Consider the following 144,179-nt stretch of genomic DNA (forward strand, 5'->3'; position numbering starts at 1 on the left):
TTGGGTCTTATGTTATGGATATGATCGCTATGTCAGATAAAGATTTGGAAAAAAACATTCTTTTATCATGAGGTAAATTGCACCATCATTGCACTGATTCTTCTGCTAAGTAGTTTCAAGTGCTGTTCATATATATATATATATATATATATATATATATATATATATATATATATATATATTTTAGGAATATCTATGGGAAATTGAAGGAGAGGAAAATGTATGACCAAAACTATGTTATATGTTAAATATATGGAATCCTCTGTTCCTGTATTTGTTCATGACAAAAAGCATGTTATTAAACGGGAATTTACTTTTATGTTCCCTAATATAGATCAATCCTCAACACTCAATCATATTTCAATTGCCTGCTGTCCTAGTGTATGATACATCTATGCCTGCTTTCTGAAGAAAATTGCATTCCCAACCACTTATTTATGAACTATCCAAATAGAAGTCCACCAGTAGAGATTGGATTTAAGAGCACAGTAATAATTTAGAGTGAGACTGTAATCTAGGAGATTACTGTAAAAGAAATAGCAAATTTAGTAATTATGTTTCTTAATTTACATGCCTAACTTTGCCCTCTCTATTGCCCCTTCCTCCCAGAGTCTCTGACACAATCATCTTTTCTCCTAAGATGATGACATACCTAGGTTGCTCAAACTCTGAAATATCAAGTCTCTTCAGGATTAGGCACATCTTCTCCAACTGCAGTCAGATAAGCTAACTTTGTTTGGGAACAGATTCCTCAGTCAGGCTACAACTTGACTACAACAGGACATCCCCCACTCAAGTTTTTGTGGAACCCACATGGAGATTGATCTACATGTCAGCTCCATATTCACTAGGGCTTAGGTCCAGCCTGTGCATGATTTTCGGTTGGGATCTCAGTCTCTAAGAGCTCTCAGTGGACTAGGTTCATTGACACTGTTGTCTGCCTGTTGCTTTCCCATGGGATGGGTCCCTATTTGCACTGGCAATTCACTCAGTCCCTGATTTTCTTTTAGACTTGACAAAATGTCTGTAGAAAGTTTTGTGAGTGTACTTGTTTCTTTATCCCTCCACTGTTGGTCCTTCCTGACTAAAGGAGTTGGCCTATTCATGTTCCATATCACCAATGTAAGTGACATCTTAGGTCACCCCATTGATTCATTGGTACGTTCCTTATCCTAGGTATCTTTCTCTTCCTGGAGATTTCCCCTAACTCCTCATCTCCATAAGTTCAAGATTTCCATTACTTCTCTTGCCTATATCGCCATATTTTCTGTCCCTTCCCACACGTAATCCACTCTCCACTCCCTTCCTTCTCCCATCCATTTCCTTCCCTCATTCTGCCTCCAAGACTATTTTATTCCCCATTCTAAGTGAGAGTCAAGCATCTGCACTTGGGCCTTTCTTCTTGTTTATCTTCTTTGGATCTATGAGCTTTGTGGAGCGTATCCTATAGTTTATGGATAATATTAACTTGTAATTGAGCAATTTCAACAACCCTGAAGAATTATATTTTTATAGTAGTATTCGACATTGAAATTTATAGTTTAGTATGAGTGAATGTCAGGAAGGGCAAAAATTAAGCAAAAGGCAACTTAAAACATAGATCAAATCACAAATTTTACCAGTTGATACTCTTATAATAATACTCTACTACCATAAGTAATTATTATCTTACAGGTGATTTTTTAAATGATACCAAAACTTGGCAGGCAAGTGATGTTTCTACCAAATAATTATGGATAGTATGACTAAGATTAAATAAGTTAAATAGATTGTTTTCATTTTCATATCACTTTCTGGCATTTTTCCTCAAACATGATGTATATTACATTAAATATTAAGGTATTAATTTTAAATTTTAATATTTATTTTAACCTAACCTATAAAGTAACTGGTTGCCTTATGTCATGTTTGTAAACATTCAACTTCATCCTTCTTTCCTCAGTACTTTTTCCCCACCACCACTATGTCCCTAACACTTGCACTATTCTGTCTGTGTTATTCTTACTTCTACATTCATACCGCACATGTTCAATAACTGCCAACCTATACTGTTTAAAACACTACTTTCTAGTTCATGAGACACATTCCAGTTTAATGAATTCAAACCACTCACAGCTTCACATAGATACAAGTATGTGAAAATGAGATTCTATTATCTACATGAGAAAGAACACATCGTATTTCTCTTTCTGAGTCTTTGTTACCTTTCTCGGAATATTTTCTAGTTACATCTATTTTCCTGAAAACATCATAGTTTCGTTTTCCAAGGGGTGAATGAAATACCATTGTGTATATTGTGTTAGTCTTTCCTTTCTACCTATCAATGAACATTCCTTACTATTCTCAATAAAAAAGCAATAGATTTCCTTAGGAATAATGATGAGAAAGCTCAGATACAGAAGTCAAGATTTATTACTGACAAACCAAGAAAAAATTTTTCAAAGATGAAATAATAACATATTTGTGTTTATAGTAATTAGAGATTTGTATTTTCATAAATGTTATTGTATTCATAATACTGTATACTAATTAATAATGGAAAATATTTAATAATTTAGAGAATGTTTGTAAAATTGACAATCACTAAGTGATATTTCCACTAAAAATTAATCTTTTTATAATATATATATATATATATATATATATATATATTTAATTTACTTTCAAAATAAAGCTCATTAAGAAGTTACTGGAATAAAATTCAGTAACACAACCAAAGACCTGTTATATGAATGAACAGCAGTTTAGGTGTTATTGAATACCTCTCCAGTTAAATTAAGAGACTTAGAAGGAGTTAGCATTTTAATAGAAATTCACATGTCAAACAAGATACAATAAAATCCTGAAACTCTAGCCAGATGGTTACTATGCATTCCTATCTGCAAAGGTTTCTTCACACACATGGTACATGAAGAGTATGTATATATGAGAAATATATATTCATATTATCATTGTAACTTTCTTCATAAACCCAAGCAGACATGTATCTATTTTGTGGCTTAAAAAGTATGTACAAAGTACGGCTTTTGATAATAACACTAATATTTCAAAACTATCATGTAAACATGCTAAGACCTTAATACAAAGGACAGAGGTTTCAGAGCAACCATAATTTTTTTTTATTAACTTGAGTATTTCTTATTTACATTTCAAGTGTCATTCCCTTTCCCGCTTTCCGGGAAAACACCCCCCTAATCCCTCCCGCTCCCCTTTGTTATGGGTGTTCCCCTCCCCATCCTCCCCCCATTGCCACCCTCCCCCCAAAAATCTAGTTCCCTGGGGGGTTCAGTCTTAGCAGGACCCAGGGCTTCCCCTTCCACTGGTGCTCTTACTACGATATTCATTGCTACCTAAGAGGTCAGAAACCAGGGTCTCTTAAGATGAAAAAGAAAAATTTTCTAGGTACACAGATATGCATAATGAAGTCCCCAGCTAACCAATACCAGAGGGGTATAATTTATTGTCCTATATATTCCATAGAATACTCTCTCCCAGTCCGTTGTCCCTTAGCAGACTTTTTTCCTTATCTTTCTCTGTTTCTTATCTTCTCAGAGGAGGTTGTATTTCTCACAAAATTTGTTCAAATCATCAGATCTGGACTTCAATAAAAAGAAGCTGTATACTTTAGAGGAAAACCAATTAAAGGTTCTCATTTTTTATTGTGCAACATTTTAGATTAGATTTTGTATGCTTAATATACATCTATACCTTAGTCATTACCTTTCAAGATTGACCTGAAATCCACCATTCTAAATTAACAATGTGAAATCCCTTTAGCTAATCACAGAAAAACTTTCAAACTGTATTTACATAGGTTTATTTAATAAAAATTCAGCTTGTAGTTTAAGGAGAATAGTGATGGAAAACATCTTTTCATACATTTTAAGTGCCTTCACATTATTTTAAAGCTAAAATATTGCATTAGACTCAAGATAAAATTATTAACATCTTACTAAAATAAAATGAGATTTTTTTCTTTGTATACTACAGAAGTTGTAACTGAACTTTTTTCGAGACAGTGTTTCTTTTATATCCCTGGCAGTACTAGAACCCTATCTTTCCGTTTCTCTGTAGACCAAGCTGGCCTTGAACTTAGAGTTCTACTGCCTTCCTCTTCTTACCCAGTGCTAAGATAAAAGGCCTGTGTCAGCACACCCAGTGCTTTCTTCATCTTTAACAAGGTCTTATTTGATTATATTCCAAATCATATGAAGTCACTTCCCTAGAAATATCTAGAAGAAATCAAATACCAACATCATATTTTGCACACCTAAATCCCTCATCCCGAGTTCCTGATTGATCTAGTAACCTAGCAAGCTCTCTGAGGGAACTGAAAATAACAAGTATTTGCTTTCATTACAGGAATAAAGAAAAGGCCGTCTCACTGCACAATCTCATGATATCATGGAAGAATTCTTCCAACATTACAAAGTGAAATCTCATAAGGAGCCCTGTATCTGAAGCCACAGTTCCTTATCTTGTGTTTGGTTTTGTACACTGTGACCACCATTTCATTATAACCAGGTTGAACCCAAAGGTATTCTCTGCCCCAAGGATCCATTTCTATCATATTGTCATACTCAGCCATATTCAGTTAAATTTAACCATCGACCACACCAAAGTGAGGATTTATAAAATACCCAACAGAAACCTGGGAAGAAATGCTACAAAAATAAATTCATGCCTAACAAATAAACAAAATATCTTTTACTTGTTGTAACACAGCGTCTATCCATTTTCATTGTTTTGATTGGTTCTGGATATATTCACAAGCCAAGAAAATTGTATTTAAGCCAGGAAACAACTTGTGAGATTTAGTTCTCTCTGTTTATTATATAGACTATGAATACTAAACTTAGATATCAGTTCTTAATAGAAAGCAATTTTACATGTTGTGTCATTTCACTGTTTCTCAGACTTTTTTGTATAATTGAAAAAGTAGAGCTAAAGCCTGTTATTTAATATTTTTCTCAATACATTTCAATTTCTACTCAAATCCTGAATGCTAAGTCCAACTTGGATCTGATTAAGTTTATTGGCCCCATACTTATTTTTCTTAAAATCATGAGGCAATAATTTTATATGCTAGAAAGTATACTTTTGGGAGGACAATTTACTGTAAATTTAGTTCATCCCTTTTCATTAATTTTGTCTGAATGACTTTATTATTTACTAAACTGTTTTAAATTTTTAGAAGTATTGTGTGGTTTTGTGTGTGTGTGTGTGAGTGTGCCTGTGTGTGGATAAATACCTACATATGTATATTTGATAATTCAAATATAATATGAAAAGAGAAAGTTGCTTGAGTGTTATTGATAATTTATGGACACAGTGAATTTTTGTTTATGCTGTATATATAACCTTGAAAGTATGTACTGTATAATTTTTCAAAAGCAATGTTTAAATATGTATACTACATGAAGCATACTAATTGCAGTTTTAGCTATTTCCACACTAATTTTATCTCTTTAGATGTCTAGAAAGAAATACACGGAAGCATGAATCATCTCTTAACTCCAAATGTAGGTAGACTCAATGATATATCTTGCTTTTGCACATGATTGCTCACCTTTAGTTCATAAATTATATATTTAATTTGCTCTATTTATGTTACAAAGGTGTGGCACATTGCTTTTGTAATGTGTGGCACATTGTATATATGTATTCGTTGATAACTATCTTCTGTCAACAAACATTAAGAACAAATAATTTTTAAACATTATTACAAAATCTAAGATCATTCAGTTTCTTTCATAATCAAATAATAAAATGCATAAATATCAGAAGCATTTCCTTATTTTGACTATTAACAGAAGTATTTAATGTACCATTCCTATAAACATATTTTGATATTATCCATTAAAATATCTTCAAGGAGTAGTTTAAATATTAATGAAGATAAGTATAATCAAATTGTTAGTATATTTGAATCACAAATGATGTCAGTATTTTACATAGCCAAATATGCATAAACATGTAATTTTAAAACTGGATTCCATAAACGTGAATTTATATATTTCCATTCAAAATCACCTGGGCCTAACTTACACGCATTCTCACAATTACACTCTTACATACACAAACATGCATACATTCTTGTAATTACATACTTACACAGATATTCTTACTTACATAAGCGTAGGGAGCAAATGACCAAGCACCAGTGCAGAAAGATGAGCTCCAATCTTTATTACATAAAGAAAAAAATCACTTCGACCCTTTTAATGCTAAGTGAATTAAACCCAGGTGTGTAAGAGAAAAGCCTTGTTCCTTTTGATAAGAGTAAGCCTGCATTGCTATTAAGAAATGACCTGTTCTGTCCCATGGTAAGGAGAAACCAGACTGCACCTTCTGCTCTTTCCAGCTTCTTCTGTTTTCCTCATCTCCTCTGCATTCTGCAGATTGCCCTCTTATGTTACTTATAGTATCTACATTATACCTTTCTACATTTCTTCTCAGCCCAGATATTTTTGGCTCTGTTCTACTAAGCTCTGTTCTCCTTAGCTCAAAGCTGACTTTTCAGCTCGGCCCCTCTCAAGCTCAGTCCATCTGTCTCTGTCCTTCCAGTTCAGTCCTTCTCTCTCAGTCCTTTTTTGTGTTTATTTCTTTCTCCTCAGCATTTAAACATATTTCAGAATACATGATCACATGTTACAAAGTTCATCTCTAGTTCATATGAAAGATCAAAGCATAAATTGAAATACAATTTACAACCGAGAATATTTACATGAATATTTATCAGGAGTAATTATCTGGCTAAACATTCATCACCAGTGTCAGGTCTATAGGTTCACTGAAGGTCTAAAACCATAGTTGATAGAGAAGTTATTTACAGATAAACCCAGTCAATATCTTATCATCTGTCCTTGCACCTGTAACAAATCATTTCTTCTCTTTTTATGACTCTTGATAACTGTTTTACAACCTTGTTAATGGGTTCTGAATAGGATAAAGTCTGTTTACTATCTCAGAAGAATTAACTGGTGACACCTGGTAGACTGGCAGAGTTCTCACTGCAATTTTGACTATAAAAAGAGACTTCTAGCAGTCCCACTATAAAAGAGCTTAATAACCATTGATATAATATTAGAAATTATTGTAGGATCATTATTAAGTGTAAAGAATTGATCTATTTGTCTGTATAGCATCACTACAGGACAGTACAACTTCGTAGCTCTGAAGAGATCTCCTCCAAGTGGGTGTGCTCTTACTCAATGATTGTTATATATTTCTAATAATAACAACAGGAATAGCATTTCAATAGCAGGAAAATTTCCCAAAATGTATCCCTTACAGCCTTGCTTAATAAGGGCAAACAAGTTGTGGACTATAAAATAATCCAAGGCTGTCCATCTGAGGATGACCACCTGCTAGTTATTAGCTTGTCCTCTTATGGCTCCTGACACTTTCCTCTCAGTCCCACATGGTACCTTCTCCAAAACTGACAATAACATCCATCACGAAACATGCCTCAACAGATACAAGAAGATTGAATTAATTCCATGCATCCTACAAGATCATTACAGACTAAAAATTGTCTACAATAACAACAAGAACAACCAAAGACCGACTTATACATGGTAGCTGAGGAATGATTTACTCGAGGAGAAGTTATTCAAATAGAAATAAAGAAAAAAAATTAAAGACATTCTTGAATTTAATGAAAATGAAGGCCTAACTTGAGAATACAAAAAAGCAATGCTAAGAGAAAAACTGATAGCTCTGAGACCCTCAACAAAGAAACAGGAGCTATGATACACTAGCAGTTTGACAGAACACTTGAAATCTCAGAACTAATAAAATACAAATACACCAAGAGGACTAGACAATAGGAAATATTCAAACTCCGGACTGAAATCAACCAAGTAGAAACAAAAGGAATTATATAAAGAATCAAGAAAACCAGGAGCTGGTTCTTTAAAAAAATCCAGAAGACAGGTAAATCCTTATTATTCAAATTAAAAATAACAAAATCATAAGTGAAATAGAGATATAACCATAGAAAATGAGAAAACTCAAAAAATTATCAGATCCTACTATAAAAGCCTATACTTAACAGAACTGGAAAGTAAGGATTAAATGGATAATTTTCTAGACAGATACAAGGTACCAAAGTTGAATCACGATCAGATAAACCATCTAAATACTCCCATAACTCGTAAAGTAGTAGAAGCAGTCGTTAATTGTCTCCCAACAGAAAGATCCCTGGACCAGGAAGGTTTAGTACAGAATTCTCTCAGACATTCATAAAATACCTAATACCAATATTCTCCAAACTATTCCACAAATTAGAAATAGAAGGAACACTACACAATTCCTTCTCTGACGCCACAGTTATGCTTATAAATAAAGCAAACAAAGACCCAACAAAGAAAGAGAATTTCAGATCATTTTTTTCATGAATTTCCCTGCAAAAATTCTGAGTAAATTTCTTGCATGCAAATTCCAAGAACACATCAAAACAATGATACATCATGATCAAGTATGCTTCATCCCAAGAATACAGGGATGGATTAATATACAGAACCTAATAACTAATCAGTCTAATCCACTACAAAAACAAATCAATGAAAAAAAACAAGCAATCATCTCATTAAATGCTGAGAAAACATTTTATAGAACCTAACCCTTCATGGTAAAACTCTTGGAAATATCAGAAATTCAAGTACCGTACTGAAGAACAGTAAAAGCAATATACAGGAAACCAGTAGCTAACATCAAACCAAATGGAGAGAAACTTAACACAATCCCACTAAAATCAGGAACTAGACAAGGACACACACTCTCTCCCTACCTTTTCAATATAGTATTTGAAGTCCTAGCCAGAGTAATTAGACAACAAATGGAGGTAAAGAGATACATATTGCAAAGGAAGTATTCAAAATGTCACTATATGCATGCAGATTATGTGGTAGTATATTTATGTGACCCCACAAATTCCACAAGTGAACTTCTAAGCCTGATAAACAACTTTGGCAGAGTGACAGAATATAATATTGATTCAAACAAATAAGTAACTTTCCTCTACTCAAAAGAGAAAAAGGCTGAGATAGAAATTACGGAAATGACACCCTTGACAATAATAAAGAAGCTTATAAAATAACTCAGATTCACTCTAACCAAGCAAGTGAAAGATATATATGACAAGAAAACAAGTCTATGAAGAAAGAAATTGAAGATCTCAGAAATTAGAAAGAACTCCCATGTTCGTGTATTGGCAGGATTAATATTGTAAAAATGGCCATTTTACCAAAAGCAACCTATAGATTGAATGGATTCCCCATCAATATTCCAACTCAATTCTTCACAAACATAAAAGTGAAAGTTTTCAAATTTATTTGCAATAAAATAAATCACAGGATAGAGAAAATTATTCTGAAAAAAAAAGCATTTTGGAGAAATCACCATCCCTGAGCTCAAGTTGTATTACAGAGCAATCGTGATGAAAAATTGTATTGTATTGGTATTGAGACAGGCAGGTAGATCAATGGAATAGAATTGAAGATGCAGAAAAGAACCCACACAACTATGGCCACTTCATTATTGACAAAGGATCTAAAATCATTCAGTGGATAAAAATTGTGCTGTTTCAACTGAAGGACAGAATGTAGGAGAATGCAAATCAATACATTCCTATCTCCTTGTACACAGCTCAAGTAAAAATGGATTAAAGACCTCCAAATAAAACCAGAGAAACTGAAACTAATTAAAGAAAAAGCAGGGAAAACCTTGAACACATTGGTACTGGGGAAAATTTCCTGAATAGAACACCAATTACTTTTGCTCTAAGATCAAGAATCGACAAATAGAACTTCATAAAATTTCAAAGTTAGTGTAAAGCAAAGACCACTGTATTTAGTTTCATACAGCAACATACAGATTGGAAAAAGATTTTACCAATCCTACATCTGATAGAGAGCCAATATCCAATATTTACAAAAAACTCAAGGAGAAGATTTACTCCAGAGAATCAAATAACACTATTTAATAGTGGGCTACAGTTCTAAACAAAAATTCTCAACTGATGAATATTGAACAGCTGAGAAGCACCTAAACTAATATTCAACATCCTTAGTCGTTGGGGAAAAGCCATTTAAAACAATCCTTAGATTCTACCTCATACCAGTCAGAATGGCTATGATAAAAAATCAGTTGACAACAGACTCTGGCAATGGTGTGGAGAGAAAGGAACACTCTGTCACTGTTGATAGTGCAAGCTCTTAAAACCACTCTGGAAACCAGGCTGGAGGTTCTGCAGAGAATTGAACATAGTATTTACTACCTGAGGACCCAGCTGTACCATTCGATGGCACATACCCAAAACTTGCTCCAACCTACAACAAGGACACGTGCTCCACTATGGTCATAGCAGTCTTATTTATAAAAGAGAGAAGCTGGAAAGAACCCAGATGTCCCTCAAAATAGAAACAGATTCATATAATGTGGTACATTTACACAATGGTTTGATACTCAGCTGTTAAATAGAATGACTTCATGAAATTCATAGGCAAAAGGATGAAACTAAAAAATATCATCCTGAGTGAAGTAACCCAAACACAAATAAAGGCACATAGTATGTACTCACTGGTAAGGGGGTACTCTCTAGAATGTCCCAGGTACTAGGGATGCGACAGGTTCCCCGGACCCAACAGTGATGACATTAGCCAACATACACAACAGTGATATTGAACCTGAAGAAACCACCTGCAGTAGATAGACATAGCCCCCAGTGCAAGGATGGGACCAGTCACCCAGCTCTTATTAAAGCAGAGTTATCCCTGTCTAATGAAAAGGCAGGGGCAAAAATGGAGCAGAGGCTGGAGGAAAGGCCTTCCAGAGATCTGCAGACACCAAACCGGACACTGTTGCTGTTGCTGAGATGTGCTTGCAAACAGGAGTCTGATATGCCTGTTCTCTGAGAGGCTTTGCCAGGAAAGCCAACCATTGAACTGAACCTAGAGATCCCAATGGACGAAGTAGGGGAAGGGATTTAGAATCTGAAGGGGATTGTAATTAGAGGTAGAACAATGATTTCAATTAACCAGACCCCTCAGAGTACCCCTGGCCCTAACCACCAACTATAGAATATACATTGTCTGGTACCCTACATATGTAGCAGAGAACAGCCTCAACTCACATCAGTGGAAAGGGAAGCACTTGGTCCTTTAGATGCTTGATGTCCTAGAGAAGAGCAATTCAGAAAACAGTGATTCTAGATGGGTGAGGCAAGAATGATTGGGAGAGTTGGGGAGGCACCCTCTTAGAAACAAAGAGGAGGAGTATGTGGTGGATGGAGTTTATTAACAGGATCTGGAAAGGGGTTAATATTTGAAATGAAAACAAATACAATGGTTAATAATAATAATAATAATAATAATAATAATAATAATAATAATAATTATAAAGGAGTGGTATTTTCCATACATTATTTTACTGCTCAGGTTAGCTTGGAACACTTATTGTTCCCTAGATGCATATTTCTTCCTACAGTTCCTGATTGCTTGTTTCTCTGAGGAGTGTAGCCTTAGATCTTTCTCTTCATTCAAAGAAGGCATAACACTTAACTCCTTTCTCCAAGCAAGGGTGACTGTAGATATGTCTGTAAAAGGCGGGAGGCATTTGCACAATCTAATTGGGGATCACCAAAAGAATTATTTAAAAGAAAAGTTTGTAATGCAAACAGTTGTATTCAATCAGCTTACCAGTATTGAAAGCATCCCAGGATTTCTAGCCTGGCAACTGCGTAAGATATCAAGAGACATTTAGAATTTCAATACATGTGACTAGAAAAAATACATTCCATTGTGTAGCATACTCAATATTTCAAAACTATCATATTGGAAAGAATATTAAGAGCTTTAGGACAAGAGAAAATAGTGATACTTCTAGGCAGAAGCATCACAGTAACACCTGGAAGTCACATGGAATTCTAATATCAATCCCATGCATTCTATGCTCTATTCACATCCTCACATGTTCATTCCGTAACACAGTCAACCAGTGATTTTCTAGTCCCTGCAGTCTCTGAGGAGCAAGGGTCTGGATCAGCCTTTCCCATTTGCTTATGATGTTCCAAGACACATCACTGCACCACTGATGGCCTCCAGTTAGAGCGATTTATCCTGTTGTAATATTCGCTTGACCGCACAATGTCCTAAGCACCCCTTTCCCTTTCCATTCATGTTGCTCCTTCCAGAATCCCTTATCTCGGCCCCTGACAGAGAGCAGATAGCACTCTGGACTCAAAGGAAGAGAGTCGATAGGGTTCCTCCTCAATCAGAAAGCTTGGATGATCGCGCCGCTACTACAAATACTGACAAGTGAGGCAGCTCCTGACTAGTCCGTGCAGACCTCGCGACTGCAACGTGCAGACCTCGCTATTGCCCCACGCAGACCTCGTGACTGCCCCAGCAGACCTTGCGACTTCCCCGTGGAGACTTCGCAAGTGCCCGGTGCAGACCTCGCAACTGGTCCGTGCAGACCTCGCTACTGCCCCGTGCTAACTCGAGGACAGCCCCTATCCAACTTTGTTTCCTGAGATCAAGGTTCACTCGAGATTCCCCTGCTTTTCTTTCTGGACTTGTCCACAGTTCTCGGGAGAGAGACCCATACTCAAAGGATACAGCTCAACTGATGTTCACCAAGACTCACCTCTGGGCAAGTACATTCACTGCCCCTTACGTGGTACTAGCCCATTCACGATTTCTTGTTCAATTTTCTTAACGACTAAACAGCCAGATGTGTGGAGAGAGGCCAGCGAGCCTCATCCGGGACTTTACCCTCTGACCATGCACTGCCGATTTCCCAGCCTCCACAGCCTGGAAGCCCCTTCAGTGTCCCCCCAAGCAGATTATAACACCGGACTCCAATGGGGGAAGCACTTGAAGGGTTCCCAGCCTACGTCACCTGAGACCGCCTTCAGTGTCCCCGAACCAGATTACAACATCATTCCTCAATGGGGGAAGCACTTGAAGAGCAGAGACCCGAGCAAGTTTGCACCTCCAGGACTACTTACATGGACTCGGCACAAGTTCAGATGCCCAAAACCCTATGAAGACCAGAAATTCAAAAAACCTGATGCTCATGTTACAGAAAACCTACAGAAATTCAAAGATCATATAAAGGCTTCAGTCAGTAAGAGGGCCCTAGACCCCAAGAGGAAACTGACTGAGAACAAGAAATGGACAGTTCCACTTCCTCTGAGGGTTCCTTGGGGCATGAGTAATCCACTGACCAAGGATAGCAGATCACTGAGTAACACACTGACCAGGGATACCAGAAGATCTGCTTTACATCCTGCTACTAGAAAAAGAGTGGCCTCATCTTTAGTGCACATTCTTGGGAAGATGAAAAAAAAAAAAGCGGGTTATGTCTACTGGGTTTGAAAAAATCTGGACTTTGACGAGTTGGTAGCCAGAGTGCCTGCAACATCTACAAACCACAGTACTGGAGAGAACAGTGAAAGTTTCAGAGAAAACCACAATGTACCTGGGCCACCTTCTGCTGACTCTTCTACTGACAAACTGGGCCAGGTAATATTCACACACATTCCAGGTTCCCAACATCATTCCCTATCTAGACATGGAGAACTTGGATCTCCCATTTTTCCCCAAGATGTTCCTATCCACCCAGGACTTTCCGGAAATAACTAAATGTTTCCAATATTCAATAGGGTTTTTCGACATTTGTCCAGTTGTCCAAAATTCTTCCCATTGATCCTTAACGGAAAATCATATGTTCTCCTCTTCCAGAAGGAGTGTTTTTTTTTCTTCTATTTTCATTAACTTGCAAATTTATTATTTACATTTCAAATGTTATTCCCTTTCTAGGTTATAGGTTTACATTTTCCTAGCTCTTCCCACTCAGCTTCTATAGGGGTGTTCCTAACCCGATCCACCCCCATATTACTTTCCTTCACTGGGGTTTTAGTCTTGGGAGGACCAAAGTCTTCCCCTTCCACTGGTGCCACTACTAGGCATTCAGTGATACCAATGATTTTGGAGTCCCGGGTTAGTTCATGTATAGTCTTTGGGTAGTAGCATGTAACCACTAATGAAGACAAGACAATTCTCTAGATTTAGAGAGATGGAGTATGTAAAGGTTTCCACTGTGTCACAAGAGACTCTCCTGGAAAAGGAACTCTTGAAACTGGTCAATATAAGGAAAGCTGTTCAGCAGGTAGGACATGGAGGTTCTCAGTGACATCATCATCATTAGGTCCTTCCCGAAAAATCTCTTGTAACCTGGAGAGCCCTAGCTCCTTCTGTGAGGTCAGAAGTGTTGTTGTGACACCACCTGCTTCTCAGATATTCCTTCAGTACATCTAGGGTTTGTAACTGGCCTTTAATTCAGAGTAAACAGCCATTTTTTAGGGAGAGCAAAGAGGATGAAAGGATCCAAGAAGAGGAGAAGGAAGCTGCCCTTCTGTCATGGTATAAAAAAGGAAGAAATACATGGTCCACTGGAGAGCTCAGTGAATCCTGGGTAGGTGTTTAGTGTGTTCCCTGAACAGACAGCATTGATCTGACCCTTCCACATATGGGAATCAAGAGCTGTGAGCCTCTCAGAAGCATCTGGACTTCCCTGTTCTTATGGTTCCTGGAAATCAGAGAGTTTATATCATTAATTTCTTTATTCCCAAAGCCAAGGGTTGGGAAGGGCACAGTTGATTTCCTGAGAGCTCATGGACTTTTCTCTTTTTGAAAAGAAGAAAAAGGTCCTAAGGAAAAAGGGAGAGACAGGAATTGTGTCCCTAGCTCAGAGAAAACTCCTCCATGGTTTGGATACCTATATTGCAGTTTGTGTCTGACACTGATATCTGGGAGAGAGAAGTGCTTCTAGTTGAGATTTCATCATCTGTCTTTCACTAGTATTACTCTGATTACCATTCCCTTACAGTAATCCTTTAGATTTCAATAGGTGAGATTAGGTAGCAGTTTCTTTTACTTTTTCCATTTTTTTTTATTTTTTGGCAAAATTCATTGCTTATTTAATTGGATATTTCTATATTTACATTTCAAATGTTATTTTCTTTCCCAGTCTCCTGTCAATATGAGCCCTAACTGACCCCTCTCCCCTTCTTCTATAACCTCCCATACTGCACCTTGACATTCCCTTGAACTGGGAGTCAAACCTGGAAAGACCAAGGGCTTCTCCTTCTATTGGTGCCCAACAGGGTCATCCTCTGTTACATATGCAGTTGGAGCCATAATTCTGTCCATGCACAAAATATTGGGTTAGTACCAGAAATCTCTGGTTCTTTGGCATTGTTTTTCTTATGTAGTTCAAAGCCCCTTCAGTTCTGTTTGGAGCGACACTCTTGATGCCCTCCACTGTTGATGATATTATTATGGTTAGAATTTACTATCACTATTTTCATGGAAAATCCCCACCAAGCTGCAAAATAGTAATACACATTTGGTGGTAAAGAAAAAATAATACTATTTTAAAGTTGTCCTGCTGACTAATAATATGACAAACCTGTGACATTTCTGATACTTTGTGAACATCACCTTATTACCTGACCACACCAGTATTGTATGTTGGTCCTGGGTAAATGTTTCTTACTTTTCCCTGCCCTCTGTTACCCCTGTTATGGTATAAATTCAGCCTTGGAGGAAAATAAAATTGCCGCCCTGGTCAGACTCCTGTCTTAACGTCATTCTTTGTCCTAAGAACCCTTGTCCCAATTCTATTCCAGGCACCCTCTGATCTCTCACTTACAAAAGGCACCCAAGTTGCGGCTCTTTGAAGGTGTCCTGGAGGAGAAAGTCTTTCCCTATTAATAGGCTGGTCTGTCTGCTTTGTTTGTGGAAGACTTTGTTCCTTCTTGGACCTTTGGCTCCCACCCCTAACCCCCTCCCAGAGCTATTGCTGAGTGATGGGACAAGCATTCTACTCTCATCTTTTGTGACAGGACACAGAGAGTCATTCAGGACACAAAGAATACGGCTATGGGGTCTTAAAGCACTTTGGTGCATCACAGGGACTGTGCTCCCTCCAGACCACAATTGGTTAAGAGATCAGAGGTAAGCTTGAGCAAGTCTGTGTTTTGTGTTCTGTGTTACTTTCTGTTTTGTCTCTGTGTCATGCTTCGCCTTTGTTTTATGCTGACTTGTGTTGTATGCCCCTGCTGTCTGAAGGGTTTGAGTCCCAACTGGAGAAGTTTTAGAGTCCACTTGGTGGTCACTATTGGTCCTGTAAGGGGCTTATGGCTGTGACAGGTCGACTTGCTTGTTGTCACAGGCCATAGGCCCTAGAGGATGCTCTAGGAGGAGAAAGGAATATAGAGGACACTCTAGAGTCACATTGGGAGGTGGGATCAGATGTTCTGCCTCATCCCAGAAACAGCTAAGGCTAAGCTGCATTTTGGGCCAGGTATTGAAGGTAATGGGCATCTGTGGAATTCACTTATAGAATGCTTTTTCTTGGTCTTGTTTGTCTAGTTTTTTTCTTTGGTATTGTCGAGTGTCTTTTTTGGCTGTTGTTTCATTTTTGGACTTGGACTGATGATAGTGTTTGAAATCATGGAACTGTTTGCTTTCTTTCTCAAGAAGTTTTACTTGGTATACTTGGTGCTTAACTTGGAAATAATTTGCTTGAGAGAAATTGTTTTCTGCCAGGGAACCTGCCTTATCTGCTGGCCCTATTGCAAGTGAGGAGTTGGTCTTCAGCATTAAGTCACCTTCCTTGTTAGTCATCATTGACATAGACAGTGCCTCTGATCCTATTCCTGCAGCAGTCAGTTCTTGCCCCTGTGGTCAAAATGCCCCAGGTTGAGAATCAGGGTAGTCCCGAAAATAGTTTCAGAAAGAGTCTGCAGCAGACTGCGAGGAACTTCTTTGTGCCAGACAGAAAAGGCTTTACTCTAGGATGACAAGAAGAGCACCGGCTCTTCAGCTTACTCCAACTGGAGGCTGTGGCCACGGTCAGGATCAATGTTTTCTTTTTCATGGCCCTCTAACTCAGTGAGGCGGCTTGGTGAACGGCTACCACTGCAGTCCTTGGAGGGCTATACTTCTATTAAAGATCAGTACTCCAATGTTAGTAATCTATTTATTGGTTGTAAGAGTCCGGAAACCCAACACAATTGTGACCACTGCCTCAGGAATGGTAGCCGAAAGCGTCCTTAAAACCAATTGCCTGTAACTATAGCTTACTCTATGATATCTGAGGCTTCAATCGGATAACACCCCCTGGGCAAGCCCCCCTTCAATTCTCAAATGCTATTTTCTCCTGGTCTTTTGGCGCAAGGTCATCTAGCATGTATGACAGCCTGGAAGAAACTTCCCCCTTAAAGTAGACGAACCATAAAATTATTTTATCAGCCACTTGGCATCTAGCACTCAGTTCTTAACCATCTCTCTATCCTTTTGTTATTAATTCTTACTGGAAGCCTAGTGTCCTTCAGAGGCTGGGTCTCTTGAGAGGCAGAGCCACTGAGCTGACTCTAAGGAGCTGAGCTGAGCTCAGGACAATCAAAGTCCCGAGAGACAGCCAGTAACAAACCAGCTGCCACTCTGCTCTCATTTTTGTTTCACAGGCACAAAGCTTGTGCCTGATTATGGGCTGGCCTTTTTGCCCCAAGAAAGCTGGCCCATTTAGCTGTATGACTGAATGCTATTTGTCACCTATCTGGTTGTTCCACGTGCTCTCACCATGTCACCCCCTAGCATTCTTGCCTGGCACCTTACCGCTGTTCTTAAGAATTTTATCACCCAAGACACTGCGTAATTTGATTTAAAATATATCCCATCCTGCTAATATGGATGTCCCAGATTCACATTTTGAAGGTACTAATTTTAAAACAAGGGATGGTACATTCCCCTAAATATTAAATTGATATACTTGGGGTCTTAGAACGTTTCAATCAGAGGTTGATACAGAGATTATAATTACTTTAAAATTGTTAAAAGATACAGTGCATTCTTACTGACCTGCTTTTGGGCAAAAAGATCCAAAGAAGGAGCCCAGCGAGGCACTTAACATGGCGTAAGGTACACGCGACTTCATCTACAGCCTGCATTCCACTCAAAGGACCTGCTTCCTCAAAGAACTGTATCGCTTCAAGAAGAATGAGAAACCTAACACCCACTCCAGGACAGCTAAATTATGTATTCTTCAAAAATGCAATGCCATTCATAGGATTTGACTTATTGGATAATGCAATTATGATTGTTGCAGGAACCCAAATTGTATTGTCTATTTGATTTATTTTGAGACTTTAAAAAATGTCAATCAGCATGCTATTTTTCCTTCTATGTTTCAACACATTATTTATTTTTCAGTTAATGATGCTGTACATTAATTATTTGGGGTTTGCTTATTCCTTATTGGACATGCATGGGATACCTATTTATCTCCTTGTCTTTTGCTTATATATTTTGGCCCTTGGACATTTAATCATTTATCATTCTTGTTAAGTAACAGGGAGATAATATAACAACAAAACCTATTCACTTATATTATCATAGGCTAACTATCGACGATGCTTTGATGAGGGTCAAGTTCACCTACAAATCTCCATCCCAGTCCAGGGAAGGACATTTTTGTTCCTCAGTCAAATGAGGCCATCATTCTTTTTTGCCTACTGTACTGATGCCTTTGCTGAAAAACCAAATAATTCTCACCCCTGCGTGCAGAGCTGGACAGTCATTGATGGATAGAGAATGATATATACATGAATAAATGGCCTAAGACAGGAGGGCCGACATTAGCTGCTGCCTTATCCCATGATGGGCTCTGGCTACAAGATTCTCTTGGCCATGTGACAAATAACACCCCAAGTTAGACAGACACAGTTTCCAAGGGGTGCATTCCAGTACATGCATGGGCACTGGTCACTTTTACATTTGAATATATGTAAATTGGAGATGTTGGTTGCAATTACCTTGAAGCCCTCCATTGTAGATGTTATTATTATGATTAGTATTAAGTATGACTGGGTTCATGGAATATCCCCAGCCAGCTGCAGAAGACTAATACAAATCTGGTGGTCAAGAAAATAAAAATATGGTAATGTTGTCCTGCTGATTAATAATATGACAAACCTGTAAACTCTGTACCATCCTTTCAACATCAATCCGTGACCAAACAAATCATGTGTTTTGCCCTGCGTAAATGTTTCTTAGTTCCACCTCCCTCTGTTAACCCTCTTATGGTATAAATTCAGCCTTGGAGAAAAATAAAATTGATGCCTTTTTCAGACTCTTGTCTTGGCATCCTTCTTTGGTCCTTTGTCCCACATTCTCTTCCAGGTACCCTCAGAACCCTCACTTACACAGCATTTGTAATCCCTTCTCAAAATCTACCAACAACATATCAGCTGTCAGTAAACTAGTTTGCCACTAGCATTCACTTCTGTATTTGATATGCTCTAGCTGTCTCTCTTAGGAAGGAGCTATATCCGGTACCTGGCAGAATGCACTTCATAGCTTCATCACTCATATCTAGTTTTGAATATATATATATATATATATATATATATATATATATATATTCAAATATATATATTTGGTCTCTCCTACAGCAATGAGGTTAGGTAGAATTTTAGCATGGATTGTGCGCAACTAGCTAAAGAATGTAGAATCCACAAATGACAATGGCAAATAATCTCACTCCTGTTCTTAGGAACCTATTGAGGTTGATGTTTAACTGGACCTCAAGCCATTCCTCTCACTGCCCATCCTCCTAAGTATGATGTATGGCCTGAAGAAATAATCATGGTGGGAACACAGGTAGGTAGATATGAGAGAACTGATACTTAATTGGAAATAGAACCACATTCTATAGTCAATGTTGTCCTTTGTTTTATTGATATCTGCTATTTTTTGGATAAAATAAGCATTTGGGAGTTTATCATTCGAAGTAGGTAGACAATATTTACATTGTTATATTCATTCTATTGCTAGACCCACATTGTTGCCAAAATCAATGAAAAAAAATGGAATTGGAAAACAGATTATTTGATAACACATTCTGGAATATATATATATTCCAGAATATATACACACACATAAATATATATATATATATATATATATATATATATATATATATATATTCCAGAATATATATACATATATAATATATATATATATTCCCCAATCAAGGAATGTACAAATAGAAAATGAAATACAATATACACTCAATTAAAGGTCTGTAGGGTAAATACAGGTTTTTGGGAAACAAAGAAAACCTAGGAAACTGAACTGTATATCACAGGAATGGACCTGGTAATAGAATTATGATCCAGAAGAATCTCCTCCATCCTATGTTCCTAGATGTTTTCTACTCATGCCAAGCCCCTGAATAACTTTCTCCATTCAGACCATGTAAACACTAATACAGGAAAGAGAAGTATCTAGACTTGGAGAGATGAAGTTTGTAGTACGTACAGGTTTCCACTGTGTCATAGGAGACACACCTGCAAATCACATTCTTGAATCTATTCAATGTACCTCTCCAATATTCCTTCAGTACATATAGGGTTTACTAATTGGCTGCTAATTCAGTGTAAAGGGCCATTTAGGAGGGAGGACAAAGAGGATGAAGAAATCAGAGGTGTGGAAAAGAAAGCTGGCCTTCTGTCTTGGTATAAAAAAAGGAAGATATGCATGGATTATGGGAAATCTCAGTCCTTGGTAGGAGTTGAGTATATTCACTTGAGACACAGACATGACCTTAGCCCTCCACATACGGGATTCAGGTGCTGGAGCCTCTCAGAAGCATCCTGACTTCCCTGCTTCTAATGGTTCCTGGAAGTCAGAGAGTTTATATCATTAATATCTTTATCCAAAAGGCCAGGTGTTGTGAAGGACACTGTTCTTTTCCTTAGAACTCATCGTTTTTATTCTTTCTGCCCAGAAGAAAATGGTCCTAAGGAAGAAGTAAAAAACATGTATTGTATCCTCAGCTCAGAGGAAATTACTCAATTATTTGGATACTTATAGAGCAGTATGTTCTGATACTGGTATTTGAGAGAGAGAATTGCTCCAAATTTGGACTTCATCACCTCAGACTTTCCACTAGTATTATTCTGACTATAATTCCCTGATAGGGACCATTTGGATTACTGAGCCAATAGGTCTGATTAGCTGCTAATTTTCTTTTCTTTTCTTTCTTTAATTTTTTTTTATTTTTAGCAAATTTTATAGCATTTTTAAATGGGTATTTCTATATTTACATTTCAAATGTTATTTTCTTTCCCAGTTTCTTGTCCATAAGATTCCTAACTGGTCTTCTTACCCTTCTTCTATAACGCCTTTACTGAGCCTTGACATTCCCTTGAACTAGCAATAAAAACTAGGGAGAACCAAGGGCTTATCCTATCACTGATGCCCAAAATCACCATACTCTGCCACATATGCAGTTGGAGCCATAAGTCTGTCTATAAACTGTCTTTGAATATTGGTTTAGTACCAGAAAGCTCAGGTTAGTTGAACTTGTTTTTCTTATTTGGTTGAAAGTCCATTCAGTTCTTGAAATCCTTTCTCAACATCTACAAACAAGGGGTCTTTTTTCAGTTATCTGGTTTGCCACTAGCAATCACTTCTGTATTTGACATGCTCTGGCTGTCTCTCTAATGAAAGATCTATAACTGTTTATTGGCAGAATGCACATTTTAGCTTCATCAATCTTATCCAGTTTTGGTGCCTGATTTTTTATACATACATATATATATATATATATATAAAATGGCTCCTACAACTATGAATTTTAGTGGAATATTTACATGGATTCTGTGCAATTAGGTCAAGAATATAGGATCCACAAATGACAATGCCAAATAGATTCCTTCCTGTTCTTATGAACCTGCTGAAGTTGAGGTTTCACTGGACCTCAAGCAATACATTTTGCTGCACATCCCCCTGAAACTGACGTTTGGACTGAAAAACTCTCATGTCTTGCCCTGGGAATACAGGAAGATAGATATTAGAGAAAAGATATGTAATAGAACTATAGAACTGCATTCTATAGTCATTGTTGTCTTTGCTTAACTGATGTCTGTTAATCTTTGGATATTATAATGATTTGGGAGTTGATCATTTGAAGTAGTACACAATATTTCCACTGTTATATTCACGCTATAGCTGGGTCAAGTTTGTTTACCAAATTTATTGCAAAAAATGGAATTCGAAAAATGAAATTTTTGAGTACTCATGCAGGAATATATAGAATGTCCCCTGTCAATGAATGTACAATCAAAAAATGTAACAAAATATCCAGTAAATTAAAGGTCTGTAGGGAAAATATTGGCACATGGGAAACTGAGAAAACCTAGGGATTTGAATTGTATTTCACAGGATTGGACGTGGGAATGAAATTAATCTCCAGAAAAATCTCCTTCACTCCTTGTTCCTAGATATTTTCTACCCATGCTAAGCCCTTGCCTAACTTTCTCCATTCAGAGCATGTGACCACTAATGAAGCCGAGAAATCTCTAGCTTTAGAGAGATGTAGCTTGTGAAGTTTTACCCTGTGTCAAAGGGGACACTACTGGAAAGGGCACACTTGAAACTGGTCAATGTAAGGAAAGCTGTTTAGCAGGTAGGCCATGGCAGTTCTCAGTGACATCATCATTAGGCCCTCCATGAAAAATCCCTTGTATCCTGGAGAGCCCTAGCTTCTTCTGTGACGTAACAAGTGTTGCTTCGTCAGCAATTGTCTCTCAGATATTCCTTCCATATATCTATGGTTTACTAATTGGCCTCTAATTCAGAGTAAAGAGCCATTTGGGAGGGTGAACAAACAGGATTAAGAGATCAGAGATGGGGAGAAGGAAGCTGGTCTTTTGTCTTGGTATAAAAGAAAAAAGAAACATGTGGTTCTTGGGAAAACACCCTGGGAAGATGGCTTTAGTTTTTTTGATCTCTGGTTTAACTGTGATCTTGGAGAAGTTGCTGAACATTCTAAAGACCTTTGGGCAGATGGTAAAGTTTCTAGATACCCCTTTTTTATTTCATTGGTCCTGGGGATTGTACGGCTGATGGTAAATGTTTCCCAGGAAGACTGCTAAGCCAGATTGATTTTTGGATGCTTTAGAAGACATGGAATATTTCTGATATACTTGGGCTGATGGCACAAGGTCTAAAAGATATTTTTCGATGTGGACTTTCCCTCAGACCTTTGAAAATATAAAAAAAAGCTTTTGTAATTTTGAAGTCTAATTTGCACAATGACAAATCACTTTGAGCATGGACAACACTTACTGGAGCCCTAGAGCAGTGTGAAGAAATTCCCTGAAACCCTGGGCAGACGGTGAACATGCTTTTTGGTAGAAAAGTGAGTTTCTTGAGCACCTTGGGACAATATGGAATGTCCAGTATGCCCTTGTAAGGATTGGCAACTTTCCAAAATTCCTTCGTCATTTTTGGAAAATTCAAAGGGCCTATGGACAGATGGAGAATGTGTGGGACTCACCTGAGGAGTAGTTGTATCTTTTGGTGTCTCTTTGTTTCCAGAAGATGACACAATATCCCAATTCACAACTGTCTTCCTCAGAGGAGAAAGTTCTCAAGACTCCATCCGAAGGATCAAATCTTAACGCTGTGTTTCTAGAGACTGGATGCTTATGGTCCACTATGGTAGAGGGAGAATGCAATCTATTTCTTCCCAGTGTGCACATGTGATATAAATCTACTTGGGTAGACAGGGATAGTTGTAAAGCATGCTGTTCAGGTGCAGTAGATCCTCAGACATCCTTCTCAGATGAGGAAGGTCTTAATGTATCATGTATATGTGTAGAAATCCTGACTGTGACATCAGAATGGTGGTTAGGTATTAGAGCTACCTCTGAAGATGTGACTTCTTCTAGAGCATCATGGACATATGTGAAAGATCTGGGAGCCTCATGAGCAGATAAGGATATTTCTACACATCGTTGTGTAATTGTGGAAGTTCCAAGAAAATTTTCTTCTGCGGGAGAAATGGAATCAGACTTTCATATAGAAGTGTCAGGTTCCCTAGCCTGCTTGATAGGCAAAACGGCTTCGAAGGCACCTTCAGGAGATAAGGTAAAATCCAGAGCCTTATAAGTATTTTGCAGATGTTCTGGGTCTGCTTGTGGGTATAAAGAAGGACTGGATACCTTTGGGAATATTTGGAAGAGTCTGTAGCGTCTTTTGTGTTTGTGGATGTTGGCTGAGCTTGAGGAGATTAAGAAGTTCGTATAGACACCTGTGAAGTTAGCAGAGGTCATATCCATTCTTTTGCACAAATGCAATCCAAGCAATCCCTTTCCTCAGCTGTTGAGGATGGTACAGACACTGGTATTTTGTTATCATGTTCCCCCACTCCTGGTTCATATATGGTTGAATCCATAACCTTCTCTACAGATGGAATATGTCCTAGAACATCTTTTGTACATGTGTCACATCGGCAAGCCATTTCTACATATGTGGCTGTGGGTAGAACTACTTTTGTAGATGTTTCTTCTCTCACAGTCTCTTTAGGAGATAGAGTACTACTCAGAGAATTCTGCTAAGTTTTGGGAAATGCTAGCATCTCTGCTGTATATGTGGAAAAATTTGGAGCCTCTCCTTACAGGACAGAATGACCTAGAGTCCCTTGAGGAGGTAGGGGATGTTGTATCTTCTCTGCACTTTGTATAAATATGGAGTCTGCATGGCTCATTGACTGTGTGTTGTGATAAACTTGGTTCTTTTGGGCCTGATGACAAGTCAGGAGGGACCTTTTCGGTGGTAGAGGATATTTGAATAATTCTCTGTTGTATAGTGACATTGTAAGTACTGGGGGAGATGGTGAGGGTGCTAGATCATATTTTTTATATGCTGAAGGCCCAAGAGTTCCTTTGGTGGACTTAGAATTTTCTACCACATCTTGCTTGGGTATGGAACACTGAAGAGCCCCTTCTGAAATTGTCAATGGTCCTTGATCTAATGTTGTACATGCAGAAAGTTTTGTCTCTGCTTGGGCTGGTATGTGCGTTTTGAGTTTCACTTTGGGATTTGTGACTGCATTTTGTCACTCTGGACCATAAGTGATGATTTAATCTCATTTTTAATAGTGGAGGGCTTTTAAGTTCCTCTTGGTTTAATAGGGAAGTTCTGAAACCCCCTTTTTCAGCAGAATCAGGTTTAAAATTCGCTTTACCCTAAGCAGATTGCATTAGGCACTTTGATGTAGATTGGGGACATCTTTGACTGTCTTTCGGATTGGACATAGCTCTCTGCCCTGCTTTGGCAGCTATCAACGGTATTAAAGTCTCCGGTGGAGAGGGGGCATGTATTAATCCATTTGTGGAATATGAATAATCACTGAGATTACCTTTAATAGAAGTAGTTTTGCAGCCCTCTTTTTCTGATGGGGCCTGTTGTACCTCCCCTTGACCAGAGGGTTCTTGTCCATCACACTTTGGAGGAGAATTGGAATGATTAGAGACCTACAGGATAGGGAATGAACATTTGAAACTCCTCTGGAATCTCTGTGTGACAGAGAGCTGATCACCCAGAAGAGTGGGCAATACTGGGACCTCAGGGAAGGAGAGACTGCCACTTCTGTCCACCTGTGCCGACATCCCTAGCCCAAGAGGAAACTGCACAGTGCCTCTGGATACATGAATATAGTAGGAGTCAAGGTACAGGAGCCCTGCAGTTCAAACTGCATCTTTATCTGGTTTAGTCCAAATGCATCCTACACCCAAATCTCATGGGATTGGAAGACTTAGAGCATCAGAGGGGTGGAAACCCCTGAAAACCACCTAGCTCCAACTGGGCCTCCTGTGCATAGGGACCTAGGAGCAGTAGGGGTAGGACATTTCTGCTTGTGGCTCTCATAGAGAGCTGAAAGTCAGCTGTGGAATGACTTCTGGCCTGAGACCAGTGGTAAATCCAACTTTTCTGCTCTAAGTGACCTGACTGGTGGACTCAGAACAAGCAAAGGCAGAACTCTTCTGGGACCAGGCACTTCCAGTTTCTAGCTTTCTCCTGAAACTCGTCATCCCGGCCCAGAGCTCCCTGCTCCTAGACGCTGTGGGAGAGAGAGCTGATTATCCAGTATTGTGCACAATACTGAGCCTACAAGGAAAAGAGGCTCCCATGTCTTCCCACTGTTACCCACATCTCTGGCCCCAGACAAAAGAGCATAGTGCTACTGGACCCAGGAATATAGAGGAGTAAAACTGTAGGAGCACCATGTCCCAGACTGTGCCTGGATCTGAAATGAACTGGATGAATAGCTCACTGCACACAAATCCAGAGGGTGGGGGAACTATACTTTCAGAGGAGCGGACACTCCTGGGAAACCAGAGGATACTATTCTATCCCCAAATTCCTGTCTCAAGAGGGAAACACCTTGTGCCTTCTGTGCCCCCACCCGCACAGAAGGACCTAGGAGAAGTATGTGAATTTCCTTCTGGTTCCTGCCCACAGGGAGAGCTGAAAGCCAGTGGACAGGAGAAACTACTCGGCTGAGAGCAGAATACTCTGTTCCCATAACTGGCTAAAAGAAATCAGGAAAACAGGTTTACAGCCGTCCTGACACACGAGCATACAGGACTGTCAAGCCACTGTCATAAAGAGCAAGACAAGCTAACTCTAGAGACAACCTGATGGCTAGAGGCAAGAACAGGAACTCAAACAACAGTAATCTAGACTACTTAGGCTCATTCAGAGCCCAAATCTCCCACAAAAGCAAACACTGGATATCCAAACACACCAGAGAAGCAAGATCTAGATTTAAGTTCACATTTTATCATAACCATGGGGGATGTTAAGAAGTTCATAAACAACTTTCGTAAGAAAATACAGGACAGTAAAAAAAAATACAGAAGTAAACAGGTAGAATCCCATAAAGAGGGAACAAAAAGGTACCTTTAGAACTACTGGGAAAACAACAAAACAGGAGAAGGAAATGAACAAAACCGTCCCGGAATTAAAAATGGTATAGAAACAATAAAGAAACACAGAAGAAGACAACCCTGAAGATGGAAAACCTAGGACAGAGACCAGGAGTCACAGATGTTAGAATCACCAACAGTATAAAAGAGATAGCACACATAATCTAATGAGCAGAAGATTCCATAGAAAACATTGACACAACTGTCAAAGATAATGTAAAACCGAAAAAAAACTCCTAGCCCAAAACATACAGGAAATCCAGGACACAATGAGAAGATAAAACCTAAAGATAACAGGATGGAAGAGAGTGAAGACAGCCAACATCAAGGGACAGTAGTATCTTCAACAAAATTATAAAAGAAAACTTCCATCATCTAAAGGAAGAGATGTCCATAAACGTACACAAAGCCTACCGAACTCGAACTCCAAATAGACTGGAATGGAAAAGGAAATAATCCAATCACATAAAAGTCAAAACACCAAATTCACAAAAGAAATATAAATATTAAAAGCAGTAAAGGGAAAGGTTAAATAACATATAAAGGCAAAGCTGTCAGAATTCCACCAGAATTCTCACCAGAGACTATGAAACCCAGAAGATCTTGGACAGATGTCATACAAACACTAAGAGAACATAAAGGCCAGCCCAGGTTACTGTATCTAGCAAAACTCTCAATTAACATAGGTGGAGAAACCAAGATATTCCATGACAAAACCAAATTTACACAATATATTTTTACATATCGAGTAAGACAAAGGAAACTAACAGGCAAACCCCAATACAAGGAGTCAGGTAAAATCATAGATAAAGCAAGAAATTAATCTTTTCACAACAAAACAAAGAGAAGCACACAAACATAAACTAACCTTCAATATGAAAATAAGAGAAAGTTACCATCACTAATCCTTAATATCTCTCAACTTCAATGGACACAATTTTCCACTAAAAATACACAGATTGACAAACTTGATATGTAATGAGGACCCAGCGTTTTGAACTACAGGAAACACACTTCAGAGACAAAGACAGACACTACCTTAGAGTAAAAGGCTGGATAAATACTTTCCAAGCAAATTGTCTGAAGAAGCAAGCTGGAGTAGCGATTCTAATATCATATAAAATCTACTTTCAACCAAAAGTCATTAAAAATCATAAGGAAGGACACTTCATATTCATCAAAGGAAAAATCCACCAAGATGAACTCTAAATCATAAATATCTATGCTCCAAATACAAAGGCACCTACATACATAAGAGAAACCTTACTAAAGCTCAAAGAACATATGGCACCGCAAATAATAATAGCAGGAGATTTCAACGCCCTACTCTCATCATTAGACCGATCAGGGAAACAGAAATTAAACAGAGACATAGACAGATTAACAGAAGTTATAAACCAAATGGACTTAACAGATATTTTAGAACATTCTATCATAAAACAAAAGGATATAACTTCTCACCACTTCATGGCACTTTCTCTAAAATTGATCATATAATCAATCAAAAACCAGGCCTAAAAGAATATGGAAAGATAATAATAATCCAATGAATCCTACCAGACTCCATGGGCTAAAACTGTTCTTCAATAACAATTAGGAAAGAACACCCACATATACATGGAAGTTGAACAATGCTCTACTCCATGATAACTTGGTCAAGGAAGAAATGAAGAAAGAAATTAAAGACTTCTTAGAATTTCATGAAAATTAAGGTACAATATACTCAAACTTTTGGGACTAATATAAGCTATACTAAAAGGAAAGCTCATATCTCTGAGTGCCTGCATATAGAAACAGGGGAGAGCATACAGCAGCAGCTTGACAGCACACCTAAAACTCTAGAACAAAAAGAAGCAAATATTCACATGTGTAGTAGAAAGCAGGAAATAATCAAACTCAGAGCTGAAATCAACCAAGTAGAAAAAAAGGGGACTATACAAAGAATGAAGAGAACCAAATGCTGGTTCTTTGAGAAAATCAACAGGATACATTAACCCATAGCCAGACTAACCAGAGGGCACACAGAGTGTTTCCAAAATAACAAAATCATAAACGGAAAGGGAGAAATAACAGCAGAATCAGAGCAAATTATAAAATTTATCGGGGGTTGAGAATTTAGCTCAATGGTAGAGCACTTCTGTAGCAAGCACAAGGACCTGGGTTCGGTCCCCAGCTCTGAAAAAATAATTTAAAAAAAAGTTATCAGATTGTCCTACAAATGCCCATATTCAAGAAAACTTGAAAATATGGAGAAAAAGGACAATTTTCTAGACAAATGCCAGGTACCAAAGCTAAATCAGGAACAGAAAAAGGGTTTAAACAACCAATAACTGTTAAGAAATACAAGCAATCATTAAAAGCCTCCCAACATAAAAGGAGTCCAAGATCAGATGGGTTTAGTTCAGAAATCTATCCAATATTCATAGAACATTTCATACCAATACTGTCCAAACTATACAACAAATTTGAAACAGGTGGAGCACTACCGAATTCCTTTTATGAAGCCACAATTACTCTTATACATAAACCACACAAAGACCCAACAAAAAAGAAAACTTCAGAGCAATTTCCGTTATGAATATTGGTGCAAAAATACTCGATAAAGTCTTGCAAACTGAGTCCAAGAACACATCAAAAAATCATCCATCATGATCATGTAGGTTTTATCCCAGGCATGCAGGGATGGTTTTGTATATAGAAACCATCAACATAATCCACTATATAATCACACTCAAAGATAAAAACCCAATGATCCTTTCATTACATGCTGAGAAAACATTTGAAAAAATTTAAAACTACTTCATGATAAAAGTCCTGGAAATTATAGGAACATAAGGACCGTTCCTAATCATATACAGCAAACCAGTAGCTAACATTAAATTAAATGGAGAGAAACATGAAGCAATCCCACTAAAATCAGGGACATGACAAGGCTGTCCACTCTCTCACAATTTATACAATGTAATTCACGATGTCTTAGCCAGAGGAAGCAAACAACAAAAGGAAGTCAAAGGTATATAGACTGGCAAGGAAGAAATAAAAATAGCACTGTTTGTAGATGATATGATAGTATACTTAGTGACCTCAAAAGTTTCACAAGATAATTCCTGAGCCTGATAAACAATTTTAGCAAAGTGGCTGGGTATAAAAGTAACTCTACACAAAAGCTAAACTAGCAGAGCAAGAAACTAGGCATATGACAACCTTCACAATAGCCCCAAATAATATAAATATCTCAAGGTGACTTTATCCAAGCAAGTAAAAGATATGAGCATATGAGCAGAACCACAAGTCTCTGCAGAAAGTGAAGGAGATTTCAGAAGATGGAAAGATCTCCCATGCTCATGAACTGGCAGGAATAATATAGTAAAAATGGCCATTATACCAAAAGCAACCTACAAATTAATTCCAATCCCCATCAAAATTCCAATCCAATTCTTCGTAGAGTTAGACAGTACAATTCATTATTTCATCTGGAATAACAAAAAACACAGAATAGCTAAAACTATCATCAACAATAAAAGGACTTCCTTGGGAATCACTATCCCTGAACTCTAGTATTACAGAGCAACAGTGATAAAAACTGTATGGCATTGAGACAGAGCCAGGCAAATCAACCAGTAGAATAGAATTGAAGACCCAGAACTTAAACCATACTCCCATGGTCACTTAATTTTTGAGAAAGAGCCAAAACCATCCAATGGAAAAAAAGATAGCATTTTCAGCAAGTGGTGCTGGTTCAACTGGAGGTCAGTATGTAGAAGAAGGCAAATTGGCCCACTCTTACTGCCCTGTAAAAAGCTAAAGTCCAACTGGATCAAGGACCTCCACTTCAAACCAGATAAACTCAAACTAACAGAAGAAAAAGTGGGGAAGCATCTGGAACACATGGGCACTTTAGAAAATTTCCTGAACAAAACACCAAAGGCTCATGTTCTAAGATCAAGAATCAACAAATGCCATCTCATAAAACCGCAAAGCTTCTGTAAGGCAGAGGACACTGTTCTTAGGACAAAATGGCAACCAACAGATAGAAAAAAGATCTTTACCAATCCTACAACAGATAGAAGGGTAATATCCAAAATATGCAAAGAAAACAAGAAGTTAGACTGCAGGAGACAAATAACCCTATTGAAAAATGGGGTTCAGAGCAAAACAAAGAATTCACAGCTGAAGAATATCGAATGTCAGTGAAACACCTAAAGAAATATTCAACATCTTTACACACAAGGGAAATGCAAATCAAAACAACACTGAGATTTCACCTCAAACCAGTTAGAATGGCTATGATCAAAAACTCAGGTGACAGAAGATGCTGGCGAGGATGTGGAGAAAGAGGAACACTCCTCCATTGTTGGTGGGATTGCAGACTGGTCCAACCATTCTGGAAATCAGTCTGGATGTTCCTCAGAAAATTGGACATTGAATTACCTAAGAACCCAGCTATACCTCTCTCGGGCATATACCCAAAAGATGTCCCTTCATATAACAAAGACACATGCTCCACTATTTTCATAGCAGCCTTATTTATAATAGCCAGAAGCTAAGAACCGAGATGCCTTCAACAGAGAAATGGATACAGAAAATGTGGTACATCTACACAATGGAATATTACTCAGCTGTCAAAAACAATGTCTTTATGAAATTCATAGGCAAATGAATGGAACTGGAAATATCATCCTGAGTGAGGTAATCCAATCTCAGATTCACATACATGGTATGCACTCATTGATAAGTGCTATTGGCTCAAATTCTCGAATTACCCTAGATGCACAGAACCAAAATGTGAATGCTTCACTCCTTCTTTAAAAGGGGATCAAGAATACCCTTGTCAGGGAATAGGGAAGCAAATTGTAGAACAGAGGCAGAAGGAACACCCACTCAGAGCCTGCCCCACATGGGGCCCATACATATACAGCCAGCAAACTAGGTAAAAAGGATGAATCAATGAAATGCAGGCTGATAGGAACAAATGTAGATCTCTCCTGAGAGACATAGCCAGAATATAGCAAATACTTAGGCAAATGTCAGCAGCAAACCACTGTACTGAGAATGCGACCCCTGCTAAAGGAATCAGAGCAAGGCCTGAAAGAGTTAATGGGCTTGAGACCCCATCTGAACAAAAATGCCAACCAAACCTAGGTTCAACCGACTAAGCCACTACCCAAGCCTATACATGAACTGACCTGAACTCCAAATTCACAGGTATCAATGAATGCCTATTAGGGGCACCAGTGGAAGGGGAAGTCTTTGGTTCTCCCAAGAATGAACCCCCAGTGAATGGCATTTTTGGGAGAAGGGCAGTAATGTGTGGGTGGATCGGGAGAGGAAAACCCCTATAGAAGGGGAGAGGGAGGGGCTAGGAAAATGTTAATGGGGAAACTTGGAAGGGGAATAACATTTGAAATGGAAATAAGAAATACTCAATTTAATAAAGATGGAAGAAAAAAAGATACTCCCTCTGGAAGAGGAGAATGTATGATTTTCCTTTCAGGATCTGTGGGAGGAATTTTGGACACCTGGGCAAATGTGGAATAACCCTATAGAACATTGGAACCATTTGGTTATTTCCGGAAAGTCCTGGGTGGGTAGGAACATCTTGGGGAAAAATGGGAGATCCAAGTTCTCCATGTCTAGATAGGGAAGGATGTTGGGAACCTGGAATGTGTGGGGAAAGTACCTGTCCCAATTTGTCAGTATAAGAGTCAGCAAAAGGTGGCCCAGGCACAGTGTGATATTCTTTGAGTCTTTCACTATTCTCTCCAGTATTGTGTTTTGTAGATGTTACAGGCACTCTGGCTACCAACTCATCCTAGTCCACATGTTCCTCAATCCCAGTAGACATAACCCGCTTTTCTTTTCTTTACTTTTTTTTTTCATCTTCCCAAGAACCAAGAATGGGAACTTAGATGAGGCCACTCTTTTTCGGGTAGCAGGATGTAAAGCAGATCTTCTGATATCCCTAGTCAGTGGGTTTCTCAGTGATCTGCTATCCTTGGTCAGTGGATTACTCATGCCCTCAGAAACCCTCAGAGTAAGTGGAACTGTCCATTTCTTCTTCTCTGTCAGTTCCCTTCTGGAGTCTAGGTCCCTCTTATTGACTGAAGCCTTTATATGATCTTTGGGTTTCTGCAGGTTTTCTGTAACACGAGCATCAGGTTTTTTGAATCTCTGATCTTCATAGGGTTTTGGGCATCTGAACTTGTCCCGAGCCCTTCTAAGTAGTCCGGGAGGTGCAAAGTCGCTCGGGTCTCTGGTGTTCAATTGCTTCCCCCACTGGGGTAGGAAGTTATAATCCACTTGGGGGACACTGAAGGTCTTCCAGGCTGTGGAGGCTGGGAACCCTTAAAATGCTTCCCCCATTGGAGTCCGGTGTTATAATCATCTTGGGGGACACTGAATGGGCTTCCAGGCTGTGGAGGCTGGGAATCCTTCAACTGATTCCACTGTTGCACTCAGGTGTTGTTGTCATCTTGGGGGACACTGAAGGGTTCCCAGGACGTGGAGGCTGAGAAATCGTTGGTGCATGGTCAGAGGGTGAAGTCCGGGATGAGGGTCGCTGGCCTCTCTCCTCACATCTGGTCGTTTAGTCTTTAAGGAAATTGAACAAGAAATGTTGAATGGGCTACTACCATGTGAAGGGGCAGTGAATGTACTTGCCAGTGGTGAGTCATGGTAAGCATCAGTTGAGCTGTATCCTTTGAGTATGTCTCTCTATCTTCCGAGAACTGTGGACAAGTCCGGAAGGCAAAGCAGGGAAATCTCGAGTGACCATTGATCTCAGGAAACATCCAAAGCTCGAGAGGAGCTGTCCTCGAGTTTGCACAGGGAAGTAGCGAGGTCTGCATGGGGCAGTAGCGAGTTCTGCAAGGGGCAGTCGCGAGGTCTGCACCAGGCAGTCAGGAGCTGCTTCACTTGTCATTTCTGCTTGTAGTTGCGGGGCGATCATCCAAGCTTTCTGAATGAGGAGGAACCCTGTCGAATCTCTTCCTTTGTGTCCAGAGTGCTATCTGCTATTGTGCCCACTGTCAGGGGCCAAGACAAGGGATTCGGGAAGGAGCAACATGAATGGAAAGGGCAAGGGGTGCTTAGGACACTGTGCGGTCAAGCGACACTTACAACACGGTAGATCCCTCTAACCAGAGGCCATCTGTGGTGCAGTGATGTGTCTTGGAGCCTCATAACCGAATGGGAAAGGTTGATCCAGACCCTTGATCCTCAGAGACTGCAGGGACTAGAAAATCACTGGTGGATTTTTTTAGGGAATGAACATGTGATAGGATTTGTATAGAGCATTGAATGCATGGGATTGATATTAGAATTCCATTTGAGTTCCAGATATTACTGTGATGCTTCTGCCTTGATGTATCACTATTTTTTCTTGTCCCAAAGCTCTTAATATTCTTTCCGTGATGATATTTTTGAAATATTGAGTATGCTACACAATGGAAAGTATTTTCTCTAATCACATATATTGAAATTCTAAATATGTCTTGATATCGTATGCAGTTGCCTTTATTATTACTATTATTAACAATTGTATTTCTTTGCATTTCAAATATTGCCCCCTTTCCGGTCCGCCTCTATAATCCCCACCACCACATACTCTTCCTCTTTGTCTCTAAGAGCGTGCGTCCCCAACACCCCCAGTCGTTCTTACCTCACCCCTCTAGATTCGCTCTTCTCTGGGACATCAAGCTACTAAGGACCAACTGCTTCCCCTTCCACTGATGTGAGATGAGGCAATTCTCTGCTACATTTGTAGGGTACCAGAACATGTATATTCAATGGTTGGTGGTTAGGTCCATGGGTTCCCTGAGGGGTCTGGTTAATTGATATCGTTGTTCTATCTCTAATAACAATCCCCTTCAGCCCCTTCAGCCCTTCCCCTACATCTTCCATTGGGATCTCTAGGTTCAGTTCAATGGTTAGCTGTGAATATCTGCATCTGTCTCAGTCAGGTGTTGGCAAAGCCTCTCAGAGGACAGGCATATCAGACTCCTGTTTGCAAGCACATATCAGCAGCAGCAACAGTGTCCAGGTTGGTGTCTGCAGATCTCTGGATGGCCTTTCTTTCAGCCTCTGCCCCACTTTCCCCTCTGCATTTCCATTAGACAGGATAACTCTGAACATATTTGAGATGGGTGAGTGGTCCCATCCTTACACTGGGGGCCATGTCTATCTACTGGAGGTGGTGTCTTCAGGTTAATTTCAGTGTTATTGTTGATGTTGGCCAATGTCATCAGTATTGGGTCCAGGGAACCTGTCGCATTCCTAGTATCTGGTTTATCCTAGAGGTTACCCCCATCCTCAACTGTTCCTTCTCTCTATACTAATTTTCCTGGTCCTCTGTTTTTTTCCCTGTTTCTTCCAACATCTTATCCTGATCTCCTATTTTTCTATTTCACTCCCCTCTCTCACACAGGGTGATTCCTCCATCTGACTCCCATGAAAATTTTCTTCCCCCTTCTAATTGTTAATGAAGCAATCCCCCTTTGTCCTTTCTTGTTAAGCTTCAGAGTGCATATGAGTTTATGGTGGATATTATGAGCTCTTGGGCTAATATTCACTTACTAGTGAGGGCATGGTATGTGCATTTATTTGTGTTTTTGTTATGTCACTCAGGATTATATTTTCTAGTTTCATCCATTTCCCTATGAATTTCATGAAGTCATTCTTTTTAATAGCTGCATACCACACCATTGTGTAAATGTACCACATTATATCAATCTGTTCCTCTTTTGAGGGACATCTGGGTTCTTTCCAGCTTCTGTCTGTTATAAATAAGGCTGCTCTGAACATAGTGGAGCATGTGTCCTTGTTGTAGATTGGAGCAAGTTTTGGGTATATGCCATCCAATGGTACAGCTGGATCCTCAGGTAGTAAATACTATGTTCAATTTTCTGAAGAAGCTCCAGCCTGGATTCCAGGGTGATTTTAAGAGCTTGTAATTTCCACAGTGAAAGAGTGTTCCTTTCTCTCCACATCCTTGACAGAGACTGTTGTCACCTGACTTTTTTGACTTAGCCATTCTGACTGGTATGAGGTAGAATTTCAGGATTGTTTTGATTTGCATTTCCCCAATGAGTAAGGATGTTGAACATTTTTAGGTGCTTCTCATCCATTCAATATTCATCAGTTGAGAATTTTTGTTTAGAACTGTAGCCCAGTATTAAATTAGGGTTATTTGATTCTCCGGAGGATAGCTTATTGAGTTTTTTGTATATATTGGATATTAGCACTCCATCGGATATAGGATTGGTAAAGATCTTTTCCCAATCTGTTAGTTGCTGTATGGAAGTAATAACAGTGTTCTTTGTCTTAGAGAAACTTTGAAATTTTATGAAGTTTCATTTTTCAATTTTTGATCTTAGAACAAAAGCCTTTGGTGTTCCATTGAGGAAATTTTCCCCAGTACCAATCTGTTTGAGGCTTTCCCCTGCTTTTCATCAATTAGTTTCAGTGTATCTGGTTTTATTTGGAGTTCTTTAACCCAGTTTACTTGAGCTTTGTACAAGGAGATAAGAATGGATTGATTTGCATTCCTCTACCTTCTGCCCTTCAGTTGAAACAGCACAATTTTTAAAAAATGCTATCTTTTTTTTCCACTGTATGGTTTTAGATCCTTTGTTAATTATCAAGTGGCCATAGCTGTGTGGGTTCATTTTTGGGTCTTACATTCTATTCCATTGTTATACCTGACTGTCTCAATACCAATACAATACAGTTTTTCCTCACCATTGCTCTGTAATACAACTTGAGCTCAGGGATAGCGATTTCCTCAAATGATTTTATTTTTAAGAATAGTTTTCTCTATCCTGGGATTTTTTTTATTCCATATAAATTTGCAAACTGCCATTTTTATGTCTGTGAAGAAATCAGTTGTAATGTTGATGGAGATTGCATTGAATCTGTAGGTTGCTTTTGGCAAGATGGCCATTTTTACAATATTAAACCTGCCAATACATGAACATGGGAGATCTTTCTAATTTCTGAGATCTTCTTCAATTTATTTTTTTCAGACAGTTGTGTTCTTGTCATGTATATCTTTCATTTGCTTGGTTAGAGTCACACAGAGGTATTTTATAAGCTTTTTCACTATTGTCAAGGGTGTCATTTCTGTAATTTCTTTCTCAGCCTATTTCTCTTTTGAGCAGAGGCAGGATACTGATTTGTTTGAATCAATTTTAAACTCTTCTACTCTGCTATAGCTGTTTATCTGCTTAGAAATTCACTGGTGGAAATTGTCGGGTCACAACATCTGCATATAGTGACATTTTGAAAATTTCCTTTGCAATATGTATCCCTTTACATCCATTTGTTTTCTGTTTACTCTGGCTAGGGCTTTGAATACTATATTGAAAAGGTAGGGAGAGAGTGGTTATCATTGTCTAGTTCCTGATTGTAGTGGGATTGCATTAAGTTTTTCTCCATTTAGTTTGATATTGGCCTCTGGTTTGCTGTATATTGCTTTTATTGAGTTCAGTATGGTCCTTGAATTTCTGATCTTTCCAAGACTTGTAACATGAAGGGCTACGTTCTGTAAAATGCTTTCTCAGCATCTAATGAAATGATTGCTTGTTTTGTTTTCTTTGAATTTGTTTTTATAGTGGGATTAGTTTGATTAGTGATCAGGTTCTGTATATTGAACCATCCCTGTATCTCTGGGATGAAGCCTACTTTATCATGATGGATCATTGTTTTCATGTGTTCTTGGATTTGACTTGCAAGAAATTTACTGAGAATTTTTGCAGGGATATTCATGAATAAATTTGTCTGAAATTCTCTTTCTTTTTTCGGTCTTTGTTTGCTTTAGTTGTAAGCATAATTGTGGCATCAGAGAAGGAATAGCGTAGTGTTCCTTCTATTTCAAGTTTGTGGAATAGTTTGGAGAATATTGGTATTAGGTATTCTATGAAGGTCTGAGAGAATTCTGTACTAATCCTTTCTGGTCCTGGGATCTTTTGGTTGGGAGACATTTAATGACTGCTTCTACTACTTTACAAGTTATGGGAGAATTTAGGTGGTTTATCTGATTCTGATTCAACTTTGGTACTTTATATCTCTCTAGAAATTTATCCATTGAATCCTTACATTCCCACTTGTTAAGTATAGGCTTTTATAGAAGGATCTGATAATTTTTTGAGTTTCCTCACTTTCTTTGGTTATATCTCTATTTCATTTCTGATTTTGTTATTTTTAATTTGAATATAAGGGATTTACCTATTTCTGGATTTTTCGAAGAGCCAGCTCCTGGTTTTGTTGATTCTTTATATAATTCCTTTCATTTCTACTTGGTTGATTTCAGTCCTGAGTTTGATTATTTCCTGCTGTCTAGTCTTTGGATTTTTATTGGTTCTGAGATTTCAGGTGTTCTATCAAACTGCTAGTGTATCATAGCTTCTGTTTGTTTGTGGAGGCTCTCAGAGCTATGAGTTTTCCTCTCGCATTGCTTTTTTGTGTTCCCAAGTTATGCCTTCATTTTCATTAAAATCTGAAATGTCTTTAATTTTTTTCTTTATTTCTTCCTTGAACAAGTTCTCATCGAGTAAATCATTCTTCAGCTACCATGTATATGTGGGACTATGGTTGTTTTTGTTGTTATTGAATACCATTCTTAGTCTGTAGTGATCTCATAGGATGCATGGGATTAATTCAAACATCTTGTATCTCTTGAGGCCTGTTTTATGATGGATCAGATTGTCAGTTTTTGAGAAGGTACCATGTAAGACTGAGAAGAAAGTGTCAGGACCCATAACAGGACAGGCTAATAACTAGCAGGTGATCATCCTGAGATACACAGCTTCGGATTATTTTATAATCTACAACTGGTTCTCCCTTATTAAGCAAAGTTGTAAGGGATTCATTTTGGGAAAGTTTACGCTATTAAATGCTATTCCTGTTGTTATTATTAGACATATATAACAATCATTGAGTAATAGCACACCCCTTTGGAGCAGATCTCTGCAGTCATACGAAGTGTTACTGTCCCGTAGTGATACTATACAGGCAAATAGATGAATTCTTTAGTCTTAATAATGATTCTACAATAATTCCTAAAATTGTATCAATGGTTATTAATCTCTATTATAGTGGGACTGCTATAAGTCTCTATATTTTTTTTCTTTTTCTTTTTTTCAGAGCTGGGACTGAACCCAGGCCTTTCGCTCGCTAGGCAAGTGCTCTACCACTGAGCTAAACCCCGAACCCGTATAAGTCCCTTTCTAATAGTCAAAATTGCAGTGACAATTCTGCCGGTGTCCCTGGTGTCAACAGTTAATTTTTCTGAGATAGTAAACAGACTTTCTCCTACTAAGAACACATTCCATGATGTTGCAATACAGTTATCAAGAGTCATAAAAAAAAAACAAACGATTTGTTGCAGGTGCAAGGACAGTTAATATAAGATATTAACTGGGTTTATCTATATATAACATCACTAACAACTATGGTTTTGGATCTTCAGTGAGCCTGTGGAGCTGACACAGGTGATGAATGTTTCGCCAGATAATTACTCTTGATGGATATTGATGTAAAAATTCTCGGTTGTAAATTATGTTTCAATTTATGCTTGATCTTTCATATGAACTTGTGATGAACATTGTAATATGGGATCATATATTCTTAAAGATGTTTAAGTTCTGAGGAGAAAGAGAAGTCACACAGAAGGACTGAGAGAGAAGGACTGAACTGGAAGGACAGAGACAGGTGGACTGACCTGGAGATGGACAGAGCTGAAAAGTCAGCTTTGAGTTAAGGAGAACTGAGCTTAGTAGAACTGAGCCAAAAATATCTGGGCTGAGAAGAAATGTAGAGAGGAATAATGTAGATACTATAAGTAACATAAGAGGGCAATCTGCAGAATGCAGAGGAGAAGAGGAAAAGAGAAGAAGCTGGAAAGAACAGAAGGTGCAGGCAGGTTTCTCCTTACCATGGGACAGAACAGGTCATTTCTTAATAGCAATGCATGCTTACTCTTATCAAAAGGAACAAGGCTTTTCTCTTACACACTTGGGTTTAATTTACTTAGCATTAAAAGGGTCGAAGTGATTTTTTTCTTTATGTTATAAAGATTGGACCTCATCATTCTGCACTGGTGCTTGGTCTCTTGCTCCCTATGCATATGAAAGTAAGGATGTCTGTTTAAATATGTAATTACAAGAATGAATGCATATGTGTGTGTGTAAGAGTATAATTGTGAGAATGCGTGTAAGTTGGACCCAGCTGATTTTGAGTGGAAATATATAAATGCACGTTTATGGAATTCAGGTGTAAAATTACATGTTTATGCATATTTGGCTATGTAAAATACTGACATCATTTGTGATTCAAATATACTAACAATATGTCTATACTTACCTTCATTAATATTTAAACTACTCATTGAAGAAATTTTAATGGATATATCAAAATTTGTTTATAGGAATGGTACATCAAATATTTCTGTTAATAGTCAAAATCAGGAAATTCTTTCTATATTTATGCATTTTGGTATTTGAATATGGAAGAAACTGAATGATCTTAGATTTTGTAATAATGTTTATAAATCATTTATTCTTAATGTTTGTTGAAAGAAGGAAGTTATCAATGAATACATATATACAATGTGCCACACATTACAAAAGCAATGTGCCACACCTTTGTAACATAAATAGAGCAAATTAAATATATAATTTATGAACTAAAGTTGAGCAATCATGTAAAAAAGCAAAATATATCATAGAGTCTACCTACATTTGGAGTTAAGAGATGATTCATGCTTCCGTGTATTTCTTTCTAGACATCTAAAGAGATAAAATTAGTGTGGAAAAGGCTAAAACTGCAATTAGTGTGCTTCATGTAGTATACATATTTAAACAATGCTTTTGAAAAAATATACAGTACATATTTTCAAGGTTACATATACAGCATATACAAAAATTCAGTGTCCATAAATTATCAATAACACTCAAGCTACTTTCTCTGGTCTTATTATATTTGAATTGTCAAACATATACATGTATGTATGTATGTATACTCAAACAGGCATACTCACAGACAAACAAACAAACACACACAATACTTCTAAAAATTTAAAACAAATTTGTAAATAATAGTCTTTCAGACAAAACTAATGAAAAAGGATGAACTAAATTTCCAGTGTAATGTACTCTCGAATGTACTTTCTAGCATATAAAACTTTACCTTATAATTTTTAAAAAAATCGTACGGGGCCAATATATGTAATCAGATCCCATTTGGACTTATTACTCAGAGTTAAAGTAGAAATTGAAATGAAGTGGGAAAAATATTAAATTACAAGATTTAGCTATACACTTTCAATTATACAAAAAAATCTGAGAAACAGTGAAATGACACAACATGTAAAATTGCTTTCTATTAAGCATTGATATCTAAGTTTAGTCTTCATAGTCTATATAAAAGAGAGAACTAAATCTCAAAAGTTTTTTCCGGGCTTAAATACAATTTTCTTGGCTTGTGAATATACCCAGAACCAATCAATACAATGAAAATGGATAGATGTTGTGTTACAACAAATAAAACACATTTTGATTATTTATTCAGTATAAATTTATTTTTGTAGCATTTATTCCTATGTTTCTGTTGGATATTATATAAATCCTCACTTTGGTGTGGTCAGTGCTTAAATTTAACTGAACATGACTGAATATGTCAATATAGTAGAAATGAATTCTTGGGGCAGAGAATACCTTTGGGTTAAACCTGGTTATAATGAAATGGTGGTGACAATGAGCACAACTAAATAGAAGGAAAGAAACTGTGGCTTCAGGTACAGGAGTCATTATAAGATTTCACTTTGTAGTGTTGGAAGAATTGTTCCGTGATATCATGAGATTGTGCAGTGAACAGGCCTTTTCTTTATTCCTTTAATGAAAGCAAAAATTTGTGGCTTTCAGTTCCTTCAGAGAGCTTGCTACGTGTGCAGATCAATCAGCAACAGGGAGTAGGGATTTAGGTGTGCAAAATATATTTTTGATACTGAATTTCTTCTAGGTACTTTAGGGAGCTAACTTCATAAGATTTGGAATATAATCAGACAAGAGCTTGTTAAAAATGTAGAAAAGCACGGAGTGTGGTGGCACAGGCCTTTAATATTAGCACTGGGTAGCAGAAGCAGGCAGAACTCTAAGTTCAAGGCCAGCTTGGTCTACAGAGAGAGAGAGAGAGAGAGAGAGAGAGAGAGAGAGAGAGAGAGAGAGAGAGAGAATAGGTGAAAGAGATAGTGAGTTCTGGTACTGCCAGGGATATAAAAGAAACAGTGTCACAAAAATTTTCAAGAATAAGTTCTGTATTATACAGAGAAAATTCTCATTTTATTTTAGTAAGATGTTAACAATTCTTTCTTGATTCTAATGAAATCTCTTAGCTATAAAATAATGTGAAGGCAACGAAAATGTAAGAAAAGATGTTTTACATCACTATTCCCCTTAAACTATAAGTTGAATTTTTACTAAATAATCCTATGTAAATACACTTTGAAGGCTTTTCTGTGATTAGCTAAAGGGCATTTACATTGTGAATTAAGAATGATGGATTTCATGCCAATCTTGAATTGTCATCACTAAGGTGTAGAAGCATATTAAGCATACAAAATCATACATAAAATTTTGCACAATAAAAAATGAGAACCTTTAATTGGTTTTCCTCTAATGTCAACACCTTCTTTTTGTTGGAGTGAAGACTGGATGATTTGAACTAATTTTATGAGAAATACCACCTGCTTTCAGAAGATAAGTAACAGAGAAAGATGAGGAAAAACATATGCTAAGGAACAATGAACTGGGATAGAGTATTCTATGTAATACATAGAACAATAAATTTGACCCATCTGTTACTGGTAAGGTGGGGACTTCATTACGCACATCTATGTACTTAAAAATGTTTTCTTTTCCTTCTTAAGTTTGTATGGTTGCTATGAAAACTATGGGTTTTGTGTTAAGATCTTTGCATATTTAATGATAGTTTTGAAATATTAGTGTTATAATCAAAAGCCGTGCTTTGTACATACTTTTTAAGCAACAAAAAAGAGAAGTGTCTGCTTGGGTTTTATGAAGAAAGTTACTATGTTAAACATGAATTAATTTTTCTGACATATACATTATCTTCATGTACCATGCTTGTTGATGAAACCTTAGCACATAGGAATGAATAGTAACCATCTTAGTATAGTTTCAGGATTTTATTGTATCTTGTTTGCCATGTGCCTTTCTGTTAAAATGCTATCACTTTTCTAAGTCTCTTAATTTAACTGGAGAGGTTTGCAATATCTCCTATTCTGTTGGTTATTCATATAATTCGTCTTTGGTGTTGTTATTGAATTTTATGACTAACTTCTTAATATTCTTTATTTTGAAGGTAAAATATATATATACATATACATATATATATATGTAAAATAGTTTATAAAAAGATTACAGTTTTAGTGGAAATATAACTTAGTGATGAACAATTTTATAAGTATTCTCTAAATTATTGAATATTCTACATTTTATTAGTATAAAAATATTATAAATACCACATCCTTTATTAACTTTAACACACACTGCTCCAGTTAATATAAACACAAATATGTTCGTCATATTTATCTTTGAAATTTTCTTAGTTTCTTAGTTTCTTAGTTTCTTAGTTTCTTGACTTTTCTATCTGAGCTTTCTCATCGTTTTTCAAAAATAAATCTATTGCTCTTTTATTGAGAATCATAATGAATATTCATTGATACATAGATATATAATAATGTGACAATATACACAATGGTACTTCATTCTCCCTAGGAAAACTAAACCGAGTAAGGTAACAAAGACTTAGAAAGGCAAATACCATGTGTTCTTTTTCAAAGAGATCAAAGAATCTCCTTTTAATATACTTGTATTTATGTGAAGCTGAGGGTGGTTTGAGTTCATTTAACTGGTATACGTCACAGAGATTAGAGAGTAGGGTTTTAAACAGTGTGGTATGGAAGATATTGAGCATGTGGGATATGAATCTAGAAGTAAGAATAATGAAGAGAGACTAGTATAAGTGGTGAGGGACATAGGGCAGGCGGAAACAAAGAACTGAGGAAGCGAGGATGAGGGTGATTGTCTACAAACATAACATATGGCAACCTGTTACTTTATAGGTTAGGTTAAAATAAATATTAAAATTTAAAACTAATACCATAATGTTCAATGCTATAAACATCATGTTTGAGGAAAAATGCCAGGAAGTGATATCAGAATGAAAATTATTTATCTTATTTGATCTTAGTCATATTATCCATAATTACTTGTTAAAAACATCATTTGTCTGCCAAATTTATGGTACCACTTAAAAATTGCCTGTGATATAATAATTCCTTATGATAGTAGAGAATTTTTATTATTAGGTCAATTTTTAAAATCTGTGATTTGATCTTGTTTTAAGTTTCTTTTTACTTAAATTTGGTCCTCATGACATTCACTCATACTAAATTATAATTTTCAATTTTAACATACTACTGTAAAATATGATCAAGAGGGTTGTTGAAATTGCTCAATTATAAGTAATATTATCCATAAACTACAGGACATCCTCCACAAAGCTTAAAGGTACAAAGAAGATAAACAAGAAGAATGGCCAAAGTGCATAAGATTGACTCTCACTTAGAATGGGGAATAAAATAGTCTAGGAGGCCGATTGAGGAAAGGAACTAGATGAGAGATGGAAGGAAGAGGAGAATGGATCCTGTGTGTGAAGGGACAGGAGATAGGACCCGATAGTCATGAGAAAGAAAGGAAATCTTGAACTTTAAGAGATGAGGAGGTGGGAGAAACCTCCAGGAAGAGAAAGAGACCTGGTATAATGGAGGTACCCACGAATCAATGGGGTGACCTAAGCTGTGACTTACATTGGTGATATGAAACATTAAGAGGCCAAATCCCGTTGACTGGAAAGACCAGCAATGGAGGGATAAAGATACAAATACACCCACAAAACCTTCTTCGCAAAATTTTTCAAGCCTAAAAGAAAATCTGAACCGCATTCTAAAGTCCATATTGTCCTTTGCTTTACTGATGGCTGGTAATTTTTGCTTAAATTAAGGATTTGAGAGATTATCATTTGAAGTAGGTATACAATATTTATACTGTTATATTCATGCTTTAGCTGGGCCAACTTTGTTGCCAATATTATTGCAAAAATTAAAATTGGAAAACAGAATATTTGAGTACACATTCAGTAATATATATAAAGTCTCCTTTCAAAGAATGTACAATAAAAAAATGTAATACAATATTCATTCACCTAAATGTCTGGAAGGAAAATATTGGACTTTGGGAAACAGAGAAAACCTAGGAACTTGAACTGTATGTCACAGGAATGGAATTGGGAGTGGAATTATTATCCAGAATAATCTCCTTCACCCCATGTTCCTAGATCTTTATACCCATGCCAAGCCCCTGACCAACATTCTCTATTCCGAACATGTACGTACTAATGAAGCAAAGAGAAGTCTCCAGCATTAGAGATATATAGTATTTAAAGGTTTCCAGTGTGTCACAAGAGACACTCTTGGAAAGGGAACCCTCAAATCTGGTCAATGTAAAGAAAGCTGTTCAACAGTTAGATCATGGCAGTTCTCAGTGACATCATCATTAGGTCCTCCCTGAAATATCTCTTGTATCCTGAAGAGCTCTAGCTTTTCTGTGATGTCACAAGTGTCATGGTGACAGCAACTGCCTCTTGGATATTCTTTGAGGACCTCTAGAGTTAACTCATTGACCTCTTATTCTGGCTAAACAGCCATTTGTTAGGGAGATAAAAGAGAAGGAAGCTGGCCTTCTCTCTTTGTATAAAAAAAGGAAGAAATAAATGGTCCATGGGAAAGCTCAGTGAGTCTTGGGTAGGCGTTGAGTGTTGTATCTGAAGAGATAGCCTTGATCTGAGCCTTACACACATGGGAATCCAGAGCTGGGATTCTCTCATTATCATCTGGACTTCCCTGCTTGATATGGTTTCTGGAATTCAGAGAGTTTATATAATCATATTCTTCATTCCAAAAGTCAGTTGTTGGGAAGGGCACAGTTGTTCTAGTGAGAGCTCATGGCTTTCACTATTTTTGCCCTGAAGAAAAAGGTCCGAAGAAACAAAGGATAGACAAGTATTGTCTCCTCAGCTCAGTGTAAACGCCTCCATGCTTTGGATACCTATAGTGCAGTTTGTGTCTGACACTGATATTTGGGAGAGAAGAGCTTCTAGTTGAGACTTCATCATCTCAGTCTTTCCACTAGTATTACTCTGATTACCATTTCCTGATAGTTAACCTTTAGATTTCTGAGTCAATATGTGTAATTAGCTGACAGATGTCTTTTCTTTAATTTATTTCATTTTTTTTTAATTTTTAGCAAATTTTATTGCTTTTTTTATTTGGATATTTCTATATTTGAATTTCAAATTTGATTTTCTTTCCCAGTTTCATGTCCATAAGACCCGTAACTAGTCCCCCTAACATTCTTCTATAACCTACCTTAGTGAACCTTGATATTACCTTGAACTGAGAGTTAAACCTAGGTTGGACCAGGAACTTCTCCTTCCATTGGTTCCCAACAAGGCCATCCACTGCTACATATGCAGTTGGACACATAGGTCTGTCCAAGTACAGTCTTTGAATATTGGTTTAGTACCAGAAAGCTCTGGTTCACTGGCATTGTTGTTCTTATGGAATTGAAATCCCCTTAAGCTCTTGTAATTCTTTCTCAAAAACTACCAACAAGAGATCCATTTTTGGTTCACTGGTTTGCCAGTAGCATTCTCTTCTGTATTTGACTTGCTCAAGCTGTGTCTCTCAGGAAAGATGTACATCTGGTTCCAACTATACATTTGGTGGCTCCTACAGCTATGAGGTTAGGTGGAATTTTCACATGGATTATGTACACCTAGGTCAAGAATGTAGAATCCACAAATGGCAATTCCAAACACCTCCCTCTTGTTCTTATGAACCTATTGAAGTTGAAGTTTCCCTGGATATCAAGCCATTCATCTTCCTGCACATCCTCCTGAATTTTATGTTTGTCCTGAAGTAACAACCATGGTAAAACCTCGAAAACCTTCACGTCTGGCCCTAGAGGAACAGGAAGTTAGATATTAAAGAACTGATGTCTAATGAGACTACTGAACCATATTCTATATTTCATGTTTTCCTTAGCTTTTCTGATGTCTCGAAATTTTTGGATAAACTAAGGATTTGGAAGTTCATCATTGGAAGTAGGTACATAATATTTACATTTTTATATTCAACCTTAGGTGGGACCCTTGGGTTGCCAAAATCATTGCAAAAAAACATGAAATTGGAAAACAGAATTTTTCACTTCACATTCAGGAATATATAAAGTCACCTATCAAGGAATGTACAATGAGAAACTGTAATGAAATATGAATTCAATTAAAGGATTGTAGGGAAAATGCTGGCCTTTGGGAAACAGAGATAACCTAGGATATTGAACTGTATGTCACAGTAATGGACCTGGTAATAAAATTATTATCCAGAGGAATCTCTTCCACTCCATGTTCCGAGATCTTTTCTACCCATGCAAAGCTCCTGATTATCTTTTCCTTTCAGAGCATGTAACCACTAAGGAAATAAAGAGAAGTTTCTAGCTTTAAAGACATGTAGTATGAAAAGGTTTCCATTTTTTCACAGGAGACAAACCTTGCAAGGGCACCCTCGAATCTGGTCATTGAAAGGAAAACACTTTAGCAGGTAGGCCATGGCAATTCTCAGTGACATCACCATTAGGCCTATCTAAAAAAATCTGTTGTATCCTGGAGATCCCTAGTTTCTTCTGTGATGTAACAAGTGTTGTCCTGACAGAAGTTGCCTCTCCAGTAGTCCTTCAGTACCTCTAGGGTTTACTATTTGGCCTCTAATTCAGCATAAACAGCCTTTGGGAAGGAGAAAAAAGAGGATGAAGTGATCAAAGATGGGAAGAAGGAAGCTGGCCTTCTGCTTTGTTATAAAAAAAAAGAAATATGTGGTCCATGGGAAATCTCAGTCATTTCTGGTTAGTGGTTGAGAAGGTTTGCTGAAAAGATAGTATTGATTGGAGCCTTCCAAATATGGTAATAAGGAGATGGGAGCCTCTCAGATGCATCTGGACTTCCCTGCTAGTTATGGTTCCTGGAAGTCGGAGAATTTATATCATTCATGTCTTTTTTCCAAAGCCAAGTGTTGGGAAGGGCACAGTTTTCTTTAAAGCTGATGGTTTTGGTCCTAAGGAAGAAGGGAAAGACAAGTATTGTGTCCTCAGCTCAGAGTAAATTACTCCGTGCTTTGGATTCCTAGAGTGCAGATTGTGTCTGACACTGATATCTGGGAGAGAAAATTGCTTCTATTTGAGATTTCACCATCTTCGTCTTTGAACTAGTATTACTCTGACTATCATTCCCTGACAGTGACCCTTTAGATTTCTGAGTCAAAGGGTGTAATTAATTGGCAGTTTTCTTTTCTTTTATTTCTTTCATTTTTTTTTTTTTAGCAAAATATATAGCTTTTTTAAATTTGATATTTCTATATTTACATTACAAATGTTATTCCTTTTCCAATTTCCTGTCTCTAAGATCCCTAACCAGTCCACCTCCCATTCTACTATAATCCCCTTACTACCCCTTTGCATTCCCATGAACTGTGAATCAAATATAGGGAGGACCAAGAGCTTCTACTTCTGTTGGTTCCCAAGAAGGCCATCTGGTACTAAATATGCAGTGGGAGCCATAGGTATGTCCATGTACATTTGTTGAATATTGGTCTAGTACTAGAAAGCTCTGGTTCATTGACATTGTTTTTCTTATGGGTTTGCAAACCCCTTTACCTCTTGTAATCCTTTCTCAAAAGTTATCAACAAGAGTTCCATTTACAAGTAACTGGTTTGCCACAAGCATTCACTTATGTAATTGACATATTCTAGCTGTGTTTCCCAGGAAATGTCTATATCCTCTTCCTGGCCGAATGCACTTCTTAACTTCACATCTTATCTTATTTTGGTGGCAGATCTATCTATCTATCTATCTATCTATCTATCTATCTATCTATCTATCTATCTATCTATCTATCATATATATATTGGCTCCTATGTGAGGTTAGATGGAATTTACCATTGATTCTGCGCATCTAGAACAAGAATGTAGAATCTACAGATGCAAAGGTCCCTCCTGTCCTTATGAACTTATTGAAATTGAGGTTTCAGTTGAACTCAAAACATTTCTTTCCCTGCCCATCCACCTAAGTCTTATGTTTGGCCTGAAAAAAGAATCATTGTAAAATATCCAAAAACCTCAAGTGTGGCCATGGGAACACAAGAAGGAAGATATTGCAGAAATGATATCAAATGGGAATAGAGAAACGAATTGTATAGTACATGTTGTCTTTGATTTACTGATGTATGATGATTTTTGGATAAAATAAGAATTTGGAGTTTATCATTTGAAGTAGGTACAAAATATTTACACTGTTCTCTGCACTCTATACTTCGGCCCTCTTTTTTGCCAAAATCATTACAAAAATGCAACTGTAAAAGAGAATTTTTGAGTACACTTTCAGGAATGAATACAAAGTGCCCTATCTAGGAATGAAGAATTAGAAAATGAAATACAATATTCACTCAATTAAAGGTCTGTATGGAAAATAATGGCCTTTGGGAAACAGAGAAAAACTAGGAAATTGAACTGTATGTCACAGGAATGGACCAGGGAGCAAAATTATTATCAAGAAGAATCTCCTCCACTCCATCTTCCTAGATCTTTTCTACCCATGCCAAGTCCCGATTAATTTTGTCCATTCAGACCATGTAAATACTAATGCAGCAAAGAGAAGTCTCTAGCGTTAGAGAGATGGAGTACAAAAGGTTTCCACTGTGTCATAGGAGACTCTCCTAGAAAGGGCACCGTCAAGTCTGGTCAATGTAAGGAAATCTGTTTAGCAGGCAGTCCATGGCAGTTCTCAGTGACATCATCCTTAGTACCCCCGTAATATATCTCTTGTATCCTTGAGAGCCCTATCTTCTTCTGTGTTGTCACAAGTGTTGTCCTGACAGCAACTGCCTCTCAGATATTCATTCCATATATCTATGGTTTACTAATTGGCCTATAATTCAGTGTAAAGAGCCATTTGGGAGGGAGGACAAATAGGATGAAGATATCAGAGATGGGGAGAAGAAAGCTGACCTTCTGTCTTGGTACAAAAAAGGTCCTTGGGAAAGCTCTCTGAGTCCTTAGTAGGTGTTGAGTTGTTTCATGAAGAGATTGTCTTGATCTGAGCCGTCTACAAATGGGAATTAGGAGCTGGGGTCCTCTCAGAAGCATCTGGACTTCCTGCTCTTACAGTTCCTGGAAATCAGAGAGTTTATATCATTAATTTCTTTATCCCAAAACCCAAGTTTGGGAAGGTCACAGTTGTTTTCCTGACAGCTCATGGCTTTTATTCTTTTTGCCCAGAAGAAAAATGTCCTAAGGAAGAAGTGAAAGACAAGTACTATGTCCTCATCTCAGGGTAAACTCCTCCACGCTTTGGATTCCTATAGTTCAGTTTGTGTCTGACACTGATATCTGGGAGAGAGAAGTGCTTCTAGTCGACTCTTAATCATATCAGTCTTTTCACCATTATTATTCTGATTACCATTCCCTGACAGTTACTCATTATATTTCTGAATTAATAGGTGAGAATGGCTAGCAGTTTCTTTTTTCATTTCTTCCATTTTTTAGTAAATTTTTGCTTATTTTATTGTCTATTTCTATATTTACATTTCAAATGCTATTTTCTTTCCAAATTTCCTCTCCATAAGGTCGTAACTGGACCGACTCCCCTTCTTTTACAACCCTCCTTACTGCACCTTGACATTTCCTTGAACTGGGAACCAAACCTGAGAAGGACCAAGGGCTTCTACATCCATTAGTGCCCAAGGAATCCATCCTCTGCCACATATGCTGTTGGAGCCATAGGACTTTCCATGGGCAGATTTTGAATATTGGTTTAGTGTCAGAAAGCTCTGGTTTGTTGGAATAGTTGTTTTTATGGGGTTGAAAGTCCCTTCAGCTCTTGTAATCCTTTCTAAATATCTACCAAGAAGAGACATGCTTTTTGTTCACCAGTTTACCACTAACATTCACTTCTGTATTTAACATGCTCTAACTATGACTCTCTGGAAAGATCTTTCTCCAGTTCTTGGCAGCATGCACCTCTTAGCTTCATCAATCTTATGTAATTTTGGTGTCTCCTACACCTATGAGGTTTGGTGGAATTTTAACATGGATTATGCACAACTGGGTCAAGAATGTAGAATCCACAAATGACAATGCCAAATAGATGCCATTCTCTACTTATGAAACTATTGAAGTTAAGTTTTCCCTGGACCTCAAGACATTCCTCTCACTGTCCATCCTCCTGAACCTTATGTTTGGCCTGAACAAAGAATCAGGTTAAAAAACCCTCAACCCTCATGTCAGAACCTTGGAAATAAGGAAGGGAGATATTAGAGAACTGATTATCTTTTGGGACTACAGAACCACATTCTAGAGTTGATATTGTCCTTTGCTTTACTGATGTCTGTGATTATTGGATAAAATAAGGATTTGGGAGTTTATCATTTGAAGTAGGTACACAATATTTACACTGTTATATTCACTTTATCATTGGGCCAAAATCATTGCAAAAAATGGAATTTTAAAACAGAATTTTTGAGTAAACATTCAGGAATATTTATAAAGTTCCCTATCAAGGAATGTACAATAAGAAATTGAAACACAATATTCATTCAATTAAAGGTCTGTAGGGAGAATACTGGCCTTTGGGAAACAGAGAAAACCTACAAAATTTTTATGTATTTCACAGGAATGAACCTGGGAAAAATTATTATCTAGAAGAATCTCCTGCACTCCATTTTCTTAAATCGTTTATACACATGCCAAACCCATGGCTAACTTTCCCCATTCAAAGCATGTAACCACTAATGAAGAAAAGAGATTTCAACAGTTTTAGAATGATGGACTATGTAAAGGTTTCCACTGTGTCACAGGAGACGTACCTGGAAAGGGCACTCAAAATCTGGTCAATGTAGGGAAATCTGTTTAGCAGGTAGGACATGGCAGTTCACAGTGACATCATGATTTGGCCCTACTGCAAGTATCTCTTGTAACCTGGACTCCCTAGCTGCTTCTGTGACATCACAAGTGTTGTTGTGGCTGCAACTGCCTCTCTGATATTCTTGCAGTACCTCTAGGGTTTAATAATTGACCTCTAATTCACGGTAAACAGCCATATGGGAGGGAGAACAAAGAGGATAAAGATTTCAGTGATGTGGAGAAGGAAGCTGGCCTTCTATCTTTGTATAAAAAAAGGAAGATGTACATCATCCTTGGGATAGCTCAGAGTCCTTAGTAGGGATTGAGTGGGATCTCTGAAGAGTTAGGCTTGATGTGAATCTTCCACATATGGGAATCAGGAGCTGGGAGCCTTTCAGAAGCATCTGGACTTACCTGTTCATATCATTCCTGGAAGTCAAAGAGTTTATATCATTATTTTTTTTTATTCCAAAGCCAAGTGATGGGCAGGGCACAGTTGTTTTGCTGAGATCTCATAGCCTTATTCTTTTTGTCAAGAAGAAAATGGTCCTAAGGAAGAATGGAAAGACAAGTATTGAGTCCTCGCCTCAGAGTAAATTCCACCATGCTCTGGATGCCTATAGTGCAGTTTTTGTCTGATACTGATATCTGGGAGAGAGAAGTGTTTCTAGTTGAGTCTTCATCATCTCAGTCTTTCCATTAGTATTACTCTGACTATCATTCCATGAAAATGACTTTTACATTTCTGAGTCAATAGCTGTGAATACTTCGCAGTGTTCTTTTCTTAAATTTCTTTATTTCTTTTTATTTTTTTAGCAAATTTTATTCCTGTTTTAATTGGGTATTTCTATATTTACATTTGAAATGTTATTTCCTTTCCCTATTACCTGCACATATGATCCCTAACCGGCCCCACTCCTCTTTTTCTATAACTCCTCTACTGTCCGTTTTCAATTCACTGATTTGCCTCTAGAATTCACTTCTTTATTTGATATGCTCTAGCTGTGTCTCACAGGAAAGATCTCTATACAGTCCCTGGCACAATGCACTTCTTAGCTCCATCAATCTTATCTAGTTTTGGTGACTGATGTGTATATATTTTTGCCACATGTACGGCCTGCTCTGAATGGGATTTCCTCAGTGTCTGCTCGAAATTCATAGATATTATTGTGTCCACCTTTTGAAAAGGATTAAAGCATGCACATTTTGTGTATCATTTTATTGAGCTTCCAGTTGTCTGTGAACTGCATCTTTGGTAATTTTAGCTTTTGTGCCAATATCCACTTTTGGTGATTTCATAAAATGTGTGATTTCATACCATTTTGTGATTGGGTAACCTCAATCATTATGATATCTTCTAGATCATCCCATTTGTCTTTGGCTTTCTTGAGGTAATTGGTTTTAAGAGTTGAGTAGTACACAATTGTTTAGATGTACTACATTTTCTGTATTCATTCCTCTGATGAATGCCATTACGGATTCTTCTAGCTCTTGGGTATTATACATAAGGCAGCTCCCAGAAATGAACCCACACACCTATGGGCACTTTACTTTTGACAAAGGAGCCAAAACCATTCAATGGAAAAAAGAGCATTTTCAGGAAATGGTGCTGGTTCAACTGGAGGTCAGCATGTAGAAGAGTGCAAATCGTTCCATGCTTATCACCGTGTGCAACGCTTAAGTCCAAGTGGATTAAGGACCTCCAAATCAAACCAGATACAGTCAAACTAATAGAAGAAAAACTAGGCCAGCATCTCAAACACATGGGCACTGGAAAAAATTTCCTGAACAAAACACCAATGGTTTATGCTCTAAGATCAAGAATTGACAAATGGGGTCTCATAAAACTGCAAAGCTTCTGGAAGGGAAAGGACACTGTGGTTAGGATAAAATGGCAACCAAGAGATTGGGAAAAGATATTTACCAATCCAACAACAGATAGAGGGCTTATATTAAAAAGATGCAAAAAACCCAAGAAGTTAGACAAATAACCCTATTAAAAATGGGGTTCAGAACTAAACAAAGAATTCACAGCTGAGGAATGCCGAATGGCTGAGAAACACCTAAAGAAATGTTCAACATCTTAAGTCATAAGGGAAATGCAAATCAAAACAACCCTGAGATTTCACCTCACACCAGTGAGAATAGCTAAGATCAAAAACTCAGGTAAAAATAGATGCTGGCGAGGATGTGGAGAAAGAGGAACACTCCTCCACTATTGGTGGGAGTGCAAACTGGTACAACCATTCTGGAAATCAGTCTGGAGATTCCTAGGAAAATTTCACATTGAACTACCTGAGGATCCAGCTGTACCACTCTTCGGCATATACCCAAAAGATGCCCCAACATATAAAAAAGACACATGCTCCACTATGTTCATCACCCCCTTATTTATAATAGCCAGAAGCTGGAGAGAACCCAGATGCCCTTCAACAGAGGAATGGATACAGAAAATGTGGTACATTTACTCAATGGAGTATTACTCAGATGTCAAAAACAATGCCTTTATGAAATTCATAGACAAATGGTTGGAGCTTGAAAACATCATCCTGAGTGAGGTAACCCAATCACATAAAAACACACATGGCATGCACATGATAAGTGGCTATTAGCACAACTGCTTGAATTACCCTAGATGCATAGAACACATGGAACGCAAGATGGATGATCAAAATGCGAATGCTACACTCCTTCTTTAAAAGGTGAATAAGAATACCCTTGGCAGGGAATAGAGAGGAAAAGATTAAAACAGACACAGAAGGAACACCCATTCAGAGCCTGCCCCACATGTGGCCCTTACATATACAGCTACCCAATTATACAAGATGGATGAAGCAAAGAAGTGCAGGCCGACAGGAGGCGGATGTAGATCGCTCCTGAGAGACACAGCCAGAATACAGCAAATACAGAGGAGAATGTCAGCAGCAAACCACTGAACTGAGAATAGGACACCCGTTGAAGGAATCAGAGAAAGAACTGGAAGAGCTTGAAGGGGCTAGAGACCCCAAAAGTACAACAATGCCAAGCAACCAGAGCTTCCAGGGACTAAGCCACTACCTAAAGACTATACATGGACTGACCCTGGAATCTCATTTCATAGCTAGCATTGAATATCCTAGTAAGATCACCAGTGTAAGGGGAAGTCCTGGGTCCTGCTAAGACTGAACCCCCAGTGAATATGATTGTTGTGGGGAGGGCGGCAATGGGGTGAGGATGGAGAGTGGAACACCCATATAGAAGGGGAGGGGAGGAGTTAGGTGAATGTTGGCCCGGAAACCAGGAAAGGGAATAACACTGGAAATGTAAATAAGAAATACTCAAGTTAATAAAAAAAAAGAAAAGAAAAGAAATGGCATGCTAAAAAAAAGAAGTTAAAAACATATATGATATTTTTTAAAAGGCATTTTTTTTTCCATCCACTCTATGTTGGGAAGCCGAATAAGCAGGTTTTTCTTTGTTTTTATTTTGATAACTGTCACTGAATCTCCTTTGTCAAATAAAAAAGTTTATTTTTCTTCTGCTTGCATCCTGTCTGACCTTCTGATTGCTTTTAGCAACAGACCTCAGAACAGATGAAGCTAACGGGGGTAGAGACATTACAGTTGTTGTCCTGCTTTGTACCCGAGGCTGTCAGAAAGTGTTCAGTAGTTTAAGGTGCTAAGTCCTGGAATGGCTTGTTGTATAACATATAGCTTTAAGTCTTGTTAGGATAAAAGTCTTCAAGAGCTTGGTAGGACTTACTTCTAAAGTATATACTAATAAGTATTAATAAAAATAGTAAAAATAGCAATAAACAATAATAAGAATAGGTGACTGGGATTTTTAATGAAAGGAATAATGGCAATTTTATTGACCAAACTTTTAAGATAGAAAAGTTTCTTAAACATTCTGCAGAGGAAGACAAAATTCTCAAAGGAGCATGCTGAATGTGGTAGTTTAATGTCTTTTCCTAGCAAGAATTCATAGGCAAATAAAAGCTAAGGAAAGAACTGTTGAGTGTGATTTTATGCAGAAAAGGAGTAAACCTGCATGTTTTTCACATGGAAGGATGGGCTGTGTCATATGCCATCATTGCTTATACATGGGAAGTATAGCCTCAGCTTTCAAATGTAGTTGTGTGACTTGATATGGATGGTAAATGCTGAAGGATGTGATAGGTTGTTGAGTCCAGGACAATGATGTAAGGGATAACACAGGGGTCATGCATTTTTTTTCCTTCTTGTCTCACTCTTCTGTTGTTACAATTGCCATGAATGATCTCATCATTCAGGGGACTGGAGTGAACAAAATGATTTTGAGGAGCATGGGAGCAGATTCTTCAAAGATCATGTAGAATATGAAAGCTGAATGCTGATATCTAATGCTATTAGATTTGTGAATTTGCTTCTTTGTTGTCATTGTAGACAACATAAACAATGTGGATGTACCAAAAGTGAAATAATAATGGAACGTTTATATGTTAATATTATGAATATTTCGTATCATTTATTTTCTCCCCCTCCATCACTTTTTACAATAAACTAAATGTACTCAAAAAAAAAAAAAAAGAAGGCCATAAGCGGTAAGCAGAAGAGTAAATCTGAATAATAATAAAGTCTGTTAAAACAAACATGAAAAGGGCTAGAAGCGAGCAAGCAACCCATGGAGAAAGACCAATATACCTCTTGAAAATAAAGTGAACATTGGAAAATAAGTGCTGTAATTGGAAGTAAAAGGTACAGCAAGTCCTACAGTTAGGACAGTGATGGCACCCAGGCTACTGTACTCCAAGAATCTATAGTAAAACTTAAAATTGTGACAAAGCAATTGATTTCATAATGGTCACTGGATCTACATATTCAGTCTTCAATAATGTACTGTGACAATTACCTGATCAAAAGGTACCATTCACGGTAGCAAAAGGAAAACTCCCTTAATGTCTCTGAAGCAGCAAACATGCCATTGACATAGGCAAGGGGATAATAACTCACCTGTTATTAATCATGTCTCATTGCCCCCCTTCTTCCTGTTTCCTTCTGGCAAGAGGCCTCTTGCATAAACAGAAAGCAACCATCATCTTTTTGAAAAATTAGACACAGTTCGACTTACATATACTAACAAAGTTAACCTTTTTTCTGTTTACCAAAAGAATATCTTCTTTGTGAAAGTCCTGAAACGTATTAAAAAGATAGTTGGACTAAAACTCACACTTGTAGTTTCAGATTAGTAGTGAAGAATCCTAGGTATATTGGGAGAATCTATCTTCCCATACCTGTCCCTAAAACATAATCCCATAATTATTCAACTAACCAGATCATTTATGCATATGTAGATTAAATAATGCACACTCTGGAAGCAAAGGGAGAGATACAGTCTATATTACCAACTGAAAGAGATGGGCATCCTGATATCCTCACAGTCTCACTGGAGTTGTTGTCATTACTTGAGAAGAAACTGGGCTATTTATCATATGAACTATCCAAGATATGAGGGACTGGCAATAGAGGGTAGAGACTACCAACCCCATAGTTCCGATCTCATATACACTCAGAAGTCTGAATCTCCAGTAAAGTATGTAGATTTTCTTGTTCTTGGAAGATGTATTCTTCAGGTGCTTTTTGCAAAGGAGATAAAATTAACATTTGAATGACCATTTCAGAATGAGTTAAAGTGGGCAAATACCTTAGACCCTATTCTTTCATGGATTTCAAAATTCTTCAGTCCTGTCTGTTGATGGCCTCAGAAGTTTCACAGGTTGACACCCTTACAACAGAGAGATAACCTCCTCCTCTCTCCTGAAGCTCAAAATAATTGAACAAGGGACACTGAGGCACTGGTCCAAGAGTTATAATCACTTAGCTAGCAAGGGTGAGCTAGGAATGTTCACATTTCTATATTAGGAGGACAACAATATTGGCAAAAATCTAGGGGAGGCAAAAGGAACCTGTATCATAGAATGGTTGATGTAATCCTACTGTTCTCAACTCCGGAGGTACTAGACAGGTTTGAGAGATTATTTGTGTGTGTGGGTATTGCTCTGCCTGGATACCAGGGTTTTGGAGAAACAGCAAATCCTAGATACCCCAGAACACATGGGGATACTAGAACCTAATCTGCATGGAGACAGATGGTATGGAGTTTGATACTTGATAGTTCATTGTGGTTTAACTCCTAGAATTTCAAGGTTCCTCAGAATGTTTCCATCTTTTTTTTTCACGAAACACATGAAAAGACACTGCATGAAGGATTTACATGAACATTTTAGGGCCGTGAAAACACCTTGTGTGCATCTCTCTAAACAACTGGACCTTGTAGCCTCAGGAATGATCACTTGTCTAAAGGCTATATTAGCTGCCCCTCTTCTGTGAAAGAAGCAAGGTAGTTAATTCTGTGTCAGCATTTTATACTCCTATCAGACAAGAGAGTTGAAGCCTTTCTACAAGGAACACCACAATCTGGCTTCTATTATTTTTCTCATCTATATTAACTTGATTATTTCTTATTTACATTTCGATTGCTATTCCCCTTCCTGGTTTCCGGGCTAACATCCCCCAACCCCTCCCCCTCCTTTTCTATATTTGTGTTCCCCTTGCCAACCTACCCCCAATTACCATCCTCCCCCCAACAATAACATTCACTGGGGGTTCAGTCTTGGCAGGATCAAGGGCTTTCCCTTCCACTGGTGCTCTTACTAGGCTATTCATTGTCCCTATGAGTTTGAAGCCAGGGTCAGTCCAAGTATAGTCTTTAGGTATTGGCTTAGTCCCTGGGAGCTCTAGTTGTTTGGCATTGTTGTTCATATGGGGTCTTGAGCCCATTCCAGCTCTTTCAGTGCTTTCTCTGATTCCTTCAACTGGGGCCCCGTTTTCAGTTCAGTGGTTTGCTGCTGGCAGTCACCTATGCATTTCCTGTATTCTGGCTGTGTCTCTCAGGAGAGATCTATATCCAGTTCCTGTCAGCCTGCACTTCTTTGCTGCTTCATCCATCTTATCTAGTTTGGTGGCTGTATATATATGGGCCACATGTGGGGCAGGCACTGAATGGGTGTTCCTTCTGCCCCTGTTTTAAAATTTGCCTCCCTATTTTCTCCCAAGTGTATTCATGAGACCCTGGCTTCTATATGTCCCTGTTGCACACTTACAGATACTATTCCTGCACCATCCTGGAGTGTAGTTAAGAAGACCCACTTGACATAAATCCTGTTACCCTGTTGTGTGGTGTAGACCCACAGATGCTCATCACTGACTGTCCAAGGTAACAACAATGGTCCAATTTATCTAGACAGACCTAATGGATTACTGCAAAACCCCATCCCAAGAAAGACTCTAATGCAATAGTCAGCACAGTTGGTAGTATTTTCATTAAACATTGAGCAAGGTATCGAGTAGCTTCAATAGTTACTGTTATTGAAATTATTTCACGGAAGCCTTAGGGCCAGGTACCTAGGCCCAGAGAAGAGAACTGATTTATCACTCTGACTCAGGATGTCAAATAAGGAAAGGGGAAACCTGTCATCTTGTACATATACAGACATTATGCTTTGGATACTCCACATGTCTTTTTTATAATACAGAGACAAAATTGTCCTTTTTGCTGAGTAAAGGACATTAAGAATTTAGAGAAGGTCTTGGCTCTCCAAGAGAATATTTGGATTCCCCTATGATCTGCTAGGCTTACTACTATGGACATCAAAGAGATGTATGCCTTGTGACTGAAGGTAACAAGATCACTGACCTGGATTCCCAACAAGTGTCCCTAAAACCCATGATCATACTGACCTGCTACCTGAGACTTCACAGTATAAATAAGATGTGAGCATGCAAAAGAATCAAATGGATACCTTGAATCACAGGTTGGTAGTGAACAGGAGAAGGAAAGATCATTCTTTCAGAAACAATTGGCAGTTTTCTGGTAATTCAGCTTGACCAGGCTACCTGTCTTGGGTCCACAGAACTCTATGAATTGCCAGTAACAATGTATATTATAACTACCTACATTGAACGGCATGGCAGGATATGTCTAAGACAGACGTCAGGTTTATATTGTACATTAAATAATCTAGAACATTACAAAATTAATGTATATCATACATTAATATATATTCCCCTATCATATGAAAATGTAATTTAAATTAATGAATTAAGACATAAAACCCAACTTTAACTTCATTGCATATTAACATGAATATTCTCAAAAACATTAAAATAATGATTTATGGACATATTTGTGTTATCAGACATACACCATAAAAGTCATAAACCTTTCTCTTCAATAATACTATTACCTACCCCAATTGGTTTCTATTTCTACCATTCTCTGCAAAATCAACAACCTGCCCACTAGTCCCCCTCTTCTCGCTCAGGGCCCATACAACATGGGGGTGAATAACGTGATACTTTACAAGGATCTGGTTCTTAATTCAGGGCCATTTACTGCTTTATCATCCATACATTCCCCTGAATAAGACATCTCTATGGTAACGGGTCTAATTAATGAATGATCATCACAACTGCGATGTCATACATTTAGTATTTTTTTTTTTCGGCTGCCTTCAGTCAACATACCTGCTCAAGATGTTTTGCAGGTAGGCCATGGCAGGTCTCAGTGACATCATCATTAGGACCTCCTGGAAAAATCTCTTGTATCCTGGAGGGCTCTAGCTTCTTCTGTGATGTTACAGGTGTTGTCGTGAAAGCAACTGCCTCTCAGATATTCATTCATTACCTCTAGGGTTTACTAAATGGCCTTTGATTCAGAGCAAACAGCCATTTGGGAGGGAGAAGAAAGAGGATGAAGATATCAGAGATGGGGAGAAGAAGCTGGCCTTCTGCCTTGGTATAAAAAAAATGAAGAAATATCTTGTCCATGGTAAAGCTCAGTGAATCTTGTGTAGGGTTTAGTTGGTTTGATGAAAAGATAACATTGATCAGAGCCTTCCTCATATGGGAATCAGGAGCTGGGAGCCTCTCAGCAGCTGGACTTCCCTGCTTGTTATGGTTCCTGGATGTCAGAGAGTTTATAACATTAACTTGTTTATCCCAAATCTGAGTGTTGGGAAGGGTACAATAGTTTTCTTGAGAACTCATGGCTTTTGTTCTTTTTGCCCAGAAGAAAATGTCCTAAGGAATAATGGAAATATAAGCATTGTGTCCTAAGCTCGGTATAAAGTGCTCCATGCTTTGGATTCCTATAGTGCAGTTTGTGTCTGACACTGATATCTGGGAGAGAGAAGTGCTTCTAGTTGAGACTTCACCATCTCAGTCTTTCACTAGTATTACTCTACTACCCTTCCCTGACAGTGATCCTCTAGATTTCCAAGTTAATGGATGTGATTATCTGGCAGTTCTCTTTTCTTCAATTTCTTCCATTTTTTTTTATTTTTTAGCAAATTTTATTGCTTTTTTAACTGGATGTTTCTATATTTACATTTAAAATGTTTTCTTTCCTTTCCCAGTTTCCTGCCCATAAGATCCCTACCCGTTCCCTTCCCCTAATCCCCCTTAAGTCCTTCCTTTAATCCCCCTTAAGTCCACTTGGCATGCCCTTGAACTAGGAGAGAATCCTAGGGAGGACCAAGGGCTTCTCCTTCCATTGGTGCACAACAAGGCCATCCTCAGCCACATATGCAGTTGTAACCATAGGTCTGTCAATGCACATTCTTTGAATATTGGTCTAGTACCAGAAAGATCTAGTTTTTTGGCATTGTTGTTTTCATGGTGTTGAAAGCACCTTCAGCTCTTGTAATCCTTTTTCAAAATCTTCCAACAAGAGGTCTGTTTTCAGTACACTGTTTGCCACTAGCATTCTTGTATGTAGTTGACCGGCTCTAGATATGTCTTTCAGGAAATATCTACATCTGGTTCCTGGCAGAATGCACTTCTTAGCTTCATCAATCTTCTCTAGTTTTGGTGGCATATATATATATATATATATATATATATATATATATATATATATATATATATATATACACACAAACACACTTTTGGTTTCTCCTACAACTATGAGGGTAGGTGGAATGTTAACATGGATTCTGCATAACTTTGTCAAGAATGTAGAATCCACAAATGACAATGCCAAATAGACTACCTCCTGTTCTTATGAACCTATTGAACTTGAGGTTTCACTGGACCTCAAGCCATTCCTCTCCCTGTACATCCTCCTGAATCTTATGTTTGGCCTGAAGTAAGATCATGGTAGAACATCCAAAACCCCCAAGTCTGGCCATGGGAACACAGGAAGATACATTTTTGAGAACTGATATCTAATGGGACTACAGAACCACATTCTGTAGTCCATGTTGTCCTTTGCTTTACTGATGTCTGAAAAATTTTGGATACAATGAGGATTTGGGAGTTTATCATTTGAAGTAGATACACAATTTTAAACTTATATTCACTCTAAAGCTGGGCCTTCTTTGAAGCCAAAATCATTGCAAAAAATTGAACTGGAAAACAGAATTTTTGAATACACATTCAGGAATATATGTAAAGTCCACTATCAAGGAATGTACAGTAAGAAAATGTAATACAATATTCTTTCAATTAAAGGTCTGTTGGGAGAATACTGCCCTTTGAGAAACAGAAAACCCCTAGGAAATTGAATTGTCTTTCACAGGAATGGTCCAGTGAATAAAATTATTATCCAGAAGATTCTCCTCCACTCCAAGTTCCTAGTTCTTTTCTACCCATGCCAAGCCCCTAACTAATTTTCACCATTCAGAGCATGTAACCACTAATGATGCAAAGAGAGGTCTCTTTCTTTATGGAGATGGAGTATGTAAAGATTTCCACTGTTTCAAACGACACACTCCTGGAAAAGACACCCTCTAATCTTGGCAATGTAAGGAAAGCTGCTCAGCAGTAGGCCATGGCAATTCTCAGTTACATCATAATTAGGCCCTCCCTGAAAAATCACTTGTGTCCTGGAGAGCCCTACCTTCTCCTGTGATGTCACAAGTTTTGTTGTGTCTGCAAATACCTATCAGATATTCTTTCAATACCTATAGGGTTAACTAATTGGCCTCTAGTTCAGAGCAAACAGCAATTTGGGAATGAGAACAAAGAGGGTGAAGAGCTCAGCGATGGGGAGAACAAAGATGGCCTTCTGTCTTGGTAGAAAAAAAAATGAAGAAATATGTCGACCCTGGAAAATTTCACTGAGTCTTTGGTAGGAGTTGAGTAGGTAAGTTGAAGAGATAGAATTGATCTGAGCCTTCCACATATGGGATCAGGTGTTCAGACTCGGTCAGAAGAATCTGGACTTCCCTGCGTCTAGTGAATCCTGTAAGTCAGGGAGTTTATATCATTAATATCTTTATAACAAAAGCCATTTGTTGGGAAGGGGGCTGTCCTTTTCCTTAGAGCTCATGGCTTTTATTTTTTTGCCCAAAAGAAAAAAGTCCTAAGGAAGAAGTGAAAGACAAGTATTATGTCCTTACTCAGAATAAACTCCTCGATTATTTGGATAACATTAGTTCAGTTTGTGTCTGATACTGGTATTTGGGAGTGAGACATGTTTCTAGTTCATCATATCAGTCTTTTCAATAATATTTCTCTGACTCCTGATCGTGACCCCTTAGATTTCTCAGTCAATATGTGTTTAAATGGCAGTTATCTTATCTTTAACTAATTTATTTTTTTTATTTTTTAGCATTATTTGCTTTATTAATTTGATTTGTCCATATTTACATTTCAAATATTTTTGCCTTTCCCTGTTTCCTGCCCATAAGATCCCTAACCGGTCCCCCTACCTTTTTTGTATAATCACTCTTACTGCATTTTGACATTCCCTTGAATTCGTAATAAAACCTCATTTAGACCAAGGGCATCTCCTTCCATTGGGGCCGAACAAAACCAGTCTCTGCTACATATGCAGTTCGAGCCATAGGGCTATCCATGTACAATCTTTCAATATCCATATAGTACCAGAAGACTCTGTTTCGTTGGCATTGATTTTCTTTATTTTTTTTGTTTGTTTGTTTGTTTGTTTTGTGGTATTTATTTCCCTACTTTTCTTTCTTTTTTTTTATTAACTTGAGTATTTCTTATATACATTTCAAGTGTTATTCCCTTTCCCGGTTTCCGGGCAAAAGTCCCCCTCCCCCCTCCCCTTCCTTATGGGTGCCCCCCTCCCTACCCTCCCCCCTTTGCCGCCCTCCTCCCATAGTCTAGTTCACTGGGGGTTCAGTCTTAGCAGGACCCAGGGCTTCCCCTTCCACTAGTGCTCTTACTAGGATATTCATTGCTACCTATGGGGTCAGAGTCTAGGGTCAGTCCATGTAAAGTATTTAGGTAGTGCCTTAGTCCCTGGAAGCTCTGGTTGCTTGACATTGTTGTACTTTTGGGGTCTCGAGCCCCTTCAAGCTCTTCCAGTTCTTTCTCTGATTCCTTCAATGGAGGACCTATTCTCAGTTCAGTGGTTTGCTGCTGGCATTCGCCTCTGTATTTGCTGTATTCTGGCTGTGTCTCTCAGGAGCGATCTACATCCGGCTCCTGTCGGTCTGCACTTCTTTGCTTCATCCATCTGTTCCAATTGGGTGGCTGTATATGTATGGGCCACATGTGGGGCAGGCTCTGAATGGGTATTCCTTCTGTGTCTGTTTTAATCTTTGCCTCTCCCTTCCCTGCCAAGGGTATTCTTTTTCCTCTTTAAAGAAGGAGTGAAGCATTCACATTTTGATCATCTGTCTTGAGTTTTGTTTGTTCTAGGGATCTAGGGTAATTCAAGCATTTGGGCTAATAGCCACTTATCAATGAGTGCATACCATGTACGTCTTTCTGTATTGGGTTAGCTCACTCAGGATGATATTTTCCAGTTACAACCATTTGCCTACGAATTTCATAAACTCGTTGATTTTGATAGCTGAGTAATATTCCATTGTGTAGATGTACCACATTTTCTGTATCCATTCCTCTGTTGAAGGGCATCTGGGTTCTTTCCATTTTCTGGCTATTATAAATAAGGCTGCGATGAACATAGTGGAGCACGTGTCTCTTTTATATGTTGAGGCATCTTTTGGGTATATGCCCAAGAGAGGTATAGCTGGATCCTCAGGCAGTTCAATGTACAATTTTCTGAGGAACCTCCAGACTGATTTCCAGAATGGTTTTACCAGTCTGCAATCCCACCAAAAATGGAGGAGTGTTCCTCTTTCTCCACATCCTCGCCAGCATCTGCTGTCATCTGAGTTTTTGATCTTAGCCATTCTCACTGGTGTGAGGTGAAATCTCAGGGTTGTTTTGATTTGCATTTCCCTTATGACTAAAGATGTTGAACATTTCTTTAGGTGTTTCTCAGCCATTCGGCATTCCTCAGCTGTGAATTCTTTTTTTAGCTCTGAACCCCATTTTTTAGTAGGGTTATTTGTTTCCCTGCGGTCTAACTTCTTGAGTTCTTTGTATATTTTGGATATAAGGCCTCTATCTGTTGTAGGATTGGTAAAGATCTTTTCCCAATCTGTTGTTTGCCGTTTTGTCCTAACCACAGTGTCCTTTGCCTTACAGAAGCTTTGCCGTTTTATTAGATCCTATTTGTCGGTTCTTTATCTTAGAGCATAAGCCATTGGTGTTTTGTTCAGGAAATTTTTTCCAGTGCTCATGTGTTCCAGATGCTTCCCTATTTTTTCTTCTATTAGTTTGAGTGTGTCTGGTTTGATGTGGAGGTCCTTCATCCACTTGGACTTAAGCTTTGTACAGGGTGATAAGGATGGTTCGATCTGCATTCTTCTACATGTTGCTCTCCAGTTGAACCAGCACCATTTGCTGAAAATGCTATCTTTTTCCATTGGATGGTTTTGGCTCCTTTGTCAAAAATCAAGTGACCATAGGTGTGTGGGTTCATTTCTGGGTCTTCAATTCTATTCCATTGGCCTATCTGTCTGTCTCTGTACCAATACCATGCAGTTTTTACCACTATTGCTCTGTAATACTGCTTGAGTTCAGGGATAGTGATTCCCCCTGAAGTCCTTTTATTGTTGAGAATAGCTTTAGCTATCCTGGGTTTTTTGTTATTCCAGATGAATTTGCAAATTGTTCTGTCTAAGTCTTTAAAGAATTGGATTGGTAATTTGATGTGGATTGCATTGAATCTGTAGATTGCTTTTGGTAAAATGGCCATTTTTACTAAATTAATCCTGCCAATCCATGAGCATGGGAGATCTTTCCATCTTCAGAGGTCTTCTTCAATTTCTTTCCTCAGTGTCTTGAAGTTCTTATTGTACAGATCTTTTACTTGCTTGGTTAAAGTCACACCGAGGTACTTTATATTATTTGGGTCTATTATGAAGGGTGTCATTTCCCTAATTACTTTCTCGGCTTGTTTCTCTTTTGTATAGAGGAAGGCAACTGATTTATTTGAACTAATTTTATAACCAGCCACTTTGCTGAAGTTGTTTATCAGCTTTAGTAGTTCTCTGGTGGAACTTTTGGGATCACTTAAATATACTATCATGTCATCTGCAAATAGTGATATTTTGACCTCTTCTTTTCCGATCTGTATCCCCTTGATCTCCTTTTGTTGTCTGATTGCTCTGGCTAGAACTTCAAGAATTATATTGAATAAGTAGGGAGAGAGTGGGCAGCCTTGTCTAGTCCCTGATTTTAATTGGATTGCTTCAAGTTTCTCTCCATTTAGTTTAATGTTAGCAACTGGTTTGCTGTATATGGCTTTTACCATGTTTAGGTATGGGCCTTGAATTCCTATTCTTTCCAGGACTTTTATCATGAAGGGGTGTTGAATTTTGTCAAATGCTTTCTCAGCATCTAATGAAATGATCATGTGGTTCTGTTCTTTCAGTTTGTTTATATAATGGATCACATTGATGGTTTTCCGTATATTAAACCATCCCTGCATGCCTGGGATGAAGCCTACTTGATCATGGTGGATGATTATTTTGATGTGCTCTTGAATTCGCTTTGCCAGAATTTTATTGAATATTTTTGCATCGATATTCATAAGGGAAATTGGTCTGAAGTTCTCATTCTTTGTTGTGTCTTTGTGTGGTTTAGGTACAAGAGTAATTGTGGCTGCATAGAAGGAATTCGGTAGTGCTCCATCTGTTTCAATTTTGTGCAATAGTTTGGATAATATTGGTATGAGGTCTTCTATGAAGGTTTGATAGAATTCTGCACTAAACCCATCTGGACCTGGGCTCTTTTTGGTTGGGAGACCTTTAATGACTGCTTCTATTCCCTTAGGAGTTATGGGGTTGTTTAACTGGTTTATCTGTTCCTGATTTAACTTCGATACCTGGTATCTGTCTAGGAAATTGTCCTTTTCCTGAAGATTTTCAAGTTTTGTTGAATATAGGTTTTTAATAGTAAGATCTGATGATTTTTTGAATTTCCTCTGAATCTGTAGTTATGTCTCCCTTTTCATTTCTGATTTTGTTAATTTGGACGCACTCTCTGTGTCCTCTTGTTAGTCTGGCTAAGGGTTTATCTATCTTGTTGATTTTCTCAAAGAACCAACTTTTGGTTCTGTTGATTCTTTCTATGGTCCTTTTTGTTTCTACTTGGTTGATTTCAGCTCTGAGTTTGATTATTTCCTGCCTTCTACTCCTCCTGCGTTTATTTGCTTCTTTTTGTTCTGCTTTTAGGTGTGCTGTAAAGCTGCTGACATATGCTCTTTCCTGTTTCTTTCTGCAGGCACTCAGCCCTATGAGTTTTCCTCTTAGCACAGCTTTCATTGTGTCCCATAAGTTTGGGTGTGTTGTACCTTCATTTTCATTAAATTCTAAAAAGTTTTTAATTTCTTTCTTTATTTCTTCCTTGACCAGATTATCATTGAGTAGAGCATTGTTCAATTTCCACGTATATGTGGGCATTCTTCCCTTATTGTTATTGAACACCAGTTTTAGGCCGTGGTGGTCCAATAGCACGCATGGGATTATTTCTATCTTTCTGTACCTGTTGAGGCCCGTTTTTTGACCAATTATATGGTCAATTTTGGAGAAAGTACCATGAGGAGCTGAGAAGAAGGTATATCCTTTTGCTTTAGGATAGAATGTTCTATAAATATCCGTTAAGTCCATTTGGCTCATGACTTCTCTTAGTCTGGCGACATCACTGTTTAATTTCTGTTTACATGATCTGTCCATTGATGAGAGTGGTGTGTTGAAATCTCCCACTATTATTGTGTGAGGTGCAATGTGTGCTTTGAGCTTTAGTAAGGTTTCTTTTATGTATGTAGGTGCCCTTGTATTTGGGGCATAGATATTTAGGATTGAGAGTTCATCTTGGTGGATTTTTCCTTTGATGAATATGAAGTGTCCTTCCTTATCTTTTTTGATGACTTTTAGTTGGAAATTGATTTTATTTGATATTAGAATGGCTACTCCAGCTTGCTTCTTCTGACCATTTGCTTGGAAAGTTGTTTTCCAGCCTTTCACTATGAGGTAGTGTCTGTATTTGTCTCTGAGGTGTGTTTCCTGTAGGCAGCAGAATGCAGGGTCCTCATTGTGTATCCAGTTTGTTAATCTATGTCTTTTTATTGGGGAACTGAGGCCATTGATATTGAGATATATTAAGGAATAGTGATTATTGCTTCCCGTTATATTCATATTTGGATGAGAGGTTATGTTTGTGTGCTTTCATTCTCTTTGTTTTGTTGCCAAGACGATTAGTTTCTTGCTTCTTCTAGGGTATAGCTTGCCTCCTTATGTTGGGCTTTACCATTTATTATCCTTTGTAGTGCTGGATTTGTGGAAAGATATTGTGTAAATTTGGTTTTGTCATGGAATATCTTGGTTTCTCCATCAATGTTAATTGAGAGTTTTGCTGGATACAGTAACATGGGCTGGGATTTGTGTTCTCTTAGGGTATGTATAACATCAGTCCAGGATCTTCTGGCCTTCATAGTTTCTGTCGAGAAGTCTGGTGTGATTCTGATAGGTCTCCCTTTATATGTTACTTGACCTTTTTCCCTTACTGCTTTTAATATTCTTTCTTTATTTTGTGCGTTTGGTGTTTTGACAATTATGTGACGGGAGGTGTTTCTTTTCTGGTCCAATCTATTTGGAGTTCTGTAGGCTTCCTTTATGTCTATGGGTATCTCTTTTTTTAGGTTAGGGAAGTTTTCTTCTATGATTTTGTTGAAGATATTTACTGGTCCTTTGAGCTGGGAGTCTTCACTCTCTTCTATACCTATTATCCTTAGGTTTGATCTTCTCATTGAGTCCTGGATTTCCTGTATGTTTTGGACCAGTAGCTTTTTCCGCTTTACATTATCTTTGACAGTTGAGTCAATGACTTCTATGGAATCTTCTGCTCCTGAGATTCTCTCTTCCATCTCTTGTATTCTGTTGGTGAAGCTTGTATCTACAGCTCCGTGTCTCTTCTTTTGGTTTTCTATATCCAGGGTTGTTTCCATGTTTTCTTTCTTGATTGCTTCTATTTCCATTTTTAATTGCTTCAACTGTTTGATGGTGTTTTCCTGGAATTCTTTCAGGGATTTTTGTGTCTCCTCTCTATGGGCTTCTACTTGTTTATTTATGTTTTCCTGGAATTCTTTCAGGGATTTTTGTGTCTCCTCTCTATGGGCTTCTACTTGTTTATTTATGTTTTCCTGGAATTCTTTCAGGGATTTTTGTGATTCTTTCAGGCATTTTTGTGATTCCTCTCTGTAGGCTTCTACTTGTTCTCTAAGGGAGTTCTTCATGTCTTTCTTGAAGTCCTCCAGCATCATGATCATAAATGATTTTGGAACTAGATCTTGCTTTTCTGGTGTGTTTGGATAATCCATGTTTGTTTTGATGGGAGAATTGGGCTCCGATGATGCCATGTAGTCTTGGTTTCTGTTGCTTGGGTTCCTGCGCTTGCCTCTCGCCATCAGATTATCTCTAGTGTTACTTCGTTCTGCTATTTCTGACAGTGGCTAGACTGTCCTATAAGCCTGTGTGTCAGGAGTGCTGTAGACCTGTTTTCCTCTCTTTCATTCAGATATGGGGACAGAGTGTTCTGCTTTCCGGTGTGTGGTTTTTCCTCTCTACAGGTCTTCAGCTGTTCCTGTGGGCCTGTGTCTTGAGTTCACCAGGCAGCTTTCTTGCAGCAGAAAAGTTGGTCTTACCTGTGGTCCCGAGGCTCAAGTTCGCTCCTGGGGTGCTACCCACGGGCTCTCTGCAGCAGCAGCAACCAGGAAGACCTGTGCCGCCTTTTCCAGGAGCTTCAGTGCACCAGGTTCCAGATGGTCTTTGGCTTTTTCCTCTGGCGTCCGAGATGTGTGTGCAGAAAGCAGTCTCTTCTGGTTTCCCAGGCTTGTCTGCCTCACTGAAGGTTCAGCTCTCCCTCCCACGGGATTTGGGTGCAGAGAACTGTTTATCCTGTCTGTTTCCTTCTGGTTCTGGTGGTGTCTCAGGCACAGGGGTCCTGCCGTTCCTGGGCCCTCCCCCACGGGAGCCCAGAGGCCTCATACAGTTTCCTCTTGGGCCAGGGATGTGGGCAGGGGTGAGCAGAGTTGGTGGTCTCTTCCGCTCTCCAGCCTCAGGAGTGCCCACCTGACCAGGCGGTTGGGTCTCTCTCTCACAGGGTCTGGGGGCAGAAAGCTGCTGCGGGCTGGAATCCGCGGGTGTCGGCATTGATTTTCTTATCGCATTGAAAGCACCTTCAGCTCTTGTAATCCTTTCTCAAAACCTACCAACCAGAGATGTGTTTTCAGTTCACTGGTTTGCCACTACCATTCACTTCTGTATTTGATATGCTTTAGCTGTGTCTCTCAGTAAAGACCTATATCCGTTTTTTCAAGTCATGCAATTAGAAGCTTCATCAATCTTATCTACTTTTGGTGGTGATATATATATATATATATATATTTGTATCTATCTATATCTATATCTATACATCATATACATCATATACATCATATACATCATATACATCATATACATCATATACATCATATACATCATATACATCATATACATCATATACATCATATACATCATATACATCATATACATCATATACATCATATACATCATATACATCATATACATCATATACATCATATACATCATATACATCATATACATATACATATACATATACATATACATCATATACATATACATATACATCATATACATATACATATACATACACACATATACATATACATATGCATATACATATACATATACATACACACATATACATATACATATATACATATATACATGTATATATGTATATATGTATAAGTATATGTATATATATGAGGTTAGATGGAATTTTATCTGGATTCCTGGAAACATGGTCAAGAAAGTAGAATCCACAAGTGGCAGTGCCAAATAGACTCTCTTCTGTCCTTATGAATCTAATGAAGCTGAGGTTTCACTGTACCTCAAGCCATTCCTAATCCTGCACATGCTCCTGAATCTTGTTTGGCCTGAAGAAAGAATCATACTAAAACGTCCAAATCTTTCAAGTCTCTTCCTGGGAACTCATGAAGGTAGATATTAGAGAACTGATATATACTGGGACTAAAAAAAAATTTCTATAGCCCATGCTGTCCTTTGCTTTAATGATGTCTTGTAATTTTTGGATAAAATAAGAATTTGGCAGATTATGATTTGAAGAAGGTACACAATATTTACACTTTTATATTCACTCTATAGCTGTGCCCCCTTTGTTGACAAATAATTGCAAAAAATCAATTGGAAAACAGAATTTTTGAGTACATATTCAGGAATATATATAATGTCTGAAGAAAGAATCATGGTAAAACATCCAAAACCTTCAAGTATTGCCCTGGGACCACAGGAAGGTAAATATTAGAGAACTGATATCTAATAGAACTACAGAACCACATTCTATAGTCCATGTTTAGTAATGTCTGGTAATATTTGGGTAAAATAAGGATTTGGGAGTTTATCATTTGAAAGAGGTACACAATATTTACACTGTTATATTCACTCTATAGCTGGGCCATGTTTGTTGCTAAATTCATTGCAAAAATGGAATTGGAAAAAATGAAATTTTTGAGTACACATGCAGGAATATATATAATGTGCACTGTCAATTAATGTACAATCAGAAAATGTAGCACAATATTCACTCATTAAAGGTCTGTAGGGAAAATACTGGCACCTGGGGAACAGAGAAAACCTAGGTAATTGAACTTATTGTCACAGGATTGGACTTGAGAAAAATTTAATATACAGAAGAATCTCCTTCCTTACGTTTTCCTGGATCATTTCTAACCATGACGAGCCCCTGACTAACTTTCTTCATTCAGAACATGTAACCACTAATGAAGCAGAGAGAAGTCTCTAGCTTTAGAGAGATGTAGCATGTAAAGGTTTCTACTGTGTCACAGGAGACACTCCTGGAGAGGCCACCTCCAAATCTGGTCAATGTAAGGAAAGCTGTTCGGCAGGTAGGCCATGGCAGTTCTCAGTGACTTCATCATTAGGCCCTGCCTGAAAAATCTCTGGTATCGTGGAGAGCCCTAGCTTCATCTGTGATGTCACAAGTGTTGTCATGTCAGCCACTGCCTCTCAGATATTCCTTCCATATTTCTATGGTTTACTAATTGGCCTCTAATTCAGAGTAAAGAGCCATTTGGAAGGGAGGACAAATAGGATGAAGAGATCAGAGATGGGGAGAAGGAAGATGGCCTTCTGTCATGGTATAATAGAAAAGAAGAAATATGTGTTTCTTGGGAAAACACCCTGGTAGGATGGCTTTAGTTCTTTTTTTCTCTAGGTTAACCGAGCTCTTGGAGTAGTTGCTGAACATCCTAAAGACCTTTGGGCAGATGGAAAAGTTTCTTTTTAGATTTTGATGTTCCTGGGGATTTTTTGGCTGATGGTAAATGTTTCCCAGGAAAAATGCTAGAACCAGATTGTTTTTTAGATGCTTTAGAAGACATGGAATTTTTCTGATATACTTTGGTTAATGGCACAATGTCTAATTGATTTTTTTTTCAGTGTGGGCTTTCCCTCAGACCGTTGGATATATAAAAAAGTTTTTGTATTTTTGAAATCTAATTTCCACAATGACAAATTACTTTGAGGATGTAGAACACTTTCTGGAGCCCTCGAGAGTGGTGAAGAAATTCCCTGAAACTCTAGGGCAGACAGTGAACATACCTTTTTGGTTGGAGGAGGAATTACGAGAGCATCTTGGGAAAATATGGAATGTCCAGCATACTCTTGTAAGGATTGGAAACTTTCCAAAATTACTTCATCATTTTTGGAAAATTTCAAGGCCCTTTGGATAGATTGAGAAGGTGTGGAACCAAACTGAGGAGTAGTTGTAGCTTTTGGTGTATCTTTGAGAACAGAAGATGGCACAAGTTCCCTTTTAGCAGAAGGGAGAAAGTTGAAACTGTCTTCCTTAGAGGAGAAATTTCTCAAGATTCCTTCAGTAGGATCAAATCTTAACCCTTTGTTTCTAGAAACTGGAGGCCTGTGGTCGACTTTGGTAGAGGGAGATAGTCTACTATTTCTTCCCAGAGTGGACATGTGAAATAAATCTACTTGGGTAGATGGGCATAGTTGTAAAGCATGGTGTTTAGATGCAGTAGATCCTAAGACATCCTTCTCAGATGAGGAAGGTCTTAATGTGCTGTGTATATGTGTAGAAATCCTGACTGTGATGTCAGAATGGGGGTTAGGTATTAGAGCTACTTCTGAAGATGTGACTTCTCCTAAAGCATCATGGACATATGTGAGATGTCTTAGAGCTTCATGCAGCAGATAAGGATGTTTCTAGATATTGTTGTGTAATTGAGGAAGTTCCATGAAAAATTTCTTCACTGGAGAAGAGGAAACAGACTTTTGTATAGAAGTGTCAGGATCCCTAGGCTTCTTGATAGACAAAACAGGTTCCAAGGAACCTTCAGAAGATTAGGTAAAATCCAGAGCCTTTTGGGTATTTGGCAGATGTTCTGAGTCTGCTTGTGGGTATAAAGAAGGACTGACAACCCTTTGTGCACATTTGGAAGAGTGTGAAACATCTTCTTTAGTTGGGGAAGATGGCTGATCTTGAGGAGATAAGGAAGTTCCTATAGCCTACTGTGAAATTTGCGGAGGTTGTATGCATTCTTTTGCACAAATTGAATCCAAGGATTCCATTTCTTCAGATGTCGAGGATCCTACAGACACTGGTGTTTGCTTACCATGTTTCCCGACTCTCGTTCACATATGGTTGGATCCGTAACCTTCTCTTCAGATGGAATATGTCCCAGAACATCTTTTGTACATGTGTCACAACCACAAGCCATTTCTAAAGATGTGACTGTGGGTAGAATTCCTTTTGTAGATGTTTCTTGTCCCACAGTCTCTTTATAAGATAGCGTATTACTCAGGGAATACTGGTCAACTTTGGGAAATTCTAGCATCTCTGATGTATATGTGGAACATTTTGGAGCCTCTCCTTTCAGGAAAGAATGACTCCAGTCCACTGAGGAGGTAGGGAATGGTTTATCTTCTCTCTACTTTGTATAAATATGGAGTCTGCATGGTTCATTGACTGTGTTTTGTGATAAACTTGACTCTTTTGGCCCTTATGACAAGTCGGGAGGATCCTTTTCGGTGGTAGAGGATATGTGAATAAATCCCTGTTTTATAGGGACATTAGAAATACTGGGTGAGATGTTGAGGGTGCTAAATCACATTTTTTATGTGCAGAAGGAAGAAGAGTCCCTTGAGTGAACTCAGAATTTTGTTCCACATCTTGAGTGGGTGTGGAACTCTCAAGAGCCCCTTCTGAAACTGGCAATGGTCCTTGATCTAATGGTGTACATGCAGAAAGTTTTGCTCTGCTTGGTCTTGTACGTGTCTTATGAGGTTCACGTGGGGATTTGTGACTGTATTTTGTACCCCTTGGACCATAAGTGATGAATTAAGCTCAATTTTATTATTGGAGGACTCTGAAGCTCCTCTTGGTTTAATAGGGAAGCTCTGAATTCCCCTTAGTCAGCAGAATTAGGTTTCAAACTCATTATACCCGAAGCAGATTGCAGAAGGGACTTTGGTGGAGATGGAGGACATCTTTGACTATCTTTGTGAATGGACATAACTCTCTGCCCTGCTTTGACAGCTGGCAAAGGTAGTAAAGTCTCATATGGAGAGGGGGCAGGACTTAATCCTTTTGTAGAACATGAGAAATCACTGAGATTACCTTTAAGACAAGAACTTTTGCAGCCCTCTTTGTCTGATGGGGCCTGTTTTACATCCCCTTGACCAGAGGGGTCTTCTCCAACACACTTTGGAGTAGAATTGGAAAGACTGGAGAACTGTAGGATAGGGAATTAACATTTGAAACAGCTTTGGAAACTCTGTGGGACAGAGAGCTGATCACCCAGAAGAGTGGGCAATACTGAGACCATAGGGAAGGAAAGATTGCCACTTCTGACCACCGGTGCACACATCCCTAGCCGAAGAGGAAACTGCAGAGTGCCTCTGGACACATGAATATAGGAGTAGTCAAGCTTCAGGAGCCCTGCAGTCCAAACTGCACCTGGATATGAACTGGTCCAAACCGCATCCTACACCCAAATTTCTTGTGGGGTGGGGAACACATAGACCATCAGAGGGGCAGAAACCCCTGAGAACTCTGTTCACATTCCTGACTTAAGAAAAAAAAACAAACACCTAGCTCCATCTCGGCCTCCTGTGCATAGGGACGTAGGAGCAGTAGGGGCAGAACATTTCTGGTTGCAGCTCTCATAGAGAGCTGAAAGTCAGCCCGAGGAGCGTCTTCAGGACTGAGACCAGAGGTGAATCAAAATTTTCTGCTCTAAGTGACCTGATTGGTGGACTCAGGACACGAAAAAACAGAACTCCTCTGGGAGAAGGCACTTCCAGTTTCTAGCTGGCTCCTGAGCTTTACTACTCCTGACCTAGAGCTCCCTGCTCCCAGATGCTGTGGGAGAGAGAGCTGATCACCCAGGGGTGTGGGCAATAATGAGCCTACAAGGCACAGAGACTGCCACTTCTGCCCTCCATTTCCCACATCTCTGGCCCAAGACAAAAGAGCAGTGCCTCTGGACACAGGAATATAAGAGGAGTAAAATTGCAGGAGTATCATGTGCCAGACTGTGCCTGGATCTGAAAGGAACTGGTCAAACAACTCCCTGCCCCCAAATCCTGAGGGTAGGGAACTAGACCTTCAGTAAAGCAGACACTCCTGGGAAAACAGAGGAGTCTACACTCTGCCAAGTTCCTGACTCAAGAGGAAAACACCTTGTTCCTTCTATGCCACCTCACCAAACAGAAGGTCCTAGGAGAAATATGGGAAGTTCCTTCTGCTTCCTGCCCACAAGGAAAGCTTAAAGCCAGTGGAGAGGAGTAACTGCACACATGAGAGCAGAATACTCTGTTCCCATAACAGGGTAAAAATAAAAAGAAAAAAACAAAAAAGCAGGAAGTCAAGCCACTGTCAGAAAGAGCAAGACAAGCTAAATTCAGGAGCAACCTGATGGCTAGAGGGAAGCACAGGAAATCAAACAACATAAATCAAGACTACTTGGGTTCATCAGAGCCCAAATCTCCCACCAAAGCAAAAACTGGATATCTAAATACACCAGAAAAGAAAGATCTAGATTTAAGTTCACATTTTATCATGACGATGGAGGATGTTAAGAAGGTCATAAATAACTCCCTTAAGAAAATACAGGGCAATAGAAAATACAGAAGTAAACACGTAGAATCCCATAGAGAGGGAACAAAAAGGTACCTTAAAGAACTACTGAAAATACAACAAAACAGGAAAAGGAAATGAACAAAACCATCCAGTATTTAAAAATGGAAATAGAAACAATAAAGTAAGCACAAAGGAAGACAACCCTGGAGATGGAAAACCTAGGAAAGAGACCAGAAGTCATAGATGTGAGCATCACCAACAGGATAAAAGATATGGAAGATATAATCTAAGGAGCAGAAGATTCCTCAGAAAACATTGACACAACTGTCAAAGATAATGTAAAACAGAAAAATCTCCTAGCCCAAAACATACAGGAAATCAAGGACACAATAAGAAAATCAAACATAATAATAACAGGTATAGAAGAGAGTGAAGACTGCCAACATCAAGGGACAGTAATAGCTTCAACAAATTTATAGAATAAAACTTCCCTAATCTGAAGAAAGAGATGTCCATAAACATACACAAAGCCTACATAACTCCAAATAGATTGGACCAGAAAAAGAAATCCTCCCATCACATAATAGTCAAATCACCAAATGCACAAAACAAATAAAAATTAAAAGCAGTAAGGGAAAGGTTAAATGACATATAATGTCAAACCTATCAGAATTACACCATAATTCTCACCATAGACTTTGAACGCCAGAAGATCCTGGACAGATGGCATACAGACACTAAGAGAACACAAACGCCACCCAAGGCTACTGTATCCAGCAAAACTGTCAATTAACATAGATGGAGAAACCAAGATATTCCATGACAAAACCAAACTTACACAATATCTTTCTACATATCCAGTAATACAAAGGACTCTAAGTGGCAAACCCCAATACAAGGAGGCAAGTAAAATCATAGATAAAGCAAGAAATTATTCTTTTCACAACAAAATAAACAGAAGCACACAAACGTAAACTAACGTCCAATTATGAAAATAAGAGAAAGTGATCATCACTATTCCTTAATATCCATCAACTTCAATGGACTCAATTCCCCACTAAAAAGACACAGATTGACAAACTGAATATGTAATGAGGACCCATCGTTTTGCAATACAGGAAACACACCAGAGATAATGACAGACACTAACTCAGAGTAAAAGACTGGAAAACAACTTTCCAAGCAAATGGTCTGAAGATCTAATATCATATAAAATCGACTTTCAACCAAAAGTCATAAAAATCCATAAGGAAGTACACTACATATTCATCAAAGGAAAAATACACCAAAATGAACTCGAAATCCTAAAAATCTATGCCGCAAATACAAGGACCCCTACATACATAAGAGAAACCTTATTAAATCTCTAAGAAAGTATTGCATTGCAAACAATAATATTAGGAAATTTCAATATCCCATTCTCATCACTGGACAGATCACAGAAACAGAAATTAAACAGAGACATAGACAGACTAACAGAAGTTATAAACAAAATGGACTTAACAGATATTTTAGAACATACTATCATAAATAGAATATCATAAAACAAAAGGATATAACTTCTTCTCACCACTTCTTGGCACTTTCTCCAAAATTGATCATATAATCAATCAAAAACCAGGTCTCAAAGTATACAGATAGATAGAAATAATCCAATTCATCCTATCAGACCACAATGAGCTAAGGTTGTTCTTCAATAACAATTAGGAAAGAACACCCACATATACATGGAAGTTGAACAATGCTCTACTCAATGATAACTTGGTCAAGGAAGAAATGAAGAAAGAAATTAAAGACTTCTTAGAATTTCATGAAAATTAACGTACAATATACCCAAACTTTTGGGACAAATGAAAGCTGTGGTAAAAGGAAAAATATCTCTGAGTGCCTGCATAAAGACAGGAGAGAGCATACATCAGGAACTTGACAGCACACCTAAAACTCTAGATGAAAAAGAAGTAAATATGTACAGGAGTAGTAGAAGTCAGGAGATAATCAAACTCAGAGCTGAAATCAACCAAGTAGAAAAAAGGGGACCATACAAAGAATGAACAGAACCAAAAGCTGGTTCTTTTAAAAAATCAACAGGATACATTAACCCATAGCCAGACAAACCTGAAGGCCCACAGTGTGTGTCCAAATTAACAAAATAAGAAATGAAAAGGGAGACATAACAGCAGAATCATAGCAAATTAAAAAAGTCATCAGATCGTCTTACAAAACACTATATTCAACAAAACTTGTAAATTTGGAGAAAAATGACAATTTTCTAGACAAATGCCAGGTACCAAAGCGATTTAACAGAAAAACAGAAAAAAAAAACAGAAAAACCGTTTAAACAACCAATAACTGCTAAAAAAAATACAAGCAGTTATTACAAGCCTCTGAACCAAAAAGAGTCCAGGATAAGATGGGTTTAGTGCAGAAATCTATCCAAAATTGAAAGAAAATTTCATACTAGTACTCTGCAAACTATTCCACAATATTGAAACAGATGGAGCACAACCTAATTGCTTTTATGAAGCCACAATTTCTCTCATACCTAAAACACACAAAGACCCAACAAAAAAGAGAATTTCAGACCAATTTCCCTTATGAATATCCTTGTAAAAATACCGAGTCCAAGAACATATCAAAACAATCATCCATCATGATCAAGTAGGTTTTATCCCAGGCATGCAGGGATGGTGTTGTATATGGAAACAATCAATGTAATCCATTATATAATCACACTCAAATATAAAAACCCAATGATCCTTTCATTATATGCTGATAAAACATTTGGCAAAATTCAATACCCCTTCATAATAAAAGTACTGGAAAGTACATGAACTTAAGGCCCATACCTAAACCTATAAAACAAATACATAGCTAACATTAAACTAAGTGGACAGAAACTTAAAGCAATCACACTGACATCAGGTCTTAGACAAGGCTACCCAGTCTCTCAGAAATTATTCATTATAGTTCTAGACATCTTAGTCAGAACAAGCAGACACTGAAGGAGGTCAAAGGGATATAGATTGGAAAGGAAGAAGTCAAAATAGCACTGTTTGTAGATGATAAGATAGTATACTTAGTGACCTCAAAAGTACCAGCAAGGAATTGCAAAGCCTGATAAATAATTTCAGCAAAGTTGTCGGATATAATAATAAGTCTGCACATAAGTTAAACAAGCGGAGAAAGAAACTAGGGATATGAAACCCTTCACAATAGCAACAAATAATATAAAATATCTCAGGGTGACTTTATCCAAGCAAGTAAAAAATATAAGCATATGACCAGAACATCAAGTCTCTGAAGAATCTGTAGGAGATTTCAGAAGATGGAAAGATCTCCCATGCTCATGGACTGGCAGGATTAATATAGTAAAAATGGCCTTTATACCAAAAGAGATCTACAGATTTATTCCAATCCACATCAAAATTTCAATCATTTCTTCATGGAGTTAGACAGAACAATTTATAAATTCATCTGGAATAACAAAAAAACACAGAACAATTAAAACTACCATCAACAATAAAAGGACTTCCTTGGGAATCACTATCACTGAACTCAAGCAGTATTCCAGAGCAACAGTGATAAAAACTGTACGGCATTGAGACAGAGGCAGCCAAATAAACTGGTGGAATAGAACTGAAGACCCAGAAATGAACCCATACACCATGGTCACTTAATTTTTGAGAAAGAAGCCAAAACCATCCAATGGAAAATAAGATTGCATTTTCAGCATATGGTGCTGGTTCAACTGGAAGTCAGCATGTATAAAAAGGCAAATTGATCCATTCTTACTGCCTTGTAGAAACCTTTAGTCCAACTGTATCAAGGACCTCAACATCAAACCAGATACACTAAACTAAGAGAAGAAAATGGGGAAGCATTTCGAACACATGAGCACTGAAGAAATTTTCCTGAAGAAAAAACCATTGACTTATGTGCTAAGATCAAGAATCGACAGAAAGGATCTCATGAAACTGCAAAGCTTCTGTAAAGCAAAGAACACTTGGTTCGGAAAAATGGCAACTAACAGATTGGGAAAAGATCTTTACCAATCCTACAACAGATAGAGAGCTTTTATCCAAGATATACAAAGAACTCATGAAGTTAGACTGCATGAGACAAATAACCCTATTGAAAAATGGGGTTCAGAGCAAAACAAAGAATTCATAGCTGAGTAATGCCGAATAGCTGAGAAACACCTAAGAAATGTCCAACATCTTTAGTCATAGGGGAAAGGCAAATCAAAACAACCCTGAGATTCCACCTAACACATGTCATAATGACTAAGATGAAAACTCGGGTGATATAAGATGTTGGTGAGGATGTGGTAAAAGAGGAGCACTCCTCCATTGTTGGTGGGAGTGCAGACTGGTACAACCATTCTGGAAATCAGTCTGGAGGTTCCTCAGAAAATCAGACATTGAACTACCTGAGGATCCAGCTATACCTCTTTTCGGCATATACAAAAAAGATGCCACAACATATAAAAAAGACATGTTCTCCACTATGTTCATAGCAGCCTTCTTTATAATAGGCAGAAGCAGGAAAGAACCCAGATGCCCTTCAACAGAGGAATGGATACAGAAAATATGGTACATCTACACAATTGAATACTACTCAGCTATCAAAAACAATGACTTTATGAAATTCGTAGGCAAATGGATGGAACTGGAAAATATCATCCTGAGTGAGGTAACCCAATCACAGAAAAACACACATGGTATGCACTCATTGATAAGTGGCTACTAGCCCAAATGCTTGAATTACCCTAGATGGACAGAACACATGAAACTCAAGAGAGATGATCAAAATGTGAATGCTTCACTCCTTCTTTAAAAGGAGAACAAGAATGCCCTTGGCAGGGAATAGGGAGGCAAAATTTAGATCAAAGTGAGAAGGAACACCCATTCAGAGCCTGACCCACATGTGGCCCATATGTATACAGCCACCGAAATAGACAAGATAGATGAAGCAAAGAAGTGCATCCAAACAGGATCCGGATGCTGATCTGTCCTGAGAGACACAGCCACAATTCACAAAATTCATATGCAAATGTCAGCAATAAACCACTGAACTGAGAATGGGACCCTTTTTGAAGGGATTGGAGAAAGATGTAGAAGAGAATGAAGGGTTCGAGACGTCATATGAACAACAATGACAAGCAACCAGAGCTTCCAGGGACTAAGCCACTACCCAAAGACTGTACATGGACTGACCCTGGGCTCCATCCTCATAGGTAGCAATTACTATCCTAGTAAGAGGACCAGTGGAAGGGGAAGCCTTTGGTCCTGCTAAGCCTGAACCCCAGTGAAGATGACTGTGAAGGTGATAATGGGGGAAGGTTTGGTAAGGGAAGACCATATAGAAGGGGAGGGTGAGGCGTTAGGGGGATGTTGGCTCTGAAACTGAGAACGGGAATAATAATCGAAATGTAAATAAGAAATACTCAAGTTAATAAGGATTTAAAAAAAAAAGATTTAATGCCAGTAATGAAATAGACTTGCTAGCAAGACAGAGCAACCAGGATAAGAGCAACTTCCATGTCATTATATAGGCTTCCTTTAGGAGGAATTGCCAACATTGTAGCTGGATTAAATACCTGGATTCAAGGAGTGTTTTTGTATTTCAAGTATTCAGAATAGAAGTAGATCTTCTCACTTTGAATGAAAGTGGATTACCTCAGAGGTAGGGCCATTATTTTATGGTTTTAGATAATTCCAGCTTTAGTCAAGTAGGCAACCAAAAATAGCCATCAAAAGTCTATTTCTTGTCAACTTAAAATTACATCATATATCCTTATGTTGTGAATAATTTGTAAATGAAAATAATAACCAGATTATAATGGTGCCTTGATAAAATAGAATGATCCTACATCCAAATAGAAATGCAATATATATTTTACAATATCATAGATATACTGATGTGATATAATCATCAATTCTACAATCTAAAACACGATACATATTTAGAATCGATGGAAATGTGTTCTACAGCACATTCTTTCAGTATCTCAAATTTGAAACGAATATGAAAACCATTGGTATCGTCTTAATTGGTATTATATTGCATGATGAAGAAATTGATGAAAGAAAACACAAAAATCTATAGAAAAACTTTGTTAACAAAATACAAAGGAATTATTGATTTCAATTATTAATCATTTTTCTACAACTGGTTATGGTTATAAAGACAACCATGTGTAAATACCTTCTTCACTACCCTGTCTTATTTGCTTCACCCATAAGAAGCACCTCATTAGATAACAATCTACATTCCTGATGGATTTGCACCCTTTGTCATTCCGCATGGGTTTAGCTATTTTCTTTGTACATTGAGTATGTGGGCAAATATTTCTCCATCTTTTCCCACATGCATCTGTCTCTGGTTTCTACCTCTTGTCCTGAAAAGTTTTGTGGGAGAGCACACAACTCTCTTCTAGAAAATGAGAGTCAAAATGACCTAGCTGACTGCATATTCTTTACTCTTATTAAACTGCATTCTTGTTTTCCCTTGCATCAGTCAAACAGGATGTGTTTTTTTTTTCTTGTATACATTGTCTTTACAATGAAATCTGGTAATTTGCAATTAGAGTTAGTCTATTGAAAATGTTTCTCTCCAAGCCTTGATCATATTGAATGGTCTTTCAATTTTTACCCTATAATATTGTTAAGCCACAGCATCATCTATTTGAAATCCTAACCAGTTTGAGCAACTTATACATTTCATCATGGACTGTGACCCTGATGTGTGGAGATTTCTTCCAAGAGTGTCACCTGAGTCATTCAACTGGGATCCAAACAAAGAAACTCAACTCAGCGGTTGAGGCCCCTGTGATACCCTGGTCTAAATTTCCTACAGAAATTGTGAGCTAATTACTCACTTCCAGAAGCAATACTGGGTATAGGATATCCTTGGACTTGAACTTTGAAGAAGGAGATAGAAGTTGTTCAATTGGCACAGAGCTATATACAGACCAACAGTTATGGTAACATCATTTCTTAGCACGATTTGTGTTATGTATAACCTACTTAGTCATAAAGGAAATGCAAATCAAAACAACCCTGAGTTTCCACCTCACATCAGTCAGAATTGCTAAGATCAAAAACTCAGGTGACAGCAGATGCTGGCAAGGATATGGTGAAAGAGAAACACTCCTCCATTGTTGTTGGGATTGCAAACTGGTACAACCTCCCTGAAAATCAGTTCTGAGTTTCCTCAAAAATTGGTCATTGCAGTTGCTGAAGACCCAGCTATACCTCCCCTGAGCTTATACCCAAAAGATGTTCCAACATACAACAAAGACACATGTTACACTATGTTCATAGCAGCCTTATTCATAATATCCAGAAGCTGGAATTAACCCAGATGTCCTTCATCAGAAGAATGGATACAGAAAATGGCCTATATTTACACAATGGATTAGTACTCATTTATCAAAAATAATGAGTTCATGAAATTCATAGGCAAATGGATGAACCTAAAAAAATATCATCCTGAGAGTGGTTACCCAATAACAGAAAAACAAAGTATGCACTCATTTTTAATTGGATATCAGTGCAAATGCTCAAGTTACCTATGATCCAATGCACAGACCACATGATACTCAAGAAGGAGGACCAAAATGCAGATTATTCACTCCTCCCTTAAAAGGGTAAATAAAATATCCATAAGAGGGGTAGGGAGAGATTGTTCATAGGAGACTGAAGGAATGGCCATTCAGAGTCTGCTGGACATGTGTCACACACACACACACACACACACACACACACACATGCAACAAAACTATTTTGGATAAAATAGGCTTTCAGAGATTATCATTTGAAGTAGGTACACAATATTTACACAGGGACCTAGGAGAATTCAGCTGAAGGACATTATTTTTTTCTGGCTGTGCTGAGAGCTGAAAACCAGTTGGTAAGGGTGCCTACACACTTGAAAGCAGAGATAAGACCAACTTTTATGCTCCAAGTTACCTGTCATTTGGACTCAAAGACACAATGAGAAGATCAAATGTTACAATTAGAAGTATAAAAGAGAGTGAAAACTCCCAACTTAAAGGGCCAGTAAATATCTTCAAAAAATTATTGAAGAAATCTTCCCCAACCTAAAGACAGAGATGCCGAAAAACATGCCAGAAGCCAACAGAGCTGTAAATAGATTTTACCAGAAAAGAAATTCCTCACATCACATGATAGTCAAAACACCAAATGCACAAAATAAAGAAAGAAGTTTAAAGGCAATAAGGGACAAAGTCAAGTAACATATAAAGTCAGACCTATGAGAATTACACAAGGTTTCTCACCAGATACTATGAAAGTCAGAAGATCCTGGAATACTCTAGACCATAAAAGAACACAAAAGCCATTCCAGTCTACTATAGCCAGGAAAATTCTCAATTAACACATATGGAATTACGAAGATATTCCATGACAGAACGAAATTTATACAGTATCTTTCTACAAATCCAGCCCAACAAAAGATAATAGGTAGAAAACTCTAACACAAGGAGGGAAACTACATCCTAGAAAAAGCAACAAACTAATCTTGCAATGAAACCAAAAGAAAAGAGACACACAAACATGACTCTTCCTCTAACAACAAAAATGACAGAAGCAACAATCACTATTCCTTAATATCTTTTAACAAAATGGAGTGAATTCCCCAATAGAAAGACATAGACTAAATGAATGGATACATAAAGAGGACCCAGTATTTTGTTGAATGTAGAAAACACAACTCAGAGACAAAGACAGACACTACCTGAGAGTATTAGGCTAGAAAACAAATTTTGAAGCAAATGGTCTGATAGAAGGAAGCTGGATTTGCCATTCTACTATTGAATATAATCGACTATCAACCAAAAGTTTTCGAAACAGGTGAGTAAGGAAATTTCATATTTATCAAAAGATTATCCCACCAATAGTAACTGTCAATCCTAAATATGTATGGTCCATATACATGGACACCTCCATTCCTAAAAGATACCTTACTAAAGCTCAAAGCACCCATTTGCTCCTCACATAATAATAGTGGGAGATTTCAACACCACAATCTCATCAATGGACTGATCATGGAAACAAAAATTAAACCATGATCAAGACAAACTAACAGAAGTTGTGAACAAAATGGACATTACAGATATTTATAGAATATTTAATCCTAAAACAAAATAATATATTCTTCCCAGCATCTCATAGTTTTTTCTCCAAAATTGATCATATATCAAGTCACAAAACAGGACTCAACAGATCGAAGAAGACAGAAATAAGTCCATGCATCCTATCAAACCGTGACAAACTAAGGCTGGTCTTAAATATCCACAAAAACATCAGTGAGCCCACACATAACTGTAACTTGAACAGTGCTCTACTCAAAGATAACTTGTCAAGCAAGAAATAAAGAAAGATTGAAGACTTTTAAGAATTTAATACAAGTGATGGCACAACATACATATGCTGTACTCAACAATAAAAGAACTTCTGGGGGAATCACCATTCCTTACCTCAAGCAGTATTACAGGGCAATAGTGATTAAAAAGCAAAGAACAATGACAAAAAAGTTGTATTTGTACAGATTCCTGGGAATGTTGATAAGTGGAATAGAATTGAAGACACCAACACAAACACACACATAAATGGTCACTTGATATTTAATAGAGAGGCTAAAACCATCCAATGAAAAACGATAGGATTTACAACAAGTGGAGGGCAGCATGTAGAAGTATGCAAATCGATTCATTTTTATTGCCCTATACAAAGCTTAAGTATGAGTGGATCAAAGACCTCTACATCAAACCCAATAAACTGAAACTTATAGAAGAAAAAGTAGAGAAGAGTCTTGATCACATGGGCACTGGGAAAATTTTCCTGAACCAAACACCACTGGTTTGTACTGTAAGATCAAGAATCAGACACGAGACTTCATAAAACTACAAAGCTTCTGTAAGTCAAAGGACACTGTTATTAGGACAAAACAGCAACCAAATGATTGGGAAAAGATCTTTTTCAATCCTACACCTGATACAGAGCTAATATCGAAAATGTACAAAGAACTCAAGAAGTTAGACACCAGAGAGCCATACAATCCTATGAAAAATGGGGTACAGAGCTAAACAGAGAATTCTCAACTAAGGAATAACAAATAGCTGAGAAGTATGTCAAGAAATGCTCAACATCCTTAGTCATCAAGGAAATAAAAATAAAAACACTCCTGAGGTTCCACCTCACACCAGTCAGAATGGCTAAGATCAAAAACTCAGGTGACAACAGATGTTGGTGAGGTTATGGAGAAAGAAAAACACTGTTCCATTATTGGAGGGATTGCAAACCTGTACGATAACTCTGGAAATCATTCTGAAGTTTCCTGGGAAAATTGGATAATGCCCTAACTGAGGACCCAGCTCTACCTGTACTCTGCATAGACCCAAAAGATGGTGCAACATTCAACAAAGACTCATGCTCCACTATGCTCATAGCAGTATTATTTATAGTAGCCAGGAACTGGAAAGAATCCAGATGGTCTTCAACTGACGAATGGATACATAAAATATGATACATCTATACAATGTTCTACTATTCCGCATTAAAAACAATGAATTCATGAAACTCATAGGCAAATGGATTAACCTAGAAAGCGTCACCCTGAGTGAGGTAACCCAATCACAGAAAAGGTCACATAGTATGCAATCTCTGATAAGTGGATTTTAGCCCAAAAGTTCGAATTCCTCAAGATATAATCCACAGACCACATGATGTTCAAGAAGAATAATCAAAGTATGGAAGCTTCACTCCTTCTTAAAAGGGGGAACAAAAAACATTCACAGGAGGGTATGTGGAGGCACAGGTAGAAGCAGAGACTGATGGAATTCATGCCCCACCTGTGGCCCATATACATTTATACAGTCACCAAATTATATAAGATTGTTGAAGTTAAGAAGTGCATGCTGACTGGAACTGGATATAGCTGTCTCCTGAGAGACACAGCCAGAACAGGTCAAATTCATATTTGAATGCTAGCAGCAAAACATTAATCTGACATTGGAACACCTGTTGGAGGAATTACAGAAGCGATTGAAAGACCTGAAGGGGCTTGCAGCCTCATAGGACAGCAATGCCCAACAACGATAGGTCCCAGGGAGTAAAGCATCATCCAAAGTATATACAAGGATTGACTCATGGCTGTAGATGTATATGTAGCACAGGATGGCCTTTTTGGGCACAAAGGGGAGGAAAAACTCTTAGTCCTTCCAAATTTGGACTCCCAGTGTAAGGAAGGTCAGAAAGACTAGACGGGTGGATGATGTGGATGGGAACTCCATTATCGAAGAAGGGGAGGGAGAGCAGATAGATGTCTTATGAGTAGGAAACCAAGAAAGGGTATATTTGAAATTTAAATTAAAAAATCAAATAAATGAAAAGAGGATACTCAGATTGCTTTGAATAGGTGGAAGCATATCTAATTTCCTTGTGTGCAGGAGAGGAATTGTTGCTGTCCCTCTAGGAAAATGTAATAGATTTTTGATGTTCTAAAGTAGAAGGGTGAAAAAGGATCTCCCCTAGACTGTATGGAATGTGCATAGCTTCTCTTCCTCTTATGTCTGGAGCACTACTGAGCAGAAGTTGAAGGTTGATTGATACCTTGAAAATTATAGAACATTCCAGCCAAACACTACTTCAGCAACTCCAAACTGGAAATCACAGTAAAGAATACACATTTGAATGTCCATGGTAGGCAGTCAACAGTCTTAGAAGTCTTGTACAAGGCTCTAATGGAGTAGTGTTGGGTTCAGTGTCTTATTCATATATATATCCATCTACACATTCCTCTGCATGTGAAAGGACATCTCTGTGTAAGGGAACACAATGAAGACAGTAGTCGGATTTATGCTTGCTTTTAGACTCTTGTTTGAGAACTCAGTCCAGATTTCTCTGAGATATCTTCGGTCAGAACAGTGTTTCCCAGGACAATAAACTTAGAAATTTAAGAAAGGAAATACATTTGGCATATGGGGAATCTGTGGTAATTCCTTGGCCTCCTGGAGTCTTCTTAATTGTATAAGTCTAAATCTTACTGGGTAAGATGGTGGAGGTAGGGAACTTGAACAGAAGTAGGACTGTTGTGTCAGTCCTCAAAAAGGTAATATGCAAGACTTCATGGGAAAAATTTGTTATTGCACCGTGGACATCACCGGGATTTCTGAGAAAATGTGCAAAGGAGATATTCTATACCTGTTTGTTAGAACTGTAAAATCTCTGTAAAATTATTTTAAAATAATAAGAAAGACCATTTCATGCTGGAGAAAATGTAAGTACCTCGTGGAGCAGAGGAAGATCCAGTATTGCTTGATCAGCTTCCTATTCTTTTTCAGTATTTAGAATGTCCATATATTTTCATGCCATTTGAAAGTCCAGGTAGTAATTCTTGCATCAGTCCTATAGGTTGCATTTTATTCCAACAGTTGTCTTTGGGCTTTGAAGACTTTTGTCAGACAAGAAAAGATCAAAACCCCTTTCTTCCATGGAGGAATGTCTCAGAATACCTTTAGCAGGAAGAAGTTTGTATGTAGTCCTAGACAGTTGGGATGTAGCAGGCTCACAAAATCAAGAGAAGAAGTGCTGAAGATGGCCAATAGAGAGTGCAGGCATGAGTACCCCTTGGGCAAAAGAAGATATTTCAGGCCAATGTTGTCCTTTGGTGAAAGTGTTCTTGCCCACTATACAGAGAAAAAACTTGAAATACTTTGAGTAGTTGTGGAGTGTTGATACTCCCATAGGGAAAAGGAGAGACACTGAATCTCTTCTTTGAAATGATGACCTTTACAGACCCCTTGGACAGAAGATGTGAATTTGAGAACAACTGGAGCAAAAGGTATCATTCTGATGTCCTTCCTAGAGGAAGTTTTGAATATGAGACACAGTTAAGTGTAAATTTTGTGCCATCTTTCACCAAAAGTAGAATGGTTCAGAATCATTCTTTGTCAAATAGGTTAGGTACTGAGGACCTTTTTGACTAGAAGTGGAGTTTTAGACCTGGGTGCCAGAGATGATCTCAGGAACTGTCAGTCTTATAAGACAGATAGCAGACACTTATATACAGAATATACATTTGATATATAGTGGACATAAATTGGTGATTTAAAGTAATGATGTTTAAGAGTAGAATATTAAAGAAGACGTAGAATCTGCTTAAAGTGACAAACCTATTTTAGGATCAGGGAGTTTTCAAGCCTAAATTGAGCAGGAAAGCTAGGGCTACTTTACATATTCACATCTTCAATTACACCATGGTAGGCTCTAACCGGGGTCCAAGCATTAGTATTATTCAGCAGTCATGATTTTCAGTCTCTAAGTCCTCTTGAAGCTAATCATCAACGACATGGGTATAAGCATGAAGGATGGTATATAGGAGAGATAATGAAAGTTTCACGATTTGCTAACACAGATCATAATTAGGTGAAGTACCTTTGGCCAAACCTATATTTATTTAGTGGCCATTATTAGATGAACATGATCTAAAGCTCCCTATTAGAGGGTTATACTTGATCTAAAGCTCCCTATTAGAAGATTGAGTATGCTCTAAGGACTCTTTAATCTTGGTCCTCTTGGGCAGAAAAAAAAAAAAATCTGAGATCTCAATAGTAAACTCCAGTCCTTCTTATAACAGATCTTATACAGAAGGGGATGGTGTAAAGTATTATTTGTCAAAAAATAAAGACCTGAAGGCCACCAATCAAAGTGAAGTGCTGATTCCCCTTCATCTAAAGGGGATGGTGTTGAGATGGCTAGGAAATAGGTGCAGTTTTAGTAACCTGTGTTCATAACTGCAACTTATGGAGTCATCCTGAACTGCTTTGCTAAACAAGAAAGTGCCTGGCCATTTTTAACCAATTACAAAGATCTAGTCACCTAACTGTGAAGAAGGTAAAATTCTAGCTCACCTTTGATGGTGGGAAAACAGTATGGTATTGCTTAATTTTCTTCCGATTATTCTTTCCAGTTTCCATTAGCATGCTCTTCCATCAGGGTAAGTGATTATCTGAACTCTGATGCTCCATCGATACATACATATATATATATATATATATATATATATATATATATATATATATATATGATGTATAAATGTATATATATCATATGTGTATAAATAAGATGTATAAATGTATACATATGATGTATATATATTATGTATAATGTGTGTGTATATATATATATATATGTGTGTGTGTGTGTGTGTGTGTGTGTGATGTATATATGTGCATATGATATATATAAGTATAAGTGTACATGTGTACACATCCATAAATGAGAGATGGAAAAATTGCATTTCTGACAACCATCTGTAGTAAGATTGCATATATGTTAATTTTAGCTTTCTATACTCTGCCCTCTGATCTACAACAAGTATCTTATGATGTCCCACTGCGAAATCGCAATCAGGATTGCCTGGTAATCTTGGTCAAGATTGGCACTTAAGTAAAATGAGTTTAAATCAGGTATAAGATGTCCTTGTAATTAAGTGATGCTCTTGGGACTTCCAGAGCTAGAGGCTACAACTGAAACTCCTCACAAGTATAGATGGAATCAATGAGACTTGCCCTTAGGAGCCAAACCTGACATATCTCGTGAGCATCATTCCATAGCATATACACCCTTGGCCATGAACTGACTGCCTATAGTTTTTGTGGTTGAAGGTCCCATTTTGTACTACATTGAACTACATGTTATTGAATCTGATTCTGGCTTCTACAGAGGTATGCCATGAGACCATGGGGCCTCTTTAGTCAGAAGTGAAGTGACTTCTGCCCACTTTCAAATAATCAAAATTTGGGGGTCTTTCCTTTATATGAGTACTTGAGAAGACATAAGGCAACCAGGGAATGAGTAGAGTAGGCTCAGTTGTAGGAGGGAGGTCTGACATTCTGTTCAATGACTTAGGTAACTGAGGGAAAAAGGAAGATCTCGACGCCTTTAAGAAAGAGAAAACTTTGAGATCTGATTGTGCAATGGTATGTGTTAGAAAACCCTTGGAGTTGGGGTTGGTAGCATGAAACATCCTGTGACACATGGATGTCATTGTAACCTGATTTGGTGAAGGATTTTCTCCAACAATGCCCTTCAGTTTCTATACTTCTTTAGTTGGTAGAAATTTTACATCTTGTATTAAATCTGGGGAAGTTTAGGTAACAACCCAAGCCTTTTTTAAACAGCTTGGATGACTGTCTCTGGATCTGTTGCTCATTCAGTTTGTCTTAATATATCCAGATATGGGTAGCAAAAAAGGGTGCTCTTGATTTCTAGTGATTGGCTTGATTGGAATCAATCAATGATTCTATATATAGGACCTGGAACCTCAAACCCGATGGAAGAACATATTTCCCTATCCACCATGGTAAAAGGTAAAAGCCTTGATTCTCTATTATTTAGAGTATATCCATGTTAGGTAATTCAAGTCATGAGGGACTGCTTTAGAATACAAGCTTTGGCACACTATTATTTGAAAAAGCATGTCTCATGTCACCTTGTGAATAAAGCAATGTTTGAGTTTCATTTGGTCAAAGGCAGTGTACACCATCAAGAGGTGAGCAAGATCCAAGGCCACACTGATGGGGAAGGAGTCACATCATCATTCAGGGTAGTTCTCAGGGCCTCTTCAAAGAGGAATGAGTCTAGGATGTATCTCAGAACAGGAGATTTCTGAGAACAGATTTACAGAATGGGAAGTTCTGAGAAGATCTTTAGCTAAAGTGAAATCCTGAATGTATTGGTTCACAATGTGGAGGACCCTAGTCATATTTTGAAGAAAAGAATTATCAACTTCACCCATGGTCAGCAGGGGAAGGTTATCGGCTACACTGGGCCTTGGAGGAATGTTCTGACTCTGTTTCAGTAACTTCTAAGTATGTTCCCTATATGTATACATATATATCTTTTAGTCCAGGCAATGGTCACAACAAAAGTCTAAGTGGTTCAGGAAGCGGTGATGTTTCTTCAAGGATGTGTTCAGCTGCAAACATATGTGAATAAAATATAGGAATATTTTGATGACCTACTTTAAGGCACATGGTATAAGAGTCAATTTAGCTTTGTGTCTTCTGAACTAGGATTTAGAAGCAGAGAAATATAAGATACCATTGTTTGCATATGTGTTGTATGAATACATTAAATAAAGAGGTTAGTTTTAAGCAAACTTTCTTTATAGGGGTGTTGAGTGGCATGGGCCGAAGGGCAGCTCTAGTAATTCTTTAGTTCCACAGGTACTCCAAAATTCACATAGTACACAGGGAGGAGTTCTGAGACAATTGATGTGCACTGAGAATAATTTTTAGAGCCCTTTCAATAGAATTTCATTTCCCTAGCCCCCATTCGCAGAAGCTGAGGGTCTAAAATCGACTTAGTGGATTGAAGTAGACAATTGGCCCACAATCCTACTGGAAAGACAACGAATGCTAGATGGTCTTTCATGTAGGATGCGAGGTATAACACTCCCTAGGTCTGGCAGACCTTTAAGGAGAAAAGACAACACCACTTGATGGGTATAGGAAAATAAAAGGCCCATGTAAGGCTTCAAACAGGTTTTAAGCCCCTTTATCATAAAGGGTCTAGGGCAATGCTATACTTAGGCGAGTACTGACATGCTCTACAATATAATCAGAAGGAGTAAGTTAACACTGGGTAAAGTGAACCCCATGTAAGAGAGGAAAACTCTAAAGCCCTATTGAAAATGAAGAGAAACTTCTTCAGGCATAGTTTATATAGGTGTCATACACACTTCTGTCAAGAGAAAAGCTTCCTGGTACCTTATACAGTGGATAATGTTTCCAGCCGTAATCATAAGTTTCAAATTCTCATTCAGAGGTTTATATATTCATAATTTCTGTTAATGCAGGAGAGAAAAGACAGGAACATATTTCTTCTGCCAAAAGCTTTGGATAATTTTTTTTTGGCTAGGTTAATTCTTCTGGTTTGTTCAGCTGTTAAGATCTAAGCAGAAATGTTGAAATTATTACATTTCTATTGATTTGTCTTATTGCAGTTTGCAAGGGTTATATACTCTGATTCTAAACTACGACTCTGCGAATTCAAACCGGAGTGGAGCAGAGTCATTGGATTATAGAAGGAGTCACTTTTGAAAATATGTTTAATCAGTTAGGGATACGACTACTTTGTTGGAAAGTCAAGGGCCCATTATTCAGAGAGAACATTTTAGGAGGATTGGGAAGAGTGAGAAGGTCACAGAATCCTTCAGGCAAAAGTTTACCTTGGGTACTGGAAGAAGGCAGTCAAGTGCAACTGTTTTCACAGTCCAGAATAACTATGTGTCGGGGTACTCTGAGGCGTGCTGGCCAGAAATTAGGGAATTTGCTCTTACATATTGGGTGGTAATATCTGGATTTATGTTTTGCACAAGCTGTTCAGAAGCAGGATAATCATCGACAACAAAGATGAAACTGCTCCATTTTATGTGAAAAACCTTAAAGGCAGAACTTAGGTTAGGGCTCAGATTTGCACTGACATGTCTGAGGACATCATGTCCACGTGGTCTTCCATTCCTTCAAACATTTATCTATGCCTGGCCACCCAGGTAAGAAAGGAAACATTAAGACCTCTTAGAAGAATAGAACTGAGATCCTATGGATAGAAGTGGATTCTCGGAAGAAACCATTGTCAGGGGATATTAATTTAAAGTTTCCTTAAGAAAAAAAAAAACTGTGTGAGATTTCATTTCATTTCCTTCTCTGTATGTTCTTCATCAAAATAATTTGTATTAAGCCCCTTTCAACTTACAGGGTATTGCTAGATTTTCTTATTCAAAGAAAGTAGAATATATTCATCTTACTTTGCAGAATATGTTTTTCAGGGGCTCTTCATTGCATCCCAATTGAAACCCAAGTTTACCTTGAACTGAAGGAGAAACCTGGGAAAAATTAGGAAACATATCTGTGGCACAGTCCATAATATCAGAAACTAGTGTGGGTTTCCTCACCCTAAATTAATATCTAAACCTACTTTGGACAAACTAGAATGATCTGAAGTAACCTTTCCTTCAGGGATAACACATGATGCCTCCTTAATCAAAGAAAGAATGGATGAGTACCACCAAGTAAAGATGAGTTGCTGATGCCCCTGTAGCAGGAGAATTGATTAGAGTATTCATATTCCCCTTGTATTTGAGAAAAAATTAAATTGCTTACAATAGCTCAGGAGGTCCTAGCATTGCATCATCTTCTAATGATACCTCACAGTCTAGCATATCCACATCTTTAGCTGAATATGCAAGAGCCTGAATATAGATTACATGATTCATGAAAAGTTGAGGTGTCCTAAGCATGATTGCCCCCTAAAAGTATATTCAACCAAAACGAAATGAGCACCAGACTGATGACTTCACAACATATCATGTGACTTTACTCAAGGAAGTAGCATAAGATTCCAGGATTTGCTCCCTCCTTTTGGATTTCAGTGAACCTTCACCAGAGGGATCAATGCTCCTTGGTCCGAGGTAAAATATCCCATGGGCCCCAAGCAGAAGGGATGGTTCTGAGAGACCATTTTGTCAAATGGGTAACTCTAAGGCCTATAAAAAATATCAATGTTTTTGAAAGGAGAAAAGTCTTAATCTGGTTTGATAGTAGGGGAAAATCCATGATTACCTTCTTTAAAAAACAATGATCCCATCACTCCAGGCCTCTACATTTTCAGAGAACTCCAGAAAATTCTTATCTCCAAGGACTCCACTACAGACGTTACAGCAATCTGAGGTTTATTCTGAAATCTTGTGTGAAGTCACTGTCTCTAATCCTTTTTTAAACTTACTATTAGAAGCACAGGTATGGGTGTGAGGGATATTTACCTTTCTGGTGAGTATCTTAGATAAGTGGCCTTGGATCCAGGGTGGAACTTTTATTCATTGGCCATGGGACGTCAATCCATTGTTCTTGGAGATTTTTTGGTGGTCAAAGTTGTATTGGCTATGCAATAAGGTTTGAGGAACAAGTTCTGGTCTTTATTAGTTGAATGGTATACCTGAGTCAGCCACGAACAAAGTGAGAGTCTCCTATGGATTCTTGTTGACAAGGATTCAGTCTCAGGTACACTACAGCAGAGGCTGACTGTTTGAGACACTCCTCAGTCACAAGGTCAATTCTAGATCTTGTTCCATCAGATAGCTATCTCTGACCCCTCCATTGCAGACAGAGGAAGTTTAAAGTGTTTCTATTCCAGGGCAGTTGATTTCTAGTGTATGTCATTTCAGGGGCATTTGAGTCCTTTGATGTTTAATGATATCAGAGACAAATGATTGGATTTGTCTTTTATTTTTCTTGTTAGATGTCGAATTATGTTTCTGTGGCTACCTACATTATCTTCTTTTGTGTTTTAAAAGTAGATTAGGTTCTTTCTTTTTCTGGGTGTAGTTTCCTGCATTGTACTGGAATTTTCCATCTTTCATCTTTTATAGGACTGGATTTGTGGAAAGATATTGTGTAAATTTGCTCTTGTCATGGCATATCTTGGAATCTCCATCTATGGTAGTTGAGAGGTTTTATAGCAGCCTGGGATGACATTTTTGTTCATTTATGATCTGTGTGATATATGCCCAGGACCTGATAGCTTTCATAGTCTATTTTAAGAAGTGTGGAATACTGATTGGTCTCCCTTTTTATGTAACTCAACCTTTTTTCCCTTACTGGTTTTAATATTTTTTCTTTGTTTTGTGTACTTTATATTTTAACTATTATGTGATGGAAGAAATTTATTTTCTGCTCCAAATTTTTGGGAGTTCTCTTTGAATTTTGTACGTGTAAGGTTGTCTCTTTCTTTAGGTTAGGGAAGGTTTCTACTATAATTTTGTTGAAGATATTTACTGACCCTTCAAAGTGGGAGTCTTCATTCTCTACTATACCTATTATCCTTAGGTTTTATCTTGTCATTTTGTCTGGGATTTCCCGGATGTTTTGGGTTAGGAGTTTTTTGTGTACCAAGAGCTGTGGATCAGGTTCAGCTATATGGAATAGATAGAAACAAAAGTATGCTGTAACAGACTACACCTCCATTCGTGGGTTCTGAGCACTCCAGGAAGTTACCTCTGAGAAGAAGAAGTCTCTCCTGTTCTCTTGAGTGTGTCAGCACTCCTGGAAGTCCATCTATTTCCTCATGGGATCTCATTCTTTCATGTCAAATATATTGCCAGATGAGATAATTGCTCAGTGAACACAGTATTGTGTTGAATATGACACAGACTATCTGTGACAAATTAAAATATATAGGCAATGTCAACTAGGTCATTGAATTGTAATATATTGAAGAATTCACATAATTACTACATGTTGGACTAACCAATGAATGGGATGCATATTTATTAAAATGAAGAATAGTATAAAGTTTATTTTTGAAACTTACTGAATCATGTAATAAATAATAAGTCTCCATTACTGTATCAGGTCCATAATAGTGGTATAGATTAGGAATGAATAAAATGTATTATGAACTTTCTTTTATAAAAATTGCATTATAGTTCAAGAAAAAGAAAGAAATGAATCCATAAATCAGTCTGTTACAGTTGATAGTATGCAAGTAGTTGAAGAATCTATTTTAAAAATATGGTCATGGAGATTGTCATAAGGAAGTGACATTTAAGTTAGATTAGATGAAATATAGTTGATCTATATTTTGGGCAAAATCACAGTAAATAGAAGGATGATAAAAGGACAAAGAGCTTGACATTTCCAAAAAGTAAATATGATAGTAGTTTGTATTGACTAAGAGATAGAAGAGCAGTCCAAATAAAGCTGAAGCTTAGGCAATGTCTCATATGGGAATATAGGAACAGTATTAGACATATAATTTTTATTTACTGTAAATGTCTTAGAAATCATTGAACAGTTTTAAATAAGTTTGTTTAACTCACAATGTATATAGAAGGGACTCTGGTTACTTATGTATTATGAGATGATACAGAGAATAATTTTAAGGATGTTTTTGAAGTCTATCTGGAAGTACTGTCAGTGATAATGAAAAAGAGTCATATCAGAGAGCTATGTTGGAAATTGTTGTGTTTGGTAGAAGAATGAGTGTGGTGTGGGCAGGAAGAAAAGAAAGCCAATGTCTTTTTTTGAGCAAAAGAAAAGATGTTGGTGTTATTTACTCTGATGTGGAATATTTCATGATAAGTGGATTTAGGAGAATTATAAAGGAATTTATTTTAGACCCTTGAAGATGCTTGAAAGAACCTCTAACTCACTAGACATTCCTACTTAGTGTTCATTGTTTGGTGATTTAATCCATTACTAAGACCATTATTAGCTGTTATATAACAAAACTTACTTTAATATCTGTATTTTTTAAGTTATAAATGGGAGTACTTATTTAATGAAGAGCAAACCTATGATTATATTACATGCTTATTTAGTATATTCAGACAAATTATTTGCCCATATACTTACTACAAACATTTTGTATTGCAATTATAATTTAATCCAAGTTTATTGATGCTGACACACTCTTTGATTAGAATTTAATAGCTCATGAATGTGAATTTCACAGAAAGAAGTCATTTTTCAGATTTTGTAAATTTACAAACCCTAGAAGAGTAAAAACATGTGATAAATTCTAGCTCTTCTACTTTTAATCTTTAGTATTTTAGTGTGTTATGATATACATGCAAAAATTCCTAATCCAGATGATTTTAACTATAATATCCAGTACTATTAAACATATCAACAGTATTTTACAAATATGAATAATCTATGCTTTCAGAAAATTTTCATCAAAGGAGCAAGAAATTCTTCATAACTTCAACACAACATGGCCTTTGGGAACAGAATAAAACACAAATAAGGAAAGGCGGAAAATGATTGACACATGCACTGTACTTGGTTTGAAATTTAACAATCATGCCAGTTATAGGATACAGCTTTGAAATTAGAGTCAATGAGAGTTTGAAAAATACTGAGGAAGAGTAGGTAAATTGAATTCTTGCTACATGAAAGAAAACACTGGATCTGAAGGTAAGGTACATTTTAGATGATGACACTCGTCTTCTGCCACTATTTATTCAATGCTTTTGTATTTGTTACTATATTATGTTCCAAAAACATATCAATGATTCTAGTTGTTCTTAATTAATGAACATGCAGATCAGCTGATTTAATATTCCACATTATCTTAATATTCTTCTGTATCTTTCAATATTAAAATAATAGAGAATTATTTTGATTAGAGTAAAATTTTATTTTTTTATCATATGAGAGAAGAAATTATTAACCAAGAATGGATATTTGATATTTTCTAAAAGATGTTAATAGAGGTTGAAAGCATATATATAAGCTAAACCATTTATACCTTCTCCAAATGAAACTCATTGAAATGTCAGTACACATATAGTACGTATATGGAGTGATATATAGGAATAAAAACATCCCCTATGCATCCAGAATCATCTATTATCCCCATGATGAAAGCCAATATTAGGAAGAGAAGATGGTAGAGCCACTTTGCAGGAAAATCAGCTTCATTCAAAATGAAGATTGAGCTGGGAATTGATTTGACTAAGTGTAGTTAAGAATAATGTAAATGCCCAAAAATTGTAACCTCACTAGGTGGTATGTCCTTGTTGCAGGAGGTATGTTGTTCGGGGTAGGCTTTGAAGTTTCAAAGGATTGAAGCTATTTCAATCTAGTTTTCTCCACCTTCCGCTTATGGTCAGCAACCTCTGCCTGTATATCTTTGCTCTGATATCATCAATCACTGACTCTGATATTCTGGTTTATAAGCCCAAATAAAGTATTTCTTTTATAAGGAAAGAATAATATAAATGAGTTTAATGTTATGAGAAGCAGACCTTGTTTACCTGATATGGTTGCCTTTTCCTTTCTTAGCTTGGGCCGTCACACTTCTGCTATGTTGAATGAGACATCTCCATATTCTCTACTCTCACTAACTGCAGTTTGTCATTTGGCCCTCAGGACCTCCTTATACCTGGGGCTGTATTTTTGTTCTTGGAAGTTAGAAAGTTTGGATTTCCTGACTTTGGAGGCAGGGTTAAAAGTAAATGGGAAGTGAGTGACATACATACCACAACTCTTCTATTTTAGTCCTTCAATGGGGGATATTAGAGGATGGGATTACTGAGGTGAGCAGAAAGAAAAGGTGCTGCTTTATTTGAAATGTTTTCTTACCTCATTCTGTGTCCCTGTAAAGATCCAGCCTTATCTCTCAGGCCTGGCCATGTTCCTGTCACTGCTCACCTGCCTATCTCTTGCAGCTCTTAATTCTAATTCCTGCTTCCCACTCTACGTTTCATCTTGACCAGATTTAGTGCATTTTTCAGTGTTCCTGCTCTGAAACGTACACAAGATCTTTTTCTTTTGTTTTATTTTCAAACTTTCAATGTTTATGTTCTTTTTCGTTTTACCTCTTTTATGGAAGCCTTAGAGGAGAATCATTCATGGATGTCTCTTTTGATTGGAATGAGAAAATAATGAAAAAATCTTTTTTTTTTAATTACAGGACATTTTCAGTTTTTCTCTTCCATATATGTGCCATGCTAGTTTTTCTCCCTGTCTTGTCCTTAGTCCTTTCCTCCCCTTGCTACTTGGATACTGCCTCTTAGGACTTACTGCAGAACCATAATTGCTGGCATACACAAGCAAGGTGTTGACTCTTCATCACTTTTCTAACCTTTTTCTGCTTCTCTCTTGAGCTGTTTGAATTAATTTGGATCACTCTACTCAATAGTACAGTGCTATAGTGCTTGGGCCATGAAAATATCTGTTATTGTTGCTTTGTCATAGTTTTACAGCTCAGGGTTGGCCTAGTTACACTTTGGAATCTTAGTCCAAGAAGTTTGAGAACTTTAATAAAACCGTGTCAGGAGCTAAAAATACTTTTAAATGATTTCTTAATACATGACGCCTAGAAAACCCTTTCATAAATCATGGACAAAGCAGTCTGAAATTCTTGTTTCTGTAAAGTACTTGAAAAATATGAAAGGGAGAAAGGCCATGGCTCGCTCACTCTTGTCTTTAGATGGGGCGCTCAAATATGACTTTAGTTTTCCTGCGATTTCTGGTTGGAACATAAACATGTCTTTGGTAGTTTGCATCACCGGATTGCTTATATTAATTCCTCCTTTTGCTATTGTTTTGGGTTCTGTCTTCATTGTTTCCAATAGGACCATAGCTCCACAATCTGTGTAGATAAAAGGTGGGTCCAGTCCAGCTGTTATTGTTCTGGCACACAAACCACTTTTTGGGAACAAATGTTCACCATTGTATAGTTGACAGTGGTTTAAATTCTTTCCTTGTCCTCACAACATTCCTCTTCTCATCTTCTTCAATTAATTGTATTGACCTCCATGTAATCCTATTATGTATCTGTGTGTATGGAAGAAAGTTTTTCTTTAAATATTCTGTGGTTTGTGGGTTTATTCTTCCATCAACTATTCCCAACAGCACATGACCTCAGGCCATTACTGGGAATTATTGTATGCTGGGAACATTGGGGGAGGATAGTGTGAAATTCATCACTGTCCTTTGTTTCAGAGATTTTTATTTTTTAATAAGTAACCCATACTATACAAATATCTAACTAACTCTTGTGTTCCCCTTCCTGTAAGGCTGCTGGTGTAAATAAATTGCATTTTTTCATTGATAAACAATAATAAAATCACATAAAGACAAAAACATACTTAAAGACAGAAAATATTCACAAAGGAAAATCCATTTAAAATGGAGATAACATATAAACAAAATGAGATCAAAAGATCCATTCAGGAACCATGATATTAAAATGTAATTATCAAACTACAAATTTGTAAGATGAGATAATAATAATATATATTTAAGAAAAGATGAAAACCATTAAATGCACAGTGTGCCCAAAATGTTCACTCAAAATGTAGAATATATCCAAGAATGGAATGGAGCTCTCTCTCTTGCTACTATAGAGGCAAAATGGAAGGATTACTACTAGGCTAAACCCAACCTAGATTTCATAGTGCCAAACTATCAAGAAAGCTGGTGTTTCAAAAATACCACATTAAGCAAATATTGATAATAAAAACAAATATAAAAATAAGAAAGTATTGAAGACCAGCACTAGTCCATGATAATCTGATAGGGTGCATGGGATTATTTCAGTATTCTGGTATCTATAGGGACCTGTTTAGTGACAGAGTATATGGTAAGTTTGGAGAAGTTACTTTTAGGTGCAAAAAAAAAAGGTATATTCTGTAGTTTAGGATGAAATGTTCTTTAAATATCTGCTAAATCCATTTGGATGATTATTTCTGTTATTTTCACTGTATCAATTTAGTTTCATTTTCCACAAACGGTCAATTGATGAACTTGGGTATTGAAGTCTCCCACTATTATTGTGTTGGCGCCAATATATGCTTTGAGTCTTAGTGATGTTTCTTTTGGTGAATTTAGGTGCCCTAGCATTTGAAACATAGTTGTTCAGAATTGATAGTTCATCTTAGTATTATTTTTTCTTTGACAATTATTTTGTCCTTCCTTATCATTTTTGATATCTTTGGTTGAACGTCAATTTTATTCAATGTAAGAAAGGCTATTTCTGTTTTGTTTCTTGGGACCATTTGCTTGGAATTTCTCTCCAGCCTTTTACCTTGAGATAGTGACTGTCTATATAAGTAAGGTGTGTTTCCTCTATGCAGCAAAATGTTCGGTCCACTTTATTTATCCAATCCCTTAGTTTATATCTTCTTATTGGAGAACTAAGTCCATTGATGATAAGAGATATTAAATAAAATTTATTGTTCTTTCTTGTTATTTTTATTGTTAGGAATGGAATTACGTTTGTGTGGCTATCATCTTTTGGGTTTGTTGAAAGATTAATTCCCAAATTTTTCCTAGGTGTAGTTTCCTTCCTTGTGTTGGAAGTGTCCATCTACTCTCCTATGTAGAGTTAGATTTGTTCAAAGATGTTTTGTAAGTTTGGCTTTGTCATGGAGTATCTTGGTTTCTCCATCCATGGTAATTGAAAGTTTTACCAGATATCCAAGCCTGGAGATCCAGAAATGAATGCAAAAACGTATGGTCACTTTATCTTTGAAAAATGTGCTAAAACCATTTAATGGAAAAAGGACAGAATTTTCAAGAAACGGTGTTGGATCAACTGGAGGTCAGCATGTAGAAAAATCAATTATTTAAACAAACTCACAGGGTGGGGGAACAAATGATCATCTTGTTAGATGGTGACAAAGAATGAAAACAATCAATACCTCTTCATGTTAAAAGATTTGGTACATATAATAAATTCAAGGTCCATACATAAACATAGTAAAAACAATATTACAAAAAAAGTACCCAACATCAACATAAATGGAGAGAACCTTGAAGCAATTCAACAAATATCTGGGAATAGAAACGGTTGCCCAATCTCCACTTACTTTTTTAATATAGCATTAGAAATCTTATTCACAGAAATTAGACAACCAAAGGAGATCAAAGGGAATTCAAGAATTGAAAATATCATGATTTGTATATGATATGATAGTATATTTTAGTGACCCCAAAAATTCAACCAGAGAACTCTTTCAGCCAAAAACACCTTCAGTAAAGTCCCTGGATATAAAATTAACGCAAACAAATCATTACACTTCCTCTACTTCAAGGATAAACAGGTTGAGAAGAAATTAGGGATATGACAACTTTCACATTAGTCACAAATAATAAAAAATACCTCAGTGTCACTTCAACCAAGCAAGTAAAAGATCTTTATGACAAGTACTTCAAGTCTGTGAAGAAAAAAATTGAAGAAAATCTCAGATGGAAAGATTTACCATGCTTATGGATTGGTAGAGTTAATATTGCAAAAATGGCCAACTTGCCAAAAGCAATCAACATATTCAAGGCAATTGCTATCACAATTCCAACTCACTTCTTCATACAGTTAGAAAGAGCAATTTGAAAACTCATTTGAAAAAACAAAAACCCCATGACAGAGAAAACTATCCTCAACAAGAAAAGAACTTCTTTATTTTTTTTTCTGCTTGTAAAATTTATTCACCACAAGGACACCCGTAAAAGAAGAAGCAGGAGCTGATATCTGATCTGTGTTCCTCTTGAAAGCCTTGCATTGTAACACAGCATAAGGATATCAAAAGGATGGGAAGGTTTGCTTTTCATTTGTGGAACATTCCGTACATGTAATACAATGTGCTCTGATCAAGTGCACCCACAATCCCTCCTGCTCCTCCTAGACCTGCCCGCATCTCATCTCCCTTCCAAATTTTTGTAGTCTTTCGCTTAATTTTTTGTGCATATTTCTAACACTGGATCCTTTCATTTCTTTTTTTTAAATTAACTTGAGTATTTCTTATTTACATTTTGAGTATTATTCCCTTTCCCGGTTTCCAGGCCAACATACCCCAACCCCTCCACCTCCCCTTCTTTATGGGTATTCCCCTCCCCATCCTCACCCCATTGCCACACTCCCCCCTACAATCACGTTCACTAGAGTTCAGTCTTAGCAGGAACAAGGACTAACTTCCCTTTCCATGAGTGATCTTACTAGGATATTCAATGCTACCTATGAGGTCAGAGTTCAGGGTCAGTCCATGCATAGTCTTTAGGTAGTGGGTTAGTCCCTGGAAGCTCTGGTTGCTTGGCATTGTTGTTCATATGGGGTCTTGAGCTCCTGCAAGTTTTCCAGTTATTTCTCTGATTCCTTCAACGGGTTTCCTGTTCTCAGTTCAGTGCTTTGCTGCTGGCATTCACCTCTGTATTTGCTATATTCTGGCTGTGTCTCTCAGCAGATATCTACATCTGCCTCCTGTCCACCTGCACTTCTTTGCTTCATCCATCTTGTCTAATTGGGTAGCTGTATATGTACGGGCCACATGTGGGGCAGGCTCTGAATGGGTGTTCCTTCTGTCTCTGTTTTTATGTTGCCACTCTCTTCCCTGACAAGGGTACTCTTATTCCCATTTTAAAGAAGTAGTGAAGCATTCACATTTTGATCATCAGTCTTGAATTTCATGTGTTCTAGGCCTCTTGGGTAATTCAAGCATTTAGGCTAATAGCAACATATTAATGAGTGCATACCATGTGTGTGTGTTTTTTTTTTTTTTTGTGATTGGGTTACATCACTCAGCTTGATATTTTCCAGTTCCATCAATTTGCCTATGAATTTCATAAAGGCAATGTTATTGATAGATGAGTAATATTCCATTGTGTAGATGTACCGTATCTTCTGTATCCATTCCTCTGTTGAAGGGCATCTGGGTTCTTTCCAGCTTCTGGCTATTATAAATAAGGCTGCTATAAACATAGTGGAGCACGTGTCTTTTTCATATGCTGGGGGCATCTTTTGGTTATATGCCCAAGAGAGGTAGATCTGGATCCTCAGGCAGTTCAATGTCCAGTTTTCTGAGGAACCTCCAGACTGATTTCCAGAATGGTTGTACCAGTCTGCAATCCCACCAACAATGGAGGAGTGTTCCTCTTTCTCCGCATCCTCGCCAGCATCTGCTGTCACCTGAGTTTTTGATCTTAGCTATTCTCACTGGTGTGAGGTGAAACCTCAGGGTTGTTTTGATTTGCATTTCCCCTATGACTAAAGATGTTGAACATTTCTTTAGGTGTTTCTCAGCCATTCGGCATTCCTCAGCTGTGAATTCTTTGTTTAGCTCTGACCCCATTTTTTAATAGGGCTATTTGTCTCAATGCGGTCTAATTTCTTGAGTTCTTTGTATATTTTGGATATAAGGACTCTATCTTTTGCAGGATTGGTAAAGATCTTTTCCTTCTTTGGGAATCACTATACCTTACCTCAAACTGTGTAACAGAAAAATAATGATAAAAATTTAATGGTTATGGTACAGAGACAAATACCCAGATCAGTGGAATAGAATTGAAGACCCAGAAATGAAGGCACACACCAGGAACTTGGTATTTGACAAAGGAGCCAAAATCATCCAATGGAAAAAACATAGCATTTTCAACAAATAGTGTTGGTTTGACTGGAAATTAGCATGTAGAAGAAGTGATATCAATCAATTCTTATCACCGCATACAAAGCTCAAGTAAAAGTGGATCAAGGGTCTCCACATAAAACCATATAACCTAACCCTAGTAGAAGAAAAATGTCAAAGAGTCTTGTACACTTGGGCACTGGGGAAATTTCCTGAATATAAAACCAATGGCTTATGCTCTAAGATAAAGATTTGACAAATGGAACTTCATAAAATTGTAAAGCTTTTGTAAGGCAAAGGGCACTGTGATTAGCAAAAAGAAGCAACCAACCGATTAAGAAAAGATCTTTAGGGTTGGGGATTTAGCTCAGCGGTAGAGTGCTTGCCTAGTAAATGCAAGGCCCTGGGTTCGGTCTCCAGCTCCAAAAAAAAGAAAAAAAAAAAGAAAAGAAAAGATCTTTATCAATCCTCCAATTGATAGAGGGCTAAATTCAATCTATACAAAGACTCAATGAATTATGTTACAGGGAATCAAATAGTCCTACCAAAATTGTGTATAGAGCTAAACAATGAATTCTTAACTGAGGAATATCAACATCCTTAGCCATCGGGTAAATGGAAATAAAAAAAAAAACAAAACAAAAAAAAAAAAAAACAAATCAAACAAAACAAACAAAACAAAACAAAACAAAAAAACAAACAAAAAAAAAAAAAACCCTGAGATTCCACAGCACACCAATCAGAATGGCTAAGATAAAAACAAATTCAGTAGACAAATGATACTTAAAAGGGTGTGGAGAAAGAGGAACACTCCTCCAATGTTGGTGGGATTGCAAGCTGTTATAACCACTCTGGAAATCAATCTGGAATTTTCTAACAAAATTTGTTCTACATGAGGATCCTGCAATACCACTTCTTGGGTATTTACCCAAAAGATGCTCCAACATATAACAAGGACACATGATGCTATATGTGGAAAGCAACTATATATATATATATATATATATATATATATATATATATATATATATATATATATCTGCATACATACTCACACATAAATTGTATGTATAAACACACACACACACATATATACATATATACATATATACATATATACATATATTTGCCAGAAGCTGAAAAGAACCCAGATGTCCCTCAACAAAGAAATGGATAAAGGAAATGTGGTATATTTACACCCTGTATTCTAAGCTATCAAAAACAATGTTTGCATAAAATTCTTAGGATGGAATTAGAAATTTTCATTCTGTGTGAGGTAATAACACAAATAATATAAACTAATTGGAAGTGTGTATCAACCCAAAAGTGTGGAATTAATAAGAAAGAATCCACAGGTCATATGAAGCCCAAGCTAAAAGAAGACCAAAATGTGGATGCTACATTGTTTCTAAGAAGAAGGAACAAAATATTCATGGGAGGAAATACAATGATAAAGAGTCAAACAGGGACTGAAGAAAGGGTCAACCAGAGACTGCCCCACGTGGGGATCCATCCACTATGCCGCCACCCAATTCAGACTTCATTGCTGATGCCAACAAATCCTTGCTGATAGAAATCAGATATGGATGTCTCCTGAGAGGTTCTGACAGATCCCTACTGATATAAATGAGGATGGTTGCAGCTAACCATTGGATTATACATGGGGGTTTCAATGGAAGTTTTAGAGAAAATACTTAATGAGCTGAAGGGATTTGCAAAACCCCAGGAAGAACAACAATATCAACCAACAAGACCACACCAGAAATTAGGGGGATTAAACAACCCACTAGTGAGTACAGTTTGAGGAACCAATGATTCCAGCCACATGTGTGGCAGAGAAATGCACTGTCCAGCATGAGTGGAATTAAAATCCTTTAATCCAGTGAAGACTTGTTTCCCCAGTGTAGGGTAATGCCAGGGCATTGAGGTTGAAGTGAGTTGGTGGAAATGGGAACATCTTCAAAGAAGCTGGAAGGGGGGTTTATGGGAGAGGGAGGAAAGGAGATACCATTTGAACTGAAAATACATAAAATATTCAGGAAAATTATTAAATAAAAATGACATTATGTCTCCTTAAATTAATAGTAAAATATCATTCCCCTTTTCTGATATTGGCTCAAATATTAGAGTTTGGCATTAATTTCATTTGCTCTCTTTTGCTGTCTATAATCAATATGTCCCTTTTTGTTATGACTTATTTAAACAAAACTGTATTTTACAATTTAAAGAAATATAGAATGAAAAAAAATACTGACATCATTTGTGATTCAAAGACAGTAACAATTTTACTATATTTCCCTTTACGAAAAGTTAGACATTTCCTTGAAGAAACTCAAATGGATAATATCTAAATTAGTTTATAGGAATGGTACATCAAGTAATTTTTGTTAATAGCGTCAGTCAGGAAATGATTCTAATATTTATGCATTATGGTAGTTGATTATGGAAGACACTGAATGTTCTTAGATTTTGTAATAATGTATATAAATCATTAATTCTTAATGTTTGTTTAAAGAAGGAAGTTATCAACAAATACATATATATATGTATAATGTGGCACACGTTTCTAATATAAATAGAGCATATTAAATATATAATTTATGAAGTAAAGGTGAGAAAAATAAGATCTATCATTGATTCTACCTACAGTTGGAGTTAATATATGATTCAGGGATCCATATATTTCTTTCTAGACATCTAATGAGATAAAATTAGTGTGGAAAAAGCTAAAACTGCAATTAGCATGTTTGATCTAGTATACATATTTAAAAATTGCTTTTGAAAAAATACTCAGAAAATATTTTCAAGGTTATATATACGGCATATACAAAAATTCACTGTGTCTATAAATTATCAATATCACTCAAGCTACTTTCTCTGGTCTTATTATATTTGAATTATAAAATATACATGTATATGTATGTATGTATACTCACACAGGCACACTCACACACACAAACACACACACAACAATACTTCTAAAAATTTGAAACAAATTAGTAAAAAATAGTCTTTCAGAGAAAAGTAATGAAAAAGGATGAACTAAATTCCAGTACTCCCAAAAGTGTACATTCTAGCATATAAAACTTTGCCTTATAATTTTTAGAAAAATACGTATGTGGCCAATATATGTAATCAGATCCCATTTGGACTTATTACTCAGAGTTAAAGTAGATATTGAAATTGAGTGGGAATAATATTAAATAACAAGATTTAGCTATACTTTTTCAATTATACAAAAAAATCCGAGAAATAGTTAAATGACACAACATGTAAAATTGCTTTCTATTAAGCATTGATATCTAAGTGTTAGTCTTCATAGTCTATATAATAGAGAGAACTAAAACTCACAAATTGTGTCCTGGCTTAAATACAATTTTCTTGGCTTCTGAATATACACAGAACCAATAAATACAATGAAAATGGATAGATGTTGTGTTACAAAAAGTAAATGACCTTTTGTTTATTTATTCTGTATGAATTTATATTTGTAGCATTTCTTCCCATGTTTCTGTTGGATATTTTATAAATCCTTACTTTGGTGTGCTTGGTGATTAAATTTATCTGAACATGGCTGAATATGTCAATATAGTAGAATTGGATTCTTGGGGCAGAGAATACCTTTGCGTTAAACCTGGTTAAAATGAAATGGTGGTCACTGTGTGCACAACCAAATAGAAGGTAAGAAACTGTGGCTTCGGGTACCCATTTCTTTATGAGATTTCACTTTGTAGTGTTGGAAGAATTGTTCCGTGATATCAAGAGATCGTGCAGTAAACAGTCCTTTTCTTTATTCCTGTTATGAAAGCAAAATTTGTTGTTTTCAGTTCCTTCATAGAGCTTGCTAGGTACTAAATCAATCAGGAATTTGGGAAGAGGGACTTAGATATGCAAAATATATTTTTGGTATTGGAGTTTTTCTAGGTACTTTAGGGAACTAACTTCATAAGATTTGGAATATAATCAGACAAGAGCATGTTAAAGATGTAGACAAGAACGGGGTGTGGTGGCACAGGCCTTTATTCTTAGCACTGGGGAGCAGAAGCAGGCAGAACTCTAAGCTCAAGGCCAGATTGGTCTACAGAGAGAGAAAGAGAGAAAAGGTGAGAGGGAGAGTGAGTTCTGGTACTGCCAGGGATATAAAAGAAACAGTGTCACAAAAATGTTCAAGAATAAGTTCTGAATTATACAGAGAAAAATTCTCATTTTATTTTAGTAAGATGTTAATAATTTTTTCTTGATTCTAATGAAATCTCTTAGCTATAAAATAATGTGAGGCACCAAAAATGTAAGAAAAGATGTTATACATCACTATTCCCCTTACACTATAAGTTGAATTATTATTAAATAAACCTATGTAAATACACTTTGAAGGCTTTTCTGTGATTAGCTAAAGGGCTTTTACATTGTGAATTAAGAATGTTGGATTTCAGGCCAATATTGAATTGTCATCACTAAGGTGTAGAAGCATATTAAGCATACAAAATAATATATAAAATTTTGCACAATAAAGAATGAGAACCTTTAATTGGTTTTCCTCTAATGTCAACACCTTCTTTTTGTTGGAGTGAAGATTGGATGATTTGAACTAATTTTATGAGAAATATAACCTGCATTCAGAAGATAAGTAACAGAGAAAGATGAGGAAAAACATATGCTAAGGAACAATGAACTGGGATAGAGTATTCTATGTAATACATAGAACAATAAATTTGACCCATCTGTTACTGGTAAGGTGGGGACTTCATTACGCATATCTATGTACTTAAAAATGTTTTCTTTTCCTTCTTAAGTTTGTATGGTTGCTATGAAAACTATGGGTTTTGTGTTAAGATCTTTGCATATTTAATGATAGTTTTGAAATATTAGTGTTATAATCAAAAGCCGTGCTTTGTACATACTTTTTAAGCAACAAAAAAGAGAAGTGTCTGCTTGGGTATTATGAAGAAAGTTACTATGTTAAACATGAATTAATTTTTCTGACATATACCTTCTCTTCATCTACCATGCTTGTTGATGGAACCTTAACGCATAGGAATGAATAGTAACCATCTTAGTATAGTTTCAGGATTTTATTGTTTCTTGTTTGCCATGTGCCTTTCTATTAAAAGGCTCTCTTTTCTAAGTCTCTGAATTTAATTGGAGAGGTTTTCAATAACTTCTAGTCCGTTTTTAATTCATATAACCGGTCTTTGGTGTTGTTATTGAATTTTATGACAGTAACTTCTTAATGTTATTTTGAAGGTTATATATATATATATATATATATATATATATCTCCAAAATATTTTATAAAAATATTAAATTTTTAGTGTAAGTAACACTTAGTGATGGACAATTTTATAAGCATTCTCTAAAGTATTGAATATTCTACAATTATAATTTTTATTAAAACATTATAAATACCACATCCTTTATTAACCTTAATGTACACTGATCTAGTTAACATAACCACAAATTTTTATCTTTGAAATTTTTTTCTTAGTTTGTCAGTAATTAATCTTGACTTCTCTATCTGAGCTTTCTCATCATTATTCACAAAAAATCTATTGTTGTTTTATTGAGAATAGTAAGGAATGTTCATTGATATGTAGATACATAAGAATATGACAATATACGAAATGGCATTTCATTAAGCCCTAGGAAAACTAAACTATCATGGTTTCAGGAAAATAAATGTAACTAGAAAATATACCGAGTAAGGTAGCAAAGACTCAGAAAGGCAAATACCATGTGTTCTTTCTCATATAGATCATAGAATCTCCTTCTAATATACTTGTATTTATGTGAAGCTGTGGATGGCTTGAGTTTATTTAACTGATATAGGTCGCAGACATTAGAAAGTTGGGTTTTATACAGTGTGCTATGGAAGATATTGAACATGTGGGATATGGATGTAGATGTAAGAATAATGAAGAGAGACTAGTATAAGTGGTGAGGGACATAGGACAGGAAGGAACAAAGAACTGAAAAATCAAGGTTGAGGTTGAATGTCAACAAGAATAAAATAAGACAACCTGTTACTTTATAGGTTAGGTTAAAATAAATATTAAAATTTAAAACTAATACCATTATGTTTAATGCTATATACATCATGTTTGAGGAAAAATGCCAGCAAGTGATATCAAAATGGAAATAATATATTAATCTTATTTGATCTTAGTCAAATTATCCATAATTATTTGGTAAAAACATCATTTGTCTGCCAAATTTATTGTACCACTTAAAAAATTGCCTGTGATATAATCAAACTTTATGATAGTAGACAATTTTATTATTAGGTCAACTTTTAAAATCTGTGATTTGATCTATGTTTTAAGTTTCTTTTTACTTAAATTTGTTCCTCCGGACATTCACACATATTAAATTATCATTTTCAAAGTTGAATACTACTATAAAAATATGATCCAGCAGGGTTTTTGAAATTGCTCAATTATAAGTAATATTACCCGTAAACTACAGGACATTCTCCACTAAGCTCATAGATACAAAGAAGATACACAAGAAGAATGCCCCAAGTGCATAGGATTGAGTCTCATGTAGAATGGGCATAAAATTGTCTAGGAGGCCGATTGAGGGAAGGAACTAGATGGGAGATGGAAGGAAGAGGAGAATGGATCCTGTGTGGGAAGGGACAGGAGATATGATCCAATAGTCAGGAGAAGGAAAGGAAATCTTGAACTTTTAGAGATGAGGAGGTAGGGGAAATCTCCAGGAAGAGAAAGAGTCCAGGATAATGGAGGTACCCACGAATCAATGGGGGTTACCTAAGCTGTGACTTACATTGGTGATATGGAACATTTAGAGGCCAACTCCTGTAGCCCGGAAGGACACCAGTGGAGGGATAAAGACACAAATACAACTACAAAATTTCTAGGCAAAATTTTTCAAGCCTAAAAGAAATTCAGGACCGCATTCTAGGGTCTATGTTCTCCTTTGCTTTATTGATGTCTGTTAATTTTTGTATAAAATAAGGATTTGGGAGATTATCATTAGAAGTAGGTATACAATATTTATATTGTTATATTCACACTTTAGCTGGGCCCACTTTGTTGCAATATCATTGCAAAAAATAAAATTGGAAAGCAATATTTTTGAGTACACATTCAGGAATATATATATATATAAAGTCCTCTTTCAAAGAATGTACACTTAGAAAATGTAATACAAAATTCCTTCAATTAAACGTCTGGAGGAAAATATTGGACTTTGGGAAACCGAGACAAACTAGGAGCTTGACCTGTATGTCTCAGGAATGGACGTGGAAGTGGAATTATTATCCTGAATAATCTCCTCCACACCATGTTCCTAGATCTTTTTTACCCATGCCAAGCCCCTGACCAACATTCTCTATTCTGAACATGTAAGTACTAATGAAGCAAAGAGAAGTCTCTAGCTTTACAGATATATAGTATGTAAAGTTTTCCAGTATGTCACAGGAGACACTATTGGAAAGGCACCCTCAAATCTGGTCCGTGGGAAAGTTCAGTGAGTCTTGGGTAGGGAATGAGTGGGTTCTCTGAATAAATAGCCTTGATCTGAGCCTTCCACACATTGGAATCATGAGCTGCGATCTTCTCAGAATCATCTGGACTTCCCTGCTTGATATGGTTCTTGTAAGTAAGAGAGTTTATATAATCAATTTATTCATTACAAATGCCAGTTGTTGGGAAGGGCACAGTTGTTCTTCTCAGAGCTTGTGGCTTTTACTCTTTTTGCCCTGAAGAAAAGGTCCAAAGAAACAAAGGAAAGACAAGTATTATCTCCTCAGCTCAGTGTAAATGCCTCCATGCTTTGGATTCCTATTGTGCAATTTGTTTATGACACTGATATCTGAAAGAGAAGAGCTTCTAGTTAAGACATCATCATATCAGTCTTTCCACTAGTATTACTCTGAATACCATTCCCTGACAGTGACTCTTTAGATTTCTGACTCAATAGGTTTGATTAGCTGGCAGATTTCTTTTCTTTTTTTCATTTTTTTAATTTCTTATAAAATTATATTGCTTTTTTAATTGGATATTTCTACATTTGCATTTCATATGTTATTTCCTTTCCCAGTTTCTTTTCCATAATTGCCCTATCCAATTCTGCTCCCCTTCTTCTATAACCCACCTTACTGCTCCCTGACATTGCCTTGAACTTGGAGTCAAACCCAATGGCTTCTCCTTCCATTGGTGACCCCAAGACCATCCTTTGTCACATATGCAGTTGGAGCCATAGTTCTGTCCATGTACAGTCTTTGAATATTGGTTTAGTACCAGAAATCTCTGTTTTTTTTTGTTTGTTTTTTTTTTTTTGCATTGTTGTTATTATGGTGTTGAAAGTACCTTTAGCTCTTCTAATCCTTTCTCAAATCCTACCAACAAGATGTCCATTTTCAGTTCACTGGCAGCATAGACTCCTTAGCTTCATCACTCTTATCTACATTTGATTTCGGAGAGAGAGAGAGAGAGAGAGAGAGAGAGAGAGAGAGAGACAGAGACAGAGAGAGACAGAGAGAGACAGAGAGAGACAGAGACAGAGACAGAGAGTGTGTGTATGTGTGTGTGTGTTTGTGTTTGTGTTTGTGTGTGTAGAGCTAAACAATGAATTCTCAACTGAGGAATATCAACATCCTTAGCCATCAGGTAAATGGAAATCAAAAACAAAATCCTGAGTTTCCATAGCACAGCAATCAGAATGACTAGGATATAATTGGTCCCTTGTACAGCTATGGTGTTTGGTGGATTTTTAACAAGTATTCTGCACAACTAAGTTAAGAATTTAGAATCCACAAATGACGAAGCCATATAGACTCCATTCTATTCTTATGAACCTACTGAAGTAGAAGATTCACTTGACTTCAAGCCACTCCTCTCCCAGTCCATGTAATGAACTTTATGTTTGGACTGAATAAAGAATCATGGTAAAACATCCAAAACCGTCAAGTCTGGCCATGGAAACACTGGAAGGTAGATATTAGAGAACTGCTATCTAATGCTACCGCAGAACCACATTATAGTCTATGTTGTCCTTTGCTTTACTAATGTGTGGTAATTTTTGGATAAAATAAGGATTTGGGAGTTTGTCATTTAAGTAGATACAGAATATATACACTGTTATATTCACTTTAGTACTGGGCCCCCTTTTTTTCAAAATCAGAGCAAAAAAATGGAATAGGATAATAGAACATTTGAGTACACATTCAGCAATATATATATAAAGTCCACTATCAAGGAATGTACACTAAGAAAATGTAATAAAATATTCACTCAATTAAAGATCTGTAGGGAAAATACTGGCTATTAGAAAAGAAAGATATCTGAGGAAATTGAATTATAGGCCAGAGGAATGGAACTGGGAATAAAATTATTATCCAGTAGAATCTCCTGCACTCCATATTCCTAGATCTTAGGGACCCATGCCAAGCCCCTGACTAACCTTCTCCATTCAGAGCATGTAACCACTAGTGAAGCAGACATAAGTCTCTAGCTTAAGAGAGATGGAGTACGTAAAGCTTTCCACTGTGTCACAGGAGACATACCTGGAAAGGACACCCTCGAATATGGTAAATGTAAGGAAAGCTGTTTAGCAGGTAGGAGATGGCAGTTCTCAGTGACATCATAAATAGGACCTCCATGAAAAATCTGTTGTAACTAGGAGAGCCCTAGCTTCTTCTGTGATGTAACAATTATTGTCCTGACAGGAACTGACTCTCACATATTACCTCATTACCTCTCTGGTTTGCTAATTTGCCACTAATTCAGAGTAAACAGCCATTTGGGAGTGAGAACAAACAGGATGAGGAGATCCGAGATGTGAAGAAGGAACCTGGCCTTCTGTCTTTGTATGAAAAAAATGAAGAAATAAGTGGTATTTTGAAAAGTTCAGAGAGCCCTTGGAAGGGTTGGAGTGGTATCGCTGAAGAGATAGACTTGATCTGAGACTTACACATATGAGAATCAAGAGCTGGAAGCGTCACAGAAGCATCTGGAATTCCCTGTTCTTATGGTTCCTGAATGTCAAAGGGTTTATATCATTCATTTCTTAATTGCAAAGAATAGATTTTGAGAGGGCACAGTTGTTTTTCTGAGAGCTATGGCCTTTATTCTTTTTGCCCAGAAGAAAAAGGTCTTAAGGAAGGAGGTAAAGACAAGTATTGGGTACTTAGCTCAGAGTAAACTCCTCCAAGCTTTGGATACCTATAGTGCATTTTGTGTCTGACACGGATATTTCGGAGAAAGAAGTGCTTCTAGTTGAGACTTCATCATCTTTGTCTTTCCACTAGTATTACTCTGAATACCAATTTAGAGATCTGAGTAAATAAGTGTGATTAGTTGGCAGTTTTCTTTACTTTTAAATCTTTCTTTTTTAAATTTTTATCAAATTATAGTGTTTTTAAACTGGATGAGTCTATATTTACATTTAAAATATTATGTCCTTTCTCAATTTCCTGCCCATAAGATCACTACCTGTTCACAATCCCTTCTTCTCTAACCATAATTCTGCCCCTTGAAATTCCCTTGAACTGGGAGACAAACCTAGGTAGGACCAAGGCTTCTCCTTCCATTGGTGCCCATACTCTGCCACATATGTATTTGGAGCCATAGTTCTATGTTCATTGTTTGAATATTGGTCTAGTACAAGAAAGCACTGGGTCATTGACAATATTGTTCTTTTGGAGTTAACAACACCTTCAACTATTGTAATACTGTCTCAAAAACTACCAACAAGATGTCTGTTTTCAGTTCACTGGTTTGCCACTAACATTCACTTCTGTATTTGACATGCTCTAAATGTGTCTCTCAGGAATTATCTATATCCAGTTCCTGGTAGAATGCACTTCTTAGCTTCATAAATCTTATCTAGTTTTGGTGGCTGATTTCACACACATATATATATATATATATATATATATACACATATATATATCATATACATATGAAATATATATGATATATATGTATATACTTTTGGTGGCTCCAACAGTTATGAAGTTAGGGGGAATTTTAAAATGGATTCAGTGCAACTAGGTCAAGAATGTAGAGTCCACAAATTGCATTGGCAAATAGATTCCCTCCTGTCCTTATGAAACTATTGAAGTGGGGGTTTCCCTGGTCCTGAAGCCATTCTTATCAATTCCCATCCTTCTCTATCTTATGTTTGGCCTCAAGAAATATTCATGGTAAAACATTCAAAAATCTCAAATCTAACCCAGAGACACTGGAACAGAGATATTGAAGAACCAATATCGAAAGGGACCTGAGAACCAAATTCTGTACGCCATGTGGTCCTATGCTTTACTGATATGTGGAAATTTTTGGATGAAATAGGAATTTGGAGTTTACCACTTGAAGTAGATACACACAATTTACACTGTTATTATCACTCTAGAGCTGGGCGCCTTTGTTGCGAAAATCATTGCAGAAAATAGAAGTGGAAAAGAGAATTTTTGAGTACACATTCAGGAATATGAATAAAGTCACGTATCAAGGAATATACAATAAAAATTGAAATGCACATGCATTCAAATAAATGTCTGTAGGGAAAATACTGGCCTTTGGGGAACAGAGAAAACGAAGAAAATTGTACTGTGTGCCACAGGAATGAACCTGAGAATGAAAATATTATCTAGAAGAATCTTCTACACACCTGTTCCTAAATCTCATCGACCCATGCCAAGACCCTGACTAACTTTGTCCTTTCAGAGCATGTTACCATTAAAGAAGCAAAGAGAAGTCACTAGCTTTAGAGAGATGGAGTATGTAAACATTTCCACTATGTTACAGAAGACATACATGGAAAGGGCACCCTCAAATCTAGTCAATGTAAGAAAAATTCTTTAGCAGATAGGCCATGGCAGGTCTTAGAGACATCATCATTAGTTCATTCATGAAAAATCTCTGGTATCCTGGAGAGCCAAAACTTCTTCTGTGATGTCACAAGTTTTGCTGTGACTGCAACTGATCTTCAGATGTTCCTTCATTACCTCTAGGGTTTACTAATTGTCCTCTATTTCAGAGTAAACAGTCATTTGGGAGTGAGAAAAAAGAAGATGAAGAGATATGAGAAGGGGATTAAGTTGGCTTTTTGTCTTTGTATGAAAAAAAAGAAAGATCTATGTGGTCCTTGGAAAGCTCAGTGAGTCCAAGATAGGAGTTGTGTGGGATCGCTAAAGAGATAGTCTTTATCTGAACCTTCCACATATGAGAATCATGAGCTGCGAGTCTCTCAGAAGCATCTCAACTTCCCTCTTCTTATGGTTCCTAAAATTCAGAGAGTTTATATCATTCATTTCTTTATTACAAAATCCAAGTGTTGTGAAGAGCACAATTGATTCCCTGAGCTCCTGACCTTTACTGTTTTTCTCAAGAAGACAGGAACTAACGAAGAAGGGAAGTACAAATATTGTGTTGCTATCTCGGAGTAAACACCATGCTTTGGACACCTATAGTGATTTTTTTGTCTGACACTAATATTACGGACACAGAATTGCTTCTAGTTGAGATTTCATCATCTCAGTCTTTCCACTAGTATTACTCGACCACATCAGATTTACGAGTAAATATGTGTGATTACTTGGCAACTTTTACTGTCTTTTACATCTTACTTTTTTTATTTTTTAGCAAATTATATTGTTTTTTTTTAACTGGATGTTTCTATATTTAAATTTCCAATATTATTTCCTTTCCCTGTTTCCTGCATATAAGATCCCTACACATTCCCATTTCCTTCTTCTCTAACCAGCCTTTCTCCTGAATGACATTCCCTTGAAGTGAAAGATGTACAAGGGAGGACAAAGGCTTCTCTTTCCTATGTTGCCCAAAAATTCCATCCATTGCCACATATGCATTTGGAGCCATTCCTCAGTCCATGTACTTTCTTTCTATATTGGTATAGTATGAGAAAGCCCTGGTTCATTGGCATTGTTGTTCTTAAAATGTTATACAATGGTTTTAATTCATAATTAGGTAATTTTAAATGACATCTGACCCAATTAATATCTCCTAGTAATTTTTCAAATTTTCAAAATCATTAAGAGTCTTAAGATTATCTTTCCTCAATTCAACCTTCTGGGGGATAATGTTATAAGGACTTAGTTTTGCTCTTAAATAATTTACAAAATTGCCCTTTCGTACCTTTTCTGGGGCAGTAATCAAATCCCCTACCTTCTAGCAATTTAAATAAATTTCTATATACTAAATCTAAAATCTCTTCATTCTTTGCAGTTAAAAGGATATCATCTGTAAAATGGGGTGCAGGAAACTTCTGTCTTATTGGGGCAATGGCATTGCCCACAAATGTTGACACATAGAAGGCTATTGGCCATACCTTTTGGTAAAACTACCCATTTACAGGAAGAAATTGAAATACAATATTCATTCAATTTAAGGTTGTAGAGAAAATACTTGCCTTTGGGAAAGAAAGAAAACACAGAAAATTGAACTTTATGTCACAGGAATGAACTTGGGAATAAAAATATTATCTAGAAGTATGTCATACACTCCATGTTCCTAAATTTTTTCTACCCATGCTAAGCTCCTGGCTAACTTTCTACATTCAGAGCATGTAACGACTAGTTAAGCAGAGAGAAGTCTCTACTTTAGAGTGATGTAGTACATACAGGTTTCAACAGTGTTTCCGGAGATATATCTGGTAAGGACACTCTAGAATCTGGTCAATGTAAGGAAAAGTGTTCAGCATGTAGACCACAGTAGTTCTCAGTGACATTATCATTAGGACCTCCCTGAAAACTCTCTTACAACCTGGTGAGTCCTAGCTCCTTCTGTTGTAGTTACTGCAACTGCCGCTCAGATTTTCCTTCAATAACTCTAAGGTTTACTAATGGGCCTAATTCAGGGACAACTTTGGAGTGAGAAAAAAGAGGATGAAGGATATGAGATGGGGAGAAGGAAGCTGGCCTTCTGTCTTGGTATAAAAACAAGGAAGAAATATTTGGTGCTTGGGAAAGCTTAGTGTGTCCTTGTTAGGTGTTGAGGCATATCTCTGAAGAGATAGCCTTTAACTTTGCCTTCCACATAAGGGAATCAGGAGCCAGGAGCCTCTCAGGAGCATCTGAACTTCCCTGTTCTTTTGCTTTCTGGAAGTCAGAGAGTTTATATGATTCATTTCTTTATTCCAAAAGTCAAGTGTTTTGAATGGCACAGTTGTATCCCTGACAGGTCATGGACTTTATACTTTTTGTCAGAAAGAGAAAGTTACTAAGGAAGATGGGATGGAGAAGTATTATGTCCTCAGCTCAGAGTAAACTCTTCAATGTTTTGGGTACCTATAGTGCAGTTTCTGTCTGATACTTCTATCTGGGAGAGAGAAGTGCTCTAGTTCAGATTTCATCATCTTAGTCTTTCCACTAGTATTACTCTGACTATCATTGTAGATTTCCAAGTCAATAGGTATGATTAGTTGGCAATTATCTTTTCTTTAATATCTTTCATTTTTAGCAAATATTATTGCTTTTTTAACTGGATGTTTCTATATTTACATTTAAAATGTTATTTCCTTTCCCAGTTTCCTGCCCATAAGATCCCTAACTGGTCCCCCTCCTCTTCTATAACCCTCCATACTACCCCTTGACATTCCTTTGAACTTGGAGTCAAACCTAGGGAGGACCAAGGACTTCTCCTTCCATTGTGCTCACCAAGTCCATCCTCTTCCACATAGGCAGTTGGAGCCATAGCTCTGTCCATGTACATTCTTTGAATATTGTTCTAGTATCAGAAAGCTCCGGTTCATTGGCATTGTTGTTCTTATACTGTTAAAGCCCCTTCAGCTCTTGTAATCTTTCCTCAAAATCTACAAACAAGAAGTCCATTTCCACTTTACTGGTTTGCCACTAGCATTCACTTCTGTATTTGTATAATCTAGCTGTGTCTCTCAGGAAATATTTATATCTGACAGAATGCACTTCTTACCTTCATAAATCTTGTGCAGTTTCAGAAGCTGATGTATATATATGTACTTTTGGTGGCTCCTGAAGCTATAATTTTAGCTGGAATTTTAACATGAATTCTGTGCATCTAGGTCAAGACTGTAGAATTCACAAATGGCAACACCAAGTAGACCCCATCCTGTTCTTTTGAAACTACTGATATTGAGGTTTCACTGGTCCTCAAGTCATTCCACTCGCTGCCCAGCCTCCTATATCTTATGTTTGGCCTTAATAAAAATCATGGTAAAATATCCAAAACCCTCATGTGTGGCAATGAAACACAGGAAGGCAGATATTGCAGAAATAATATCAAGTGGGAATAGAGAAACAAATTATATAGTCAATGTGGTACTTGCCTTTATTAATGTCTGGTAATTTTTGGATAAAATAAGGATTTGGTAGTGTGTCATTTGAAGTATGTACACAGTATTTACACTGTTATGCTTACACTGTAGATGGGCCCACTTTGTTGCCAAAATCATTGCAGAAAATGGAATTGGAAAAAAGAATTTTTGAGTACACATTCAGGAATATTATAAAGTCCCCTATCATAGAATGTACAATAAGAAAATATAATGTAATATTCATTCCATTAAAGGAGTATAGGGAAAATCGTAGTGTTTGGGAAACATATTTCTGAAAAAATTGGACTATAGGCCATAGGAATGGATCTGGGAATAAAAGTATTATCCAGATTAATCTCCTCCACTCTAGGTTCCTAAATTTTTTATACCCATGCCAAGCCCCTAACTATCTTTCTCCATTCAGAGCATGTAATCAATAATGAAGCCAAGAGAATTCCTTCGCTTTAGAGAGATATAGTAGGTAAAGTTTTCCACTCTGTAAAGTGCACCCTTTTATCTAGTCAATGTTAGTAAAGCAGTTCAGCATGTAGTCCATGGCAATTCTCAGTGATATCATCATTAGTCCCTCCTTGAAAAAACTCTTGCGTCCTGGAGAGCCCTAGCATCATCTGTGATGTCATAAGTATTTTCATGTCTTGAACTGCACCTCGGATATTCCTTCAGTACCTCTAGGATTTACCAATTAGCCTTCTATTCAGAGTAAACAGCCATTTGTGAGGAAGAACAAAGAGGATGAAGATATCAGAGATGGGGAGAAGGAAGCTGGCCTTCTGTCTTGGCATAAAAAAAAAAAAGAAAAAATATGTGGATCTTGGGAAAACATCCTGGGAAGATAGCTTTAGTTATTTTGTTCTATGGGTTCACCAAGCTCATGGAGAAGTTGCTGAACATCCTAAAGACATTTTGGCAGATGGTAAAGTTTCTAGATACACCTTATTAAATTTGATGGTCCTGGGGACTGTATGACTGATTGTAAATGTTTCCCAGAATGAGTGCTAGAACCAGATTGATGTTTAGATGCTTTAGAAGACATGAAATTTTTCTGATATACTTGGGCTAATGGAACAAGTTCTAAATGATTTTTTTTTCGATGTGGAGTTTCCCTCAGACCTTTGTAAATATAAAAAAAGTTTTGTATATTTGAAATCTAATTTGCACAATGACAAATTACTTTGAGCATGGAGAACACTTTCTGGAGCACTAGAGAGTGGTGATGAAATTCCCTGAAACCCTAGGGCAGATGGTGAACATGCCTTTTCGGGTGAAGGAGGTGTTACTTGAGCATCTTGGGACAATATGGAATGTCCAGCATGCCCTTGTAATGATTGGCACATTTCCACAATACCTTCGTCATTTTTGGAAAATTCCACGTCCCTTTGTACAGAAGGAGAAGGTGTCGGACTCACCTGAGGAGTAATTGTAGCTTTTGGTGTCTCTTGGGCAGCAGAAGATGGCACAAGATCCCTTTTGGCCGAAGGGGGAAGGTTGAAACTGGCTTCCTTATAGGAGAAATTTCTAAAGACTCCATCAGAATGATCAAAACTTAACACTTTGTTTCTAGAAACTGGGTGCCTGTGGTCCACTCTGGTAGAGGGAGAATGTCAACTATTTCTCCCCAGAGTGGACATGTGAAATAAATCTACTTGGGTAGATGGGGATAGTTGTAAAGCATGCTGTTCAGATGCAGTAGATCCTAAGACATCCTTCTCAGATGAGGAAGGTCTTAATGTATCGTGTATATTTGTGGAAATCCTGACTGTGATGTCAGAATGGGGGGAAGGTATTAGAGCTGACTATGAAGATGTCACCTCTCCATGAGCAACATGGTCATATGTGAGAGGTCTGAGAGCCTCATGAGCAGATAAGGATGTTTCTAGACAGCGTTGTGTAATTGTGGAAGTTCCAAGAAAAATTTCTTCTGCTGAAAAAATGGAAAGAGAATTTCGTATTGAAGAATTGAAGTGTCATGTTCCATAGCCTGCTTGATAGGCAAAACAGGGTCCAAGGCCCCTTCAGAAGATAAGGTAAAATCCATATCCTGTGAGGTATTTGGCAGATTTTCTGGGCCCGCTTGTGGGTATAAAGAAGGACTGGAACCGCATTGTGCATGTTTGGAAGGGTGTGGAACATCTTCTGTAGTTGGGGAAGATGGCTGATCTTGAGGAGATTAAGAAGTTCCTATAGCCAACTGTGAAGTTTGCGGAGGTCATATCCATTCTTTTGCACAAATGGAATCCAAGTAATCCCTTTCCTCAGATGTCGAGGATGCTACAGACGCTGGTGTTTGCATATCATGTTCCCCTACTCCTCGTTCATGTATGGTTGCATCCATAACCTTCTCTACAGATGGAAAATGTCCTAGAACATCTTTTGTACATGTGTCACATCTACAAGCTATTTCTACATATGTGGCTGTTGGTAGATCTCCTTTTGTAGATGTTATCCCACAGTCTGTTTATGAGATAGAGTACTACTCAGAGAATCCTGCTCAGTTTTGGGAAATTCTAGCATCTCTGATGTATGTGTGGAAAATTTTGGAGTCCCTCTTTTCAGGACAGAATGACCTAGAGTCCCCTGAGGAGGAAGGGTATGTTTTATCTTCTCTGTACATTGTATCAATATGATGTCTGGATGGCTCATTGAGTGTGTGTTCTGATAACCTTGTCTCTTTTGGGCCTCATGACAAGTCAGGAGGGTCCTCTTTGGTGGTAGAGAATATTTGAATAATTCTCTGTTGTATAAGGGACATTGGAAGTACTGGTGGAGATAGTGAGGGTACTAGATCATATTTTTTATGTTCAGAAGGCACAAGAGTTCCTTGGGTGGACTCAGAATTTTCTAACACATCTTGTGTGGGTGTGGACTCTGAAGTGCCCCTTCTGAAACTGGCAATCGTTCTTGATCTAATGGTGTACAAGCAGAAAGTTTTTTCTCTGCTTGTGCTGTTATGTGTGTTATGAGGTTCACTTGGGGATTTGTGACTGTATTTTGTTCCCGTTGGATCATAAGTGATGATTTAAGCCCATTTTTAATAGTGGAGGACTTTGAAGTTCCACTTGGTTTAATAAGGAATTTCTGAAATCCCCTTTGTCAGCAGAATCAGTTTGCAACTCATTTTACCCGAAGCAGATTGCATAAGGCACTAGGGTGGAGATGTGGGACATCTTTGAGTGTCTTTGTGAGTGGACATAGCTCTCTGCCAAGATTTGGCAGTTGGCGAAGGTATTAAAGTCTCATGTTGAGAGGGGGCTGGACTTAATCCATTTGTGGAATATGGAAATCACTGAGATTACCTTTAAGAGAAGAAGATTTGCAGACCTCTTTGTTTGGTGGGGCCTGTTGTACCTCCCCTTGACCAGAGGCGTCTTCTCCAACACATCTGGTGGAGAATTGGAAAGATGGCGACAGGTAGGTTTGGGAATGAAAATTTGAAACTCCTTTGGAAACTCTGTGGGACAGAAGAGTGGGCAATACTGAGAACTCAGGGAAGGAGAGACTGCCACCTCCGCCCACCTGTTCCCACATCCCTAGCCGAAGAGGAAACTGCATAGTGCCTCTGGACACACACACATATATATAGGAGCATTTAAGCTGCAGGAGACCTGCAGTCCAAACTGCACCTGGATCTGAACTGGTCCAAACAGCATCCTATACCCAAATCTCGTGTGGGGTGGGTCAGTCTGAGACAATCAGAGGGACGGAAACCCCTGAGAACTCTGCTCACATTCCTGACTTAAGAAAAAAAAAACACATAGCTCCATCTGGGCCTCCTGTGCATATGGATATAGGAGTAGTAGGGGCTGGACGTTTCTGGTTGTGCCTCTCATAAAGAGCTGAAAGTCACCCCGATTGTACCGTATTGGCTGTAAACAAATAAGTTTCTGTGCCTTGGAGAGGGTTTAAAATATTTTCATTAACTTTTGATATGATATTAGTTAGGACTTTGAGAAAAGGGGGCAGAAAGACCCTAGAACATATGTTTTTAAAATTCTTTTGCTTTCTAGAGTCTAACTTCTTAAGTATTCCAAATGAATTTCCAAATTGCTCTTTCCACCTCTATTAAAGCAGTGAGTAGGAATTTTGATGGAGATTGCATTGAATGTGTACATTGCTTTTGGCAAAATGGTCATCTTTGTTATATTAATCCTGTCAATCCATGAGCATGGAAGCTGTTTCCATCTTCTGAGATCTTCCTCAATTTCTTTCTTCAGATACTTGAACTTCTTGTCATACATATCATTCACCTGCTTGGTTAATCTCACACCAAGATATTTTATATTATTTGGGACTCTTGTGAAGTGTGTGGGTTCATTATTTTCTTTCTCAGCCTGTTTATCCATGGAGGAGAGGATTGCTCCTGGTATGTTTGAGTTAATTTTATATCCTGATATTTTGCTGAAGTTATTCATCACGTTAAGAAGTTCCATGGTGGAACTTTTGGGTCACTTAAGTGTATACTATCCTATCATCTGCAAATAGTGATATTTTGATATCTTCCCTTCCAATTTGTATCCCTTTGACCTCCTTTTGTTGTCTGTTTTCTCTGGCTATGACATGGAGTCCTGTTTTGAATAAGTAGGGAGAGAGTGGGCAGCCTTGTCTAGTCCTGATTTTAGTGAGATTGCTTCAAGTTGCTCTCCATTTAGTTTGGTATTGGCTAGCAGCTTGATGTACATTTCTTTTACTATGTTTAGAAATGGGCCTTCAATTCCTGATCTTTCTTTATTCTGAAGTTTCACGCCCACCTCGTCTGGCATGGAGACACAACAAGGTCGCATTCTTCTCTACAGCCTTTATGGCAGGACCACCTCTTTGTTGATACAGGGACCTTGATTGCCAAAAGCACTTGCCTTATATACACAACAGGCTGTGGTTATGCTAATTGTCCTTCAGTGATTGGTCGAGCATGAATCACCCCACTATCACACCTGCTACTTTTCCTTGAGGGATTGGCGGCACATGAATTCCTCATTACCTTATTACCATCCCTTCGAACTGATGCAGGTGGAAAAACCGCTCATGTGCAGTATCGTTGATCACCACAGGAGGGCCCCGGATCACGTCATTATCCTACAGCCACCCTGGCAAGGGGAAAAGGCTGTGCATGTGCAATAAATCATTTACTACCAGACAGGACTGGATGTCGGCACCATTTATGTTTTACCTCAACGCTCCCTACACTGAAATGTTGTTGAATTTTGTCAAATGCTTTCTCAGCATCTAATGAAATGACCATGTGTCCTTATATTTGTGTTTGTTTAGATGTTGGATAACATTGATGGTTTTCTGTATATTAAAACATCCCTGTATCCCTGATCATGATGGATGATTGTTTTTTAGATTCGGTTCATAAGAATTATATTGAGTATTTTTGTGTCAATATTCATAAAGGGAATTGGTCTGAAGTTCTCTTTCTTTTTTGGGTCTTTGTGTTTTTTAGGCAGTTGACATGATCTACCTGTGTCTCTCAGGAAATATCTATGTCTGGTTGCTTGCAGAATTTACTTTTTAGCTACATCAATCTTATCTAGTTTTGGTGGCAGATATATATATATATATATATATATATATATATATATATATATATATATATATATATACTTTTGATGGCTCCTACAGCTATGTGGTTAGGTGGAATTGTAACATGGATTCTGCACAACTAGTTCAAGAATATAGAGTACAGAAATGACAATGCCAAATAGAATCCCTCTTGTCTTATGAACCTATTGAAATTGAGGTTATACTGGTCCTCAAGCCATTCTTCTTTCTACCCATCTTCCGGTATCTTATGTTTGGGCTTCAGAGACAATCTTGGTAAAACATCCGACCCTCAAGTCTATTGAAGGGGACACAGGACGATAGATAGTGTAGTACTGATTCCAAAAAGGACTAAATAAGTGAATTCTATAGTCATTTTGTCCTTTGCTTTGATGAAAATGGAATTAGAAACAGAATTTTTGAGTACACATACAGGAATATTAATAAAGTCTCTTATCAAGGAATGTACAATGAGAAAGTGAAATACAATATTCATTCAATTAAGGTCTGTAGGCAAAATACTAGCCTTTGGGAAATAGAGAAAACCTGGGATATTGAACTGTAAGTCACAGGAATGAACCTGGGAATAAAATATTATCTGGAAGAGTCTTCTCCACTCTATGTTCCTAAATCTTTTCTAGCCATGCTAAGCACCTGACTAACTTTGTCCATTCAGAGCATGTAACCACTAATGAAGCAAAGAGAAGTCTCTACCTTTAGAGAGATATAGTATGTAAAGGTTTCCACTGTATCACAGGAGAAACTCCTGGAAATGGCACCCTCAAATCTGGTCAATGTAAGGGAAGCTGTTTAGTAGGTAGGCTATGGCAATTCTCAGTGACATCATCATTAGTCCTCCCTGAAAAATCTCTTGTATCCTGGAGAGCCCAAGCTTCTTCTGTGATGTCACAAGTGTTGTCATGACTGCAACTGCCTCTCAGATATTCCTTCAGTACCTCTAGGGTTTACTTATTGGCCTCTATTGCAGGGTAAACAGCCATTTGGGAGGAAGAACACAGAGGATGAAGTGATCAGATACGGGGAGTAGGAAGCTGGCCTTATGTCTTGGTATAAAAAAAAGAAGAAATATGTGGTCAATGGGAAAGCTCCTTGAGTCTTGTGTAGGGGTTGAGTAGGTTGACTGAAGAGATAGCCTTTATCTTAGCTTTTCACATATGGGAATCAGGAGCATTTGGACTTTCCTGCTTGTTACTTTCTTGGGAGTCAGATAGTTTTTGTATTTCATTTCTTTATTCCAAATGTCAGGTTTTGGTAGGGCACTCTATTTTTTCCAAGGAGCTCTTAGCTTTTATCCTTTTGCCAAGAAGGAAAAGGTCCTAAAGAAGAAAGGTAAGGCAAGTATTGTGTTCTCAGCAAAGAGTAAGCTCCTCCATGCATTGGATTCTATAGTCCATGCTCTCCTTTGCTTTAATGATGTCTTGTAATGTTTGGATTAAATAACTGATTGGGAGTTTATCATTTGAAGAAGGTACACAGTATTTACAATGGTATACTCACTCTATAGCTGTGCCCCCTTTGTTGACAAAATAATTGCAAAAAATTGAATTGGAAAACTGAATTTTTGAGTACACATTCAGGAATATGTATAACGTCCCCTCTCAAGGAATGCAGACAAAATAATTAATACAATATTTATTCAATTGAAGGTCTGTAGGGAAAATACTTGCCTTGGAGATACAGAGAAATCATAGGAAATTCAAGAGTATGTCACAGGTTTGGACCTGGGAATAAAATTATTATCCAGAAGAATCTCCTCCACTCCATGTTCCTAAATCTTTTCTTCCAATGCCAAGTCCCTAACTAACTTTCTCCATTCAGAGAATGTAACCACAAATGAAACAATAGAAGTACTTAGCAGTGGAGAGAAGTAGTATGTAAAGGTTTCCACTGTGTCACAGCAGACACTCATGGAAAGGACACCCTCGAAATTGGTCAATGTAAGGAAAGCTGTTTAGCAGGTAGGCCATGGAAGTTCTCAGTGACATCATCATTAGGTCCTGCCAGAAATATTCTTGTATCCTGGAGAGCCCTAACTGGTTCTGTGATGTTTCTAGTGTTGTCCTGACAGCAACTGCCTCTCGGATATTCCTTCAGTACCTCTAGGGTTTACTAATCGGTCTCTAATTCAGAGTTAACAGCCATTTGGGAGGGAGAAGAAAGAGGTCAAGAGAATAGAGATATGAATGAGCTGGCCTTAAGTCTTGGCATAAAAGAAAAGAAAAAACTATGTGGTTCTTGGGAAAACACCCTGGGAAGATGACTTTAGTTCTTTCGTTCTGTGGGTTAACCAAGCTCATGGAGAAGTTGCTGAACATCCTAAAGACCTTTGGCAGATGGTAAATATTCTAGATACCCCTTTTTAGATTTTGATGGTCCTGGGGATACTATGGCTGATGGTAAATGTTTCCCAGGAAGAGTGCTAGAACCAGATTGATTTTTTGATGCTTTAGAAGACATGATATTTTTCTGATATAGTTGGGCTAATGGCAAAAGGTCTAAATGATTTTTTTTTCGATGTGGACTTTCCATCAGACCTTTCAAAATATAAAAAGTTGTTTTTTATTTTGGAGTCTAATTTTCACAATGACAAATTACTTTGAGGATGGGAGAACACTTTCTGGAGCTCTAGAGAGGGGTGAAGAAATTCCCTGAAATCCTAGGGTAGACGGTGAACATGCCTTTTTGGTAGAAGGAGGAGGTACTTGAGCATCTTGGGACAATATGGTATATCCAGCATTCTCTTGTAAGGATTGGCAACTTTCCACAATTCCTTCATCATTTATGGAAAATTTCAAGGCCCTTTGGACAGATGGAGAATGTGTGGGACTCACCTGTGGAAGAATTGTAGCTTTTGGTGTCTCTTTGTCAGCAGAAGATGGCAAAGGATACCTTTTGGCAGACGGGGTAAGGTTGAAACTCTCTTCCTTCGAGGAGAAATTTCTCAAGTCCATCAGAAGGGTCAAAACTTAACCCTTTGTTTCTAGAAACTGGATGCCTGTGGTCCATTTTGGTAGAGGGAGAATGTCGACTATTTCTCCCCAGAGTGGACATGTGAAATCTACTTGGGTAGATGGGGATAGTTGTAAAGCATGCTGTTCAGATGCAGTAGATCCTACGACTTCCTTCTCAGATGAGGAAGGTCTTAATGTACCATGTATATGTTTTGAAATCCTGACTGTGACATCAGAATGGGGGGTAGGTATTAGAGCTACCTCAGAAGATGTGACCTCTCCTAGAGCATCATGGACATATGTGAGAGGGCTGAGAGCCTCATGAGCAGATAAGGATGTTTCTAGATATTGTTTTGTAATTGAGGAAGTTCCAAAAAATTTTCTTCTGCTGGAGAAGTGGAAACAGACTTTTGTGTAGAAGTGTCAGGTTCCATAGCCTGCTTGATAGGCAAAACAGGATCCAAGGCCCCTTCAGAATATAAGGTAAAAATCCAAAGTCTTTGATGTATTTTGCAGATGTTATGGGACCGCTTGTGGGTATAAAGAAGGACTGGAAAACCTTTGTGCATATTTGGAAGAGTGTGTAGCATCTTCTGTATTTGGGGAAGATGGCCTGATCTTGAGGATATACGGATTTTCAAATAGCCCCCTGTGAATTTTGCAGAGGTCATATGCATTCTTTTGCACAAATTAAAACGAGGAATCCCTTTCCTCAATGTCAAGGATGGTACAGACACTGGTGTTTGCATATCATGTTCCCCCACTCCTCATTAACATATGGTTGGATCCATAACCTTCTCTAAGATGGAAAATGTCCTAGAACATGTTTTTTACTTGTGTCACATCCGCAAACCATTTCTAAAGATTTGGCTGTGGATAGATATCCTTTTGTGGATGTTTCTTGTCCTACAGTCTCTTTATGAGATAGAGTACTATTCAGAGAGTCCTGCTCAGTTTTGGGAAATTCTAGCATCTCTGATGTATATGTGGAAAATTTTGGAGCCTCTCCTTTCAGGACAGAATGACCTAGAGTTCTCTGAGGATGTAGGGGATGTTTTATCTTCTCTTTACATCGTATAAATATGGACTGTTCATCTCTCATTGACTGTGTATTGCGATAAACTTGGGTCGTTTTGGGCCTGATGACAAGTCAAGAGGGTCCTTTTCGGTGGTAGAGGATATTTGAATAATTTTCTGTATAGTGACAGTAGAAGTACTGGGGGAGATGTAGAGTACGCTAATGATATTTTTATGTACAGAATGCACAGGAGTCCCTTGGGTGGACTCAGAATTTTCTACCACATCCTCCTTGGGTATGGAACTCTCAAGAGCCCCTTCTGAAGCTGGCAATTGTACTTGATCTAAAGGTGTACATGCAGAAAATTTTGTCTCTGCTAGGGCTGGTATGTGTGTTGTGAGGTTCACTTGGGGCTTTGTGACTGTATTTTGGCCCCTTGTAACATAAGTGATGATTTAAGAACATTTTTAATAGTGGAGGACGTGTAAGGTCCTCTAGGTTTAATAGGGAAGTTCTGAAATGCCTTTTGTCAGCAGAGTCAGGTTTCAAACTCATTTTACCCAATGCAGATTGCATATCACACTTTGGTGCAGATGGGGGACACATTTGACTGTCTTTGTTATTGGACATAGCTCTCTGCCCTGCTTTGGCAGAAGGTGAAGGTATTAAAGTCTTGTGTTGAGAGGGGGCAGGACTTAATCCATTTGTGGAATATGAGAAATCACTGAGATTACCTTTAAGAGAAGAAGTTTAAAGCCCTCTTTGTATGATGGGGCCTGTTTTACCTCCCCTTGAACAGAGAGGTCTTCTGCAACACATTTGGAGGAGAAATGGAAAGACTGGAGACCTGTAGGATAGGGAATAAACATTTGAAACTCCTTTTGAAACACCGTGGGACAGAGTAGAGTGGGCAATACTGAGACCTCAGGGAAGGAGAGACTGACACTTCTGCCCACCTGTGCCCATCCCTAGGCCAAGAAAAAACTGCATAGTGCCTCTGGACACATGAATATAGGAGCAGTTAAGCTGCATGAGCCCTGTAGTCCAAACTGCACCTGGGTCTGAACTGGTCCAAACAGCATCCTACTACCAATTCTTATGTGGGGTGGGGAAGACTTAGTCTGTCTGAGAGGCAGAAACCCCTGAGAACTCTGCTCACATTCTGACTAAAAAAAAAAAAAAAAAAACACCTAGCTCAATCTGGGCATCCTGTGAATAGGGACCAAGGTGCAGTTGGGGCAAGACATTTCTCGTCGAGGCTCTCATAGAGAGCTGAAAGTCAGCCCGAGAAGCAACTTCAGTCCTCAGACCAAAGGTCAATTCAAGTTTTTTGCTCTAAGTGACCTGACTGGGGTACTCAGGACAAGCAAAGTCACAACTTCTCCGGGACCAGGCCCTTCCAGTTCCTAACAGGCTCCTGAACCTTGCTTATCCCATCCCAGAGCTCCCTGCTCCTAGACTGTGGGAGAGAGAGATGATCACCCAGGAGTGTGGGAAAACTGAGCGTACAAGGCACAGAGACTGCCATGTCTGCCCACCCATACTCTCATCTCTGGCCCAAGAAAAAACTGCATAGTGCCTCTGGACCCAAAAATATAGGAGGAGTAAAACTGCAGGAGCACCATGTTCCAGAGTGTACTGGTCAAACAGCATCCTGCTCACAAATCCTGAGGTTGGGTGAACCTGACCTTCAGAGAAGCGACACTCCTGGGAAAACAGAGGACACTATTCTCTGCCCAGATTCTTGACTAAAGAGGAAAACACCTTGTGCCTTCTGTGTCATCTCCCCACTCAGAAGGACGTAGGAGAAGTATAGGAAGTTCCTTCTAGCTCCTGCCCAAAGGGAGAGATGAAAGCCAGTAGACATGAGCAACTGGACGCATGAGAGCAGAATACTCTGTTCCCATGACTGGGGAAAAAAAAGTAAAACTGGTCTACAGCAGTCCTGACACATGAGCCTACAGGACGGTTAAGCCACTGTCAGAAAGAGCAAGACAAGCTAACTCCAGAGACAACCTGATGACTAGAGGCAAGAACAGGAACTCAAACAACAGAAATCAAGACTACTTGGGCTCATCAGAGCCCAAATCTCCCACCAGAGCAAACACTGGATAACCAAAGACACCAGAAAAACAAGATCTAGATTTAAGTTCACATTTTATTATGACGATGGAGGATGTTAAGAAGGTCATAAATAACTCCCTTAAGAAAATACAGCATAACAGAAAATACAGAAGTAAACAGGTAGAATCCCATAAAGAGGGAACACAAAGATAACTTAAAGAACTACTTGAAAAAAAAAAAGTAAAAGGAAATAAATAAAACCATCCAGGAGTTAAAAATGGAAATAGAAACATTAAAGAAATCACAAAGGAAGCCAACCCTAGATTTGGAAACCCTAGGAAAGAGACCAAGAGTCATAGATGTGAGAATCACCAACAGGATAAAAGAGATAGAAGACATAATCTAATGAGCAGAAGTTTCCATAGAAAACATTGAAACAACTATCAAAGATAATGTAAAACATAAAAAGGCCCTAGCCCAAAACATACAGGAAATCCAGGACACAATGAGAAGATCAAACCTAAGGATAACAGGTACAGAAAAGAGTGAAGACTGCCAACGTCAACGGACAGTAATATCTTCAACAAAATTAAGGACGTAAACTTCCCTAATCTAAAGAAAGAGATGCCCACAAACATACACAAAGCCTAAAGAACTCCAAATAGATTGGACCAGAAAATGATATCCTCCCATCCCATAATAGTCAAAACACCAAATGCCCAAAACAAATAAAAATATTAAAAGCAGTAAGGGGAAGATTAAATAACATATAAAGGCAAATCTATCAGAATTACACCAGAATTCTCACCAGAGACTATGATAGCCAGAAGATCCTGGACAGATGTCATAAAGACACTAAGAGAACACAAACGACAGCCCAGGCTACTGCATCCAGCAATACTTTCAATTAACATAGATGAAGAAACCAAGATATTCAATGACAAAATCAAATTTACACAATATTTTTCTACATATCCAGTAATACAAAGGACACTCACTGGCAAGCCCCAACACAAAGAGGCAAATAAAATCATAGATAAAGCAAGAATTAAATTTCACAAGAAATCATAGAGAATCACTCAAACATAAAGTAACCTCCATTTATGAAAATAAGAGAAAGTGTCCATCACTATTCATTAATATCTCCTCAACTTTAATGGACTCAATTCCCCACGAAAAGGACACAGATTGACAAACTGGATACCCAATGAGGACCCAGCATTTTGCACTACAGGAAGCACACTTCAGAGACAAAGACAGACACTACCTCAGCGTAAAAGGCAGGAAAAATAAATTCCAAGCAAATGGTCTGAAGAAGCAAGCATGAGTACCCATTCTAATATCATATAGAATCGACTTTCAACCAAAAGACATCAAAAAGCTTAAGGAAGGACACCTCATAGTCATCAAAGAAAAATCCAGCAAGATGAACTCGAAATTATAAATATCTATGCTCCAAATACATGAAAGAAACCTTACTAAACCTCAAAGAACATATTGCACCACAAATAATAATCCAGGAGATTTAAACTCACTACTTCCATCACTAGACAGATAACAGAAACAGAAATTAAACAGAGACATATACAGACTAACGAAAGTTATAAACCAAATGGACTTAACAGATATTTTACATTATTTTATCATAAAACAAAAGGATACAACTTCTTCTCACCACTTCATGGCACTTTCTCCAAAATTGATCATATAATCAGTCAGAAATCAGGCCTCAAAGGATACAGAAAGATAGACATAATCCAATGCACCCTATCAGACCACCATGGGCTAAGGCTCTTCTTCAATAACAATTAGGAAAGAAAACTCACATATACATGGAAGTTGTCCAATCCTCTACTCAAGGATAACTTTGTCAAGGAAGAAATGAAGAAAGAAACTAAAGACTTCTTAGAATGTAATGAAAATGAAGGTACGATATACCCGAACTATTGAGATAAAATGAAAACTGTGCTAAAAGGAAAACTCATAGCTGTGAGTGTCTACATAAAGAAACAGGAGAGAGCATATGTCACCAGCTTGAGAGCACACCTAAATCTCTAGAATAAAAAGAAGCAAACACACCCAGGAGTAATAGAAGGAAGGAAATAATCAAACTTGGGCTGAAATCAACCAAGTAGAACAAAATAGACTACTCAAAGAATGAACAGAACCAAAAGCTGGTTCTTTGAGAAAATCAACAGGATACATAAACTCATAGCCCAACTAATAAGAGGGCAGACAGAGTGTGTCCAAATTAACAAAAAAAAAAAAAAAAGAATTGAAAAGGGCGACATAACAGAAGAATCAGAGAAAATTAAAAAAGTCATCAGATCATCCTACAGAATCCTATATTCAACAAAACTTGAAAATTTGGAGAAAAATGGCAATATTCTAGAGAAATACCAGGTACCAAAGCTAAATCAGGAACAGAAAAATCGTTTAAAAAAACAATAACTGCTAAAGAATTAAAACCAAACACTAAAAACCTCCCTACCAAAAAGAGTCAAGTATCAGATGGGTTTTGTGCAAAAATCTATCCAGAATTCGTAGAAATTTTCATAGCAATACTGTCCAAACTATTCCACCAAATTGAAACAGATGGAGCACTACCGAATTCCTTTTATGAAGCCACAATTACTCTAATACCTAAGCCACACAAAGACCCAACAAAAAAAAAAAAAAAAGAACTTCAGTCCAAATTCCCTTATGAATATCGATGCAAAAATACTGGATAAAAGACTTGCAAAAAAAAAGTAAAAGAACACATCAAATCAATCATCCCTCATGATCAAGTCAGTTTTAACCCAAGCATGCAGGGATGGTGTTGTATGTGGAAATCATCAACGTAATCTATTATATAATCACACTCAAAGATAAAAACCCATTGATCCTTTCATTAGATGCTGAGAATGCATTTGACAAAATTCAACACCCCTCATGATAAAAGTCCTGGAAAGCACAGGAATTTAAGACCCACAGCTAAACATATACAGCAAATCCGTAGCTAACATTAAACTAAGTGGAGAGAAACCTAAAGCAATCACACTGAAATCAGGGACTAGACCAGGCTGCCCAGTCTCTCACAACTTATTCAATATAGTTCTAGACATCTTAGCCAGAGCAAGTAGACACTGATGGGGGTCAAAGGGATATAGATCGGAAAAGAAGAAGTCAAAATAGCACTGTTTGTAGTTGATATGATAGTATACTTAGTGACCTCAAAAGTTCCACAAGAGAATTACTAAGCCTGATAAACAATTTCAGCAAAGTAGATGGGTATAAAAATAACTGCACAAAAGCTAAACAAGCGGAGAAAGAAACCAGGGATATGACACCCTTCACAATACCCCCAAATAATATAAAATATCTCGGGGTGTCTTTATCCAAGCAAGTAAAAGATATGAGCATATGAGCAGAACCTCAAATCTCTGAACCAACTGAAGCATATTTCAGAAGATGAAAAGATGTCCCATGTCCATGGACTGGCAGGACTAATACAGTAAAAATGACCATTATACCAAAAGCAACCTACATATTCTTTCCAATCCCCATCAAAATTGCAATCCAATTCTTCATAGAATTAGACAGAAAAATTCATAAATTCATCTGGAATAACAAAAAACACAGAATAGCTAAAACTGTCCTCAAAAATAAAATTACTTCCCTGGGAATCACTATCCCTGAACTCAAGCAGTATTACAGAGCAACACTTATAAAAACTGTATCTCTTTGAGACAGGCACGCAAATAAACGAGTGGAATAAAATTGAAGACCCAAAAATCAACCCATACACCCATGGTCACTTAATTTGTGAGAAAGGAGCCAAAACGATCAATAGAAAAAAAAAAAAGATAGCATGTAGAAGAATGCAGATCGATCCAGTGTTACTGCACTGTAGAAAGCTTAAGTCCACCTGGATCAAGGACATCCAGTTCATCACAGATACACTCAAACTAATAGAAGAAAAAGAGGGGAAGCGTCTCGAACACATGGGCACTGGAGAAAATTTCCTTAACAATTTCCTTAACACCAGTGACTCATGCTCTAAGATCAAGAGCCAACAAATGTGATCTCATAAAACTGCAAAGCTTCTGTAAGGCAGAGGACACTGCTGTTAGGACAAAATGGCAACGAACAGATTGGAAAAAGATCTTTACCAATCCTAACAGATAGACTACTTACATCCAAAATATAAAAAGAAAGCATGAAGTTAGACTGTATGAGACAAATAACCCTATTGAAAAATGGGGTTCAGAGCAAAACAAAGAATAGACAGCTGAAGAATATCGAATGGCAGAGAAATACCTAGAGAAATGTTCAACATCTTTAGTCAAATCAAGGGAAATGCAAATCTAAACAACCCTGAGATTTCACCTCACACCAGTCAGAATGGCTAAGATCAAAAACTCAGGTGACAGCAAATGCTGGCGAGGATGTGTAAAAAGATGAACACCCCTCCACTGTTGGTGGGATTGGAGACTGGAACAACAATTCTGGAAGTTTCCTCTGAAAATTGGACATTGAGTTATCTGAAGACCCAGCTACACCTCTCTTGGGCATATACCCAAAAGATGCCCCGACATATAACAAAGACACATGGTCTACTATGTTCATAGCAGCCTTATTTATAATAGCCAGAAGCTGGAAAGAACCCAAATGCTCTTCAACAGAGGAATGGATAGAGGATATACGGTACATCTACACAATGGAATGTCATTCAAAGATACCAAGTTAATAAAAATGGAGAAAATAAAACTTTACTGGATGTTTATCTGACATATGGAACATATCTGTAAGACACAAATACCTTATTCTTCAGAAATAAAATAATGCAATTAAATATGCTATATATTTGAATAAATGCTTAAAATAGTGGCACAGTAATCATCAAAAATACATGAAGAATACTAAACCCACAAATTGTTGGTGAAGTACAAATACCAATGGCAGTGTTTGTATAGTGTTGCTGGAACAAAGAATCCTGGGTCTAAAATTTAAAATAGCTACTAAAGAAATTAATGTAAAACTGAAAACATAGATTACTTGTGATCCAATAGTACCACTGATGGAATATCTTCCTGAAGGAACCTGTCTACTCCACTGATAACTCCACAAATGTCTTTACCTTCTCACTGTTCAAAACACCATGTTACAAAATTGGAAAAATAAAGTATATTGGCACTAGACCTTAATTAACCAACAAAAGAGCAAAATTACATCATTGGCATAGATATTGATGAAACTAGTTATCATTGTGCCAGGTGAAAATTCAGAAGTATGAAGACAATTATCTAAATCTTATGAAAATGGCCAACTGCTCTTTGTTTGACTTTGAAGCCTCTTCTATAGAAGGAAAGTCAGATGTCATGTTTTAAACATGGTCACATTTTTCCCACGGTTCACATGGCCAGAGAGACGATCCTACTGTTCCTGTTTTGCTAAATAGCCATGTTGTCAAACTGCCTTCAAATTCTTATTGTTTTTTCCATACATTACTTCTTTTATGAGCTGTGGTCAGAGAAATGTACAGGTTTACAGTGCAGCAATTACTGTAGATCTGTGTAACTGGTATAAGTCCTAAGAAAGTGAGAAGAAGAAAGCTGAGCATAATTCTGGGGAAATATTGCAGAAAAGGAGAAGGCAGAATTTGAGGAGCGATACGATGAAATTGTGACATCTAGACATGATACAATTATTGGACCTATGGACTCACTGCATCTATAGCCATATGAAAAAGTTCAGTACATAATTAAGACAAAGGGTTAGGGAAGATCCAAGCAGGCAGTACTCAGTGAACCAATGGATTATAAAGAAAATAAAACAGGAAAACATAAAGAACATGAAGCTGGAAAGGGAATATATCCAGAGAGAGTAGAACCAAGTTAAGGATCGGTGTGATCAAGATACATTGTATACATGTGTGAAGAATAAATAGAAATCCTAAAATAAGAGAAAAAGTTCTGAAAATAAAATAAGGATTTTTATAGCCTATGGAAGTCATTTTTTCCCAAAAATATAATAGAGTATCCTAACTTTTTGTAACTTGCAGAATATTCAGTGAAAAAATGTAGTTACATTAGTTCAGTGCATGCTGTCTGCATTATGGAAATATCAAACTGAGACTCATTAATCTGTACAGTTAACTTATATCACCTGTTCAAATAAAATAAAATGAAACACTGTGTAATGATCCACCAAAACCAAACTGCACACTAGAGATTGAAATGCAAACCGATAAATGCCCTGTTCTTAACCTCAACCATTTTACTCTTTGAAACTCCAAATACTTATGAATATAAAAGTTCTAACCTGATACTCAGCATATATTATGGTGTCTCTGTGACTTGTACAGTAAGACTTTTAGGTTGCACATTGCCATCAATTATATCATTCATTTTTAAAATCCTAGGACAACAAGATCTAAAATCCATGGGCTTTGGTCCTGACAGCCAGGGATTGCACTCAGTACATGATCACTTTATATTAATTAGCTAAACTCTGAAAGACAATTTGCTGCCTCACAAAATTATATTGATTCATTGCAATGGTTATGATAAGGGTTTCTTTTGAGAATAGAAATAAATTTCTCATGACAAAATTTGCTTTCTCTTTTGGTGTTTATGGACTTTTGATGAGCTTAAACCTCTCCTTCCCAACATAGCACTGAAAATAGATTATTTCTCCCTGTCGATCCTAGACACACTAAAGAAAGGAAAAACACTGAAAATGGTATGGGCTTTGTTCTCTGTCCTAAAAGATCATTTTTGACCTCTTCTTCATCATCTTCACCAGCGCCGCCACCACCACCACCACCACCACCACCACCACCACCACCACCACCACCATCATCATCAACATCATCATCACCTTCATCATTTAATTTACATGAAATTGAATTTGGAATTTTGATACACCAAAGAATGAAATGAGAAGTATTGTGCTTGAAGAAGAGATATTAATGAATACTAAGTCCTGTACAGTCATTTTCATGTTTTAAAGATATTGCAAAAGTTACTTCAGATGATTGATTGAAATGCTAGTGCCCTACACAAAAGGGTTTGGGAGTCCCTTAGTGAGAGAATGGTCTTTTACAGAAAGCCTTCATTATCAGACTTTGATTTAACCCATCTACCAACGAAGTGAAATTGTCCAAGAAACAGAATAGTGCCTCTCCAGAAACAGCTTTTATCCACTAATACGCATTTACTTCTATTTCATAAATGTCATGTTGATATGCGCTTAGGATACAATATGTTCTGATTTATAATGATATATTAGTATTACTTGGTTTAATTTTGAAAATTTCAAAGGAACATACCTATGCCATGATTGTATTCCATACAATTTTTAATTTGATCTTCAAGAGTTTCATGAAAACTGAAGTACCGAAAATGTATATCTTCCCATTCAAAACTTGTAACATCCATCATGTGAAACTCCCACTGAACCTCAGTGGATTGATGTCTTTGAAATCATTTAAAGACTCTCTTACTGGATTATTGCAACTCTACAGAAGCTTCAATCCCATAGTGGCAGTTCCAGTTTGGCTGTAAACAAATCATTTTCTGTGCTTTTCAAAGGGTTTAAAATATTTTCATTAACTTTTAATATGAAGCTAGTTAGGACTTTGAGAAAAGGGGCAGACAGGCCCTAGAAATTATGTTTTTAAAATTCTTTTCTTAAAATTAGACTTTCTCATGCAATATATTTGAATTATGATTTCCCTTCCCTCTATTAACCCATTCTTCTATCCCTCTCTAGTCTTCTGTATCTACATTCTTCTGACTCTCATTAGAAAACAGTCATCTAAGAGTTAAAAGTAAAATGAAAGTTAATGAACTGGAGTAGAACAAAACAAGCAGATAGAAAAGAGCCAATGCATGCTACAAAAATCAGATACAGACACAGAGACCCAGACTTCAATTCACACACTCAGGAATTCCATGGAAACATAAAACCAGGAAAAAATATACACACAAAACATACAGAGCAAAAATTAATAGATAAATAAATAACAAAAGGAAAAATATATTCTGAAGAAAAAGTCCTAACAAGGATCTTCCAAAGGTAATATTGCGTTCCCTTAGTGCTTTATATGCAGTCTACCCTTAAAACTACTTTGGTTACACAGTGAGATTGCCTTGGAGAAAACTCAGTTTTCATTTTCAAATGATAACCCATGGGAGATAACTTCCAGTTTAGAGGTAAGGTGAGATGTAGGGCTTGGCTTCTTTCAAGTGCTAATTAATACGTAAGGGGATCTGTGAGATGCTGTCCTCTGAGCATGATACATTTGTGTCACTCAGGAACTCACAATAGTTACATCTATCTGAACAGACTCTATACAAAATTGATCCTGACTATACAAAGGAACTAAGCGTAGTGCTGGAGAATAGAAAATGATGTAGCTACGGGTGTCTTCCCAGTTGTTATATGTATAGCTTCAAGCACATGTTCACAGAAGAGGCTCAGGTTATATCCAGGGGGTCATGAAGCAAAAATGATAAAAGACATGCACGTGCTATTGGGATTTGGTAGTAAGAGGGTATGTTTTTTGGGAAAGATATTAGACTTAGAGTGTAGAGGGCTTCCAAAAATGTGTTATGCATGTATGGAATTGTCAAAGAATAACTTGCTTTCTTAAAACTTCCAAATGTAACCACTAAGAACGGTTTGGCAGACATTCTTTCAAATCTGCTCTATTTGTTTTTAAAATTGGGTCTCAGTGTGTAGCTCAAATTGACCTAGAACTGCCAGTGTTCTGTCTACTGCCTCCCATGCTCTTGTAGCAGGTTTACTCTACATTGACAAAATTATAGAATATGTGTAAATCTTCTGTTTATGAAGTTTGATTACATAATGCTATATTCTGTCATGTGTTTTTCATTTAACAATATATCTTGATACATGTACATGGGAAATTTCTTCATGGAACATCATGCATTTAATAAATGGCAGTATACTCATTTGTTTAAATAATAACCTCATGGTGGCTTCCATATTAATTTCATTTTCATTAACTAAAGTTAGCTACAGAAAATCAGCATGGACACTGACTCAGGCACTGTACTCAGTGGTGATTTTTTACATTATATTTTGTATAAATTACAAAACACGTTGTTGGAATGATGTCAAGGCTGTTAAGTAATGTAATATTTGTATAAATACTGCCAATTTCCATCTCAGAGATTATAATAAATACATATAGTCATCAATTTTATGTGAAAGAACCCATATTATACCATTCAAAATTAAATGAGACATATATTTTAAAATGGTATCAGTCTCTGACTTCTGTCATTTGTTGAATAGGGGAAGGATTGGCGAAGTTGTAGCAGAGGGCAACCTATATAGGAAGACCAGCAGTCTCAAATAAGCCAGAACTCTGAGATCTCCCAGACACTGAGCCACCAACCAGGCAGCATACACTAGTTGGTCTGATGCCCTGACACATGTATAGCAGAGCACTGATTGGTCTGGCCTAATCCTTGAGAGACTTGAGTCCACAGGGATTATGGTGTCTGGCAGGATATGGGGATCATCCTCTTGGAGTCAGGGAAGGAAGAGGTGGAATGGGATAAGGAATTGTGGGAGGGGACCAGGAGAGTGTACAATGGAAAGAATGTAAATAAGTAAAATAATATATAAATAGGTTCACTTATAGATTCAAATGCTAGATTCTTTTTATCATTTACATTGGAATTCAATCATGAAGTTTAGCGTTTTATGCTTACTGAACTGTGTAAGCATTAATCCTTAATTTACTCTTCATACTATGTGCGAATTTTCTCCTTTCTTATTACATTGCATCAATTGTGATTGCATATGTAGAAGGCTTACTCTTTATAATTTGTGCAGAAAATATATTTATGAATCATTTTATTTTAATGATCTGTTATGTGTGAATGTCTATGTATAGATTTGTGCACACGAACACAGGTACCTGGGGATACCAGGAGCTGCTTATACAGATGGTTGCAAGTGGCTTCATGGGTGTTGGAAACTGAACCTGTTTGCTCTTAAGAACAGTAAGTGCTCTTAACCACTAAGCTAATACTACAGTACTTACTCCATAATAAAATCAATCTATTTATAGTTTTCTGATGTATTTCAGGGTATCATTGAACTTGAGACAGCTTGCCACATTTTAAGTGCTATGACTATATTCAGGCATTATTTTTTCCAGCTTTCTTTTCTTTATCATCGTAAGATGTGTTCAATTAAATATGTTAAAATTATGCACTAAATCCTTCAAATGTTTCCTTACATAACCTTGGGTTAGTGTCTGTTTCTTTCCTCTGCAATGACTATATTAATTTTACAGTTTGCAGTTCTCTCTTTCTTTACATAATCCATCTGATGTGTTTTTGCTTTCATATAGAATGAAGTAAGAGACTTTTATTTTTTTTTTTGAATAGTTAAAGTACTAAGAAAATGTGTTGAATTTTCTATTTTAAGGCCAATACATTATTTCTTTAAAATATTCCTAGAGTTTTTTTTCTTGTTCTTAGTATTATTGTTCTCATTAGTCTCATTATTAATATTCTGTGTAAGCTTTTATGCGTTCTGGTCATGTAGTGAATATAGAAGTCTTCCAAACATATATGAGTAGGTATCAAATTTAGGTTCTTGGTTACTCATGCCATGATATTTTATCTGCTAAACCACCTCACTGGTACACACTCTAACACTTTAAGGTGACATAGAGCTCCAGGCTGCTTTTATATATACAATGTTTTCATCATTTGGCTTTTAATAAATATTTTTGATTATTCTAAAGGATTTTATTTTCCATGTCCACTTGGTAACTCTAGTATGTTTATTTTGATTTCTCATTACTATTTTAATCATAATTATTATGCATTTGATACCTAGATAATATGAAATTATCTTAGATACAATTGAATACATGCAATTAGTTACCTAAGCATGAAGCTTGGTACATAATTTTCTTCATTATTATTATGCATTTGCATAAAACAATATTTCATCATCACAATCCTGATGCCAATTTTACACAGTATGACAGCTAATAGATATCTGTGACTAAAAATCACTTAAAAGGATTAAGGATTATATTGTTAAATGATATTTCCCCAACATCAAGTAAATAGATTTTATTTTGCTTCAATTAATTAAACATGCTAGAGCAGGAAAATTTTAATTTCCTTATTTAGTTAAGACTAAATTTAACTTTTACATTCTCCTGCCTATCAGAAATTCAATGTTCTAATACAGGAAGATATGGCAGGCACAGGTCGAATTTCTAGTATAACCTGTAATTGCAATCATCACTCTTGTCAGTTTTTACTGATTGTTCACATCATGCCTGGAAAACACAATGATAACATGGCAGAATATCCACGATGGCAGGGCAGTGGCATAAATAGCTTGGCGATAGCCAACAACTCTCTAATTTTGCTTAAGTTCTCTTCAATGAACATGGATGGTACTGGTAAGTTACCCATGTGTAGAAGGCTTTTGAAGGTGTGGTTATTTGGGAGAATGTAAAGCCCCTTAGTTACTTAAGCAAGTATCTTACCTAACAACAATCAAAGCCATGTGTCCTTATATACAGAATTAATTACAGTCTCTGCAACAAAGATCACAGTAAAAATCCCAGTCATTCAAACTGCAGGATAGCAATTTCAAATCCAGTCTCAATGGCTCTATCTACAAAATGTCACTTGATTCAAGGCTGAGATACATTACAGAAGAGGGTGCGAGAAGATTTTAAAAGACTAAAGTTTACAATGAGATGGTTTCTCAAAGTAACACCAGAAATTACACTCATAATGTCTCACTAACATGACTACCTACACAACAGCTGAGGAAGACAGGGAATG

The 144,179-nt window shown here is 37.4% G+C and overlaps 2 long non-coding RNA genes across 3 annotated transcripts; one reads left to right on the top strand and one right to left on the bottom strand.

The window, feature by feature from the left end:
* The first annotated feature begins 14,218 nt into the window (after window positions 1-14,218).
* Window positions 14,219-98,362, top strand: LOC134484387 (uncharacterized). Of its 2 annotated transcripts, none has more exons than XR_010061826.1 (3): window positions 14,219-14,484; window positions 19,630-19,736; window positions 98,268-98,362. It is a non-coding gene; the product is annotated as an uncharacterized LOC134484387 (long non-coding RNA). The 2 variants fall into 2 exon arrangements; XR_010061825.1 differs by lacking the exon at window positions 98,268-98,362 and adding an exon at window positions 47,040-47,499.
* On the bottom strand, window positions 45,961-52,873 carry LOC134484386 (uncharacterized). Its single transcript, XR_010061824.1, has 3 exons — window positions 52,361-52,873; window positions 50,054-50,215; window positions 45,961-48,104 (listed from the first exon to the last, which is right to left on the bottom strand). It is a non-coding gene; the product is annotated as an uncharacterized LOC134484386 (long non-coding RNA).
* Window positions 98,363-144,179: the final 45,817 nt, after the last annotated feature.

The sequence above is a fragment of the Rattus norvegicus genome, chromosome Y (genome assembly GCF_036323735.1).
Source record: "Rattus norvegicus strain BN/NHsdMcwi chromosome Y, GRCr8, whole genome shotgun sequence".
Taxonomy (NCBI): Eukaryota; Metazoa; Chordata; class Mammalia; order Rodentia; family Muridae; genus Rattus; species Rattus norvegicus.